The sequence below is a fragment of the Glycine soja genome, chromosome 14, assembly GCF_004193775.1.
Source record: "Glycine soja cultivar W05 chromosome 14, ASM419377v2, whole genome shotgun sequence".
NCBI lineage: Eukaryota > Viridiplantae > Streptophyta > Magnoliopsida > Fabales > Fabaceae > Glycine > Glycine soja.
Window position 1 is genome coordinate 48,602,349 of NC_041015.1, and position 144,179 is coordinate 48,746,527.

General features: G+C 31.1%; 12 protein-coding genes, 1 long non-coding RNA gene and 1 pseudogene across 16 annotated transcripts; 7 read left to right on the top strand and 7 right to left on the bottom strand.

The window, feature by feature from the left end:
- The first annotated feature begins 2,423 nt into the window (after window positions 1-2,423).
- LOC114383435 (CASP-like protein 1C1) lies at window positions 2,424-3,703 on the top strand. Its single transcript, XM_028343112.1, has 3 exons — window positions 2,424-2,754; window positions 2,971-3,073; window positions 3,258-3,703. Exons 1-3 carry the CDS (start codon window positions 2,600-2,602, stop codon window positions 3,501-3,503), a joined length of 504 nt encoding a protein of 167 aa, XP_028198913.1. The 5' UTR covers window positions 2,424-2,599; the 3' UTR covers window positions 3,504-3,703.
- Window positions 3,704-8,875: 5,172 nt separating this feature from the next.
- On the bottom strand, window positions 8,876-11,936 carry LOC114383412 (zinc transporter 6, chloroplastic-like). The gene is made up of 2 exons (XM_028343089.1): window positions 11,154-11,936; window positions 8,876-9,348 (listed from the first exon to the last, which is right to left on the bottom strand). Exons 1-2 carry the CDS (start codon window positions 11,802-11,804, stop codon window positions 9,034-9,036), a joined length of 966 nt encoding a protein of 321 aa, XP_028198890.1. The 5' UTR covers window positions 11,805-11,936; the 3' UTR covers window positions 8,876-9,033.
- Window positions 11,937-15,006: 3,070 nt separating this feature from the next.
- On the bottom strand, window positions 15,007-15,823 carry LOC114383101. Its single transcript, XR_003660402.1, has 2 exons — window positions 15,508-15,823; window positions 15,007-15,373 (listed from the first exon to the last, which is right to left on the bottom strand). It is a non-coding gene; the product is annotated as an uncharacterized LOC114383101 (long non-coding RNA).
- Window positions 15,824-19,638: 3,815 nt separating this feature from the next.
- LOC114385496 (ribosome biogenesis protein NOP53) lies at window positions 19,639-25,516 on the bottom strand. Its single transcript, XM_028345606.1, has 12 exons — window positions 25,196-25,516; window positions 22,459-22,637; window positions 22,245-22,281; window positions 22,128-22,153; window positions 21,940-22,020; window positions 21,730-21,840; window positions 21,537-21,628; window positions 20,979-21,098; window positions 20,776-20,898; window positions 20,472-20,538; window positions 20,296-20,372; window positions 19,639-20,006 (listed from the first exon to the last, which is right to left on the bottom strand). The coding sequence occupies exons 1-12, from the start codon at window positions 25,362-25,364 to the stop codon at window positions 20,000-20,002; spliced, it is 1,089 nt and encodes a 362-aa protein (XP_028201407.1). The 5' UTR covers window positions 25,365-25,516; the 3' UTR covers window positions 19,639-19,999.
- Window positions 25,517-31,474: 5,958 nt separating this feature from the next.
- LOC114385090 (mitogen-activated protein kinase kinase kinase 10-like) lies at window positions 31,475-36,686 on the top strand. The gene is made up of 3 exons (XM_028345061.1): window positions 31,475-32,027; window positions 32,739-33,819; window positions 36,159-36,686. The coding sequence occupies exons 1-3, from the start codon at window positions 31,624-31,626 to the stop codon at window positions 36,447-36,449; spliced, it is 1,776 nt and encodes a 591-aa protein (XP_028200862.1). The 5' UTR covers window positions 31,475-31,623; the 3' UTR covers window positions 36,450-36,686.
- Window positions 36,687-42,377: 5,691 nt separating this feature from the next.
- On the top strand, window positions 42,378-44,884 carry LOC114383413 (NHP2-like protein 1). Its single transcript, XM_028343090.1, has 5 exons — window positions 42,378-42,459; window positions 42,563-42,683; window positions 42,764-42,867; window positions 44,277-44,408; window positions 44,571-44,884. The coding sequence occupies exons 1-5, from the start codon at window positions 42,457-42,459 to the stop codon at window positions 44,595-44,597; spliced, it is 387 nt and encodes a 128-aa protein (XP_028198891.1). The 5' UTR covers window positions 42,378-42,456; the 3' UTR covers window positions 44,598-44,884.
- A 936-nt stretch (window positions 44,885-45,820) lies between these two features.
- On the top strand, window positions 45,821-52,465 carry LOC114385123 (ubiquitin-activating enzyme E1 1-like). 3 transcript variants are annotated; one of them, XM_028345101.1, is made up of 7 exons: window positions 45,821-45,955; window positions 46,395-46,783; window positions 47,703-47,920; window positions 48,653-49,447; window positions 49,954-50,819; window positions 50,920-51,352; window positions 51,623-52,465. In XM_028345101.1, exons 2-7 carry the CDS (start codon window positions 46,408-46,410, stop codon window positions 52,217-52,219), a joined length of 3,285 nt encoding a protein of 1,094 aa, XP_028200902.1. In that variant the 5' UTR covers window positions 45,821-45,955; window positions 46,395-46,407; the 3' UTR covers window positions 52,220-52,465. The 3 variants fall into 3 exon arrangements, with proteins under 3 accessions (XP_028200902.1, XP_028200903.1, XP_028200901.1); XM_028345102.1 differs by lacking the exon at window positions 45,821-45,955 and adding an exon at window positions 45,967-46,238; XM_028345100.1 differs by lacking the exon at window positions 45,821-45,955 and adding an exon at window positions 45,978-46,168.
- Window positions 52,466-60,613: 8,148 nt separating this feature from the next.
- On the top strand, window positions 60,614-62,310 carry LOC114383484 (uncharacterized protein At5g39865-like). The gene has a single exon (XM_028343166.1). It carries the CDS (start codon window positions 61,164-61,166, stop codon window positions 62,064-62,066), a length of 903 nt encoding a protein of 300 aa, XP_028198967.1. The 5' UTR covers window positions 60,614-61,163; the 3' UTR covers window positions 62,067-62,310.
- Window positions 62,311-75,223: 12,913 nt separating this feature from the next.
- On the top strand, window positions 75,224-81,792 carry LOC114384381 (probable inactive receptor-like protein kinase At3g56050). The gene is made up of 9 exons (XM_028344054.1): window positions 75,224-75,433; window positions 75,546-75,684; window positions 78,475-78,546; window positions 78,629-78,772; window positions 78,856-78,996; window positions 79,231-79,790; window positions 79,978-80,168; window positions 80,240-80,372; window positions 80,840-81,792. The coding sequence occupies exons 1-9, from the start codon at window positions 75,334-75,336 to the stop codon at window positions 81,436-81,438; spliced, it is 2,079 nt and encodes a 692-aa protein (XP_028199855.1). The 5' UTR covers window positions 75,224-75,333; the 3' UTR covers window positions 81,439-81,792.
- A 148-nt stretch (window positions 81,793-81,940) lies between these two features.
- Window positions 81,941-86,752, bottom strand: LOC114384380 (ethylene-overproduction protein 1-like). Of its 2 annotated transcripts, none has more exons than XR_003660660.1 (4): window positions 84,447-86,752; window positions 83,905-84,196; window positions 83,509-83,763; window positions 81,941-82,554 (listed from the first exon to the last, which is right to left on the bottom strand). XR_003660660.1 is itself a non-coding variant. In XM_028344053.1 (4 exons), exons 1-4 carry the CDS (start codon window positions 86,492-86,494, stop codon window positions 82,334-82,336), a joined length of 2,871 nt encoding a protein of 956 aa, XP_028199854.1. In that variant the 5' UTR covers window positions 86,495-86,751; the 3' UTR covers window positions 81,941-82,333. The 2 variants fall into 2 exon arrangements, 1 of the variants encoding a protein (XP_028199854.1); XM_028344053.1 differs by having other exon boundaries at window positions 83,509-83,818; window positions 84,447-86,751.
- Window positions 86,753-92,801: 6,049 nt separating this feature from the next.
- Window positions 92,802-97,066, bottom strand: LOC114383159 (basic leucine zipper 61-like). The gene is made up of 4 exons (XM_028342768.1): window positions 96,688-97,066; window positions 96,326-96,416; window positions 93,178-93,304; window positions 92,802-93,083 (listed from the first exon to the last, which is right to left on the bottom strand). The coding sequence occupies exons 1-4, from the start codon at window positions 96,996-96,998 to the stop codon at window positions 93,016-93,018; spliced, it is 597 nt and encodes a 198-aa protein (XP_028198569.1). The 5' UTR covers window positions 96,999-97,066; the 3' UTR covers window positions 92,802-93,015.
- Window positions 97,067-101,009: 3,943 nt separating this feature from the next.
- LOC114384170 lies at window positions 101,010-103,835 on the bottom strand. The gene has a single exon (XM_028343830.1). The coding sequence runs from the start codon at window positions 103,833-103,835 to the stop codon at window positions 101,010-101,012; it is 2,826 nt and encodes a 941-aa protein (XP_028199631.1).
- A 13,477-nt stretch (window positions 103,836-117,312) lies between these two features.
- On the top strand, window positions 117,313-118,489 carry LOC114383491 (protein LIGHT-DEPENDENT SHORT HYPOCOTYLS 5-like). The gene has a single exon (XM_028343172.1). The coding sequence runs from the start codon at window positions 117,563-117,565 to the stop codon at window positions 118,217-118,219; it is 657 nt and encodes a 218-aa protein (XP_028198973.1). The 5' UTR covers window positions 117,313-117,562; the 3' UTR covers window positions 118,220-118,489.
- A 20,180-nt stretch (window positions 118,490-138,669) lies between these two features.
- On the bottom strand, window positions 138,670-141,734 carry LOC114383690 (annotated as a pseudogene).
- Window positions 141,735-144,179: the final 2,445 nt, after the last annotated feature.

Below are 144,179 nucleotides of genomic sequence, written 5' to 3' on the forward strand. Positions count from 1 at the left end.
AGCTCTATAATTCCTAAAAATGTCCCCACAACCAGCTAGTCCAGGGGCACCCTTGGCAGCCCCATCAGATAATTGATAAAACTTTTTTTTTTATTAAAACTCAAGCATTACAAATCACAGTATAAAAACATTAATTTTATGTTTTAACATATATTTTTTACTTTTAATTCTTTAACAAGTAAGTTTAACATTTGTCTTACACTATACATGTTATGAAACATGGAATTCATGGATAAAGAAGTAGAGAGAAAAATATATCAACAATGTATTGCTTGAATGAGAGAAAAGTACAATATGATTATGTGAGTAAAGTGAGATTACAGGCTTATATAGCCAACTAATTTCCTACATCTCTAATAACATTAGTTTTTTTTTTTTATGCTTTCTCTAATAACATTAGTTTGGATTAACATCTCAACATGCATTTACAGAAAAAAATAAGAAAGTAAAATAAATTATTTTTTAATAAACTTAAGTTAACTTATGTGCATTAATTTTTTAAAAGTTCTCTCATTAAAAAATTTCAAAAGTTTAATTGTGTAATTTAATTTTAACTAACGAGTTTAATATTTTATCTCTATTTTTTCTTTTACATGTATTTACTGAATTATCCAAATTAAGCTAAAACTATTCTTAAGTTACTTGGGTGAAGGTGACAAACAGTCTTTAAGTAATACAGCAAAAAAAAATGTCTTAAGTAGTAGAAAATAAAAAAAAATTGAATTCTAAGAGAACTTTTTTTTAGAAAGGTCACATAATGTTTGTATTGCCACAGCCAATAGTTTCGTAGACAATTTAAAATTTTAAATAGATCATACTTGTAATTATACCATTGTATGGTATATTCAATAGTTGAATATGTTTGCATTCACCCAAAAAAAAAAAGTTGAATATGTTTGAAAATGAATAAACAATATAATTTCACCTTATCACCTTATCAAGTACTAATTAATTTGATTAACAATTAAGTCAATAAGTCAAGATTTTGTCATTGGCCTGTACTCACAGATGTTTTTTTTTCTTTGCTGTGCCCACTCCTTTCTGTTGTCAATTATATATGATATCTCTATATTTTAATTTTTAATATTTAGATGCATTGCATTGCGACAACCCCTTCCCCTCTTCTTATGCTTCTCCCTTTGATAGTATGACCTCGTGAGCATGTCACGCTCGAAAGTAGCTATCTATAGCAAACAGTGAGGGTGGTACACCTCATCAAATCAGTATCCATCTCTATTACTATTTTTCAGATAGATGTTAAATTCAGCTATAAATTTGCAATAACAAAAAAAAAATCAGCTATAAATTGATTCGGTCAAGTATTAGTTACTATTAATATGTTAGTATTAGTTTGAAATCTATTAGTTTGTAAGTAGTTATTATTGATTTGTTAGTAAATGTTGGTTACTTGTATAGAATAAGATCTAGAGTATCAATTAATGAAGAAAAATCTGATGCTTTAGATTCTTTGAATGTGTTTGACCCAATTTCTCAGATATTTTTTCTCTATTTTTAAGAGAGAGAAAACTAGATCAAACTTAATTCTAAGAAAAACTTAAAAATCAGTAAAAAAAATTATAAACAAAAGTCCAAAATGGAGCTTATTTAGTGGGTTAATTAAATACCTTTTTACTTTAAAAGACAAAAGGAAACTTAAAAAATTTGGGTGAAATACTAGTGCTTAAGATTAGAGTATTTTCATATTTGAATTCGTCATTAGATATATGAAACTTGTATCGAGTAAACACTAAAAAAAATTACAATAAATTTCATTCATACCAATTTTAAAGTCCGAAGAATGTGATGCATCATTTGAATGTGCAGCATTCTTAGATTAATGGATACACTAGGGTCAAAACATTCTTTAACATGTTATTCATTGGTTTGGTTGATATTTTTTTTGGTGTACATTGTTTTGTTTAATATAAACATGAAGCATTGGTTTGGTTCCCTGTAAGTATATATATGCCATATTCTTTGTTCTTTCACTTCTTTGTCTCCCCATGTGTAAGCAATACTTTTATGGTTTTTTTTATTTTTGTAAATTGAAGTAAGCACATATAAGTTGTGTAATTATGTTCAAAATCTGTGTTTGATTAAAATGCTTCGGTTGAATTCTCTAAATCTTGTCAAGATAGGAAAGAGAAATATTAACAATATTCTCTCTTATTTTCTATTTTAATCATATATTGACTGAAATTTATTAAAAGACATCAATTTTGATGAATCACACTTATCATTTAATAATTCTGTTATCTGATTTAGACATAGACAATTAGCATTATAGAGAGAGAAAGATAAAAAATAAAGAAAAATAATTCAAGATTTAAATAAATAAAAAATATGGGAATACTACGTAAATGGTACATGAAACTAATCTAACTTTCTCTACGTACACTCCACAAAAGGAGGGGACAGAGCAGCAAAACTAGGAAAAAACGTTACAGAAATTTCACCCAACCCAACCCAAAGATGTTCTGTAAATTAATTCAGCGCACTACCCCCATTATCTTCTTTCCTAACGCCCTCATATCCTAGAAATTCTTACATTTCCATTAAAAATTCATTGTGCACCAACCATTTTTCTTTCCGAAAATCCATGGCCAACACTAGAAGGATCCTCCATCTTGTGGTAAGGTTTGTGGCCTTTGCAGCAACCTTCTGTGCAGCCATTATCATGGCTGCTAGCCATGAGAGAGGTAGCATCTCCACAATGTCCTTTGAAGCAAAATACACTGTCTTTCCTTTCTTTGAGTGAGTGTCTTCTAGTGCTTTTAAATTATAATTATTAATCTTTTTTGTTCAACAAAATTGTTGATTGACTAGTCTGCATGAATCATTGTAAATTCTTGATACTTGTCTTTTCTTTGATTCTTACAAATAAAAAATTTATAATTATTAATCTTTTTTTTCCAACAAAACCTTTAGTTTACTTCACAATGGAAACTAATCAAAGAAATTTCTACCTAGGTACTTTCTGGTTGTAAACTCTGTTGCCACTGTTTATGGATTTTTGGTCCTTTTTATTCCCACGGAAAGCTTGCTCTGGCAACCCGTCGTGGCCGTGGATTTGGTACATGTCCTTAAACCAAGTTTAATGGTATCGTGTGATCCATATGATTGAGATAAGGCTATTATTATTGTGTAATTTAAAAAAAAATATGTGTAAATATTTTATTATAATATCAGCTCTATTAATTATAGATGAGTCAATTCCTTGCAAAATTTATATATTAATGGGTTGATTTTATGAGCAGGTTTTGACCATGGCACTCATCTCAAGCTTCTCTGCAGCATATGCTATAGGTATGGTGGGAATGAAAGGAAACAGTTATTGGAAACCAATATGTGGTTCAATTCCCAAATATTGTGATAAAGTGACAGGAGCATTTGTGGCTGATTTAATTGCAGTAGTTATATACATAATTCTTCTATTAAATTCCATTCACACTGCCTTAAACCCTCTCCTCTTGAAAAAAAAATTGAGCAACTTTTCAGGTTGAGTGTGTTGGAGCATTGAGAGTAGAGTTTGTGATAGATCATTAGCTGTTGAACCCCATCATCCCTTTTAGTTTTTCTCCTTCCCTAATCCCTTCTCTCTTGTAATATTTTCTTTACTTGAAATTTGTTCTTCATCCTTCAAATTTTAAAATATCACAATCACAATTTGTCTGTATGATCTATTCAGTAATGCTATATGCTACGAAACCATTATGCACAAAGAATACAAATTCCACAAGTTTAATTTTTGTATGATCCTTTTTGTATTTCGTGTTTTAATTTTTAGAGACACATAACCCTTTTTATTTGGTCTCTTAATTTTTTAGCCTCCTAGGCCCTTTAAGGACAAAATAAACAAAGGCTTAACATGAGGATTACATGGAGTGTGTAGTTTGGCTACTGTCTATCACCTTCCCTTTAATTTTTTAGTCACCTAGGCCATTTCCTAATACCTTTCTTATTCTATTAGCTAATAATATTTTCAGGTATAATATTTCTAAAAATGTGATTTTCGGAAATAAAATTTCACACCTCGAAACAAAGGCCACCTATAGTTACATGAATAGTGCCGGTTCAAAATGATCACCCATTTTCTTGTTGAGAAATTTGCCTTTTAAATTCGTCTTCTATTTTTTAAGCATAATATTAAGTGGTCGATTTGCTTAAATTAACTCCCCGTTTTCGCGTAAAAGAAAAATAAAAGTTTTTCTAACATTGAAAAAAATAAAGTGTTTTATATTATTTTAATGACTTAATTATTTTTTGTCTCTGAATTTAAGGAATATATTTTTTTAGCCCTCAAATTTAAAAATACTTTTTTAGTTTTTGAATTTTGACAATTTGTTTTTGTAGTCATTGACACAATAAATTGACATTTTATGATGACTTTTAGCACTTTGTGATGGGTTTTTTAGCATAATGGCAATTTTAAAATGCAAATCAAGCGGTTAAAAAATAAAAATCAATTTATAAGAACTAAAAATTGTTACAAAGTATCAACTTATTATACTAGAGACTAAAAAAATTAATTTTTCAAAATTCAAGAACAAAGAAAAATAATTTTAAATTTTAGGGACTAAAAAAAGCACGCATCCCAAATTCAAACACTAAAACATTAAGTAAACCTTTTTTATAACTAGTTTTGGTAGACCAATTTGTATACTTGTTTTAGAATTTGTTGAAACTTGTTTGGCAAGAAAATGGATTGATTTTCCAAATTAAGTCATAATGTTGGTTCATTTTGAATTTACATTTTAAGACTGTTATAAAATGTTAAAAAAACTATCACAAAGTGTTAAAAATTGATATAAAATATCAATTTATTACGTTAAAAACTAAAAAAATAATGTCAAAATTTAGGGATTAAAAAGTATTTTTAAATTTCAAAGACTAACCTGTAAGAGGTTTACGGATTTCGTATAAGGCTTACGGATTGCTCAATCCATATTTGTAAGCCTCATAAGCCCAATCCATAAGCCTCATATGGATTGACCAATCTATAAGAGGCTTATGGATTGCCCAATTGGTATTAGATTTATGAAAAGACAAAATCAGAATTTTGCAAATTATGCTGGGTGTACCATTAATTTACATGGTGCGCGTAGTAACACCCAATTTTCAGCTACATAAATACCCTTTATCCAAAAAAAAAGGATAATGCAGTACAGGCCCACTACACAGCCCACTTTGTTTAACCAAGGACTAGGAATTAAAATCATAGGATCTCAAATTCAACCAAAATTAGAGGAATCTGTGTATATACTATATACTTTCAACAAAACTTCCAAAGAAGCAAATTGTGTACAAAATAAAAATAAAGTAATGTGATAGTTTAAATTGCGTTGGCAAATAGTGGTACCGCATTACTCCACTAGGTTGGTTTAGCATCTAGCTTTCTCGATTACTTTACCCTAATTAATGTTCGTTCACTTTTAGCTTTATACGTTTTTATTTTACTAATGTGAGAATTGAAGATAACGTTAAATGTAAGGAAAAGCATAATGTCTATCTACTATTTGTCTTTATGCATTTTTATTTTACACCAAATTTAATACTACACTCAACATTCTTTATTTATTTATTTATTTATTTATATCTAAGATTATTAGTACTTGAAAATTATGTTGGATTTCAACTAATTTAGATCGAATCATATATGATTGATTTACTAGGATCGCAAAATTCCCATGTAATATTTAACGTAATTCCATTTCTATGGATTCGGACTCGTGATTGGTAAAGCAATCAAAACTCTTAATTTAAAAGTAGTAAATAATTTTCCAATATTTCTTCAGGTATAATTTAAAAAAAAAAAGAGTGCACGAGCAAATGATAATATGCATGTTTGAACTAAAGCTAAGAAAGCCTAAGCCTCCCTTTAATTCATTAAAATTATGGTACTAGACAAGAAAAGAAGAATAAAATAAGACAAAAACAGTTACAAGATAATTTTTTATATTGTATATTATTTGACAAATAATAGACAGTAAAATAATATAAAATTTACTAAAATATTTAATATTAATTATTTAATGCAATTGATATCAAATTCAATGAATTTACCAAAATAAAAAAATAGATAGATTAGAATAAAAAAATATGATGTTTTCTTTTTTAAAATAATTATGTTGGTTAGTTACTATTTTTTTGGTTATTAAAGAGATATAAATAGATATATGTGTTTTTTAATGCTTTATGCTTGGAAAAAAAATTGTCTCATAATTTTCTTTGGGGAACAAAAATTAGAGATTTTGTCATATAAGATCTTATATGTTTAATTTGTGTTATCCCTTAAACTTTTTTTTTCAAATCAAATCTGAAACAATTTTTGGTTCTGTCAAATACCATAATTTTTAACGGACTCTAAAGGTGTTTTTACTCTAAAAGCAACATTGTTTTCTTCATTTGATGCATCAGAATTCATTATTATAAATTAGAATTCGCAAAAACACTTTTCAAACTTTAATCCAACTATCGGCTATATCAAGAAGGTAACTTCAATTGGGAGCATAAAACTATAAAAAAATATATTATTAATTATTAAAGTTCTGAATTTGAATTGTAACTTCAAAGTAATTTTAAGTAAGAAAAAAATCATTATCTCAACATATCACCTAAAGCACAAACAGCCATGTCCGATGGGTTTGAATTCAAAGTATGCCTCTTTGAACATCTTAAATGCTGGATATTGAGTTGGGTTATTGAGCTCAACCTGGTCTTGGCAAGATCTTTCACTAGAGACAGATTTGAGGTTTCCAACATGAAGAATGGATTCTTTCACAAGAACCCTGAAGATTTGTACCATTCTAAAAAAAATCATTTTTTACTTTGTCTCCCTAACTGCTTGTGGAGGGAACCAACACTTACTCAGAATGAAGAGGGGAACGAAGATGGGTTGAAAAACAACAACAACAACAACAACAGAAGAGCATCCAAGTTGAACAACAACAAAAGCAACAAGTTCAATCTCTCAAAACAACATCAACAACAGATCCAAGTTAAAAAAGAATAAAACCAAAAAAATAAAATGAATTGAAGATGGGTTGTGTGAAGGCGCGATGTAGCTCTGATCAGGCCACGATCCGATGGCACAATGCGGTGGCCCTCGCCAGGGATATACATATCTAAAGCTCTTTAGGAGAGAGGGAGGGTAGGGGCAAAGAAAGGTGGGCAGAGAGCAAAAGGGAAAGGAGGCACCACCCTTTGTGTGTGTTGTCTCTGTGAAGGAGAAGAGTGTGTTTGTTTCCTTTTTCCATGAAAAGGTTTGATGAGGGAGAAGAGAGGGTGTGATGAGGGAGAAAAGTGTGTTTGCGGGGTGAAGGAGAAGGGTTGTTCGTGATTTTATTTTTTTTAAAATAAGAATCCCACTGTTGCCTGTCACCAATCACCATATCAACATTTGCTATAAACCATTGATTTCATTTTGAATAGTTTGCTATAAATTTACTATTATGTAACTGTTTGCTAGTGTAAAATTTTTCAAGATAATTGTTTATTTTTAGAGAATCTAGTCAATGAAATTAAAATATTATAAAATTAGATATTTGAAATCCTATAAATTTACTCATTGGTGATTATATTTTTCACGCCATTTTTTATTCTCTCATTCTCATTCTTAAAAGATCCAAATCAATTTTATTGACAAATTTATTATAATTTGTTGCAAAATTACCAAATGACTTCCTCGATCGAAAATTCTCAAGATCTTCTTTTTTTTTTTTCCTTCTTGTCACCATCACTACCAATGAATTTTATGCAAATTAACAAATCCATTTTATTGAAAATTCTCACAATTTACAAACTTTCCATTCAATTCCATAACACAATTCTGCCATGTTTCGTATACTTCCTAATAGTTCTAGTGGTCTACAAACTCTTTCCAATGATGAAGTAAAAACACAATTGTCACAATTTCTATCCAAGCTGGACTAGAAAATATCACACCAGAGGAAGGAGGAGAGGATTCTATGAAAAAGACAATACTAATTTACTTTTCAATTACTTATTGATTCATGGCTTAATGTCTCAACAGATCCAATTGTCGGAATGTTGGCATTCAAAAGTTTAAGGGTTATTACAAACAAGCTCTTGATTTGAAGAAAAGCGATTACATGGGAAACAATGTCATGATTAATATATATGTCACTTGGAAGGAAGACAAAGGAAGTGATTTTACTTTAGATCATTCATGGAGACTACTAAAAGATCAATTTAAATAGTTAGAACAATACACAAATACTAGTTCAAAAAAAAAAAGTTTTCTGCTACTGGGATTACTCATCGTCTTTTAATTCAAAGACACTAATTGGGGTTTCAATAGGTGATAGAACTACACGAATTGTTCGCCAATACGACAAAAGGCAATCAAAAGAAAGATGAAGGAGAAAGGAACTCCAACGTCTCAATAGAACATATTTAGGAACATTTTGGTGACAAAAATATTGAAATTTAAGTTTTCTTTCTCAATGTCAATGTTTGTGTTTTTTTATCAATATTTTATAATCGCAAGTTTAAATTATGATCATAATTAAATATTTAAATTATTATTATGTTTTCTATTTTTTAATATTATTTTTTTGATAATTGAAATTTATATGATTAATTACATATATTTATTTTAAACTACATTTTAAATAAAATTTTAAGGAATAATATCCATTATGAGACCTATAATAGATGACATAAGATCTTAAATTGAGATTTATTTTGGATCTTACATGACACTACGGACCCACCACAATTTGTTCAAGATCTCAAAATAAGTTCTACATTTAAAAATACTCTTGTAGATTTAGGTGTAAATATGATGACTTATATACGCATGTGTGCCCTTACATATATGCGCTAGAGGTAAAATGTAGCGCTCTATTAAATCTTTTCCCTAAAAATTTGTTATTTAATTACTACATAATTACATCTTATATTATTGAACATACGCTTATTGTGTACATCTTATATTATTGATCATTGTGTACATCTTATATTATTGATCATTAATTTTTCTTTTAGTTAAACACGCAAGGTACAAAATTTTCAAGCCCATAGGGCGAGAATAGACATTGCAGCAGAACCAAGGGTTAGGGCAACAAAAGATGCTTTCTTCAACAGGCGATTGGAGTTCATAAGCTTGTTGTGAAAAAAGTCAACTGCAATGAGATCGACAAGGGCCATGTAAATTAGTATTCCTGATGAAATTGAACCCAGTAACCCTTCCATGATTAAGGCATTTGGGCTACTATCATCATAACCTGTAAGTGAGAATAATGCCATCCCCAAAATTATTCCTATTGGTGTTGTCACTGCGAACATGAAGCACATGAATGTAATTGTTCCAAAGCTAAATCCCGCCTGTAATAATATCATCATGCAAAGGTATGGATTGGATTAACATCTTGTAGCTAAGAAAATAAAGATAAAAACAATTGTATCCACTATTATATATATAAAAAAAAACAATATAGTTACTCTTAAACTTAAAAGAAACAGTATTGTTTTTGAAAAAAAGTCCGACAAACGTTATCTAAACCAATTTGAAATAATATTTGAAGTTTATTTAATGTACTCAATTGGGGCTCTTTTGGGATAAAAGATTACGGCTCCTTAATGATTCCTTTTCAGCAAAATCAGTTTTTTTTTAAAATTATTTAGACTTAAACCATTCTGGTACACTATCTCCGATCCGACACACACACCTGAGACGTAGAGGGTAACACTACAACACTAATTGGTGTTAGCTTAGTTTAAACAATTCGCTACGAATCAAAGACAAACATTAATACTTTATTCTGTACAGAATGACTTTATAAATACTTGAAACATTGTTATTAAATTAGGACTGAAAGGTGTAGAACCAATCAAATATTTATTAATTAAACGGTTTTTCCTTCTTTTTTCCGGGAAAGTAACCTGCAGTCACAAGGTCAAGCACATGCTCTAAGGTCAAGCCATGATCTCACAAACAAATTCACGGTTTCCAATTTGCAATAGTCGTTTTCCCTCGTGATTATACAGACCACCAAAAGACATGTATTAAAAAATGAAAAATAAAAGCCTCGCCAAAATTTTCATTCGCGTCACTAGCTATTTTATACACTCTTTTTGGTAAATTATAGTTAAGTCTCATATTTTACTATAGCTACGTTTGAACGGGTGAGGTAAACAGGGGAGGTCATTTAATAATAGAATAAAAAAAAGTGAAAGGAACACAATATATTTATTTCAAAGTTCTATAAATATTAGACTAGATGGTTTCAGAATCGAAATCCATAGTGATCCATAATATTACTCAAATCAGCCAACTTTCCCCGTCGTTAATTTGGGGAGTTTAGATATCGTTATCTCCATTATTTTAGATTATGATTTAATTACAATAATAACCTTAAGCAATCTAGCCCCTTTTTACTCCCAAAAACCATACTTAATTACCAATCGGATAAATTATAATATAACACCCTTTCTTATGAATCTTATCTTCTTTATCATATTAAAGCTACCTGAGGCACTAAAATTCATTAAAAAAATACGTTAAAGGCAGAGCAATTTCTCATTTTTTTTATAAAAAAAAACCAGAATCAAATAGAAAACCAAGGAATTCTCCAACTACATCAAAATATTGGGCTCAGCTGGTATGAAGCAAAATGAAAAATAAGCAATAAACAAATTTAGAAACTCCCAAACACAACGTTACAAAGACTTACACTATTTTACTTTATAAATAAAAAAGGGGTATATAAAATAAAACTATAAATGTTGGAGATCGACAATTAACATAATGCAGCTCCTTAATACTCTTGTGTTAGTTTTCAATTAAAGCTTCACATTCATAATTTTCATATTTAAAAATTGCATTAAAAATCAGCCTACCTTATATAATTAATTAACAACCAGCATTAATTTGTTTATTTTTCCTTGTAACTATCCCTAACTAACTAAAATATATAGATAGGTTTACATTTCTTCGGAAGAAGAATAAAGTAGTGATTCTACAAGAATGGAAGTTTGCAGATTCTATATCCGCTCTCAACAAAATCTTAATTGATTTTATGTGACCAAGAGTTTTGATTATTCAATCAATTTAAAAAGCAGAAATAAGAGATTCCAGTTCAATATGCTTTTTGTTAAAACACAAAGATAAGAAAAGGAAAGAAACTAACCTGAGCGACGCAGCCACCAAGACCCATGCCTTCAAATATTTGATGAAAGGCCAAAGCAGCAACGAGTGGCCGAATAGTGCAAACGTTTTGAGACATTCCCATAGTAACCCCAATTATCACTGAGTGAAATATTATCCCAATCTCCAGCACTTGCGAAACCAGCCTCTGTTTCAATTTCGCCAATTCTTCACCCTTTTCTCCGTCGCCATCGCCGGCGGCTCCACCGAGCTCCACCGCAGCCTCCTTCTCCACCGGCGCGTGCGCGTGCTGCTCCACGTGCGAGCTGGCGGCGAGGTCCACGACTAGGGCAAGTAGCGCGCCGACGAGCGTGACGAGGCCCGCGAAGGGGAAGTCCCTCCAGGGGTGGCGCGACGCCACGTGGCAGTCGGCGAGTGCGGCGTACGCGTCGGGGAGCACGTGGACCAGCGAGGTCGAGAGTATCACCCCCGCCGCGAAACACTTGATTACGACGATGGCCTTGTCGTAGAGAGGCTTCCCACGGAAGATTCCGGCGAGGACCACCGGCGACGACATCCCGGCCACGCTCGTCACGAAGATGACGAATATCGAGATCATTTTCAGGTGCGCCGTCGCCGCGCCGTCCCTGCACGCCGCCGCGCGGGTAGCGTTCGTCACGCACGCCGAGGCCATGCAAGGTGTGATGAGAGAGAATGAATGAATGAAGAGAGAGAGAATTCTTGGTTGTGGAAGAAAGTGAGAGCGTTACTTGTTAATTGTTACTATTGTGGTTGAATTTGAAGAAGTGAAGTTGGAACTTGGAAAAGTATGAAGTGAGTGATAAATGGGCAAATTGACCCATCGGGGGTCTTTTTACAAACTATTTCTCGGAATGGGGTTATTTGTAAACATTTTCCAATGGGGAGCTGTTTTGTACGTGGAAAATGGCACCATACATGCATATTGCCATCATGAATGGCGAGATGCAGGTGGGAGGGGACTCGCCATTCCTTCTGGCGATTTGGCATGTCTATGTCGCCATTAGGTCTGGCGATTTGGCTTTGACGTAAAGAAGATGTAGACTTCTGTGCAGAAGAGATATATAATGCGATTTTTTTAAGAAAGAAATACGCTTAAAAAAATGTCATTTTATTTAATTGTTATAAAAAAGGAAACATTAAAAATATGCTTTTTTTAAGAAGGAAATACGCCAAAAAAAACGTTATTTGATTTAATTACTATAAAAAAGGAAACATTAGAAATATGTTTTTTTTTAAGGAGGAAATACGCTTAAAAAAGCATCATTTTATTTAATTGCTATAAAAAAAGGAAACATTGGAAATATATTTTTTTTAAGAAGGAAATACGCTTAAAAAATGTCATTTTATTTAATTGCTATAAAAAAGGAAATATTGGAAATACTTTTTTTTAAGAAGGAAATATGCTTAAAAAAAGTATCATTTTATTTAATTACTATAAAAAAGAAACATTAGAAATACGATTTTTTTAAGAAGGAAATACGCTTAAATAAAATGATGTTTTTTTAAAAAGGAAATACGATTTTTTTTAGAAGGAAAATTTCTAATGTTTCCTTTTTTATAGTAATTAAATAAAATGATGCTTTTTTTAAGCATATTTCCTTCTTAAAAAAAATATTTCTAATGTTTCCTTTTTTATAGCAATTAAATAAAATGACATTTTTTAAGCATATTTCCTTTTTAAAAAAATATATTTCCAATGTTTCCTTTTTTATAGCAATTAAATAAAATGACGCTTTTTTTAAGCGTATTTTCTCCTTAAAAAAAGCGTATTTCCAATGTTTCCTTTTTTATAGCAATTAAATCAAATAACGTTTTTTTAGCGTATTTCCTTCTTAAAAAAGCATATTTTTAATGTTTCCTTTTTTATAACAATTAAATAAAATGATATCTTTTTAAGCGTATTTCTTTCTTAAAAAAGAAATCGCATTACATATCTCTTCTGCACACAAGTCTGCGTCTTCTTCACGTCAAAGTCAAATCGCCAGACCTAATGACAACATAGACATGCCAAATCGCCAGAAGGAATGGCGAGTCCCCTCCTAAATCGCCAGAAGGAATGGCGAGTCTCATCCCACCTACATCTCGTCATTCATGCTGGCGATATGCATGCATGGTGGCATTTTTCACGTACAAAACAGCCCCCCATTGAAAAATGTTTACAAACAACCCCATTCCGAGAAATAGTTTGTAAAAAGACCCCCAATGGGTCAATTTGCCTGATAAATGATGTGGGGCTTACGTTCTAAGGTGGGGTTTGCTTCGTAATGGAATGACTCATTTTTTCACTGTTACTACTTACTGCGTCTTGATTGGTATCTTTAATGATTCACAACTCATTCCTGCTTTTTTCATAAAGAAGAAAGTCTATCTGTTTCTTTCTTTCTTTCTTGCTGAGCTACAAAACAAAAATAATGTTGGGATTTTGGAAAAATTACTCCATTTAATGAGATGAAAAAACCAATTAGTATAATCATTAACCAGCCTCTTCGTGTTGGAGTATATAAATAAATGACGACAAAGGGAAAGAAGGGCAAGAGTAAATTATTTCATGCATGTCACCCACTCATTTAAAAAAATAATTAATATTCATTGGATAAATATTAGTTTATAAGTTAGTTTATTTTTTTTATAAGGTTTATTAAAATAAGTTTGAGTATAAACAAATTTATTTTCTTCAAAAGATCTTATATGCTAGTCAAACAAACTTATAAACTCATCAAACATCTTATCAAAGATAGTCTTAGAGAAAAAAAAAATGTTTCAAAATAAATGTTGATTTACAAACCCAATGTTACATTAAATATATTTTTACAAGATTACCTTTAATTAATATTTAGTGAGAGATTTGCATAGGAAGAGTAAATAAGTCATTAATTAGAAGGACAAAAGATATATTACAAAGTTATCTGATATTTTTTATAAAATTCAACAAATTAATTAGATTTTTCGATATTTGTGTCAAAATTTTGAATATCATATAATCGGAAACGAATGAAATATTTATTAGAATATTCACAGTAGAAATTGCTTAATGAGTTGTTTAACAATAAAATATTATTTTGGTGTGTCATCTTGCTTAAAATTAATGAGTTATTTATATAAACAACTATTATTCATGAGTTACTTAATTTTGTATTAAATATAAAAAAAAGTAATAAAATATTTGTGAATTAAACAACTTATTAATAGAAATAATCATTGAAAAACTTAATATCAAAATGATATAAATTGAGTTGTTTATATTAACAAAATTAGAGGGTAATGGTAGGCGGCCCTTTGGTGATTTATGGCCAGGAGTCCTATACTTTCATGGATTTTATCGCAAAAATAGAATGCATCATTGGTTAAAGGTAAAATTTCTAACTCTCAACATTATATATTATGCTAATAGCATCATGCTAGCACTAACCCTTGTCGTGGGAAAAGTTGGGAAAATATCTAACTACTCTCAATATAGAGTGCATTTTGCAAGGGTTTGTACATGGTTGAATTTGAAGAAGTGAAGTAGGAAGTTGGAAGATGAAAAGGGGAGTGATGAAATGATGTGGACCTGGTTTCTTTCGAAATGGAATGGGTCATTTTTTTCACTCGTTAGTTACGTGTTGATTGGAATCTTTAATGATTCTTAACTCGTTGCTTTTTTAAAAAAACAAAATTAACAAATAAAAGAAGAAAGTCTATGTTTGTTAATTGCTGTAGTAAGAAAACAAAAATAATGTTTGTAGTAACAATTAATTTACTTTTTTAAGAAAAAAAAACTTACTCAATTAAATTAGCTAGATTAAAAAAAAGTAATTAGTCTTCATGTTACTTATCAATGTACGGCACATTTATCAATGTACATGCACGCATAATGAATATTTGTAGTCACTTCTTCAATTGAATGAAAATTTCTTGAGCATATTACACTCGTAACCCCTCAACTATGAATTTATTACATACACATCCCCTCTATTCTTGATTCCTAGAGACAACCCCTCTCCGTTTTGCAATCTAGTTACACTCGAATCCCCAACTCAAGTGGTCACATGTGAGGTACATGGGTTTGTTTAATGAATTTTTTGGACACAAGTGTCCTCATGTTCTTCATGAGTACACTTAATGTTCATGGCAATCAGCTGAAACATGGTGAACCAAAGAGAGAGCATACAAAATTTCAAAATCCACATAAACCAGCTACAAATTTTGGACAAACCCAGAAGACTCTACAACTTCAAAACCCTAAAATGAACAAAAATCCATCATTAATCATTTTAGCACAACCACACTTCATAACAACCCAATAAACTAAAATTCCAAAAATTGTCAAATAAGTTTTAACAGTTACAAAATACCAAATTACGAAGTTGTCGCACCTTCCTCGGTCTTGTAAACGGAGAAGGCAAAACCTCTACTTGCTGGGTTCCGATATGGCAGTTTCCTCGCAGGTTCCGACACGCCAGCGGCGGTGGAGGGCTGAGTGACCGTCATGCGGATGTTGAACATGATGGCCTTGACGGTGACGGTGACGGTGAGAATAAGGGTGGAGGTATATCAAGGAAGGAAGATAAGGGTGCAATCTTGTCATTCCACATAAAAATGTGAACATTGGTTAACACGTTTAATTAAGGGATGTCAAAGTAATACAAAAAAAGAAAAGAAATATATATTAGTGTAATAAGTTTAAAATACAGGAAGATGAATCTAATTTGCTCAAATTTGTTATATATATACACGCACCTTTATGAATATTCTTTAAACAGGTATATATATGAATTTTATGAACATTCTCGTAAGACTATATATACATATTTTCTAAAAAATAGAAAGGAAAACAAAATAAAAATAAGTAATTTCAAAGTATATATTTATACTAAAAAGTAAATTTTGCTGATGTATTTGTTTTTTTAAAAAATAAATCTTGAAGTAACTTTTTGTTTGTAAATCAACAGTTATAAAACTTTATATATAACTAGGTTAATTAGTAGTAGCAATTTTTACCTTTAAAAAAAGGATTAGGAACAGTTTTAATTCCTAATTCTCTTAGGCAATATATTTTGCAAAATCGTTTCGGACTTTCAAATTTTAAAATAGTTGTTTATGGATTTGGTATATGTCTCCCTATATTTTGTTCTATTCTTTTCTTTCATTTTCTTTAATAATATTTTGTCTCCCTATATTCAATTACCTACCGGATAAATTATAATATATGAACCCTTCTCATTATCTTGAGCATATTTGACACTAAAATCCATAAAGAATACTTTAAAGACAGAGGAATTTCTCATTCTTTTTTTTAAAAATAAAAATCAGAATCAAATAAAAAACTAAAGGAGTTCTCCAACTACATCAATTATGAATGGGTTGCAAATAAAAAGCAATAACGTTAATTTTTCTTATTAGCAAATATTAGTTGCTAATTATTAGGAGGTAATGAACCTAAATCCAGTTTCTTAGTATACCCTTTTGTTATTTTTCAATTAAAATTGAAGTTTCCCATTCATGATTTGTATATTAAAAATTTGCACTAAAAATCAACTTACCTTTATTTAAGAACCTGCTTTTTTTTTCCTGTATCGATTCTTAAGAATGGGAGTTTCCCAAACACTTTCTATTTCCGCTTTCAACAAAATCTTAATTCATTTTATATTGAAGAAGTGTTGGGGGTGGAATCTGAAGAAGTGAACGTTGGAACTTGAAAGAAGAGTATGAAAGGAATGGTAAATGCATCATGTGGACCATGCATGCTGGTTCAAGATTACGTTGTAATGTAAGGAACACTTGAGGATGGATATGACAAAGGATAAGAGTATGCACAGGTAGCAATCTCAATATGCGACGTGTGTGCCAAGTCTCAAACAACACATGACAGAGTTTATAAAGTTGAGTGATAAAACAAAATATTTGTGGCAGCCAAAAAACGAGTCAGTAAAAATAACATTTTCTGGCAGTTTCTGATGAGCGCCACAAATGCCTCTAAAGCACATTTTTAATTTGTAGTGAAATTATCTCTCGTTTAGTTGAATGAAAACGTAAATCTTGCACTAATTTTTAGTTTGTAGGTCAACAATTAATATATATATATACATATACATATATATATATATATATATATATATATATATATATAATTAAAATCATTTTCATTATGTTAAATTGTGGGTATTTATGGGTTGAGGACTTGAGGTAACTTATTACAATATTACTGATACCTTTAAATTAAAATACTGAAATCCGTAGGAGATATATGTGGACACATGTCATTTGGCATCCTAGAGACACTAATTTATCAGTCATTTTTTCCTTACTTTTAACACGTGATTAGTTCCTAACAAATTCGTTTTTTTTTTACGTGTCCTAATGAATCAAATTGAATTTTTTTTTTTTATTGAAGAGTGTCAGTATGATATTATTAATAAAATAGGAATAAAAATATTAATTAAATAGTTAAAAGATTTGATATATTGAAAATTCCAAATATGTGTATTATTTTTAAATAATTTGAGTATTTAATATAAAAATATTAAATACTTCTTAATAGAAGAAAGATCGATAAAGATTTGTGTTTTTTTGTTAAGTTTACACTTAAGGATCATCTATCTAGCTAGTTACAATAGTCTCAAGATATGGTAAGAAAAAAATGCTGAATCTTTCATGAACCAAATTAATCTTCTAGGGATAAAATTCTTTCCAAAACCCCTTTAAAATCAAAGAAAACAAAATTCTTTCAAAACATTTTTTGGAACATAAAAATAAAAGGTCTACTAATTGAGAATTTAGTACATTAGAGGTTTGAAGTAAACAACAATTGTTACCAGTCAGAGGTTGTGGATGATCATTATACTTGAGATTGATGCTTTGACCACAAAAAGTTTCAGTAAAATGACAGGATTCCGTGCGATGAGGGACAAGCTCAATGGTATTTATAAGTCCTTGGGGGATTTGAAATAAGGGATGACGACTTTCTTCTACATGATCAAGTTGACCTTGAGGAGGTCCTTTATTGATTTATGGCCATTAATGCACTCATTGATTTAAGGTTAGATTTCTAAGTCTCAACATTATGTATTATGCTAATAGCATCTTGCTAGCACTAACCATTGTATGGTTCCATAAGGTTTGGGGATTGTGTCTCAAATGGATAGGGATATCATCAGCTTGGATCAATGATTTCTGTGGCCAGTTTTGGCAATTTTAGGGTTTGGTGGGAGGTCACGGTGTGGACTTGGAGGGGTGGATGGCTGGTTCTCTATTATAAGGGCTATTTGGATTAGTCGGAAACAAAAATATTTTAAATAAATTTTTTTACATTAATATTAAATAGATATTATTTTTTTACTTCAAATATTAAAGTAAATTTTTTTACTTTAATATTTTTAATTATTATTATCTTTGTCCCATAAAAAATAGGTATTATTCCCCAAAAATATTTTTTTTCTAATAAAAAAATATAAAAAATAAAAGAGAAAATAAATTGATACTAATTTTACTCATTTTATCCTTTTAAATTTGTAGAAGCTTAAGTATTTCGATTATTTATTATGAGATTGTGTATTTTGTAAAAACTTATAATATTTTTTTCAGTAAAAATATTATGAACTATTTCTTTGCCTCCACTAAAAAAAATTATGAATCCATCATTGTTAGAATCAAATGGTTTTCAGACGAGGAGCTTCAACCACAACAAATTTTTGAACAAGCATTAATACAAGTGTGGCAATGGCTGAAAACAAGGAAGACAGATTTTTGTTATTCATTGTCCGAATGTATATCTAATCCATCGGTGTCTTGGGGGCAATCCGGTGTGGTAGTGTGTCTGAGAAGGGAAACAATCTGATGTGAGGAGGATGAGATATTTTGGTAATGTCTGTATTTTGCTCATAAAGTTATTATGCAAAATATATGTAACTGAGGTTTGTTGGGCTTATTATCATAAATTTGGTAAGCATGTGTGATAGGGATGGAGAAAAACAGTTGTTTGAAAACTTCAATGGTCCATTATTGACATCATTTCTATTTTATCAACAGACACAAAGTTTGGGGTGTTCACAAAGTTAACGGATGACATGTGTATGTAGAAGTGGTGGAAAAAGGGAATCTCTAGAGGAGTTTATAATACCAAATAATTCTTTAGCTAATTGGACAGATAAGATACATTAATAAAATAAATTTATCTTATAACATTATCTCTTCTTTTTGTCTTGGTTGCTAAACAAGGCCTAAGGTTGTATCACACATTGCTCTTGCAGGCTTGCAGCTGATTATCATAGAGAATATTATACATGAATAATGTAAACAGTAACTTAATTAGTAACTAGACATTGCCATTTTACTACTAAGTGCCGGGAAGACTCAAATTGATCCCAAAAAAATAAGTCTATTTCGGAAGGAAAGTAATTCAAATATGCATCAAGGAAAACACGCATATACAGATTACTAATTTCATGTTTAGATATTTGTTTGGAAAGTTTTGAATCATAGTTTGGATGAAAGTTTTGGCCATTAAATTAAGACGGTAGTAAAGTGCCACCAGCGTGACAGCAGCAAGAGCCTTCAACTTCCTCATCTTGGAGGCATAAAAAAATTCAATTGGATATTTGATGTCTAAAATTATTAAATAACACTGAACAAAATCTTAAGCAATATAACGATGCAAAAAGGAGTTCTAATACATGTGGACATTTCCACTTACTAAATAAATTGACATTAAAAATAATACACATATATTAGGCCAAACAATTGAGAAACATGATCTTCCTTTAGAAAAACTTTATAGGTATTCATTTCATCCATCACCTTCTCTTCTTACCATACATCAACGCCTCCAGAATTTTTGGAGCGACATAAGTTTGGTAGCCAACAACAACTCTAATTCCTGTACAATAATGCATACACATATAATAAGATCAAAGCTTTGCATGCATAAATGTCCCATAAAACACAACGTTATGGAAGAAAAATCATCAATTAATTTAATTCTGTTTAAAAGAATGCACTGGTCCATTGTAATCAAATTCCAAACGAAAAGGCTAGAAGCAAAGGGGTAACAAGTCAGAAGATGGTAACTATTCATTGCAGTACATGATCCACATTTCTCTATAAACAAAATGCAAACCCCTCAACCAAATCTGTTTGATAAAAAAACAGCAGAAGTTTGAACTAACCTTCTTCTTTTTGCTGGAGCAATCAATCCTCTTTTTTCTATGCTTTTATATCTATCCTTTATAAGGGTGCAGCAACCCTAAATATGAACCAGCAAAGGTAGGAAAATTTACTTGCATGCTTAATAAAACTGAGATACCAAAATAATCAAAATCATAGCAAGAGAACACAAGCCTACCTTGAGCTTCCGAATGGATCCAGTTATCTCTTCACTTAATAAAACTTGAACAGGTGCAGGCTCAAACCTGTTGTTATAAGAAAGGAATTGATAAACGTACATTTGTAAACAATCATAACTATGTTATTTTAAGGCACAAGTAACAGAAGCTCCACAAAAACTTAAGTGGTAGTTTTTAATTGTACAAAAACTACAAATGAAATGATAACGATTCACTAATACATTGAATAACGCTTAACAACTCATCCATCCCTTTAATTATGGCAATGGAAGTAAATTAAGATATACACAAAAGACTACTTACTTGTGCTTTCCTAAGCATGGTGGGCGTGTCTTTAACATCTCCTGTTTAGCAACTTGTCGCCTAAGATGTCTTTTCTTCTTTTCCTCATCTTCTTCCTCAATTCCCTGAATAATTTCCGGTATGCTGTAACCAGAAGAACAAAAGATGCTTAAAAATAATCTTTTATTGTGATGAAAGTGACTGAGAGAGAGGAGTCATATTACCTATCAATTTCCTTTGACAATTCCTTCATCTTTTTAGCTTCTCCTTCTTTTTTCTGCTGTTCTTTCCGCCTAGCTCTCTTATTCAACTCAACTCTAGTTACTCTCTTTGTTTTAATGGGCCTGTCCCATGATTATTCAAACAAGAATACATCAGATGTTTAGAAAACACTTATATAGGTGCAAATACACCATGTATATATAATGCAGTGATCAAAAGGAGATTATCTAAAATCAATCACATTTACACAATGTTTATTCCAAAAATAGTAATGTGTACTCTAGAAGAAAAAAGAAATTATGCATCAAAGAAATTTAATTAATTAGCATTAGAAAGAGAACCTATTGAGTAAATGTTAAGGGCCACATTACAATATTACAAATTCAATAGATACTTAAAACAACCATTAATATGCATTTGAATGTCTAAATTCAAATTTAACAATGAGAAGAGGAAGAGAAAACAATAGAACAAAATGTTATTTGACATGATGGGCAATCTATATTGTCAAATAAATATAGTAAAGGGGAAATATCATGAAGTCATATATGATAGCTCACTTTTTCTCCAATGTGCCATCTTCATTTTCACCCTCATTTTCAAGAGTACTTTCATCATTGTCACTCCCATTGTCCACATCAAGAAAATACATCTGAAAATAAAGTAGACTATTGAAAAAGCAAGACCAATGACAGAAGTCATACAAGGATTTCACCCTCCAATAATTGTATAAATAAAGAGAATGAGACTCACATCTTCTTCAGCAATAGCTTCTCCAGGAACAGTTAATGGCACTGGTTCAGGGCCCAATTCATTTTTGTAGATTTTTTGCATTTCTTCCGCAACAGCAGAAGCTAATGTATCCTGATTTAACAGATAATTTTTTAAAATTGTTCATCAAGATGCATAACATAAAAAAATATCACAAATAGCAGGGGAAAGCATCATTTCTTAAGAAACTACCTGGTGACTTTCATGTGAGGGATTGAAAGAGCAGCCTGGTGGATCAACCTCTACTGCTGGAATAAGAGCAGGTTTTGATAACTGTTGAACAGGTAGATATCATATTATCAACTAACACTGTAAGTGCAGCAAAGATAAAATGCAATATAAAATCTATTGATTAGAATGGACACCGCTATAAAGTATACCTTTTTCACCTTCTTGTTATCCTCACCTGCATGACAATATCCAAGAATATTGTGTTTAACATCTCATAATTAAAACAAAGTAAACCAAAACTTTAAATCAATTAACATACAAGGTACCTTTATCACCCCATAGATCAAACACGACAGAATCATCCTGAAAAAGATTATTAAAAACAAGAAATGTTAACAAAAACAAATTCTAAATAAGGTTCGAGATGTAAAGCAAAAAATAAATGCTCCATTTTGTCCACATAGGATTGCAGCTGATCATTTCAAACAAAGCCAACTCCTAATAGTCCATCCTTTCTGCATTAATGGACAACTTACTGACCTTATCACCATCTTGATTGACCTCTTTCATGTTAGATTTAGAGGCCACATTACGGTTTTTAGAACACTTCTTCAGAATAGAAGATGGCACAGGCTTAACAAACTGGTTTTTCTGTAGCAGGCTATCACATCGGAGCACTCTCTCCCTATGCTTCTCAATCTTCTTCTTCACCGCAAGATCTAGCAGTTTAATTGCATAATCAAATTAGGAAAACACCAACTATCCAAGAATCAAAACAAGAATTCAAAGTTGTAAACCCATTCTGGAGAAAAGAAAATCAAACAATACAGTTTTTTCTATAACAAACAGCCAAACATAAACATTAGAAACACGAAGTCTAGTACTCTACAATGTAGCCAGAAACATTCAAATAATCATAATTGGTTATTTCCACCAAATTAGTCAATCCCGAATAGCGGTGTGTACCCAAAACCGCTAAAGCGGATAGCAAAAAAACTAAGCTGGACTCAAATTGAAGCCCGACAAACCAAAACATAAAAAAAAAAAAAAAAAAACATTTGGACACATGGCTCAATTGCCTGAAACCTTAACTCCTTGAGCAGCTAGCTAAATACTGCCCCATGCTAGAAAATGAAAGTGCAGCCTCACATTTGGAAGAGCTAGCAGATGGAATATGTGGTCAGTGGCAGTAAGAGGGAGATTATAGTTGCTAGAATACCTTAAGCAGCTGCTAAAGAACGCAGTTGCACCTGCCGCAACAGCAAGCCCACACCACACCAACATTTTGATTACTTTGCATTTGTCTTTCAGCTTACTATAGTGATATTTGTGTTGGAGAAGAAGGTAGGGGGCAAATTCGAGTTTACATCATGACATTAGGTGTTTTAGCACCTTACCGTGGACTTGGTAATTGGTATTGGTAAGATATAATATGAATATCTTTCCCTGGTGATTGGAAGTTTAATTGATCATTTTTGTTAATGACTTCTTGGTGTGGATACTTGTCTCAGTACCATATACAGATAAATGGTTTGTCATAAGGTGCAAGCTCCATATTGGGAACATTTTAATTTATATCTTGCAACAGTCTCTCTGTTCAAAATTTATCACTTCCTTTTAAGCTTGTTATGCACATTCTTTTATAAACTATGCAAGTTTTGAGATGTGAAACTTGGGGTTTATGCAGGAACAAGGCTATTGAATCATGTTCTTGATCTTTTCTCTAAGCAAAACATTTCTGAGGTTTACTTACATGTGCAAAAAACAAACAAAGAAGATACCATTAACTTCTATAAGAAATTTCAGTTTGGAATTACAGACACAATTCAGAACCACTATACAAATATTACAACGCCAGACTGCTATATTCTCACAAGGTATACAGTTCTAAGCACAACGAAGAAGCAGCCAGTTATTTTGAGGGGAAGTGATCAGAGATTGTTGTATTGTTTTATAGGTTTTGCCATGGATCTATGTCCAACACTTGAGCTAGCTCATAAAATGAAGCACATGGAGATCTCTTGCTAAGGTACTATCTATGCTATTTCACCCATTTCCCTTCATCTTTCCCCAGTCTTATCATTTCCATCAAAATACTATAAGCTACAAATTATCTAAGAGTGTGTTTGGATGGAGGAATTTAAAATTCTGAAAAATTTTAAATTCTAAGAATTTCAAATACTTCAATTGAAATTCTTTTATTTTCAAAATTTTGTGTTTGGGTAAAAAAAGTTAAAATTATGAGGGTGAAAAAAAATGAATGAAAAAAAGAAAAAATATGATTGGTGTGCTAGTTATACGTGTTCCTCTACGCTCAGATCCGATCGATGGTTCACAATCCCATACAGTATTTCTTGAAGAAGACTGTAAGAAGAGAATTTCAATTTCTCACATTTTAGAAGGAAATTGAAATTCCAGATTTTTAATTGTTTAAAATTCTGTTTTAAAATTCCAAAATTTTAAATTCTTCACCAAAAAACATCCAAACAATGAATTCTAGATTACAGAAATTCAAATTCTCTGATAAATTACTTTCCTCAGTTAAAATTCTCTATCCAAACATACTCTAAAAGAATATCTGGAAACAATTACCGAAAATCGAGGCCCACAGAATAAACTACAAAAAAAACACATCAATCAATATATTGAAACCCAAATTACTTTAACTTGCATCTTGTTGTTATTAAAACTAAATCTACCTTTTGCGTCCTGAATTAGATTTGTATGGTTTGGGGCCGGCATATGCCTCAGTTATCAAAATATCAATCATAATATAGGATATCAGAGATCTCTTTCTATCTACCATTGTACTGAGGCCTGTGTCCTGTTGGCTCAGGATTCTCACCTTTCACCGTGGGCTTTTGGTGGTGGGAAAATGCCTAGTTTTCAAGTGTTTAGTTAAAATGTATGACCCAAAAAAAAGTGTACACTGTATAGTTAAGAAGAAATGTTTGGGACTTTGGGTTGGATAAAAAATATAAAACTGTGAGCAGCTTATACCCCAAAGTTAGAAATATTAGCAAAAGCCAAGCATAACATGCATGATGTTTAACTTTTGACTAAAAAAAAACATATAATATTATATACTGATACAAGGTTATGCAAATCACACAACTAATTATAATTGTTCACCTTCCAAATTTTTTTGTTTTGAATAATTTAGACGTCACCACTCAACTCAAAACCAGTTATCAAAAACATGATTTTCTGATACAAACCAACGGTTACGATAAAATCAAAAGCATGCCCAAATAAGAGAAACAGATAAAGGAAATACCTTTGGACTTGTCTTCATAAAAGAGGGAATCGCTAGAAACGGCTTGGAGAGAGCCACCAGAAAGAGCGTCCTTTGTTGATTTCTCGAAGAAATCTTCGATCTCTTCGGTGCTGATGTTAGCCCTCCATGCCTTCTTACCCTTCCTTGACCCTTTTGCTTTCTTCCCCATTCTCACGCCTGCAATGGCTTCGCTTAGTACACTTCACGATTTTGGTGTTGATTTCAGAGACAAGGGTTTTCGGAAACAATCACGAATACGCGATCCTGCTGGTGGCGGCAGAACATAACAAGGTTTATGTATGTTATTGTTATGCTATGCATAGGCGAACCATGTTGTCGTGCTCTCTTATACGGGCCTCAAAACAGGCCCAGCCCAAAATGACGACCCGATATCACTCCTTAATAATATATATAATTATAAAAAAGAAACAAAATTATCGTTTAAAAAGTTTAAGATCATCATCCAAGGCAACCTCTAGCATGGTCCTATAAGTTAGATGGTCTTTGGTGGACCGTTTTTATGGACCAATGGATTTATTAGGTGCACATAATAATACCATACATTTCATACATTGGATTATACTTCTTTTCCCTAAATTTGTCCATTTGAAACACCAATTGCCAGAATAGGTCTATCGTTTCTCATTCCAATAACTCTAGTTATGGGTATATATAATATCGTGTTGATTTTAGAAGTTATTGGATTTGTTAAAATTTAATTTTAGATTATTAAGATAAATTTATTTTTCATAAACAATGAAGAGGGAACAACAAGATCTATGATTTTAATAGGTTTTGATTTCAAACGGTGGGGATAACGAAGATTAAGAAAGTGGAGAAAGGAAGGGTTGAGTGAAAAAGAATTCAATGTGAAAAATATATAGTATACCAACAAAGATAAGATGAATCATATGGTGGATAAAAATTATCCGCTAAAGACTACTTACCTTATTTGATCACACTAGACATTGTCCATTATCCGCTAAATTTACTGACTTTATGATAATTACTTTAATAATCATATTAATAATGAATTATGGTTAGATGATATTATAAAAATGTTTTACATTATTAATGCACAAACATTAAACTTTATAAAAAATAAAAAGACATATTATTAAAAAAGTAAGGTATATATATATATAAGAAAATGGTAAAAAAAATAAGGGTCTACCAAGAAAGGTGGGTTTCAACAATGTCTTGGAATGACTATTTCACAATCTGTTGAAAACAATGACATTGAGGCACAGAAGAAAGAAAAATTCACAAATTGGGGTCGGGCAATAAAGATGTTTACTACCAACCTGATTTATAGGAAAAATATTATGATCTATACTTGCCGTAGCAATTTTATTCCTAGTTACTGAACAATCAAAAACTCATGGTTATTATATAGTTTGTTACACCGAGCCTCATGTATCCAATGAGGAGAGTGTTGTTATCGCGGAGCTCATTAAAGACTTACTCAAATGATTACTAAAAAACAAATAGAAAATTAAAGCTTTGATTTCAACTCATAGAAATAGAGATAGGAAAAAAAAGGGTGTGGCTTACTCTACTTAGGCAGAGATAGAAGAAATTATTTACTAACTCAATATATCTTTTAGCTATATGGACTAATCTTACATATCAAGTTTTATCGTGATGATCATATCTACTTTTATCTACTAACATTGGCATATCTCGTATGGAGAATGATTTTTTATTAGACATTTTTATACTTTTTTTTTAGATATATTTCGCACATCTTTTTTAGAATTGGCTAAAAAGAACATTTCTCACACTAATTTTAAAATCATTTTCAGTCTAATTTTTTTTTATAAACCAATTTTTCACAAAATCCATTTATAAATCCTTTTTGTACAAATACATTCTTAGAAGATAGAACCATTAAATTAGTATTGCTCATAAAAGCAAAGCCTCTACAAAAAAAAAATGAATTTCAAAAGACAATTTCTCAACAAGATTGAACCTTTGTTACCTAACATGGTCTACTGACATAGTATATAATTTCAAATTATTTATGAACTTTATTCTAGTCCTATATAAGTAGTTTTTTAGATTTTTTTTTATATGTAAAACTATGAAAAACATTAAAGAAAAATAAAAAGAGGTGAATCGTGTTTTCAAACTTTTTCGCAAATCCATTTTTATGCAACAAGGTTTGACATTAAAAAATTGGATCGTCGTATACAAGTTGTAAAATAAGGTTTATATAATACCAAAAAAAAAAAGTCTATAATGTTTTGATGAAATTTGCCATCAAGAGATAGGTAAAAACTCAGAGAAACAAAAAAAGATGAGAAAAGACAGTGAACACCATAAAGTTATATTGATTCGTCTAAAATCAATATTACATCAATTTTAAATTTTCCACCAAATAAGTCATTAACAACATAAGTAGAGATGAATTGGATAAAGTCTCTCATACTCACACTTTACAAAAATTCTCGTATACAGATTCATATTCACACAAACACAAATAGTAATTTTAATACTTAATTTTCTGATTGGTACCTAAATACTCATACTCATATTCATTGCTTATATTTTAATTAATTTATGAAAAATTGATAAATAAAATATTGATTGAAAATAGAATAATACTTAAATTAAATATTCGTTCAAATATCTTCATAAAACATAATAAATATAAAAAATTGAGAAAAGAAGCAAATAAAGAAGGTAATATTTTTTTAAAAATTTGGATTGTGACCTATCTATCTTTAAGTAAATAAATATCATGATCTATCTCTGTAAGAAATATAAATCTTTTTTTAATTAAATAACGTGATTTATCTGTTAATAAATAAAGAACGTGTTGTTTTTATTTTTATTTTTTATGAATTAAAACTTTTTGCAAATAAATAACGTCCATGCAAATTTGACAATCTTTAGTTTTTACTTCCAACTTTGTAAAACTTCTATTTTTTGTTCTTGCGTTCAACTTTCATCCCTAATAATATGCCAAGTTTGGAGATGGACGTTTTCCACAATAAGGATGAAAAATAGGATTTTAAAAATCAAGAATAAAAACAAAAGGATTGTGAATTTTACATGAACAAAAAACCACCATTAATCCTAATTTATTTGAAACATTTTATCTTAAAAGTTCTCATTTCCAAAAGAATAAATTTAGTTGAAAGTTAAATATTTTTAAAGGTTATTTATTGCACTGAAAAAAGTAGAGAGAAAGTGATTCATTGTCCGGAAAGTGGACCCAAAGGAAAGAAAAATAAGTCGAAACAAAAATGAAAGTAATTTGTCAAGAAATTGATTGCCCTAATTAAGGGCCCATTATTAATTGATTTTATGTAGGATGTGGGTCACATGTACCAACAACTTTAGCATCCTATCAAACCCCACTTTCATTCAATCAATGTGACCATCTAATCAGTGCATTACCATGCATTCACTCATTCTCCCTTCTTCAGTTCTGTTTAAATGGATTTGCATCACCTTCTTCTTTTCCCCTCCCTCTCTTATGTAATCTTTCTACCAAGGGCCTCATCACTATCTAATCAATCAACAACATGAGGACTTGGAAAATTATACAAATTATTCCTTTTTAATACAGTTGATTGCCTTCTACACCAAGGAAAGGCACTCAAATTGAACCCAAATATTGCTGTTACAAGAAAGACTTGGACTGCTTTAATTCCTTAGTTTTGATTAAAAATTTGTCTCCATAGTCATAAAATTTTAGATCATTTAAGAATTAAAGTTAAAGATCATTTATATATATATTTTTCTTTTAACTCACAAAAACATATTTTACAAGAATAAAATTATGGCAATCCATCAAATATTTAAGCGGACAATACTTTAAATATAAGAAGATATTGACAAAATCTTTAAGTATTTAAATTTAGATATGATGTTAATGTAAAATTTTAAAAGTCTTAATAATATACTTTTGAATCCATTTTTTTACTAAAAATTATAAAATTATAGGAGATATATATTAAATAAGAAACATTATCAACTAAATTTTGTACTAATTTAATAAATTTCAATCAATAATAAAAAAAATTCAAAAGAATATGTTATTAATTTATATTGATCTCATCCAACTCAAACACAATTATTTCCAATAAATAATTAGTGTTATCTCTATAAAAAAAAATGTTCCTGGCATTTTTCATAATCTTAATATTTTATCACCCTTGCACACATAAAATCATATATATTTCCTTATATAAATTTATGCCAATTGCACCAAATTTTTGGTTTGCATCAAGGACACCCCCAATCAATCCTTGGAGACAATTGTACTAAGTTAATTTCTCTGACTCGCACATGCAGCCAACCAAACATGAGTACTGCACCCTTAAAATTTGACATTTGAAAAACTTAATACTGTCCATAAAAACAATATTTTTAAAATTAAACTAAAGCGCAACAGCCAACATGCTCAACTAGTTTGACCATATATGAGACGTTTTTACTTTTTTTTTTAACTGAATTGTTTTTTGTTTTGCAGTATGATTCTATCTCAAATAAATTACTAAGTTAGTTTATTGACGATCTATGCGACCATGACTTAAGAAAACTTTGACCAATTTATCCTTTGATTTTCTTTTAAAACATTCGATGACTAATATTTGACATGCCTCACTTAGTTAGATTGAAAAGAAAAAAATTGATTTAAAATGTTAAATTCCGAAAATTGAACTAAGCTCTTCTATTCAGAAGTCCTTAGCAAGGAAAATTGAAGAACCTAACATAATGCAAGCACCTTGCTTTTATGGCGTACGATGGAAATGCATGTCAATGGAGACAAGGCAAGTTTGTGTTGAGAAGTGAGTTGAGGTGCAATAAGAGGCTAATTCCTTCAAAAGATTAAGGCCAATGAGAAGGATTGAGGCTGTCGAGTTTAAAAGAGAGTGAATAGAGATAGAGGTTATGGGTCCCTAAATTGAAATGGATATTTTCAAACATACAAAGGAAAATCAACTTGTGAGATTAGGAGAAGAAAATAGATATTTTGTTAACAATTAAAATTTATTTATTTATAACCATTTTCAAAGGTAGAAGGACATATTTTTTATTTTTTATAATTTTAATTTTAAAATAAAACACAAAATAAATTATTATCTTAAAATAAAATAAAAAAAATATGAGATACTACTTGTTGATTATTTATAAAACTCAAACTCAAAACCTATTTAAAGAATCAAAATTCAAACGTATTAACAACATGTCAACATATGAGGTGCATATAAGACTTAAATAAAAAAAATATAGTTTAAATAATCTTTTGATTCTATAGTTACACTTTTTTTTTTAATTTGGTACTTATAATTTAAAACATGCCAATTTAGTTCTCATAGTTAGTGTTTTTATATCCAATTTGGTCATCGCCGTAAAATCACCTTAACATCATTTGTTCAACCATGACATATTACTCCTACTCATTGAACTTGCCTTCTCTGCTCTTGACGACATGTTACTATTTTTACTGTTCATCAACCCCTAAATTACCTTCTACAATCGCAATACACCACCACCCAAAACAACACTTAAAAGCCACGTCATTGATCGAACAAACACCCGTAGCAGTGATCTCGATCTCACAACAAGGACCAAATTAGAAAGAAAAAGTTAAACTATAAAAATAAAAATCAAATAAGTATATTTAAATCTACTAGTATCAAATTGAAAAAAAAAATATTTTTGGTTGATGTAAATTAATGTTTTTTTGTTTATGTAAATTTATTTTTCTAATTTTATTTTTTATAAGTTAATGTTTTTTTTTTTGTTAACCAGTGTAGTTGATGTTTTTCTAATTTTGGTTCATGTAATATTTTTAATTTTTGTATTTATAGTCCCTATAAATTTATGGTTACATTAATCAAAATTGAAAAGAAAAATAAACTTACACAAACTAAAAATAAATAAAATATCTTACAAAAACTAAAATTAAAAAAACACAAACATACAAAAACTAAAATTAAAAAAACACAAACATACAAAAACTAAAATTAAAAAAAATAAACTTATAAAAATAAAAAAAATACTAACTGGCATAAGCCAAAAACATATTTAACCCAATTAAAAAATAAGTGTCACCATAGGGATTCGAGGGTATTTAAACCAAAAAAGAAAAATTCTTAGGATGTTATATACTCCATATTGCAAGACACTATGACCTACTAATTACTTTTTCTAAATTTTTAATTTTGTTTTTACTAAAATGGAGTTGAGGATACTTTAAAAGCAGCTATTGTATTGTTATCCCTGCTACCACAAAGTTTCTTTTTGCCGATTTACCTCAAAAAGTAGCAATAAAACATCCGACGGTTACACTACAAAAATGATTACACCCATTTATTATTACTTATTACTCCTCAACCTCATCACTCACTTTCCACACCACCACTTTCACCATCTTCCCCTCTCCCTCTTCTGAACTCACCAGTCCAACAATGGCCGCAGCCTTAGAATGTTGGTCCAGCCGCACCACCGCCGCCGCCGCCACCTCCACCGACGACGACACGGTGGAGCAAGTCCTCATGCGCACCCACCACAGATCCGAGGGAACCACCACCACTTCCACCCCCAACAACAACAACAACAACAAAGACCCTTCCTCCGCCATCCCCGTCCACAAGAAGCTCCAGAAGCTCACTCGCAACGTCTCCGAAGCCATCGCTTCCTTTAGAAACTCCCTCAACCTCGATTCTCCGCCTTCTTCCAAAGCCGATGCTTCTTCCCGGAAGCTCGCGTGGGGAAGCGTTGTTCGCAATCTTACTCAGCTCTACCCCGGTAGCCAGCTCCCTGAGAAGCTCATGTCCAACATTCGCAAGCATTACGATTCCTTGCCCCTCAGGTTCCTTAACAAAATGGCATCCTAAGTTAGTTTTTTTAACTAACTGTAGCCATCGCAGTTGCAGATTTTGTCGCAATTCTTGATATTACTGAAAATAAATCTGCTGCGGCAATTGTGGTCGTCATGCAGTTGCGGCCGAGCCTTTATTAAAAATCTTGATGTGTGACTGATATGACTGTAGTTGCTGTTACAATTACAATTTCTTCGCAATCCTTGATATTGCAGAAAAAAAAAATCTGTTACAGCAAAAGTAATTGCGGTGGAGACTTTATTAAAAGTCTTGACGTGTGACTAAACTGAAATTGAGTTGTTTTTTTTGAAACCTTGATGCCAATCACCCATCTTTTCACACCAATGCTTGATCTTGATTTCTACTTTTCATTTTTCCATCATGGGTTTTGCTTCTTCTTCTTCTTCTTTTTTTTTTTGCATTTCTACACTCTCCTAAGTTCACTCATGGTTTTATTTTAAATTGTGGTTTTCTTTTTCGATATTGCGAACGAATGTGACTGATGTAACCACAATTGCGGTGACAGACAAACACCATAAAAACGTCAAGGCTGAAATCACGGTCACTGACTATTTCTAAAAACTTTGAGCTTACTTGCTTTAGCTTTGAACAACTTAAAAAGTCAATAAACACGAGTTATGGAATCATGGGTGTTTTGTATTTTTGGCTTCTTCTCATATTTTTTATTCGTTGTTTTGCAGTTATGCACAGGCGGAGTTTGATATGAAGGATGTGTTTCTTCACATAAAGTTGATGGAGCAAGCTTCAGAGAGTGATCAGCCTGCGATTTTGATTCAAGAGGAGTGTGATTACGAGGTTCAGGGGTCTGCTTTGAGGCTCACGTTTGCTTGCAACTCTCCGATTTCGTGGCCTGCGATGTCCGGTGCGTTGGATAGTTCCTCCATTTGCTGCAAGAGGATGCAGATCTTTGAGAAGAAGGGCTTCACCTTGGGGGTTGTGCTTCTTGTGGTTCAATCTGGGCATGATAAGTTGGTGAGGACCAGGGTTGAAAGTGCTTTGAAGTTTGCCATGAAGAGGCCGAAAACCGGTGCTGTCAAGCTTCCCTTTGGGCTTTGTGGGTGCCAAGAGGAGAATTCTAAAGGGGGAGACCTTGTGGAGATTGAAGAAGAAATCAGTGATGGTTACCGTGGGAAGGAGTTTGAGAATTCAGGCCAAAGGATTCAGCTTCAGGTGCCTTTGCCTTCTTCATCTTTTGTTGTGTCAGTGGACGAATGGCAGACCATAAAGTCAGGTGGGGATGAGATTGAGAAATGGTTGTTGAACTCAGATAGTGTTGAGTTTGTTGAGCAGATTGGGCCGAATTCGTTTAAGGGAGTGTATTTGGGGAAGAGGGTTAAGATTGAGAAGCTGAAGGGGTGTGATAAAGGGAATTCTTATGAGTTTGAGCTCCACAAGGATCTGCTGGAACTCATGACTTGTGGTCATAGAAACATTCTGCAGTTCTGTGGTATTTGTGTGGATGATAATCATGGGTTGTGTGTGGTGACCAAGTTCATGGAAGGTGGATCTGTTCACGACTTGATGATGAAGAACAAGAAGCTTCAGACTAAGGATATTGTGAGGATTGCTGTTGATGTGGCTGAAGGGATCAAGTTTATGAATGACCATGGTGTTGCATATAGAGACCTTAATACACCGAGGATTCTGTTGGATAGGCATGGGAATGCTTGCTTGGGAGACATGGGTATAGTCACTGCCTGCAAAAGTGTTGGAGAAGCAATGGAGTATGAAACTGATGGTTATAGGTGGCTAGCTCCCGAGGTTTGTCCCTATTCATTCACCCTCATTTTATTTAGCAAAATACTTGTTGCAATTGTGCAACATTGTGTCACAGGATTATGTTCCATAGTCATATGTAGTTCTGTAGTGTTTTTGCCATGCATAGTCCGAAATATTCTCCAGCTGACCAGCTTTTTCTTTATAAGAAAATAAAAAGTGAAGAATAGGATCACAATGTGGTATCTATTCTTTTTAAAAGATAGGGCCCCTCCTTCTCAATAGTTTGACACCTAGACCTACACACCTAATCTAAATCCTCCTGGCTTTTAGGTAAGATAATAGATGACAATGTGTTATATGCTTTTTACCTGCTGCTCCAGAAAATCTTTTGACATGTAATGGTCTGCTTTTTCTAAACATAAGGTGCAAAAATACTAATGCTCCTATCCTATGCTCATGGATTCGCTATATGCATCCTCAATCAATAAAACTTTTTCTATATGCACCAACTTTATTCTCACTGATTTGGTTAGAAATTTATGACTTTGGCACAAATTATAAGATCGAAATCTCTCCAACGTGGAAATGAAAATGATTGTCTGCTTGTGATGCTTATTTGGCCAACTTGGTGTACTCCTCCAGGAATTTTAGAACTTTACCAATTTACCAGCACTGACTGCACTGTAGCACCTAGTATTCAAACATTGGCTCGAGCCATTTTCTCTACCCCTTCTTACCCTGAAAAAGAAGTTATGTCTACCAGCTTGGCACTAATGAAGTTTCTTAAAACATTCAATGTATCCTGCATGTGTTCAAGGAAGAATGACAGATATGTTATTACTGTCTGCCTTGTAAAGTTTAGTGTCTATAATATGTTGATTCTCCTAAATGATGTTTCAGCAACAGTAATGTATAGGAGTAGGATCCAATTGTAATTTAAATTTTCTTCACTCTCTCTCTGCCTGGTTTCTCTGTTTGCCCTCATACACTAGCTAGTTCAGTGACAAATTCCAGTCTAAAGCGTTTTAGCCCTTTTATCTTTTTTGTCTGTTCTTCATGTTTCAGTACACCTTGAAAAAGACATACTAGATATTCAACTAGAGAGCAATTTAGAGTAACTTTTGTGTGCTTTATTGTCCCAAAGAATGCTGTTTAGATCCATTGTATGAAAAGCAATGCTGAACTAACATTTTAAAAGAAACTTTACGTCACTTGTCCTGGCATCATTGTTTGAGCATGCCTAACATGTCTTAATAATTGTTTTCTTGCTTTCACTTTGTTGTGTTTACCTTTATTTAAGCACTCGTGTATATCATTAGGAAAATAAGTGTGCTTGTGCAATGCCAATTATACCATAATTAATGCCGCGCTGGAGCCCGCATGTCCTAAGGCTTTAAACCTTTAACATGATCTTTGCCCCAGCACTCTAGCTATTTGTCCTACTGATAAAGGTACTCAGAAATCCCTCACACCTCGTGTGCAGGCAGAAAAAAACATACAAAAGCTATCCACTAAAGCCATTCATTCAAAGAGAAAAAGTGAGTACTGAATAGAAACACATGTCCGAAGTTTTTTTCTCACAAGAGTGATTATTTGATTGTTGTGGATAAACAAGTTGGTTGTCATGCTTTATTAGCAAGTCTTACAAGAGAAAATTTCGTTACATATCACTTACAAACACACCAATTCACGTGTGTATGTGACAAACATTCATTTTGCGTGACCCAGGCCACCTACACACAAAAATGAGTGAGATGACAAGTTGCCACTATAATAAATGTGTAGTTGTGTACTAATATGTGCTGATGATTTTGTATCTAGACTTCTTTTTTTCCCCTTTTGGAGTGTTGAGTGCATGATATTGTCTTTGAAGAATGAAAACTAGTGATAGATTATACTCCCTTTTGGAGTATATTGTAGATTTAAAATTTTGCAAGGATCTATCCATTATTAATAATTTTCTTGCACTATGTTTTGTTTGGATGAGAGGAAGGAAAATATGAATAGTAATGCATTTTTTTGTTTGGTTGAAAAGAAAATTGAAAGGAAAAAAAAAGGAAAGTTAACTTTTAGAAACAGTTTTAAATTTTTTTCTTAGTTTTGGTTTTTTAGTACACATTTTTTTAGAGTTTAATTTTTATGTATTATTAGTGTAAAAAGTTTCACACCAGCAACTAATCAAAAGTTATTCTTAAAATGACTTTTAAGATAATTACTATAAAAATCAATTAAGTTATCATACGTGATAATTTATGATTAAATAATAATGTAAAAATTCTTTACATTGTTGATGCATATATTATTTATTTTATTCAAATATTTTTTTTTCGTTGTACACATGCTGACTAGTTTTAGTCTCATTTTTGTTGGGCTGGGATCAGATAATTGCAGGGGACCCAGAGAATGTGACAGAGACATGGATGAGTAACGTTTATAGTTTTGGGATGGTAATTTGGGAGATGGTAACTGGTGAGACAGCTTATTCTTCATTTTCACCTGTGCAAGCAGCAGTTGGCATTGCTGCATGTGGCCTTCGACCTGAAATCCCAAAAGACTGCCAACAAACTCTAAAATACATTATGACAAAGTGCTGGAACAACAACCCTTCCAAACGTCCTCACTTCTCTGAAATTTTAGCCATATTACTGCGATCAAACAACAACAATAGATAAATTTCTATATATAACAAGTTCATGGATAAGGAAATGATAACAAGTCCATGGAAAAACATGAACCCCCCCATATGCTTTTATGGCAGTAATGAAGATGTAAATTTTCTGCTTTTATCATCTCTTCTTGACAACATAAAAAATCTAAATGTCTGTCATCATAATTCTACTGTTATTTTCCCCTTGTACTATGATTCTCTGAAAATGAATATAATACAACAGAGAAAAATTTAAGTACCATGTATTTTTTTTTACTATGTTATAGCTGAAAATATATTTTTCTTCATCTCAATATAAGTATTTTCTTAATTTATTTTATATAAATAAAAAAAATTAATAAATAAATAAATAATAATAGTGATTTTACAAAACTAACATTAATATTAATATCACATTGAAAAGTCGAATGCATCACTTATTTTGAGATAATTTTTTTCTCAAATGTAATACTTATTTTGGAATAAAGAGAATATTAGTTTTATTGATAATTACCTTTTGCTAAAAAATTTAAATGATTTATTCACGAGATTTGGATATGACATCATACGGGAGGGATGCAATTCTAGTTTTACTCATTTTAATTAATGTAATTAGTTTAAGTATATTTTAGATATATATAAGTGTATTTTTAATAAAAATAAAATTTTATCTTGACAATTTAAATAATAGAAGTTGGCACTAACTATTACCCTCAAGGTTTATCCTATTACAATAGGCTTCACATTTATGAGAGGTAAAATGGGAGCATTATCTCGTGGAAACTAGGATAATGTCTGAGAAGCAATAGAAAAGCCAACAAATGACACGTTTTTGGGTTGGTTCTTCCTTTGTTTGTTCCACAGTGGCTATCTTAAGGGTATCATAAAGGGGTCCCATTTGATTTTATGTTTCTTTAGTGGTGAAATAATCCAACCCTTTCAGCAACGAAGTGACGTGCTTCTTGCTTGTGCCGGGCACAATATTTACACATATATGCTCCCATCATTTCATTGAGCGTCATGAGTATGGATCACAATGAATAGGGTCTTAGTATCTATGAGAATAATAATTATGATAATTAATGTTTGGTATTGATTAAGAAATTTAAAATATAAATATTTTAAATAAAAGATGAAAAATTATATTATTTATTATTTTTTTGTTTTTTTATAATTTATATAATAAATATTTTTTTATTTTAATTCCTTAACTAAGGTTCTAAGGACATTAATTAACAACACCCTGACTTTAACTTTCGTTTTCATACCTATATATTTATACCTTCATTCATTATTCACACTTCACTTTATATATAAAGTCAATAAATTATTCTGAGTAAATTGAAAATTTATTTTTAAATCACTCAAATATGACAATAAATACATCTAAACATAACATTAAAAGCAACAAAATATAACTTTGAGTAATTCAAACACGTCATATCTATAAAACATTATAAACGTAGTCATTTAACAGTTACATAAAAAAAACTATATATTTACTCACCTATAACAAAATAAAGAAAAAAATTTATCAAATAAAATAATAATTCTTGTAAATTTGAAGCAGTTAGAAAATGTTAAACATTGTTTTATCAACGTCTTGTAAATTTGTCCGAGTTTAGGCACTTGCAGAGAAATTGGAAGTGTGGGGTTTGACAAATTAAGCAAGACAAAAAAATTGCTACTTGTGGCAAATTGGCTAGAAATTTAATTCATATATATCCGCATGCGCAAAACAATCTCAAATGAAAGCTAAATTGCTTAACGTTGAATCACAATTCCTCTAAGGTGCTACTAATATTTCTTTTTTATATTTCATTTTTATAATTTTTAATTATATGATATAAAAATGAGTTTATCCTTGCTATGCAAAAACCGATATAACTTAATATATATTGTCTAAAATAGATATATTATTAACTAAAGAATACTAAAAAAGAAAAAAATAAACTAATCGATCATTTTTCGTAATACATCATTAAATAATATTATAATCATTATTAAAGATACTAAAAAAAGAATGAAATAATTAATTAAATAAAAATAAAATTATTTATATTTAATAGAAAAATAATTGAATATAACTCTAATGAAATGAATAATAAAATAGATTCTATTTACATAATAAAATAATATTGATATGAATTAATAATTTAATTAAATAATACATTTAGTATTTCTAGAGAAAATGGATATGTAATTATTAGGTCATATCATCACATAAAATCAAATCTAAATGCCTTAAAATACAAGGACTGAAAAATCATACATTTCTAGGGTACCTTACTTATATTGTGAAACCCTAAATACAAGGCCAAAAAAAATAATGAAACCTTAATCTAATATGTACAAAGATAAGTGGGCTCATACTTAGTCCATAGGCCCGAAATCTACCCTAAGGCTCATGAGAACCCTAGGACCTTCTCTTGCATTTCTAACTCAATCTTCTTGGAGTCTTCTATCCAATGCCCTTGCGGGGTAGGATTGCATCACCTTAACTTATTGAGGGATTCGTTCACTCATTCATTCTATAGGTTCATTTGACGTTAGCCATCACGAAAACCTCCAGCACTAGGTTGAGGGTCCATCGACTACTCACAACTTATGTGTCTACTCACATGCAATGACATTCATCAATGCATGTATGTTATGATCATTCAAACCAATATCATACGTCATCACACATTCATTCATCAATATCCAAACCAATATCATAGATTTGCCATTCATCATGTGATCATCACGCCCATAAATTCACCTATAGTTCAGTAAGCATAACAAGACATTCTAATGCCTTTAATTCCTGCAAACAACTCACAAAAACTCATATGGATATAAATCTCATGATCTCTCATAAACCCAATTGTAATTATAAAACAACAACATCTCAGCCACATCTCATATCATCATCAAGAAATCAACCAACACAACCCAAGACATTTATCACTCAACATAATTATCTCCTTATCAATACAATATTCTCAATAACAACATGATAAATTAGCAGCAATAAAATCTTAGACTAAACCATGAATCATATATAAAGTATATTGTGTTTAAAATTACAATCTATATGAAACTTTTACTTGCTACCGACAACTTGACCATTGTTCACTAATTTAATCATTTATAAAGTTATACACAATATTTTTAAGTGTAACCAAAGCCATTAGTTAACTAACATCCAAAGTTACAACTTTCATAAAGATCACTTTTCCAAAATCATACTCTATGACCGAGTTTTGGGCATTGTAATTGATTATAACTGATTGTAATGGATTACAGCATAGCTCGGGTAAACCAAAAATTCAGTGGGCTCGAATTAATCAATTACAATCAACCCAAAATCCAAAATCAACCTTTGCAACTCATTTTAATTGATTATCACATGATGTAATTAGTTAGAATGATTCAAAACTACAAAAAGTTACGATTTTTAAGCAAAGACATCATCTTTTTATCAAAAAATCATTCCTTTCAATCCAAAATATTTAACAATGGATTTAAGTTTCAACAAAACATTTTCTAACATTACAAAACATCCAAAATAAGAAAGGGATGAACTTCCTTTACCTATCAACTCAATGAGTTAACTTTGAGATGAAGAAGAGAAAATAAAGAGAGAGACTTTGAGTCCAAAATGAAAGCTTTCCTTCACTCCTACAATAATTTTACATCATCCATATCATTTTAAACTCCAAAACCAACAGAGAACACATTAAAACCTTGGAAATGAACATTTTCTTGGAGTTTTGAAGGGTGTTCATGGAGAAAAACAAGAATGAACACAAAGAGAGGAAAAGTGGGATTCACCTCACCTAGGAACAATCAATAAACACTAACGAGTAAGGAAATGAGCTCTCTTTTGCACAACATAAAAACTCTAAGCTTCTCCAATGTTGTTTTTCTTGGAGGTGAGAAAATCAATGAAAATGAGATTTTGTTGTGAGAAGTTTCTAAGGGTTTATGAGAGGTTTTTGGTAACTCTCTAGCTTCTCTCTATGCACCCTAGCTTCTACTAAACACATCTACCTTTCTCATAAATCAAAAGTTCATCCTTTCGACCCAAACACACCAAAACTCATTAATATACATAGAATACATGCTTAACATCACTAATTCTTCAATTAATTAGTTCATTCAAACACTTAACTTAAATTTTATTTCTCTTGTAATTTAATTAAATCACTTGAAAAAACAATTATAAAATTGTATATCAGAGACAAAAATTATTCAAAAAAATTGTTCAATAGATAGATCACAATAGTTAAAATATATATTGTACAAATATTTACATAAAAAATATTATTATTTATAGGTAGTACTAACATTATATTCATATTTTTATTGTAACATATAACTACAAATGACAACAAATCTATTTTTTTAATTAATGTTAATAATTTATTTTATATGAAAAAAAACTAATGATTAGTTATAAAATATAATTTTTTTTATCAATAATGTCTCTTATGAAAACCATGTATGTTTTTAAGTTACACACAAACCTTTTATAAAGGCCATACTTTGTAAAAAAGATCATATAACATGCAAATGTAAAATTATTTAAACATATATTAAAATTAATAATTTTTATATGTTAGTTAAATCTTTATAAACATATGTTTACATAAAGTAAAAGAATTACTAAGAAATTCATTAAAATTATAACAATATAACAATGTAAAAGATTATAATCTTATCACCAGACACAAGTTATTACCCTAGCATAAAAAATATTCATATTTGTGACAAATGGACACAAAAACCTAATGTTTATAACTTTAGGCCTAATGTGTATAAATGGAGTGAAGTAAACTTGAAACATATAGAAAATGTCTGGAATCGAATTGGTAAAATGGAGGGCTATAGTTTGAATGCAAATACATTTTAGATTATAAATTTAATAGTGTACAACATAACATAATTTGATAAAAATATATATCAATTTGAATAAGAATATAATTCTGTTATCAATTTCAAATTATGAAAATGATATTTATTAAAGTGAAGGTTATATATGGAGTTAAAGTTAACATCGATTGCTAAACTCCTTTTTTTCTTGATGCACCTTTAAGAGTTTTCATTTGTGGCAAAGATCCCAACAACAGTTATTTGAACATCGCTTGCTGTAGCAACAATTGTTGACTCAATTGGCTTAGATTAATAGTTGTTGAGTCGATAACTGGATTCTTCAATGGGATTCAAAAGCTCACTCATTACAAAGTGGTCGAGTAGATTCATGAGAGGCAAAAGCAGGCTTCTTAACCCATTTACTATGAAACCCTTAGAAAGAAAGTGAAAGCCACTTCCTGCAAGTGACTGGAGTATCATAGCAAAAACACTATATATACAACAAGTAGGTGCTCCAAAATGTATTATATGATGCAATTTATTAACTTTATATATATATATATATATATATATATATTTGTGTTATTTATACTTTATATAACATATAACCAACTTAAGTTTTTCCATAATGAGTTGTTTCTTGCTGTTTTAAGAGTGAAGAACAAATTTACTTAGACATTATGATTTGTAACGAACAAAAACAATATAGTATAAAAAAATGTATTTAAAAATATAATTAGTGTAATTTATACACTTTATTTATATTATATATATATATTTATCTTATTTAGGATTTTTTATATTATTGTAGGTCAATTTTTTAACGATTAGAAATTAAATAGCATGGGTAGTAGAAAATTAGTTTAAAAAATTTCAATTTTTTTAATGAAAGTATTGGAGAAGTCATTACATCAACGACACCCATAAATTTTTTCATTATTATTAGTATTCTTTTTTGGGTTTGAATTATTATTACTATTATTATAGCTCTCTTTTGTATTATTCACAAAGGATTAATTGTGGGCCGTAGGATGAATTGAAGGGCCAAGATTTTGTGAGTGTGTGTGAGTGCGTGATTACTTAAACCCTAGTATTTCTATTTCTTCGATGTTTCTCTTCAAAACCCTAGTTAGCCTCTTCTTGTTTCTCCTGCAATCAACGACACCCCCCCAAAAATGGTTGGTTCCGCTTCGCTCTCTTCTCAATTGAATCTTTATCTTCTTTATCTGAATGTTCAGATTTCTTATTTGTTTCTGTTTTGTTTGTTTTTTTTTGTTGCAGACAGGAGAGACAGTGAACCCAAAAGCTTACCCTTTGGCCGATGCGCAACTCGCAATAACAATACTGGATCTTGTGCAACAAGCTGCCAACTACAAGCAACTCAAAAAGGGTGCTAATGAAGGTAAGTTAGATAAGAAAAAAGAATCAGCATATTTTAAAAATTGGTTAAGTCTGATTCTGGTGTTAATGCATTTGTTTCAGCGACCAAGACACTGAACAGAGGCATCTCTGAGTTCGTTGTGATGGCCGCGGACACTGAGCCTCTTGAGATTCTTCTCCATCTTCCTCTCCTAGCTGAGGATAAGGTAATTTATTAATTTCTCTTCAAATATTACTTACTTGCTATGTTGCCGTGTCGGACACATTTCTGACACCAGACACATCCAAACACTTCTTATTAGGCGTCTAATTCAAAAGTTACTTTTTGTTGGTTTAAGCACTTAAACCGTCACCTTTACATGACTAATACACTGGAAATAACATAGAAGGTTGGTTTAAAAAGATGAAATTTAGATATTTTGTTATATGTTACTCATATTTTATTTAATACGAATCTCTTTGTTGGTGTCCCCTTGTTCTGTTTTTTAGACATTAGCCGGGTCGAAGTGTCCATTTTGTGTCCGGTGTCCTTGTTAGAGTCCATGCTTCATGACTTACTTGCCTTTGCACTTCAATTGGTCACTCTTTAGTATTAGGGAGTTGCCTTCGAAATTTAAGCATGCCAACTGGTTCCAAATTCAAAATTGTGTAATGGTTTTTCCTGATTGAGTATTACTTTTAGTATTACCATTGTGGTCCTTGAGTCCCCTCTTCTACCATATTTATTTATACAGAGTGAAGTTTTTAGCAGAGTCCAAAGATTCAAGTTTTAGAATATTCATGGGTCCTGTTGGACAGATGCAAGAAATGGGGAATTTATGATTTAGCCATGCTTTAAGGCCTAGAAAAAGGATTTGAAGACATACACCAAAGTCATATAGTGCGTGTCAATTATCAGTTGTAATATGTGTAATTCACAGTTTCTGATGCTTAGGGCTTTTGTATTTGATAATTTGAGATTTTTTTTTTTTCATTTGCTATTGAATAATGTAACTATCTGCCTGTACATGTACAGTATTTAACATTTATGTAATGCTTACCCTCTTTATTTTCATACATTATGTAATGCTTACCCTCTAACTTGTCAGAATATGCTTATGGAAATTTTGTATCTTTACAGTAACCCCTGCCATGGCTTTTTACAAGTTATTTTCATACCTTATCCTATCTAGTTGTCTACTAGATTTTTAACTATGAATTTTGGTCTCATTTTATTACAATCAGAATAATTTTTTGGCTAATGACATTGTTACCTAGTGATGCTTGATACCTGATTTGATCCTTATGCCTCAATGATCACACTTTACGATTTTATGCCCTTGTTAGATTAAGAGACTTTTCTTCTGTAAGACACCCCCAAGAACATGAATATAATTTTTCTTATTCTGTGGTTTGAGGTTACTGTGTGATCAATTACACCTTGTAAGTTGGGATTAGCAGACTCAGTGTTGGTGAAGTTTAGATAGCTTCAGATGTTAATTTCAGCTTTATTTCTTCTTCTTCTTTGGTCTTGACCACACCAGCCTCTGTCATTTCAATTCTATGATGTTTCTGGGATTTTTATCTGTATAGCAGCGAAGTAACCTGTACCTTTATGATTATTTGAATCTTTTAGAATGTTCCCTATGTATTCGTCCCATCAAAGCAAGCCCTTGGGCGAGCATGTGGAGTCACACGGCCAGTGATTGCATGTTCTGTAACAACTAATGAAGGAAGTCAACTGAAATCCCAAATTCAGCAACTAAAGGTATTCATATTCACAGCGCTTTACATTACTAATTTTGGTGTATTTGCCAACTATATTAATCATTGTTAATGTTAAAATCTGGACCGGTCATTAAGTTGATGAAAGTTTTAATTCACAGTTCATTGGTTTGATTGTAATTGAATTAATTTTGTTGGTGTGCAGGATGCTATTGAGAAGCTGTTAATTTGAAATTTTGATATTCGGTATGACGGGCTTCTTGAGTTGTGCTGACTGCTCCTTTAGAGGCTTTGACTGGACGACATGTTGTGTTCAATAGACAAAGTTGTTTTATGTGTAAACCTAAATTTTTATTTATTTCTGCCGGGAAAGATTGTTTAAAAGTAATTTTGAAGTTAGCTCAACTGATGTTTTACACTTCTGTTATAAACTGTTCAATGCTATGTATGTGGGGGTGCTGTTAAGAAAATTTAAACTACCTGATCATTTTTGTCATGTTCTTTTTGGATAACTCAAAATAGGTTGTCTTAATGTGCTCTCTTTTTTAGTTATTTTCCCATGGTTTTTTTTTTTATTTTTAAATCTATTGTATGTAAGTTCATGAAAACTAAGGGCGTAAGTGATTCCAGTTGGGTTGAGTTTTGTTAATTTTTCAATTCAATTAAACCTAATTCGGTTAGATTGAAGTGGGTTTGCCTTTTAAGTCAACTCTTTTAATTGGATCGAATTTAGTTTGGTATTAGATTGAATAATTAAAAAATTGTCAACTCTTTTAAGTCTTGAATTTTTTTATAAAAAGTATCTCAAATTCAAAAATAATAAGGGTGTTTTTTTTAATAAAATAGTAAGGATATTTTTAAAAATCAGCATTTATAAAATATTATATTAAATAATTTATAAATATATTTATAATGTCATTTATAAAACAATGTATTAGTTCAAGATAAATAATATATTATTATCATAAGAATGAGATGTGTTTAATTTATGATTTTAATATTAGTAATTTAATTATATGTTTGTTGGATTTGATTTTGTTCGGATTTAAAATTTTAAAACTGTAGTCAATTTAATTTTAATTGGATTTATTGAATTAAAATTAATCTAATTTAATGATTTATTTTAACTGGTAAAAATCTAAATTGAGTTGGGTTGGATTGGATGTGTTTAGGGATTGGGAGCTCGCTTATACCTAGTGAAAGTAATTAGTATTTGGAAAAAATGATTGTTTTGAGTAGTTTTTTTTTATATAAAAAGTTGGAATTATAATCAAACAATACATAACTTTTTATATATATATTTTTAAAAGATAAATAATGTTTTTGAAAGATTAAACGCTCCCTACATTAGGACAAGTAACAAGCAATTAGCTGGTTGACGCGCGGGGTCAAAGAATATGTCACTACCCGTCTCATGGTGGGTTTGGTTTGAATGCAACGAACGACAATATAAAACGACGACGTGGCATGTACTCGTCCCGGTGCATTCGTTTTGTCTACACACCGCTCAAGATTCTTCCATTATCACACTAGTAACAGGCTCAAATCAGAACATAGAAAGAAAACAAATGGCCTTAGCCAAAACCCTAGGTGAGTAGTAGCAACATTCACATAAATTTACATGCAAATCCATAAATACCCTTCTTTCTCTTTCTCTTATTATATCAAACAAGCGCACTCTCACTCTTCACACTCACATCTTCAAACCCAACCTCAAAAGCACACACTCTCTCTCTCTCTCTCTCTCCGATTCGCACTGTCCAATCTGTGATTTTATTCTTTCCTTCTCTCAAGTTCTATTCGGTACCTTCCCTACCTTCCTCGTTCATCTTTCGTTGTTGCTTTTCTTCATTGTTCCACACTCGAATCACGTGTAACTAAGGGTTTTGCATTTTTTGCTTATTTATTTATATATCCTCTACAGCATGGATCTTCTTCTTTATTATTATGACTTTAATTTTAACTTGATTGTTTTTGCTTTTGTTTTGCTGATAATTTCGATGGTGCGGTTTCGTTGTGTGTTCTGCAGCTTACTGCACTATATGCTTCCTAGAAAGAGAGTGAGGGAAGGAGGAGTGGTTGTAGAAGTAGACAGTGACGCTACCACCACCAACACCAATAGTGCTGCGGCGTCGTTTCCCAAGAAGGCTCGGATCGGGAGCTTTGCTGCCTGCTCGGGTGCCGGTGCTGCGGATTCGCCGGTGAACGTCAGCGGCCAGGGATTCAGTAGCGGCGGCGGCGGCGACAACAGCCTCGGGAACTCGGTCGGAGGAATGGCTTTGGGGAATTCGCACCCGGCGGAGATCGACGAGGATCTGCACAGTCGGCAGCTCGCCGTGTATGGCCGGGAGACCATGCGGAGGCTCTTTGCGTCCAGCGTCCTCGTTTCGGGGATGCAGGGTCTTGGTGTTGAGATTGGTAATTTGGTTTTCGAACGCTTTCCTTTTAATTCTTTCAATTTTTGTGAGGGACAAGGGTAGTGGTTAAATGAATCTTCGGGGTTTTATTGGAGATTGCAAGGTTTATGAATCATGCTTACTTTCAATTCTCAACTGCTAAATTGATTTAGCCGCTTTTTGGATAAACTTTTCAGAAATCAGTACTAATAGGAGAAAAAAAACCCAGGTAAAATGAATTAAGCTTTTCTTGTAAGTTAAGATTAGCTTATATATGTAAGTTAAACAAGAGAGTTTTTGTAAATAAGTGCTTATTAAGAAATTTATCTAAACAGGTCCTTAGATTTGGTGATCATGCTAGCAGTGGTTTTCTGACCTCTCTCTAAATAAAAGAAAATTGTTTAGTTGTGTTGTTTATCAGGATTGGTGTTAGGATTGGTAATTTGGTCCCTGGTCTCCTTTGTAACCTGAAAAATGAAGTGCTGGAGAGTAATAGACTTGTACAATTCATTTTTTTTTTTGGATAGGCATATGTTAGTTGTTAGTATTGTTAGTTTTTGTTAGTGGGGGGATTTGAACCCGCGACCTCTTGCCCCTTCCCTTCTCCCTTCACCACTAGACCAACCTTATATCTCCAGACTTGTACAATTCATATTCTTGTTATTTGTTGTCCATGCTGAAAATGATTACTAGTTGCTCATGTTCTGTATTTCAAGCTTTATATCGTTAACTTGGGAGTTTGGATGTTATTTCACCGTATACATATACCTATCAACTGGTTAAAAGTCATTGCTGCATATCGTTGGGCAACCTTGCTGAAGGTTCTTACTTATGTGCTATTCTCTAATTAGTTAAGAGAGTATATAAATACATAATGCAATTTAAACCATTTTGTAAGCTATGTTGTTTTTCTGTATTCTAATAAAGTTTACTACTTGCAGCGAAGAATCTCATTCTTGCTGGGGTGAAATCTGTAACCTTGCACGATGAAGAAAATGTGGAGTTATGGGATTTGTCTAGTAATTTTGTGTTTTCAGAAAATGATGTTGGCAAGAACAGGGCAGAGGCTTCCGTTAGTAAGTTGCAAGAGCTTAACAATGCCGTGGTTGTACTAAGCTTAACATCGAAGCTGACAAAAGAACAACTTTCTAATTTCCAGGTACTTCCAATCTTGTTTTCTACTCCTGTTTTATTTTTGGAACTTTATTTTTTTCTTTCTTAAATGCATTTATATGTACATCTGCTTTATATCAAGTGATTATATGTGTGCTGTGGTGTGTTTTGATGTCCATGGAACTTCAGAAAAAAAGAATTTTCCTTATTCATATGTAATATTGCAAGAGTAACTTCTAATGTTTCATAGCTATATGTGTTTCAATTTCATGTATTTGAAACTTCTGCTACAGTTTTGTATGGATGTGTATTATTTACAAAACCTGGTGATTAACAATGAGTGAACAATATTATGCCATTTAAAAAATGACTGATTAGGGAGGGGGGATTCCTGTAAATGCATAGAGTCAAGTGGTTCTTATGTCTGTAATACTACTGTATTTTAATTTTGTTTTACACATGCCGGAGTTATTTGCTAACGTCTTAATTGTACTTCTGAGTTCTGACTGTAATACGGCACTTGACTATTTGTTCTCGACTTTATTTGAAGTTAATGAAAATGTAACTATTGTTAATTAAAATGAGGTAAGTGCAGAGCACATTTGAATTTTCTTGACCATTTCAGCAAGATTTGTCCTTGAGAATATTTTTATTTTGAAGTGATATATATCACTTGGATTGTGAATGTTGGTTAATGGTGCACTTTAATGTGAACTTTTCCTGCTCACCCGCAATCATGAATTCATTTGTATCTTTATTTATTTCAACTATTTTGTAGGCTGTTGTTTTCACTGAAATCAGTCTTGAGAAAGCCATTGAGTTCAATGATTACTGCCACAGTCATCAGCCTCCTATTGCCTTTATTAAAAGTGAAGTTAGGGGCCTTTTTGGTTCTCTGTTTTGTGATTTTGGGCCTGAGTTCACTGTTGTTGATGTTGATGGAGAGGATCCCCATACTGGTATAATTGCATCCATCAGCAATGACAACCCTGCTCTTGTTTCCTGTGTTGATGATGAGAGGCTCGAGTTTCAGGATGGAGATCTGGTTGTATTCTCTGAAGTTCATGGTATGAAAGAGTTGAATGATGGAAAGCCAAGAAAGATAAAAAATGCTAGAGCATATTCATTCACTCTTGAAGAAGACACCACAAATTATGGTAGATATGAAAAAGGTGGTATCGTCACACAAGTCAAACAACCCAAGGTTTTGAACTTTAAACCATTCAGGGAAGCGCTCAGTGATCCTGGTGATTTTCTTCTGAGTGATTTTTCTAAGTTTGATCGCCCACCTCTACTGCATTTAGCATTCCAGGCTTTGGATAAGTTCGTTTCTGAGATAGGTCGCTTCCCTGTTGCTGGTTCGGAGGATGATGCACAGAAACTAATATCTATTGCCAGTAATATTAACGGTAGCTTGGGTGATGGAAGATTAGAAGATGTGAATCCGAAACTTCTACAGCAATTTGCCTTTGGCGCTAGGGCAGTATTGAACCCTATGGCAGCCATGTTTGGTGGAATTGTAGGACAAGAGGTTGTAAAGGCATGCTCTGGGAAATTTCATCCACTTTTTCAAGTAAGTAATATTTTTTTTCTTGTTAATCAATAATCATTGTATCATCTTGTATTTTTCTAGAGTTAGTCAGCCATTTGGATTGTGTGTTCAGTTTGCTGCTTCACTTGATGTTTTATTACTCTGGATCTTCTATAGTTTTCTTTAAAAATAACCGCATAGCCATAATTCATGATTTAAACAAAGCAACCTCTATCATATCTTGAATAACAAAAAAAAAATCCATCTGTTGAGTTAGGCACTTTGTAGAATTTGATTCTTATAAATGAAATTTGATCTTGACTTAGATTTTGATTCCTGGATCATGTTCTTATGTTTAGGGAAAACTACACTTGAACCCTTCGAGGTTTAAGAAAACTTAAGTCAATACCCCTTCGAGTCTATTGGCAACTATATGTTGTCCATGTTTCTATTTTTTCTTTCCCTATTTATTGAGCATTCTTTTTTGAGGTTATAAATACTTGTCCTTTTTGTGGTTTTAACTTTAGTTCCTCCTCTGACCTTTGCAGTTTTTCTACTTTGACTCTGTGGAATCACTCCCTACAGAACCGCTTGATGCTAATGATTTAAAACCATTGAATAGTCGTTATGATGCACAGATTTCAGTTTTTGGACAAAAGTTACAGAAGAAGTTAGAGGATGCTGAAGTTTTTGTTGTTGGATCTGGTGCATTGGGATGCGAATTTTTGAAAAACCTTGCCCTAATGGGAGTTTCTTGTGGTCAGGGAAAGCTCACAATTACTGATGATGATGTCATAGAAAAGAGTAACCTAAGTAGGCAGTTCCTCTTCCGTGATTGGAATATTGGCCAGGCCAAGTCTACAGTTGCTGCTTCAGCTGCTGCATCTATAAATCCCCGTCTGAATATTGACGCTCTGCAAAATCGTGTTGGCCCTGAAACTGAAAATGTGTTTCATGATACCTTCTGGGAAAACTTGAGTGTCGTGATTAATGCACTAGACAATGTGAATGCAAGACTGTATGTTGATCAGAGGTGCTTGTATTTCCAGAAGTCACTTCTTGAATCTGGAACTCTTGGGGCCAAATGCAATACCCAAATGGTCATTCCCCACCTAACAGAAAATTATGGCGCATCAAGAGATCCACCTGAGAAACAGGCACCAATGTGTACTGTTCATTCATTTCCACATAACATTGACCACTGCTTGACATGGGCTCGGTCAGAGTTTGAGGGTTTGCTTGAGAAAACTCCAGCTGAAGTAAATGCATATTTATCTAATCCAAATGAATATACTAATGCAATGAGGAATGCTGGTGATGCTCAAGCGAGGGATAACTTAGAGCGTGTTCTTGAGTGTTTGGACAAGGAGAAGTGTGAGACTTTTGAAGATTGTATTACATGGGCTAGGCTAAAGTATGCTGTTTTATAATAAATTATTTTGTTCTCTTGTTATATTGTCAGTGTGTTAGATTTTCTGTATGTCCTACACTCATACATTGTTTTTTATTCACAGGTTTGAAGATTATTTTGCTAACCGAGTAAAGCAATTAATTTATACTTTTCCCGAAGATGCTGCAACTAGTACTGGAGCTCCTTTCTGGTCTGCACCAAAAAGGTTCCCTCATCCACTGCAATTCTCATCCTCTGATCTGGGTCATCTTCTGTTTTTGATGGCAGCTTCTATATTACGAGCAGAAACATTTGGTATTCCTATTCCTGACTGGGTGAAGCATCCTAAGAAGTTGGCTGAAGCTGTTGATAGAGTGATAGTACCTGACTTTCAGCCTAAGAAAGATGCGAAAATAGTGACAGATGAAAAGGCCACCAGTCTCTCATCTGCGTCTATAGATGATGCAGCTGTGATTAATGATTTAATCGTCAAGTTAGAGGGGTGCCGGACAAAGCTGCAACCAGAGTTCAGGATGAAACCAGTTCAGTTTGAGAAGGTCTATTTTTCTTTCATTGAGTTTTTGTTCTGACTGGATTTTCAGTGATGCTGGATAAAGCCTTCTCTGTTGTCTAATTTGAATTTGGTAGTTTCAATTTGGGATTTTGAGTCAGTGTGGGCTGAGATTGTATTTGCCTAGAAATAGGCATACATGAACTCTTCCACCTGCCATTTTATTTATCTATTTATTACAATTTATTTTCATCCAAAGTTAAAATACCTTTGTCTGATCTTTTTTTGCTGAAACCTTTGTGCTGTAAAACTACAGGATGATGATACAAACTACCATATGGACCTGATAGCTGGGCTTGCAAACATGAGGGCACGGAATTACAGCATTCCTGAAGTTGACAAGCTGAAGGCCAAGTTTATTGCCGGACGGATCATTCCAGCAATTGCAACATCAACTGCCATGGCCACAGGGCTTGTCTGCCTGGAGCTGTACAAAGCTTTGGATGGAGGGCACAAAGTTGAGGACTACCGAAACACATTTGCCAACTTAGCACTGCCTCTCTTTTCCATGGCAGAGCCAGTTCCACCAAAGGTCATCAAGCATCAAGATATGAGTTGGACAGTTTGGGACAGATGGATTCTAAAAGACAATCCTACTCTTAGGGAGCTTCTTGAGTGGCTGAAGGCAAAAGGTTTGAATGCTTATAGTATTTCATGTGGAAGTTGTCTGCTCTATAATAGCATGTTCCCTAGGCACAGAGAACGCATGGACAAAAAAATGGTGGATTTAGCTAGGGAAGTGGCCAAGGTGGAAATACCTTCTTACCGTCGTCACTTGGATGTTGTTGTTGCCTGTGAGGATGATGAGGATAATGACATTGACATCCCCCAAATATCCATCTATTTCCGTTAAGGTGGTTGTTGTCGTCCTATCAGGTGTGTCCGAGACTTATCTTTAGTTTAGAAAACAGAATATGTTGGACCTTCCAGCTTCATATTCATAATGGTTACACACAAGGCGACACTGTCGACCATATCACATTTCATATATGAATTGAAAAGCAACTTTCGTTCCTTGTATGTTATATCATTTGCTCTAATTTTTTTAATACACTTTTCTTGAGATGATGGATTTTGATGGCATGTCGTCATTTCTTCATATGATCCCATTTCGTTAATATTTTTCGGCTACTGCATCATGGTAGGCAACATACTTAATTATGATGCTCTTGGGGAATGGAGTTTGTTTTGCACAAATATTTTTCATTAAAAAATTACATTCATGTTTTGTGGAGTCGTTTTCAATTTTTTGGATGATGAAGCCTTAACAAGAGCCAATGAATGAGAGTTTTTGCGAGGACAAAAATTTAGAAGTTTCTTATATCTTTATCATCAAGTTTTTTAGTCAAATAATGGCAATGTAAATGTTTATGGGTTTAATTATTCATTTGGTCTTTATATTTATACAATCTTTACGTTTTATTTCTATATCTCGTTTTGGTCTATAATTACACACTTTTTCACCTGTTTAGTCCCTATACAAAGTTTGTTTTTAATCTGTTCTTTATAATTTTGGAGGTAGGAATTAAAACAGATAAAGAAGTATTTATAGGGATTTAAATGAGTTGTTTATAAATGTAAGGACTAAAATGAGTAATTGGTTAAACCATGTTTATTTATTACTTTATAGCACATTTAATAGAGATGATTTATTATTAAAAAAACCATGTGTATGTGTCATATTTTAAAAAGATATTTTCAGTTCCAAAATAAGTGTCATATTTGAAAAGATGTCTAACAATAAGTTAAAATAAGTGTCATATTTGAAAAGAAGTCTAACAATAAATTTTATGTTAGTTTTTTAATGTAATATTAATTATTTTTTTCATTAATATTTTTAATAAATATTATTATAGTTTTTTTAATGTATTATTAATTATAAGATTAGTTTGTAAAATTCTTATTCTCTTTCCCATAATATTCATTAACAATCTAGGACAATACTTGTTTTGGGACAAACATAGTGTCTTTTAAATTTTGTTACTCTCCACTTGTATCTATCTGTTAAAATTTATATGGTGGAAAAAACATTTGATACATAATTGCAGAACCCGCTTATCACATGGGCATAATAAATCTGGTTATAAACATTTATACAATGTTATGAAAATCAATCCGATCATTGATCTTTGAGGTAGTGGATTAGTGGTTTAATCAATGGGTCAGGAATTTATTCGATTAAAAAATTCAAAATTATATATATTTATTATATATAAATATATAATTAACATTATTTGATTATGACATATTTTAAAATTTAAAATAATAATTGAAATATTAAAATTAATAATAATGAGATATTAAAATAATATCTAAATATGATTTATTTTTTTTGCATACATATCCCAGCCCGAGTTTATAAAACCGATCTGGTTACATACATGAATAATCCAATAACAAAATGGGCCTCATTTGGTTACCGGATTCCCATTGGACTAATGCCACTGGCCGGGCCGAACAACACTGCATTTATAGACGCATGGAATTCTTACCCGTATCACAATTATTGACATTTTTTAGATAAAGTCCATCCATCACGTTACTGGGAAATGAAAAGAAAATAAAAAAAGAAGAAAGAAAAGTCAATCCTAGCGTGCAGATAGGTGAGAGTCTTTTCCTGCCCTATAGTAGGTGTTGATTTTTGCTAGCACTGGTCTCGATTCTCTGGTTTCCAATAATATCGTGGGTTATTTATAGGTTTAATTAACAATTCAGTTCCTAAATTATTTAAAATACATTAATTTAGTTTCCAAATTTTGAACGCCTGAAATTAGGTTCTCTAATTTTTTTAAATGTCTAAATTAGATCTTTTCCGTCAAATTGATATTTCTGATGGTTTCATAGGCAAAAATGTGATGAGATGATTGGGTTTATGTTGCCAGCCACACATTAGGGAAATGCTAGGTGCACCCAGTAATATTGTTGGTACACCCAGCAATTAGGTGAATGGACAAAACTGTCCTTGTATCAAAGTTTGAAAATAAAACTAATTCAAAAAAAAGTAATTCCTTCTTTCAAAAGGTGCACCTAGCATGTTCCCACACATTATCGCCGTTGCAGGTCCAGGAAGGTGGCGTAGTTTGTGGTGGAGGGGGAGGACACCACGGAGCCTAGAGGAGGGAGGAATCAGATTATTTTTCCTCTCGTGATTTTTAAAAATAAGAAAAAATATATAATGATAAATTTTAGCCGTCACTTTTGTAAATGAAACTATTAGAATTTTATCCTGGCAACGTTAATTTGATAAAAATGACTTATTGAGTTTAAAAAATTAAAAGATCTGATTCAAGCGTTTAAAAATTTGGAGATCAAATTGATGTATTTTAAATAATTTAGGGATCAAAATATAATTAAGTATTATTTATGCCTATACAAATGCAAATAAAACATTTAAAATTATGATTTTTTTTTACATTATTTTCTTTCCGTCCTATCTTTACGGTTTAATGCATCAGATAAATGTGTCATCATATAAGAAAAAATAAAATTTGGTGTAACACAAATTGAGAAAAAAATGTCAAAAAATTGGTGAAGATAATTTGGACATATATAAAAAAAAATTCACAGAGGTGTTGGTCAAAAGAATAGATTGCATAATTTTTATTGTTATAAAAAGTAGGAGAGATACAAAGAGATCGGAGGTAGGAATGAAGAGAAATATAATTATTTTTGAAACTTTAATTTTTAATCATATTCATTGATATCGTGTAATTCATGTAAGTAATATCATCTGATCGACAAGATTTTGTTGAATCTTATAATTATATTTTAATTTTTTACATGAATATTCTATTCCCAGGGATAATTAAACTTATTAGTTATGTAAGTTATTTTAATGAATCTTATCCTCTAGCTATATATATACATCTTTAATGAATTGGGTTTTCTGTTCTACTGTGAAAAAAAAAGGTTTCTATACATCAAATAATAAAAGCACTAAAATCAAATGTTGAATATATGGTCGGATCCATATGACAACTGCACGATGACCCAGCATTCTGTAAAATTCATACATTTCTGGCAGGAAAATATGTTAGATTATCATTAATGTTCTGTTGCTTACCTGTTATTATTTTACCAACTAAGGATATGATCTGGGGCCTGTCTGCAATACAAACCATAACGTGGTGCCAAACATATTTTAGTGTTCAGGAGTTCTGACCCTGATTCTGTAGTATCGTTTATTTAATTGCATTAGCATGTGTGAGCAATAAGAACAATTAAGTTAGTCAACATTGGAAATGCACTCTTTTTATGTGAAATTTTTATATATGGTTAGGGGATTTTTTTTTTCTCTTCACCTTCTGGTTCGTAAGAGAAAAAGAATAAATAAAACTTAATTAATAATTGTTTTCATCAACAATGATTAGGAAATGAGAAAAGCAAAATAGTAAATATAGAAGTTTTATATATAATTTAATGATTGTTCACAAGATTACTTATGTAATATTTCTCGACCTATTTATCATTTGTAAAATAGATACATTTCGGCGGGTATTACTTGAGATCCGTCTTTGAACCACGACATTCTAAAACGGTTGAATAATTGATGTAAAAAGATGTGCGTGTCTCAATGATATCGATTACAATAACGGGTGATAATCGACATAGAAAGACATTTTTAATCGATGTAGAAAGGTAATTTTTTAGTAATAAGTTAAAGGCTAACAAGTGTATGGACTGTTGCACCCAGATCAAGAAAAACACAATGTTAGTTTACTCACATGAGTGAAAAAAAAAGGAAAGAACATTCTTGTTAATTGTTAGTTCAATGTTAAATCAATCACAACATTGCATGTGCATGTGGGTTTTCTATCCTTCACTTCACTGATCCATTCTTGCTTCCACTTTTTTCTTACTCTCCGTGACCATGTGATGCTTTTCAGAATCCACTCACTCGATGGTAGTGATGGAGATAAGAAAAACCTTTTACTTTATTTGAAGTCATTGATGAAGTACAGTGCAATGCTAAACACGCCTTACTCATCTGGTGTTATTATAGCATATGGTCCAATGCAACTGACCACATGAATAATTCCCTTGCCTTTGTACTATCTTTTTCTATCCCTTATCCCCTTAACTTAACTTATAAAAATGAAAATGAAAATAGTAATAATAATGACAATAAAGGGAATATTAAATCTTGTTTTGGCCCATAAACAATTCACGCATTGCTTATAAATCAACATGTGGTTGATTTGAGTGATTTTTTTTAACTTAACTTGTGAGTATTGTGGATAAAAAAAATGATTAAAAGAAAAAATAATCATTTTGTATTTTTAATTTTTTTTATAAATACTCTTTCTCATTTCACTCAAACACCATTTAGAGGACAAAATCATATTTATTCACAATAATCAAAACAAATAATATTTTTTTAGTTATTATAATACTAATAAGAAATATTTATCAGTTTTGTGGATCACTAATATCTAAGTTAATTTAGCTTATCACTCTTAAAAAAGTATCATCTCTTTTTTTTTTTTTTTCTTCACACTCAAATCTGAAACTGATTTCACTTATGTCATCCACATGTTTTCTGAAATACGAGCGACATGTTAGTAAAACAGAGAATACTTGAAATGAGCCTAATAATGCAACTGGACACAAACCTAAAGGACTTAATAAAGGACACATATGAATGTTGTCCTTTGTTTTGGTGCATAAACAAGGCCAAATTGCAAAGAAGAGGAAACTACACGTGGTTGACATGAATGGGGTTTAAGTGGCCCTTGCTTGTAGAAGATGGCTCATGCTCATGCAGCTGAAATCATCATAAGGCTCCAATTATCGGTTCAGTCTTGTTTGGTGTTTGTTGGGAGAGATAAAGACAGTGTATGTAATTGTCAATAGGTACAATTCAATATTAATTAAAGGACATAAATTAAACATCTGTCTCCCATGGCATTATCGCCATGAATCAACTAGTGCTAAGTCATGCATCCTTTATTTACTCTTTCTTAATTCTTACTTTGCATTACCTCAACAATTAAATCACAATAACATAATTCTTTTTGCATGTCAAGTTAATTGATGCAATTCTATGATAAATAGAAATTAATTAGTGCAATATTTTTTTTGGTGAATAATGCAATAAAATTGAATCGCTAATTAACTATTGATGATGTGGGTTTAAGTGGTGAAGTGCTTAATTTTATTTAAATAACTATTTGAATATAAATGTTGGGAATATAAAAATGTTATGAATTTCTTCTCTCTTTAAAATTAATTTACTAACACCGCTTAAATTAGTTAAAATTTAATGTAACCCATCATTGTCGCTTTTTGTCCTTTTTAAACAAAGTAACGCTTGAGCCTTTGTGTCGATTTCAACAAAATTATCGAATTTAATTTATATATATTATTTAAAATATTTAATCAGATTTATGATTTTAACACATAATATTGTACCAACGAAATTTTTAACACAATATAATATAGCGATAAAATAAATTCTTATTAGATAGTTGTATAAAAATGTAGATAATGTTGCGTCTCTGAGGAAAAGACTAGAGAATTTACTTTCTATATCAATTATAATCACAAGTAATATAAAAAAGTGAATTTCACGTCACGTTGTTATAAAAAATGACTTTCTATATCTATAATATAATAGTTTGAAAGTGTCAAAACAATTTTAACTTTAACGGGTTGACATACATAATTTATTCAAATAGGTTTGGTTATACGTTCTAACTCACTAATCCATTTAACTCGCCAACGCAATACAAGTTTGATTGGATTAACTCAGTTGTGTCTTTCTCTATCCTTTTTCTTTAGCTGCATTTAATACTTATATTTTTTTATGACCATCTCTTAAATATTTACTTGATTTACTAGTTTTATAATATTTTCTCTTTTTTTTTAATTATATTTGATTATAAAAGGTGGAAATTTTTAAGATGAACAAAATGATAAAATATTTTGTTAATTTTTTCAAAACAAGAATGAGTTGACGGGCCAACCCAACCCACAACCCAATTCAAAAATAGGTTTTACCTCAATCCAACTTTTTTTTTTCCCAGCAGATTAAAGACAAGTTGAATTTGGCTGACCAGTTTGACACCTCTGGAACTATAACCTATATTGAAAGTATTTTTTAAAATAAAAGAATACTGACATAGATAACTTGGATATATAACTAATACCTATTAGCTTAATTTCATAGCCAGTTCAAACACAATAAAAAGATCACATAATAATTACACTTTGATAGTATGATTCACATAATTAAAAACACTTGTCACATACATTTAAAATATTGACACTATCCCTTACACACACACACACATTCAGTTTGATGGAACCAATTCACAGAAAATCACTTTAACAACACAATAATCAATTCACATAACTCATACATCAACGCTAATATATATATATATATATATATATATATATATATATATATATATATATATATATATATATATATGTCGGTGGTTTTCTAACGCTATTAGGCATACTGGATGAACTTATTTCTCAATATTTCAGATTTTAGAATGTTGAACATGAGCTATAATACATGAATACAATGAAGGTACACACAAGGGCATAAGCATATAAAAGGTCTTGTAAAAAGTCTAAAATTCAAAATGACTTTCTAGATAATTTTTTTGCAACTGATGCAAAAAGTTTTGTAAGAAATTTAATAAGTTTGAGAATGCATCAATAAAACAAAATTACTTCGTAAAGCCAATCTAAAAAATGTATATTAAGTTTTTGTCAATTGATTTGTATGTCTATTTCAATTTAAAGAAAATGTAATTATCTCACGTACTACATTAAATTTCAAGGACCAATATATATTATCAAGAAAAAAAAATCTTTTATATACTAGTTACAATTAGAACAAAATTTCAAATGATACTAAATACCCGTATTTAAAACTTACAATATGAAATTTAAAGCAATGCACAAATCCGTGGATAAGATAAGTCATAATCGTGTAAAGTCATTCAATTGTATTTCAACGAAGTCGTATACAGAACTAGGTTTGAAGCTCGATCGTCCAAGTCTTTGTTGGTGACAATAAAACTTTTAAGTTCGAGAAAAAGGCTTGTGATTTTACACAATTAATGATAAATTGAATAAATCATAATGTCTTTTTAATTTGGGGCAGAGATGGAGAAGCCCAAAATGCTAAAATTACCAAATAAAATAGGAGAAAAATACCCAAACAATGTCAAGAAAATCCATTAGATTTAAAACACACGAAATTCAAAATAACTCGTATAATAGATGATGAAGCAACTAGTAATTAGCAAAAGAAATAAACAATTCGAATTCGAATATTGTATTTTTTTATGTAAAAAAATTTGTGAGTTGAATCCTAAAAATTCATTAGAATCATAACAGACCTTAATATTTAAAAAACTTATAAAAATACTTACAAATTGATCACCAATGAGATAATTATACATTTTTTATATGGTATATAATAATATATATGTCTTAGATTCAATAAATTCAACAGCAACACATAATTTCGTCAGTTGATTTATTTTTTAATGATATTAATATTAAAACAAACATTTGTATGTGGAATATATTTTTGATTAATTTTTTATAAGAGGCAATTTTATTTAAAACATTATCACCGTTAGATATTATAACCATTTTTCCAAATGAAAGTCAAACCTAATTTCTTTTATGTAAAAACTTGTTTCTTTTGTTCAAGAGAAATATAAAATTTACCTCAATAAAAAAACAAAAATATAAAATTTACATTTTTATATAATATACATAACTTAGATTCAAACATATAATAACGTATTTCATACTCAGTAAACAAAGTCATTAGTTTGTTCAAATAGGGATTTAAAATACCAAAGTTAATTTTATAAATAGGATGATGATATTGTACTATTACATTAACAACTATATTTTAGATTTTATTATTATCTACGGTCCATTTAATTTAACATTTTGGATTTTTTGTTTTATTTTGATAGTTATTTATAATATTAATAAAATATTATTTATATATTTTTATCATATGCTTAATCATATATTTATAACAAAAAAATAACAAAAAAGTATAAAAGAAAAAAATATAATTAATATGAAAAACTTACATAATATTCTTTATAAAATTAAAAATATTAGTTTGATTTCTTATAAAATTATAGATTCATTAGATTCTGTTTGTTATAGTTGATGTACCAAAATCTCAAATATAAAAAGAATATAAATGGGATTTGAGTTAAAAAAGGGAGTGTAATTCTGATCCACAAATAGTTCATTTTGTAGTACAAACTTGTAAAGAGGGCCTCTCATCCTCCCTTGATCTCCCATTAAACCCCCATCAAAGCCAATTACAAAACAAAATAAACCAACCCCTCAACTACCTCTCAACCCCTCACTCTACCTCTCAACCCTAATTTCCAAATTTTTTTATTTTATTTTTAAATTCTCCCTTGCTCCCTCTTTCCCTGTCCCTCCTTTTCCCCCGGTAAAAAGAGAAACAAAAAGCTGAGGACCTCCCCAAACTTTGCAAACATGCAAATTCACCACCACCACCACCACCAAAGCCTAAACTTTAAGCATCCAAAATCCCCCTCTTCTCTCTATCCACCCATCCATCTTCCCCACCAACAAAAATAGTAACAAACCCAAAACAAAAAACAAAAAAGAATCCATTCTTTCTCCATTTTCAACCCCATTTCCCCCCAAAATCCAATCTTTCCCCATACCCACTTCACAAAATCTCCCTTTTCTCCAAACCCAAATCCCAATTCCGGCAAAGCCAAGCAAAGAAAGAGAATCAATCACAAAGTTGAAGCTTCCCACCTTCAATGTGGCGACCGTGGGGCAAATCAACGGTTCGAATTCACAGCGCGTCTTCATCACCCTCTTCCACATTCTCTTGTTCTTCCTTCAAAGACATTCAGACCCTTTGCCTCGACGAACCCCCCCAACACCACCACCACCAACTACCCTCTCCTTCCCCCACTAGAAAAGCCTCCGTTTTCCACCGAGTCCGACTCGCCAACTCGCTCCTCCGAACCTGGTCAACTCACCTCCACCCCCAACCTCCCAAACTCCCCCGAACCCTCTCCCACCCCGATCCCCCCGAATCCGAACCTGATGTTGTTGTTTCAAAACCCGAACCTGATGTTGTTGTCTCAAAACCCGAACAACAACAACAACCTGCGATTTATTATTTCCCAGGCGCGGAACAGCGCGTGGTGGTGTACTACACGAGCCTGCGCGTGGTGAGGCCCACGTTCGAGGCGTGCAAGAGCGTGCTCTCCATCCTACGCGGCTTCCGCGTCCAAATCGACGAGCGTGACGTGTCCATGGACTCGGGCTTCACCGCCGAACTCAACCGCATCATGGGCCGCCCCGAGCTCGGCCCAGGCCCATCCCTGCCGCGCGTGTTCATCGCTGGCAGGTACGTTGGTGGGGCCGAGGAGCTGCGACAGCTCAACGAGGTCGGCGAGCTTAAGAAGATCCTCCTGGACCTGCCCGCAGTGGATCCCACCGCTGAGTGCCACGTGTGCGCGGGTCACAGGTTCGTTCTGTGCGACGAGTGTAACGGTAGCAGGAAGGTCTACACCGAAAAGACCGGCTTCAAAACGTGTAACGCGTGCAATGAAAACGGTCTCGTTAAGTGCCCCTCTTGTTTTCCTTCTACTTCTCCACCACCCATTTTATCATCAACAACATCCAAATTTAACAATGAAATCCAAAATTGAAACCATTTTCCTCTTCTTTTTTTATAAATTAAATTGTTTAGGTTTTATTTTTGGATAATGAGTTTTGTAGCTTTTTGGGCGTGTGAGAATGATATGTATAGGCCCATCTGGAAGGGTAATATTTTGAAGATTATATATCTTAATTTAACTAACTTGTTTTTTTTTTTGTTGTTTTCCTTTTACTCAATCACATTGTACTCTTCTCTTGAAACAAAAAGTTGTGTATATTTTAATTTTGATTTAATTTGTGTATTTTATTTTCATATTTTTTTTCTCGTTAGTTTTATTTATATTCTTATTAATTGAGTGAGGAATAATTTCGGGTGTATAGAAAAGTTGAAGTGAATTCTTATGTCATGACTTTTGTATACTTCATTTTTTTGTAGTATTATTTTTGCTCATACTACACATAATTGGTGACTTGCTGTGGAATTGGTGAGAATCATTCTGGTGCAAAAAAATGTGGAAAGTATTAATTTTCCTGTTATTATAGTAACTGTTTAATTAATTGCACGAAAAGTGTGTAAAGTGAACAGTGATGTAGCTAAATACTATACTATGAGAAACAAAGTACAAGAGCCCAAACTACAACGAGCTGTGCCTGTGCTGAGAAACAATAATGCAATCCCTGAACCCTATGTAACAAAACATTCATCATTCTACATATGCATACATTTTTTTTTCCTTATTTAGGTAAGTAATTGTCAATTTCTGTAACTTGATCCAGTATTTTATCTTGGTCATTGTCATCTTGAGCTAGTTTTGGATGCATTCTGGACATTTGCTAGAAGTAGTTTGTCTTTATTATGTTCCAGTTTAGGCTTAAGTCTAGGGTTGTTGGATTGGAACCCTCCACGGTAATATTCACAAAAATGACCTTCTCTGGCATTTGGGAGATTGTACATTTATCTAACGAACTTGCTGAATTCCTTTACACCTTTCATGATTTGATTCTTTTAAGCCTGTAATTGGTGAAGGGCTTTTATTTATTTTTTTAAACGGTATGATATTTTAGCTGCCATTCATTCACCCATTCAATTCTAGACGAGGTAAGTCACCAAAGTTGAGTTGATCCACCGATGCTTGTATGATAGTAGTATTAGAGATTCAAAACTTGGTTCATTTATTAGCTTGTTAAACTTAGACTAAATGAATTTAACTTTGAGTTGAAAATTGTGAACTCGTAAAATAGATGAACTTGAATCATGAGTAGTGTTGATAAAATGATTTGTGCAGATGCTGATAGTTGTTAATATGTTATAGACGTTTTGGTTTTGAATCGGTGATGGCCTGATGGGTATTGTTACAAATAATTGTTACGTATATACAGGGAAATTTTATATTGAGCGAGCTTTTTTCATACTAAAATGTTCAGTCAATTTTTTTTTAAGATTAGTTCTCAGGAAAGCTAATAGATTCTCTACACTAATGTTTTGGTGATCCAATATGGAGCAACTTTTTTTATCAGTTAAAACCTGAGTTTCTAATGTCCAAAATTACCTCCATAGAATGTGTTCATAAGTTAAATATTTATTTTGTCATTTTGGAAATTCTTTATTACTTTTTGGGAGAATACCATTGTAGAACACCAATCTCTATTCTCTAACCATAATAAATATTGGCCTTCATGCTGCAAAAATTTGACCAAACTCTATGTAGCAAGCAGGGCATACACTGAATCGTGTGTATCCAACACAATGAGTTGGTTATGATTTCTAATTCAAGCTTGTACGATTTGTATTAACTCATGGGTTTGTTCTTACTTATTACACCACAATCATGGACTTAAATTATAGGTGATGACAACATATGTTAGCAAGTGTAGAGTATCCACATGCATACTGAAAACTACTAATTCAGTCGTTTTCTTTTGGCAATGTAGTTGTCACTTCACTTGGGATATTCAAAAACTGCAATTACTATATGCTTTTATTCTTATTAATATACCATCGTAGGTTGAACATTAAAACTCTAATATGATCGTTTAATTGCCATATAATGATAACCAGCTTGGCAAACGATAAGACTTCGCACCAAACATATAATGATATTGTCATAAATGTCACTTTATTTAAGTTGGACGACGAAGCTGACATGCAACTTGGTTGTGCGTTCAATACTAGTAGAGCCAAGAGGATGACAAATGTGTTGTCTTGTCCCTTAATTTTAGCTAGAAACCCTTTATACTGTTGATTAAAAAAATCCTTTAATGACCCAAATTATCAAATTCTGATTTAAAAAGTAAAAAAAAAAAACTACACCCTTCGTTTCTTTTTATTTGCCTCCTTTTGAAAAAAGATTAAAATTTTAGTTCTGTCCTTTAAAAGGTTTATAACCATTGATTGTTATCTTTCCGGTTACACTTTGATCTTAATTTTTAAATACTTTACAAACTTGTCATAAACGAGAGAAAGCGTTAATGGAAGTCCTACTAACAAATAACAAGTTAACAAATAATTTCAATATATTTATAAAAAATGTTATAATAAAATAAAAATATTAAATTATATTCTTTCATTTGTGTGTTATCCTCCAAAAGAAACAGATGAAAAGAAAGCGAATGAAATATTTAGAAAGCTTGGTTGACATGCACGCAACTTCTTATAGTTGGGACTCGAATGCCATACCTTTTATTATAAAGTAATTCTTGCCCATTATGAAATTATTAGTGGTTGAAAAATTTAGTTGGTTGGCTAGTTTTGTTTCTTTATTATTTCTAGCAAAAACTTTCTGATTTAGCTTAGCCTTCTCTTTAGTATCTTCATTGAAAGGATTGTGAACACATGACTGACCCGGTATGCTTTTTTGCATGGATGTAATAATGGAGAGGAAGCATCCAATTTCTCGAGAAAACATGTTCCCTCCTTTCTCTTTCAAATATTGAAATTTTGTCCTTTTCTGTTTGATTAGGAGTGAAGAAAAACTTCCAAATGAGAATGAAGTATCTTATATAATATGTACACGATCTGTTAGTAGGACTGGCAAAGCCTAGAAATAAATATCATCATAATTGGGCTTTGTCAGGAAAGAAATAAACAGTAATAGGAATGTAACCCTTGTGGGTTAGTGGGCCAAATGAGTTGTTAATAAAAAAAAAAAATAGGTACAACTCAAGGAACAGAACTTAGGGACATGCTAGGTGCACCCAGCAACATTGCTGGTGCACCCAGCAATTAGGTGAATGGGCAAAATTGCCCTTGCATTAAAAAAGATAATTTCTTCTTCCGGAAGAAGGTTCTTCCGGAAAGCTTCCGGAAGAACCTTCTTCCGGAAGCTTTCCGGAAGAACCTTCTTCCGGAAGAACAATTTGTGTTCTTCCGGAAGAACCTTCTTCCGGAAACTTTCCGGAAGAACTTTTTTCCGGAAGAACCTTCTTCCGGAAGAACAATTTGTGCTCTATCAAAAGAACCTTTTTTCCGAAAACTTTCCGGAAGAACCTTCTTCCGGAAGCTTTCCGGAAAAACCTTCTTCCGGAAGAACAATTTGTATTCTACCGGAAGAACCTTCTTCCGGAAAGCTTCCGGAAGAAGGTTCTTCCGGTAGAACAATTTGTTCATCCGGAAGAAGGTTCTTCCGGATGAACAATTTATTCTACCGGAAGAACCTTCTTCCGGAGAAGCTTCCGGAAGAAGGTTCTTCCGGTGTAACAAATTGTTCATCCGGAAGAATCTTCTTCCGGAGAAGTTACCGGAAGAACTTCTTCCGGTAGCTTCTCCGGAAGAAGGTTCTTCCGGTAGAATAAATTGTTCTATCGGAAGAACCTTCTTCCGAAAAAATAATTATTTTTTTTAACAGGGGCAATTTTGCCCATTCACTTAATTGCTGGGTGCACCAGCAATGTTGCTGGGTGCACCTAGCATGTCCCCAGAACTTATTGTTTGATGCCAATATTAATAAAAAGTTGAATCTTTTTCTTTTCAATATAATTATACGATATTATTAAATAATAATAAGAGATGATTTTTTTGTTTTATAAAATTAGAGGGTCAACAAACGAGAAAACAGAAGTATTTCAACTATGTTGGCACCCTAATGAGAACCCAAAGCAAATCACTTCTAATATCATTAAAAAGAGGAGAAAACATAATTAACAAAATGGGGGAGGGGACTAGGCTAAGGCACATGTGAGAAGGTACAAAAATCTATAATTAGGGATAACATTTCTATTACGGAGGAATTGTCTTGAGAAACGGATTCCCACCAAGTGAAACTAGCAAAAAGGTCCCACGACTACCTTGAGCATCTATACAAAAATTTCCTTCCATACAAATATAAGAAGAAAGCAAAACTGCAAGGTTCTATTTACAAAAAAAAAAAAAAACAAAGGATTTTCCATTGCGGGCAAACAAACCAATAGTGTGTTTGGTTTGGTGATAGAAAATCATGACGAGTGCAAAATCATGGTGAGTTCACCACAAAAGCGACTATTTGTTGCTTCAAAAAATCATGATGAGTTTAATCCACCACCCATCCAAACACACAACAAAGAAAAATGAATGAGTTTTTCAGCACCCAAAAGACTCCAGCCATATCTTCTTCCAATTATTTTGGATGGCAATTTCAAGAGCAAGAATGATCGCAAAATTAAACCTCAACATACAAGGGAGATTGAATCCCAATATAGAAAGAAAAGCTTTCCAACAAGGCGTCCATGTGGTCATGGAAAATGCCACCATGATGTGATGCATTGTTTTTGTAATGCTACACAATAGAAGTCCCACATCCACTTGTCTAATTTAAATTAATGATAAGACTAACTTAAGGTAAACGATTTATAAATATGGGATGAATTTAGTAGAAGAGTTAATTCTTACGCAATCTAACTCAAGCCCAGTACTGTATTTTTTTTTTCGACTTGAATCAATCCAATAAAAAAAATTTATATAATTTTTATTATCTTTTAACATTTAATTTAAAGTAATTCATTTTTTTTCAAAAAAATATAAAATATCAACTGAAATATTTGACTCAAACCAACCCAACCAAATGAGTCAATATTGAGTTTAGTTGGTTTTGATTGATAATTTTTTTAATCCAGTTTAATCTAATCGAACTCTAATTAATTGGTTTGATTTTATTTTTGTCTAATCGTTTAATCTATGATCACTTTAGTGCCTCGATATCTTTTTAAGACTATAAATTTGAGTTTGGAGTTAGTTAATTTTTTGAAGATGGCGAGTTTAGGTTTCAAGCCCAATGACTTTAAGGATAAAAGAGAGAGTTACTATTGAGCTCATTAAAATTGCTCTTGACTCCTATCAAGAGATTGAATTTTTTTTTAATTCCAAAAATATCCTCTTAACAAAATTGTGATTCTGTTGAACAAAATGCACAACAGACTTATAATCATTGTGCACCATTTTTCTCACCCCAAACATAATAATAAAATCGTGATTCAATTGTTATATTTTGTAGTAACCCCCTTAACACAACGGAATCAAGATTTCGATTATGTTTTGATAAAAAATATCCTTAATGGGATCGTGGTGGTGTTTGGACATGATGGTGAGGACGCGTGATGCTGGCTGGGCCAGTGAGGGGTCTCGCGCTTGCGAACATGAAGTTGGGAATAACGCACGACGTTGATGGTGATGTTGCATTCAAATTTGGTAAGTTAGGGGGTTCGAAGATTAGATCTGGTCGGTGAAGGGGTCGCACAGTGAGGGGGTGACACGGTGAGGGGTTAGTTTGAGGAGGTGGTGACACAGTGAGGCCAATGTCATGCAGTGAGGTGGTGGCTTGCGACCTTGGTGTGATGGTGACGGGTTTGATGGGTGAAAAGAAGGTGAAGGGAAAGAATGAAGGATAAGAAGGTCTTTTTTCATGTTTGTAGAGACCAATAACAAATGGGGATGGAGTCAATAGTAATTCCCTAAAAAAAATCGAAGCAGCTTGATTGGATTGAGTGGTTGGGCTTTTTTTCTTTTTATGCTGAAAAAAAAGGAATGAACACCTTTCATGCATGTTTAGTAATGTATGTTGATAAAATAATTATATTTTTACTACTTTGTGAGATACCTTTTTTCTTCAAAAAATGTCTCCACTAATTTTCATTCAACTAGCACTGTTCATCTCTCTTTCTTTCCCTCTCTCTCCCTCCCACCCCTTAAAAATCATAGTATTATGTTGATAATAATTTAGCTTTTCAAAAAGGTAGTGAAATATAATTTGGAAAACATGCTAACATATAATAAATTAAAATACAATATGTAATAAAACATGATATATTAAAAATTTTATTATATTATATTTTCTAAAGTTATATTATATGAGTGGTAAAAAAGTAATTCAAGTGATCAAAACAGGAGAGATTGAGCTAATTTTGTGTGCGGCAAAATAAATGTTTTAAGCACCACAAAATCTCTAAATCAACTAACTTGTGATGTGATTGTTTTTATCACTCATATAATGTTCTTACTTAATTCGAGTAATATTATCTTTCATAAACAATATAAAAAAATGTTTTAGGAATAGTTATTTTGAGAGGAAAATTAAATATCAAAAGCCTTTATTTAAATTTTTAAATAAGGATAAGTTTTAAAAATATATACAAATTAAAATGTGAATAAATATATTAATTTATTAATATATACTTCCAGACCCACAAAATATATATCCGTAAAGTATAAAGAGTGGGTAGGCTAAATTGGAACAAAAATGCCTTATAGAAAACCATGCAATTTCTAAAATAAAATGTATTTGCCAACCTATTTTGAGTGAAAAAAAGACAACACAAAAAGCAAAATTAATAAATGTGATAAAAATAGGAAAAAATGAGTGAAAATAAGATGGAAAAGAAAATAAATATATATTTATAGGAGTTGGTTTCTAAATAGATTATGTAACATGTTTGGATTGATGTTTACATGAAGTTTAATGTACCATAGAAGAAAATTGGCATATTGATGTTCAATTTCTTTTGTAATGGAAATCCAAACACACACTTTGCTAATTGGTATAGCTGGAGAAAAGGTTTTTCAGTAGAAATCTATTAAGTTTAATTTATGGTTTAATAGTTTAAACGGTTAGTTAAATTAACTAACGAATTATATATACCACTTAGTTAGGATCGTTCAAATTGGTCAACACCAATTCAATATATATGTAAGAATTACCCGGAGACAAGTTTGAAAATGGTTGTGCCATATGATTCGAAGAACATTGTTACGAATCTTTTACCATGCCATGTTAATGTTTGTGTAAGTTTTAGTTAAACAATTTGTTAAAATAGAAAGAAAAAAAAAGTTTAAGATTTGACAGACAAAATGGGTGGTATTTAATACTACACAATTTTCATTTTTGTCACGTAAGAAGTAGCTTTTCCTAAAGCTTACTGAAGATTTAGTAGCAATTGGCTATGGTGTGGCGTAGAGATGAATTATCTCTGTCGTACTCATTATGAGTTGGCAAAGGTCGTAAGCCATTTTCTGCTGGAACAGGGAGGTTGCCTTGTCTATTTTTAATTATAATAAAGAAGACTAACCTAGATATTAATGAGTTAATAAATTTTGAACTGGTGAAGTTTAAGTTGGTTTAAAGGAATAATCATTTATTTTTATTATTTTAAAAAACTATTTTTAAGAAATAAGTTATTCTCCGGCACCACTAGGTTTTTATTATTAAATATTTAATTTATTTAACTAATTAAATGATCGCAACTTTTGAAAGTTTACAAATCAACTTTAACTTTTATAAGTTTGGCACTATTAGTTTGGATTTAGTCCATTTTAAAGGATAAATCATCGAGTGCATTTTAAAAATGTAGAATGTGATGATAAAATATTATCGATTAAGATTTTTAACTTACTCTATGTATTTTATTACAATCTTTGTTATTAATTTTTCAATCAACAATCACATTCTGAATGAAACAAATCTATTTATTTTAATAAAATCTAATTTGTTTGACTGAGTTTGAGTGTATAATTACAAATTTAAAAAGAACATGTGCATAACGAAAATAATTTAAGGAAATATTTAATACTGGAAAATAATTAAATTATAACTTAGCTAAATAAATTAAATTCAAATTTCATATTTTTAGACATTTAAGTCTAAATTTTAAAATTGAATTTTCTTTTGATAGGAAAATGAGCTAACTAAGATAGTGGATATTATATGCTTCTAGAATAAGAACTCTCTTACCCATTGTATAAAAAAAAATAACGAAAAGGAAAAAAAATCTCTTACTCATTCTAAAAGAAGAAGAATCTCTACTCTTTTTCTCTCCTCATTTTGAACCATAAAACTGGTATAAGCAAAAGTTAATATGTTTTGGAGAAGATCTACATCTTGAAATATAGAAGAAACATTTTAAGTAGGGATGACCATTAATTTTTCTAAATTTAACAGGTGCTTAGTAGAATTTTCATTTATCATATAAATCTTGATGGTCCGAGCCTGGATAATTGCTTATAAAAATGTGTAGGTATGGTTGCACCTTTTTTTTTTCTTACCCAAGGTATGGTTGTCACCATTATTTAATGAACATTTTCGCTATTGTTCATGTTTGTGATGAAAATTAAAAGTACATTTGTGGGTTTACAAGGAGTGTGCAATCAAACAAGAAGTTCAACCTTTAGAGAATCATTGATTTTTTTTTTTATTGTTTTTTCGTACACAATTAGAGTTGAAATTGAGTCGCGGTCAATATATATAACAAAGGTATATAGGAATGTCATGGATGAACTCAAATGAAGAAGAAGAGATAACTTGTGAAAAAAACTTTAGAATAAGGAGGATATCTGATCATAGAAAATGGATAAGAATTATTAATACAAAGTATCTTTTATTACTTATATATACTCTATAACTACCATAACAGAAAATTAACCACCTCTAACTAATTATAAAAGACTTAGTTAGTTAGGTAACTAACAACTAACTCAAGTTACAAGGATGGTTAATACCCCCTCAAGCTGGAGAATGTATATCTGACATTCCCAGCTTGCACGGAAGAAAATTGAAAGCGCCTGGTGGAAGTGCTTTAGTATATATGTTTGCAAGTTGTTGAGCAAAAGTAATGGGTAACAACTTAATAAGGCTTGAATGTAGTTTCTCTTGCACAATGTGACAGTCTATCTCAATATGTTTTGTGTGTTCATGAAAGACAGGATTAGCAACAATGTGAAGAGTAGGGCGATTGTCACAAAACAAAAGAGTTGATCGAGTGTAAACAATCCCAAAATCATTAAGCAAGTGGGTTAACCATTGTAATTCACATGTAGCACAGGCTAGTGCATGATACTTACAAGGTGATTTGCTTCGAATTTCTGATTTACAACATAAATTAGCTTCAATTAAACAAGGAGACATGAATATTATTGATTATTTTACAAAGCTAAGAACAATTTTGGATGAGCTTGAGAGTTATCGACCTGAACCTGTGCGTACGTGTGCTTCTAGATGTGACTGTGATGCTCTTGTTGAAGTAAAGAAAAGGAAAGATCAAGATAGAATAATGGAGTTTATGCATGATCTCTTAATGATCAATACAATCATGTTAGATCAAACATACTCATGATGGATCCCTTGTCATCGATTAACAAAGCTTTCTCTTATATGGCACAACAAGAAAAAGAATTTAAAAAACTAACCACCTCTAACTAATTATAACAGATTTAATTAATTAGGTAACTAACTACTAACATACTTAATTAGTTAGGTAACTAACCATTAACTTAAGTTATTAGGATGATTAATAATATATCTAAGCTTCATAACTTGCTACAAATTATGTCCCAATGATTTGTCTAGCCAAAGTTGGTCTACAATTTTGTTTTATTCTTTAATTATGAAAAAAGAATGTGGAAAGAATAGACAAATGTTCTTACATTACTCGTGTCACTTTGGAAGAAGGTTGGATATCATTATCCCTCATCTAATTGCTAAATGGAATATTACACTTCACATCTCCAACCCAACTTCTGTACTTGTTTTTCAAGTAATGACATTCTCATTTCCCTCTTTCCCCATGTTTCCGTCATTGTATGAGAATGATTAGGAACATATCATTAATTTCAACCCAAAATTAGCAAATCCGAACCTCATCTTTTTAAACTCAAATCAAGATAACTTTGGTCCACATGGCATTCATAGTATATAGCAAGTCCTAGCTACTCTCGAAGAGTTTAACTATGATCTTATTTGTCATTATTGTTATATAAATAGAATACACACATATATATAAAAGAAGGCTCTTATTAGATAGTCCAATCAAATGATACAAATGTGGAGTTGTGTGGAGCAGTTCAAAGTTCAAGTGTTTCCCTCAAGTTTAAGGAATTGGATAGCGACGTTACAAATTTAAGCTTATAACATGTTTGGCCGATTATATGTATACTATTATTTAAGCCTCGGATTAGGATTTGGCCTATACGGCTATACGTATGATAAATAGTCAACGGTTGTATATCTAGAAACGCACGTAGAAATTATTTTCAGGTGGACTTGGCAAACTATATGATTTATGAGTAAATTATTTGGGATATGAATTTGATTGTTAAAAATTTTATGTAGAATGATGGAAATAAATGTTATTAATTATTTTGCTTGGGTTGACGAAGATAATGAAGGTGTAGCCAATGTAAATGAAAGATAACAAATTTGGATGGTTGATATGAGTTGCAAATGTTGTGAATATGTAGGTTAAAATTAGGATGATAACATTTTTTTTTTACAAATTAAGGATGTTAACATTCTTATAATAGTAGTATCATTATGTTAATTTTTGTTTTTACTAATGTTGCCAACTGGCAAGCAAAAAAGGCAAAGAAAACGGGGAGGGGAAAGGAAAGAGAAGAAAAATGGTTTCAAATAAAGGTGGAAAACTTAATCGAATAAGGTTTCGGTTAATGGTTTATTTGGTTTAAGAAAGAAAGTAAGAGGAAAGGAAGATAAGTGAAAGAAAAGGAACTAAAATTGACATGACTCTTTAAAGTAATTTAGTAGGTAATGAAAAAAAGAAAATAGACATAAAATATGGCATTATTGACATGTTTATTTTTGCTCACATGGCACAATTGCATGGCATTCTTGCTTATGTGACATTTACTAACATCAACAACTATTAACCACATTAGTAATTTCTAATAACATGGAGTAACAATTTTTTTACAAGGGCCAAAACAAAATTAGCTAGACAAATTATCAGAATCAAATGCACATTTAAGTTTTTTTTTTAATTAGAACACATGTTATTTGTGTGCTCGGTAATAATATTTATAACCTACTAGGGTCATCTTAACGGTGAAAAATTGATTAGTTTATGAGTTCATAGGTTCTAACCTCCACCGTCATTGTATAAAAAAAAGGATAAAAGATAATGGTACATTTTCAAACTTAAATTGTGAATCTAGCCTTAGATGTGATTTAAAGCACGTTAATACTGATTGATTTGGTTAGCCGATTTTTTTGGGCAACACGGTTAGCCAAATTTAATTCAGTGTAAAAAATTGTTAATATTTAGTTTGCTTTACATTCATTTCCATTTATAAATGTTATTTTATACAATTAATCATCATTGATTTTATAAATAGTGTTTACTAATTTATCAAGAATAATTGTCGAGTGATTATTAAAAATTGTTAGCATATGTAGTTCCATATTTGAGTCCTTATTCAAGGTCTGATTAAACAAATTAAATAAAAAAATAATTGCCATCTTTGGCGAGCTATTCAAATTTTGAGTGAATCCAATTTTTTTTCTTGTAATCATATTATGCCCATCTTAAGAAAATGATTTTTACACTCTTTTCGTTACGTTGTTTATTTTTTTTTTTTTTTGTTTTAAAGAAAATCTCAGTGTTTCTTGGGTTATATATATTTCTTCTTTACCCTCTGTTGTTCTAATACCTTGGGTTGTTGAGAATAGCCCGTTGTGCTGCTACTTCGTTGTTTGATTGCTTCTTTCCTAGCACTTCTTACCTTATCTTTATATTAAAAAAGGTAAAGATTTTCGATAGATTTTACTCTTAACCAAACTATATATGAAGTCATTTTCTATCTTAAGCTAGCTGCATGACATATTTTCTTAACTTTTTTTTGTCTTACTTTTGGCATAATAATAGTTTTGTTTATTAGACAGTTGGTCGAACTAACAAACCGGTGACTAAACCCATTAATGGGTTCAACCTAGGTAAACTTTGTAGCAATCAACCTATGTAATTTAATTTTAAGCATTAGTTTGGAACAACTAAACACATTAGGCACAAAAGCACACAAATATAATACGATGCTGACATGTAAAAATAATAAATTTAAAAATTATACTAATATGTAGTATAATGCAAATATAATTAAGATATGGTATATAAAATAACTTATTAACCTAATAATACAAATTTCACTTAAAAATAAAAAATAAAGTCACTTAATCAAGACCACATATTTCTCTAATAAAAAATAAAGGTTAAAATCGTTGAAAAATAAAAAATAAAATCTTAATTTAATTCCTTAAACTAGTATCATCCGTTCATTTTATTTTGAATTATGAAAAATCAATTTAATTTTTTATTTAATAATCATTAATAAAATTAGTTATTAATATAATAAGAAGACAACTGGATTCATAACTTTAATAATTATCACTCAATTTAATTTTAGATTTAGTGAATCTTAATCAATTTGATTTGATTCTTATTATTCAAGATCATCATCAAATTTACATATTAAGTTGATTGATTTGACAAAATTAGAACCAAATTTACAAGAACAAATTCTATAATTAAATTAATTGAAAATGATCAAATTCAATATGTAACTATTAATGTTATACATTACTCTAATAAAATTTAACTCAAGTAAAATTTTGAATTTAAGTCTTATAAAAAAATCTAATTAAGAAGAGAATTCGTCAAAAAGATGACTAACCATGTTTTCAAATATTGATTAATTATACTAAAATTGCTAAATATTTTTTTATAGAAATCAGTTATACTTTATACTAGAAAAATTAACAAAATACTTTTTTTTAATAATATCAATCACTAAATTAGCTAATGACACGAATTGGACGTTTTACTTGAAAATACCTATTAAGTAATTTTCATAAAACATGTTTTGATAAGATAGAGGAACTGTTTAAAGTTAAAATAGAGCAATGCTAGGTAGGTTTAAATAGAAAATTAGATATGTAACCGAATTAATATTATTTTGTATTATTGTGCCTATATAGATAGCACTCTGATTTTCTCTCTCTCCATGTATGTCGCTTCTCTTTCCCATAGCCAGAACAACAGGGAACTAGTAACTTCCTTCATCATCTCACCATGGCACCATTCACTCCGTTGAAGTTGCTGCTGCTGCTAACGCTGTTTTTCGCGTTGAGCCAGAAACAGAGTCTCTGTTCCACGCTCAAGAGCGAAGAAGGTAATTCATAATGGTTATGTAAACGACGGCGCTGAGGTGCTTCGTTTTAGTTTGGTGTTGTTTTTAACTAAGCGAGTCTTTACGAAACGGCGTGTCGTTTGGAATTGCTCAGGCTTGGCGCTGCTGGCGTTGAGGGAGAGAGTGGTGAGTGACCCGCAGGGGACTTTATCAAGTTGGAGTGGCGCAGATGGAGACGTTGATCCTTGCTCGTGGTTCGGTGTGGAGTGTTTTCATGGTTATGTTGTGACCTTGTAAGTAATTAACCTCTTTTCTTCCTTCTTTTGCTTCTCATCATCCATACTCTTCTCCTTAGTTTGTTACAGTTTATATTTCTACTTAGGAAGATATATTCTTAACTTTTTAAAGTAATTATTAAGAAAAACAATCATTTAATCACACATCCCAATTTTGTGATCCAACATGGTATAAAACTCTTGTTTTACGTTATTATGGATTACTATATAATTAAAATATATTCTTTTTTAAGTAATAATTTTAAAAGTTACATTTTAAATATTCTTAATTCATTAATAGAGTAGACTTCGTGTACCAAAATTAAACTTAAAAAGTTAAGTTCAGATATGTTTTTCATAATTGTGATATATCTTTTTTTAGTTTACTACCTAAATACATTTTTAATATTTTCATAAACTAATAAAATTTATATCATTTAAGATAATAAACTAAAAAAAGGGACCTAAGGTATGAAAAATATATTTAATTCAAAAAATTATAACTATAATTTCTTTTTTCATCTCTCTGTCTTACAAGAAAAGGAATTTGCCAGCATTTCTAAGTGTTCTCAACGATATGCGGCGTAAGAGCTAGTTGGAATCTTGCATTTTGCTAGACATGAACTATGGGCCTGTTTGGTTCTGTACTAGAAACTAAAACTTGTAATAACTTCTAGGTTTTGTTCAAATTTGCTGTAGTTTCATATATTTTTAACGTGAGTCACATGCACGCTATGTCAAGTTGAATTGAACATGAAAGTATCTATTCCTTAAGATGCAAAATAATGAGTGAGGTAACTAGTTAAATAATTTCTGCAACAAATGTTTATTTTTCTCTGGCAAGACTAGTGAGAGGAAAAATAGTAAAATTGATGAGGCCAATTAAAGGAGATGTCACTAATCTCATCTGTGACCTGACACTTGCGTTTGAATTTAAACACGTCATTGAATAGATATTTTGACGTTGTTGCCACTGTTTTAAGCCACGTTTGAATGGATTTTGACTGGTCTCGTTACACAATAGGGCTTTAATATTGGCTGGGCCCAGGGAACTGTGGTCCATTAAGCTTTTATTTCCCTCTTAAATTGGCCGGCAGACACCGTCTTCTTGCGGTGGGGGGAAAGTTGCTTTTTTAATAATGAAAATGAAAAATAATATTTAGTATTTTTTTAACTGAATTATTGCGTTAATTTTTGGCTGATTTAACTTACGATGCATGTGTTCCTAATATAGGAAGTTCCTTCCATTTGTTGTCTATATCTACAACGGACTAACAGTCATGCACCATGGACACACCCATTAAAACTTTTATAATGTTAATTAATATCTTCTTTTATATTACAAGTAGTGAAACTCGGTCAATTTGACAAAATAATCTCATCTTATAATATAATAATTAAAATGTTTATGACGGGATCTTATAATTAAAATATGATTTTGAAAAATATTACACTGAATTGTGGTGTACTATATTAAGTAATAAACAAACATTTTTTTTCCTCTGGACTCAGATATAAGAAAAAGAAAGCTCATGTTGTGTGATTGAAGATTATTTTCATCTAAACAAATATTTTTTTTCCTCTAAAAAAATTTCACCGAATTCAATCCTATTTAATATTATTATTTCAAAAATATCTTTAAATTGAAATTTGAGCACCATCTCCAATAAATATAAATATGATTAAGAGTTGTTTAGAAAATGCATTTTCTTTTGTATGAAATAATATCATTTAATGATTCTGAATCTGTGTGAAATTAGGTATTTTAACTCATATTTGAGTTCAGTAATCTCTTAATCATCTTGCATAATTTTCTTCTGTTTGTTAAATTATACCTGTTTTGTCGGATTTGGTATTTTAAAGGGCAATGTTTACTTCAAAATAAAGTAATGAGTGAGTGTTAACAAAAGCAATTTATAAATACTCGCTGGTAAAATCAAATGAGTGAGTTTTAATAATTTTGTATTTATTAATTCATATGCTTGTGTATTACATCTAACTGATCTAAGTTGAAATATTCAGTCTTTTGTCAAATTATGAACACTTTATTATTCTTTAAATGTACCCTATTTTCTTAGAATCTTTATATTTTATTTCTACTTACCTTTTTTTCGGTTGATTGAGTGATGTTTCCCATCTAAAACTGATGACTTAAATCCTTATATATATATATATATATATTTTATATAATTAGTGAATAGGTCTGTTCGGGTAAATTTATCCATAAGGATTTTTAGCTTCTAGGAAAAGAAAACAAGATAAAAACAAAATAAATTTCTCTATAAACTCAAATTAACATATGTACAAGATAATTTTCTCATCTTTTAAAAAAATTATATGAGAGAATTTTTATAAATTAATTTATACATAAACTAATTTTAATTTATGAGAAAAATCATTTATTTATTTTTCTTATTTTCTTTTCTTGAAAGTCCTTCTAGATAAATTTATTCAAACATATTTGTCTTTCTTTATATAACTTAGGATAGGAAAAGAGACAACATCTGTCACTTATAAAATAAAATAAAATCAAAATCACTGTTTTAAAAGTATAGGATTTAAGATTAGTTTTGACCAAAAAAATTGAGGGATTTATAACATATTTTATCTTATTTTTAATTTAATTTTTTTCATTAAAAAGTTCTCTGGTAACAAAAATTCTCAAAATGAAATGTTCTACTACCTTGCTTTCCTTCCAAACTCTTCCATCCGAATGCATCCTCAGTGGGGGGTGGTCTTGTAATATTTTTCTCTCCGTTAGTGCATAAAGTATACAATGAACACTGATCTTGAATATTCAACTTGCAGGAATTTAAAAGACCTTTGTCTTGAAGGAACACTAGCACCAGAAATTGGAAAGCTGGCTCACATAAGATCAATGTAAGATGGTTCACATGCCAATCCATATGTTTCAGAAATAAATATTCCTTAACAAACTTTGTACACTTTGCATTCTCCTCAGCATTTTGCGCAACAATTCCTTCTTTGGAGAAATTCCCAAGGAGATACTACACTTAGAGGAGTTGGAAGTGCTTGACTTGGGATATAACAACTTTAGTGGATCAATTCCATTTGATCATGGCAATATTTCATCCCTGACCACTCTGTAAGTTGATCCTTTCATGCCAGATATTTTCTTCCTATCATGTTCTTTGGTTGACTAGTAATGTCATCAAATTTGTACTGCAGTTTATTGGACAACAATTACTATCTAGCCAACTTAACTACAGAGCTGTATAAGCTCAAGATGAATTCTGAATTTCATGCCAATGAAGAACAGCTAATTGGTGCCACCTCTAGAGAACTATTTGTCGGCAGATGTAATTTACGGTAAGCATATGATGATGGATTGCACAAAACAGATTTCTGAGTTCATCAATATAAGAATTTGGATTTGATGAACAGTTCCTTAGTAAATGGTTGAATGGCATAATTTTTTACCATAACATAGCTGTAACATGAAAATAATCTTCAGTCCAATATTGCTTAAAGCGTGCTCATTCATTGTGAAGTTCATCTTCAGTTCGAGTTTGAAACTATTCGTCTGTGTCAATCTTGTCTCAGGCGCATTAGCCAACATGGGGATAGATCATACAGGAGGCAACTTCTCAAGGTAGCAAATGCTGCTAATACACCCAAAATCCAAGGGGATGTTAACCAAGGGACACTTAAACAATCAGCATCACATTTCCGTTTTTCATTACCACCAGATTTTGAGCCTTTCTCATCATCACCATCAGAAAGTCCTTTATATTCACCAGGATCAGCTCCATTATCATATTCGCCATCGCCATCTCCATCACCCTCCAGTATTTTTTTCGCTCCTTCACCTGTAGTGTTACCAACTCCAGACATCCCACCCCCAGTAAACACGCCTGTCACTGTGTCTACACCACCCGAGTTTAATTGGGCGCCTAGCCCTTCATCATTTTCTAACCAAGGGAACACAAATAGTTCCAATCAAATACATCATTCAGTGATAATCTGGTCTGCAGTTGGGGGCTTCTCCTTATTGATTTTATTGTCAGCCATTATTTTTGCTTGCTTCCAAAGTAGGAAGGTTGTGGCTGTTAAACCTTGGTCCACAGGGTTGAGTGGCCAGCTGCAGAAAGCTTTTATAAAAGGTAATTTATGCTTGCAAGTTGCAAGGTCATTCTGAATCTTATTTACTTCATTCAGAAGATTAGCAATACATTCAAACTCTAAAATGCATTGTCTACAAAGAATGAAGTTAGTTTTCTAGGCCTTCCACCCTTCACAACTATTTCTTTCTGTGGAATTTAGTTAACTCATTTATTATGTGTGATTTAGGTGTGCCAAGTCTCAAACGAGGAGAAATTGAAGCAGCTTCTGAATATTTCAGTAACATTATTGGTTCTCTTCCTGATGGAATTGTGTATAAGGGGACTCTCTCCAGTGGAGTTGAGATAGCTGTAGCATCCTCTGCAGTGACCACAGCTCAAAACTGGTCAAAAAGTATGGAAGCTCAATTCCGAAAGAAGGTATGCTAGCAACAAATGTAGCAAATGCGCAATAAATTGTAATCCTACTTCTAATCTTTGCATGGTTGCAGATTGCGTCATTATCTAGAGTGAACCACAAGAATTTTGTGAATCTTATTGGGTATTGTGAAGAGAATAAGCCATTCTCAAGAATGATGGTGTTTGAGTACGCTCCAAATGGAACACTCTTTGAGCATCTGCACAGTGAGTAACATTTTGATCAAATTTACTTACATCCACAGCCATATCCTCCTTTGATTATTACAGGCTAATAGCAACCTAACTTCTTCAACCAGGCTGTGAGGATGGCTTGAACTTTGTAGCAAAAATATAAATTAGACCTGTTTAAATAATCTTCTCCATAATTATTTATAAGAGAGAAAAAATAGAAAAAAAATTAATTGAACTTCTCTCATAAATTAAAATCAACTTATGTACCTCAACTTTTTGAGAAGTCAGATGAGAACAATTAAAGGTAAGTACATAAGTTGATTATAATTTATTGAAGAAGTTCAATCCAATTCATTTTATCTAATTTTCTTTCCATGTAAGTGTTTATGGAGAACTTTATTCAGACAGGACTAGTTCCCTGGCATCTTGAAAATTGTTTGCTATATGCACTGGCATTTATAGTTGTTGAGTTTTGACTTTATTCTTGCATATGCTTGCAGTTAGAGAAGGAGAAGAACTAAATTGGACAATGAGAATGAGGATAGCTATGGGAATAGCCTACTGCCTAGAGTATATGCATGAGTTGAAACCACCCATTGCCCATAGAAACCTGCAATCTTCCTTTATATACCTTACTGAAGATTATGCTGCTAAAGTATCAGATCTTAGTTTATGGAATGACATGTGTGCTACAAAGAATGGGTCTGCAACCACACAACTCTTGGAAACATCGTCAGCAGATACCAAGGACAATGTTTACAGCTTTGGAATAATATTGTTTGAGTTGATTACAGGGAGAATTCCCCTTGCTGGGAACAGTGAACTTCTGGCAGATTGGGCAGCAGAATATGTAAGGTGGGGGAAATCCTTAAGAGATGTTGTGGATCTAAGACTGAAGTCTTTGCAGGAAGAAGAGATTGAGGAATGGTCTGAAGTAATAAGAAACTGTGTACAACCAGATCCAGAGAAAAGGCCAACTATGAAAGAAATTACATCTAGACTCAAGGAACTCACAGCTATGGGGCCTGATGGAGCAAATCCAAAAGCATCACCACTTTGGTGGGCAGAAATGGCAATTACATCCACTGATTCAAGTTGAGACATTAATATTATAACCCAAATAAAAGTGGAATGCTAATTTGTACAGTTGCTCTAAATTTGGAATTCATACACTTTTGAAATATTTATGTTTATACTAATTTTTTCTAAACTATTATTTTGAAGCCAACAGAAGAAGCATGTAAAGAACAAATAACATTTGTCTCATTCTAGAGGAATTGATTTTTGTTATTGTTTGGAGGGACAGAGACAGAGAATGCTTCCTTAATAATACCCTTTCCAATATGTTCTTTTGGGAAACTGTTGTTGAGGCAGGGGAAAGGGCTGTGCTATGTTTGCCTACTAGGAGAAGGAAACAAATTCATTTTGTATTGTGAATACATAGTTGGCATAACTAGTGTTTCCTTGTTTCTAAAATGCTAGACATGGAAATGCTTGTGACGTCTAGTAACTCATCATCATCATCATCAATTATTACTATTTTATGAGTTGGAAACACAATACTTATCATTTTCTTTGGCAAGATGCAGAAAAATAAAACATTTCATCAAGAACAATAAATTATAGTGTAGGAAACAAAGTGCCAATCACTCTATAAATCATAACCCTGTCACTGTACAAATGTGTGAATAGTGTGAGATCAATTATGTGCACAAGGCTCACAAGAATCTATATTATATCAATGGAGTTACTATTCTCATTCTGAACATCTTCTGATGTACACCTGAATCATCTTCCTATCTGATCATGTGAAACACATGACTCCATCTTTTCCTCGAATCATCCAAGTATTGCTTCTTGGGGGGTCTTGGCATTGTTTCAACAGTAGGATTATCCATGTCCTCTTCTTGTGTCTTAACAAAGTTGGGATGCCCCAGCAATTTCCTAATCAAGATCTCCACATTTTAGCCATTTAATGTGCATGTCATTTATGATTAAAAGCTTAGTTTCCGTGCCCTTTGATACAGATCAAGTGTGTCTGTATGGTTAGGGTCTAAGCATAGAGCTGCCTGACAATCTTGAAGAGCTGATGATAGTTCCCCTATTGCCTCATAAAATGCTGCTCGGAGATGAAGCATTTGCAAGTCAGGTTTGAAATTTATGGCCTTGGTGAGCTCATCAACAGCTTCAGATTCCTTTTGCTCATCCATCATCACTGGTTTATATGTGACATTTTATGTGAGAAAAATTCAGTTTAACAAATCTATGTCACTAATCTAGCCATTAAATTTAACTTTTGGTGTGTAGGTCAAATGTTGATAAATTTAAAGCAACACGTTAATTATCCTCTTCCCCATTAAGACAGTGACCAAATCTTGATGCTATATTAAATGGTAATACTTTTGAAAACAAATTTATCAGTTTCTACTTTCCTAGTGTCAGTTGTAGCTATTGATATATTTCATAATGATGAGTAACTAGAATCCATCAAGATGCAAGCTTCAAAGAGAGGAATAGTGTGCATAGATCAATGACTTACACATGGTGCCACAACAAACTCATTAACATGTGGGTAAAATCTTAAAAAGACATACTTAAATTAAGACAAAATCAAGCCATTAACTTGTCAAAAATAAAAACAAGGTTTAATCATGAAGCATCATAAAAATATGCATGGAATTTATATTTTTCTGCTGAAAATGATACTCTATCCCTCATAAAAACTTGCAAAGGGTCTCAATCTGTATTTAACCACAATAGCAGTAGTGTGTGATCGTGACAACTTCAAAGATTGAGGACCACCCAAATACAGAAGGAATCAACTTATAAACATAGATGGACTTAGTATTTAAAGTACAAATCAAACTACAGACTGAACATAGTCACATTACATATTTCTAGGCTTCAGGGCTTGGCCATGCCAAGAAATCCAATACACAACAAGTGTTTTGTTGTCAGTAACATAGGAAACAGGTTATAAAACACTGAATTAGAACATCAAGTTTCAAAATAAAAATACTTCATGTTTAACAAGTTTTCTGTAGTAAATGAAAGCAAGTTTGATGACTAACTGTAGATTAGTATGTCATAACCCAGTTATTAACTAAGTCCCAGTTTCCAATTAAAAAGAACATGGCAGATGGTATAGAATGAAAGATAGGTGAAGTACCTGCTGCCCTGTATCTATACGGATATGTTTTCAAAGGATCCAGTTGGGTTGCTACATCAAGGTCAACCTTTGCCATCTCACGGTCACAGTATTCTGATCGTTTCTCATATGCTGAGGCATTGCTCTCTGCCTTTTCAATTAGCTTGGTCATCTCATCATATGCAGCTTTTCGTTGATTTTTCTGATGATAAACCCGTGCTAGACCTTGATGAGCTCTTGTGTGCCTAATTGCAAGGGCATTCTCATAGCATGCCTCTGCAAGATCAAGATTACCACAATCTACATAAATACTCCCCAAGTTATTTAGTGCCTACAAAATATTGCAGAAGACAATCAAATGACCGGACAACCAAGAAGACTTAATCAATACTAGGGATGGTGGATGAGGTCACTAACTTGTCCTTTGCGAAGACCATCTGAAGGACATTTAAGTGCTTCTTCCAGAAGTTCAATAACATAAGAAGCAGATTCCGGATCCATACTTGTATCTGCTAACACATATGCTTTTAGAAAATAGGCTTCAAATGATCTCTGAATTGTAATTGACCTATCAACCCTAGCCAGCGCTTCATCCCGATAGCCAGTATCATATAGAATCCATCCTTCATAAATTAATCTTTCTTGCAGTGAGCTAGAATGGTTTCTGGCCATCCTCAAACTGCGCATTGCAGCCTTTTGACAGTTTAACCTATGAATTTCATCAATGTGAGGAATTCTCTTGATATTGTATTTTATTAACTGGGGTTGAAAGACCAGGAAACATCGACACACTCAAAAATCAAAATAAATCAAATATCTAGATACCAGCAATAGCATTATGTATAATAAACAATGTGATAAGCTTACCAGTTCCAGAACAATGTGCAACAAATACCATAACAATTCAAACTATAAGAAGAGAGATACCGCCTATAGTTTTGATTAATAGATGTGCTTACCTCAAAAGGAGTAGAGACTGACGAAACTCCAGCAGGCTCTTTCCAGGCTCATTCTCCAGCATCTGATGTATAATAGCCAAAGAACCAACATCATCTACAGAAGACCATTGTTCGTATAATTGCATCCAGCATTCAGCCTGACTCTTTTGCTGTACCACATGGCTAAGGAGATGAACCAAGTATTTCCCTGAGATCTTTTCATTTGAAGTTATATAATTTGGTTCCAAAGTTAACAATGCCCTGATATCTTTTATGGCACTGCCATAATCCTTAAGAGCAATAAACATCCTCGCCCGCACTTCTAAGCAATCAGGAGAGAGCTTGAATCCAATAATCTTATCAAGCTCTAAAATTCCAGCTTTTATATGCTTCTCCTCCACCTTTGCCAGGGCTCTATACTTATATGGAAATGAAAGGGAGGGGTCCAATTCAGTTGCAACATCCAAATCAAAACTTTTTTCCCTCCCCATGTTGTAAAGAGCGCGCTCCTGATACATCCACCCAGCAGGTTTGTGCTCAAATATGAGAGAACTAATTAACTTATAGGCCGAATATGGTTGACCCTGCTTGTACTTGGTTCTGGCCACACCAGCCACAGAATACACATGACCTGCTTCAGCTGCTACCTCAAAACTATGCTGAGCCTCTTTATATTGTTTCCTTTCAAGCAGCACACAACCCAATTGATGGAATGCAAGGGCTTTCTGCCACCTTTCAGTAGCACACTCTCCCAACCTTTCTAGTAACATAAGTGTAGTTTCTGACACCATGATTTCCTCCATAGCCACCTGGCTCAGGAAATAGTATAGCAAGAAAGAATCATACCCCACCATGGCCAACCTTTTCATTCCCTCAGAACTACAAAATACATTCATCACTTTTGAATTATGCAAAGAATTTGGTAGCTCCCTGAGCAACACTTGTAAGCAGGAAGCCACAAGAAGGGGTGCTCTCTCTTCCAATCCATAGTCAATAAGTATCAATGCATCATCAACACTTCCAACAAATGAAGCCAAATGAGCATCACAAGCAGCCTTCATCTCCTCACAACAGAAACTATTGGCAAAGGAAAGAAGCTCCAAAACAGTCATGGCACAGAAAAAGTCCAACCTCTTAGCCCTGCTGTACAACTCCACTGCCCTCATACCCTTTGAGCTTATACCATTTTTGCTGAAATCAATCTTCCTCATCTTGGACTCAGCAAAGCCACCATAAAGCATTGCCTTAAAAGGGTCAGAAAGGGCAGCAATTCTCCACTTAACACAATCAATTTCCTCACTCCCAATGCAAAAAGAAACATCCTTTTTTTCCTCATCTGGCAAACACAAAAACACACTTTCTTCATTGCTAGTTTCCTCTTTAGTCCCTTGTGGACACTGGCACCTATCATTGATTGAACAAGGACTAAAGCCCTTCACCAAATTCACCTTCGGACATTCAAGAACACAACCACCACAATCCATAGAAGACACACCCTCAAGCTCATCCTCCCTCCTCTCAAACCTCAACCATGCCGAAAGCACAACCTTGGAAAGCACATCCTCAGCGTTTTGCCGCGCAGTCCTGAGACACCTCCTCAGAAGCTTCTGGTCTCCGAGGCTGCGCAGAAGCGTGAACTGCTCCACACACAGTGATGTTTTTTTCTCAGACTGAAGGCAGCAACATTCTAGCCTGTGGTAAAGTTCCGCCAAAGCCTCCACGAGGTTGGTGGGTTTAAGGTAAGGCTCTATGGAAGGTTCGAGAGTGTCAGCAGAAGGGAGCTGAAGAGGAACAACGAGGTTTGCAATTGCTGAATTTGTTGTTGTTGTTGTGGTGGTGGTGGTGGTGGTGGTGGTGTTGGATTTGGACTTTGACACCAATGATCTGATTGTGATGGCTCTGGCTTCCCCTGTGGCCTTGTTTCTTCTGCTAGTTGCTTCTGAGTTGAGGGCATGAACTTGGATGCTCTTGAAGCGTTCAACTAGCTTCAGGCCACGCATTTTTCTTCTGGTTTTTTCAGTGAACACACGTTGTTGTTGGGAGAAAGAGCTTAACTTTGGCATGCCCATAAGCTATGGATGCTAGGGGTGTGAGTATGTGAACCTTTGAGTAAAAGATGTTCCTCGTACCAGCTTCCAAAACCCATCAGAGGGAGAGGAGCCGGGAAGGGGGTGTTTGCAGCACCCAACACAATGAAGCTTGTAGCTGAAAAAGAATGCTTTTTTAGCTTTGGTATACTGGTGTTTTACTTTTACATAGTTTTTTGTTGGCATTGGTGGGAAGAGAAAGTGGCCTAAACATAACTTGGCATCATAAAAAGGTGCTAAATTCAGGCTTTATATCACGGGTAATACCAGATAAATTATTGCATGATTGGATATTATTAAGCGTTTATGTCCCAATTAATCTTTATAAAATATTACTCTCTCTTATTCATTATAATTTTTGTGTTTGGAAAAAAAATATTTTAAAATAATGATTATTTTAATCTTTTAATATAATATTAGTTATTTTTTATTAATATTTCTTTTATATTAATAATAAATTTTAAAAATAAACTAATGATAAAGATTAATTTTATAAAATTATTATTTTATTTTATTTATGTATTATTTTTTTATATTTGTGTAAAATAATTTAAGATCTTAATTATTTTAGAACGGAAGAGTATATGTTTGTATTACGTGAATGTTGATTGGAATTATGAATATATGATAATTTTATTTCAGGATTATTTATAACAAAAAAATTAATTTACAGCAGGTTTAATCATAATTTTATTTTCAAGGTTGCTGTTGTGATTATTGACCGTTTGATCAATTAGTGTAAAAAGTGTATTTCTCAAGAGATATAAATGCATTAATTAAATACATAATAATAAGAGAGTTTTATTATTTATAATAATTTTATTTGATTTGAATAAGATTATTTCAAGTAAAAAACATTTTAGTCTTTACCAAAAAAAACATTGTACTACAGTAATTAAATAAAATATTTTAGTTCAATTAATTAAATAAAATATATGAATTATTATAAATTTTAAATTTATTTTTTTTATTGTTACGGATAAAAAAAAATTCTCCTCCAACCAAAGAAAGCAAATTGTCAACTCAACTTTTCTTCTAATAGAGATCAGCACTGTAATAAATGAAATTGTGAATATTGGTTGAGTGTCTAAATCATAAATGGCCCCCTTTCTCATTTTTGGCTTTTGGTAGAAGCGGGAACGAAGCAACCGGCATCTAAATAATTTCCTTTTTGCTGGATTATTTTCAATGTAATTATAAAAAGTTAATCTTTCGGAAATTTTAAACCAAACTTCCCATATACTTTCCTTTGATAAATTCAATTCAATATGTAATTATATCTAATATATTTATACTGGTTACAAGATAAAATGATACTATATATTAACTTTAATAAAATAATAATTTGGTACACAAAAATATAATTTTAAAAGTATTCCACAGAAATTAAATTATGAATGCAACCATTATATTTTTATTTTAATAAGAGCATAATTTCTATTTACTCATGCATGGTGTATAATATTTTATACTCTCAACCAATAAAAAATTATTATTAATATAACTTTAAAATAATTATTATAAAAATTAATAAACTTATTATTCATGATGATTTGATTGAATAACAATATAAAAATACAACGTTATTTACTCTTTAAATAATTTAGAAATTTATAAAATATGCACTCTCATAGTAAAATATACTTATATTTTAAATATAATACTATACTATATATTAAAATAGAGTACTGCAACAATATATCAGTTGATTTTTAAATTACATTTTCTTTATAAATTTGATCTGTTTCATAAGAGCTTTTAATATAACAATTAAATTGATAAGATTTGACTTTTGTAAGAAAAAAAAAAGTATTAAAAGTATCATTTGAGCAATTTTTCCACCGAGTATCATTTGATCTTATCCCTTTATACTAATGCTGATGTTAGCAAATTACTTTATCATTATTATTATTTTATGTTGAATCTATTAAATTATCTAACGTTATAACTTACTAACAATTCTTTTTTATATATATTTTCATGTAAAGTAAATGATCCATTTAAGCTTAATAAAATATACCAATACGTGCAAGATCGATTAAAATTAAGAATCCACGACGTCTCCACAACACGTGAATTTGCCTGGATATGCTTGACCATCTCTAAATAAAGTGCTAAAAACAAATAAAATCTCGACGTTCTAGGCAATGGTTGATGGTCATGGAGCTAATTATTGGGGACCCAGAAAGCAATTAGATCTAGCAATTCATTTTTATAATTTTGTTTATAGTTTTGAACCATCGTGAGCCATGTAAAGTGGCACTTCTACTAACATAATTGCGTCAATAATTAGATGTACATACAAAAGAATAATTTCTGCACATCAACACAAGTTGGAGTTCATGTCAAAGGAACAAGGTTCATCGTGAATATATACCCATCTAGAGATAGCAAAATGACAAGAATAAGGATCGTGTCCCTACAATCACCATGTGACACCATTGAAGCATGTTCTCAATCTATTCTACTGTCCCACAACGCATACTTATCCAACTTGTGCGAAATGACTCAAACTGGCTTTTGGAAAGCGATTCCCCAAGTCTATGCAAGTGCGAATGCTTCGTGTTGGTTATATACTTGGTTGTGATTTGATATCAATAGACAAAAAAACGTGTGGCACCAAACATAAGTTTGTGTGCGGTATATTTCTAGGTAAATTCTTCAAATGGTAGTATATTAATTTTTGGCAAAATTTATATTTGCAAATGTGATGATATATATGAGGGGAAATTTTAACGTGTATGATGATATATGTATCTAAAATTTTGCTGATTCCAGGGTGGTATATCTTGTACCTACCCCTGTTTAATAAATTAGTTCATTGGTTCATTTAAAAAAAAAAAACAAGACTATGATCCCAAACCTACAACAAATTCAATGTTAATATGATTGATGAATTGTACTTTGAAGAACTTATTTAAATCTTTCTTAGTTTTAAAAACTAATATTATAACCTTCTATGGACTAAAACAATAATTTACAATAAAAAAAGGTTTGACAAATAGTCAAATGGTTGAAATGAACCTTTTGAAAAGTTTATTTAAGATGTGAGATTAGACTTGAGAAAAGTGAAAGAAAAGAAAGAATGAATAATGTTTTTTAAAAAGTTTTCTTAAGACAAATTGTGTTTGAGAGAAGAAAGTGAAAGGAAATAAAAAAACGTTTGCTTTTATAATGCAAGCAAAGATGAAGGATCCAATTGAAATTGAATATGAGGTTGTAAATAGAGAAAACAATAATAAGAAGAAAAAAGAGTAGAGAGAAAAAGGGAAAAGAAATAGTGAAAAGAATTTTTAAAATAGTATTTTTAAGAGAAATTGTAGTTGAGAGAGGAAAGTGAAAGGAAATAAAGATTTGCTTTTACAATACAGGGATAGATGAAGGATCCAACTAAAGTTGAATATGGGGAGACTTCAAACTTTGTAACTAGAGAAAACAATAATAAGAGGAAAAGGAGTAGAGAGAAAAAGGAAAAAGAAAAGGTGAAAAGAATTTCTATAAAAGTCTTCTTAAGAGAAATTGTGATTGAGAGAGAAAAGTGTAAGGAAATAAAGGTTTGTTTTTATAACACAAGGATTAATGAAGGATCCAACTGAAGTTGAATATAGAGAGACTTCAAACTTTGTAACTAGAGAGAACAATAATAAGAGGAAAATGAGTAGAGAGAAAAAGGGAAAAGAAAAAGTGAAAAGAATTTATAGAAAAGTCTTCTTAAGACAAATTGTGGTTGAGAGAGGAAAGTGAAAGGAAATAAAGGGTTCGCTTTTATAACACAGAAGGATGATGGATACAATTGAAGATGAATATGGGAAGACTTTGAACTTTGTAACTAGAGAAAACAATAATAAGAAGAAAAGGAGTACAAAGAAAAAGGGAAAAGAAATAGTGAAAAGAATTTCTAGAAAAAATTTCTTAAGAGAAATTGTGGTTGAGAGAGGAAAGTGAAAGGAAATAAAGGATTTGCTTTTATAACACTAGAAAAGATGAACGATCCAATTGAAGTTGAATATGGGAAGACTTCAAACTTTGTAACTAGAGAAAATAATAATAAGAAAAAAGATTATCCAATGAAAATGAAAATATAGTTTTGGTCCTTAAATTTGGGCTACTTTAGTTTGTCTTCTAAATTGAAAATTGCTTATTTTTAGTTCTCATAATTTAAAAAATATTGTTTTTGGTCTCTCTCTGTAGATGTCTTTAGTGACTTGCATTTGTGACAAATGATGCAATTTTTAGTGATTTTAGATTCACAATTTTGGGATCTTCCGACTTTAATTTTGAAATTTAATTTCTGATAATTTTAAATTGCTAGAATAAGTAAAGGAAAAAAATAAAAACATAATCACATCTTCCTTCCTTAAGACAAATTGCAGTTAAGGAGAAAAGTGAAAGGAAACGTTTTTATAACTTAGGAAAAGATGAACAATCCAATTGAAGTTGAATATGGAAAGACTCTAAACTTTATAACCTGAGAAAATAAAAAAAAAGGAAGAAGAAAATAAAGAAAAAGGATTACCCAACAAAAATGAGATTATAATTTTAATCTTTAAATTTGGGTCATTTTATTGTTTGTCTTCTAAATTAAAAGATTGCTTCTTTTTTTTTTATTCTCACAATTCAAAAAATGCTACTTTTGGGTCCTCTTCATAGATGTCGTTAGTGACTTGAATATGTGGCAAATCATGCAATTTTAAATTTGAGTTTTGGGATTTTAAATTGCTAGAATAAGTGAAGAAAATATTTTTTAAAAAAATATGATGTGGAAGATTTATTAATGCCGAAATTGATTTGATGTGACTTTTTTATTATTAAAAGCTGTGTAAGAATAATGACATTTATTTGGAAAATTCATACTCCTGATCGTTGGTCAAGCGAGGAAGCCATAGTCATGTGTATTTTTCTTAAAACAAAAGCGGATCAGCCTTACAATAGAGAAATGTGATATGTAAACCATGATGGGCCAAAACAAAAATAAAGATGGGCTATCATTGGGCTAACTTTTAGATAAATTGTTTTAATTTGTGGGACCTTGCTACTTCTACCCTTTTTTTCCTTCTTCATTGCATACTTTTCAAAAAAAGAGTGAAAAGTCACTCTTATCCCCTTTTAATTTCTTACCCCCTTCACTCTTTTTTCCTCTTCCCCTTCCCTCTTCCTCCTCTCTTGCCACACTGTGGCATGCTTTCACAATCTTGTCGTGACACTCATGTCATCACAATTTCATCACTTCATTGTCATCATTATTGCTAGTAAACTTTTTTGTTACTTATAAATTTAATGTAATTGCATTTCTGATATGTTAGGGGTGCATCCTCCATATACAACAAAAACATGTTTTTCTATGTATTTTACGTAACAAAAATATTTTTTCATGAGGACGACACTCTCTTTAATACTCCTTTTCTAGCACTATCTATGTGATTAAGTGAAAATCACCAATTTTGGAGTTTCACGTTTAAATAAAAGAGAGAAGCATTAAATGAGAAATAAGACCTCCAAAATTGTTAATTTCCAACAAATTTCAACCAATCACATCGAGTGTTAAAAAGGAGGTATTAGAAAGTGAAAAGAATTTCTAGAGAAGTCTTCTTAAGACAAATTGTGGTTGAGAGAGGAAGTGAGAGTAAATAAAGGGTTCGCTTTTATAACACAGAAAAGGATGATGAATCCAATTGAAGATGAATATGGGAAGACTTCGAACTTTGTAACTAGAGAAAACAATAATAAGAAGAAAAGGAGTACAAAGAGAAAGGGAAAAGAAATAGTGAAAAGAATTTCTAGAAAAAATTTCTTAAGAGAAATTGTGGTTTAGTGAGGAAAGTGAAAGGAAATAAAGGATTTGCTTTTATAACACTAGAAAAGATGAACGATCCAATTGAAGTTGAATATGGGAAGACTTTAAACTTTGTAACTAGAGAAAATAATAATAAGAAAAAAGATTATCCAATGAAAATGAAAATATAGTTTTGGTCCTTAAATTATTGTTAAAAAGGAGGTATTAGAGAAAGTATTACTAGCATTCCTTCATTTTCATTGTATATGGAGGACACATTCCTGGCACAATGAAAATACATTTTTTTTTTGTGTATTTTGCACACTAAAACACATTATTGTTAGGAGTATTTGCAGAAAAAAATTACAAACAAAATTTGAGGTAAAAAAAAAAAAACAAGAACGTTGGGTGGAAATAGCAGGGGCCTAATTTAAGCATTTCAAAATCGACCAAAGAAACCAAGATGGGCTAACTTTTGATGAACTTGGTTTCAATTTGAGTTTGAGCATTTCGATCTCAACCAAAGAAAAAGGCAATGCATTACCATCATGTCTCCCAAACAATAATAATAACAAACGATGTCAACAATCCATCCTCATTACTCTATAAGATCAATCTCTAACACCTTAAATGTTTTCACTTTAGGTTCTAAAATTTCTAAAACAAATCAACAAAAGACATTACATAACCTCAGTTGGAATTAGACATGAGCTGCAACGAAGTGAAGTTATTATGCATTCATTCTGCTTTGAAGTTCACACAACCTATCTGCTTCTGCTTTGTTCTTTTCAAACTCAGCTATAAAAAACAGAATAGCACTTTCACAAACGATACTATACAAACATAAAAATTAACATGAGAGTGAGAGAGTAAAAGGGATGAGACAATTTACCTTCTAGAACAATTCTTTGCTTTTCACAAGCAGCCATTTGGAATTTCAATGTATGATGCTCAATTTGCAACAACTTTTGCTCGTTTTGTTCGGCTGCAATTTGTTCACGGAGAAGGCTTATGGTATTCTGCACACCAAAAACTTACAACATTATAACAAATCATGGATACACAGTGAACAAATCGACTAATTGGTTCGAATGATTCATTGAATCGGTTATGTAATTTAACTTGTTGCAAATTGGATTGAATCTCTAGATATGTCATTATTTTTGTCACAAATTTTATTTTCTCTAAGTACGCTAGTTTTTTTTTTTTTTATCAGTGTGATGCACAAAACTTAAAATGACATTTGTAATTAAATATTATTGATGAAAGTAAACAAAAATATTTATTTATTTTTTTATATTTTTGAGGATTCAATTTTTAAGTTGGCCCTTTTTAATTGAGCAAAATATATATTGTACTTTTAGCTAAAAACTATAATTCTTTAATTGAATTATTTTTATGATATATATAATATTATTTATTAAAAATATTAAGTCAAAACAATTTCAGCTGATTATATAAAAATATTATTTATATCATATAAGAAGTAAAACATTAAAATTGTTGTTTAAGCTTCTTTTTTTTTAATTCATAGTGAAAGACACATTTTTCAATTGCTTTATACTACCTTTCTTTTTAAGTGTATCATTTTTAAAAATTTTATGTTCTTTTTTATCAGTTATTTTCAGATTTCGAGGTAATATTAAGTTTTTTTCTCAATTATGTCCTTGTATCCTTTAATTATTTTATATTTTTTTTCATAAAATTAGATAATAAATAATTTAAAAATTCAAGGGTGTAATTATTACCTATTGAACAAAAGAATGTGAATTGGTACATTGAGAGAAGTTCCAATACTTTGTATCTCACAAAACGTTTTGTTTTTCCAATAAGAGAACTTGTCAGTACAAACTTTAAATGTAAGAGAAATTTAAAGAATTTTGTGAAAACAAATCATTTAAAAGGGGTAAAATATGAAATATATTAACAAAATCACTTAAAATCTGAAAAATAAATAACTTCCCTGGTTATCTCAATTTAAGATAAAACGACATACTTAAAAAGAAACGAAGGGAGTACATGATTACCACCCCTCTTCATCAAATTCACTTCATTTCAACAATCTCATCACCGATCAAATTCATTTTTCAATTAGAATTTCATTACAAATTAAACTTCTCCAAGTTACACACATAATTTGTTTCCTGTTATTTTTTTACTCTCATCTCAACTTCCTATTTATAAGATAAAAAAGTTGTTTGTTATTTATATAAAACTCAATCCATTATGTTTTATACATTTATTATTTTTAAATTAAAATACTCATAATTAAATAGAAGAGAAGTTATGTTGACATGCATTTAAAAGAGAGAGAAATATTAATTACAGTAGTGATATATTTTTAAAAATATATAAGTTTTAGAATAAAATTATTGTTATCAATTAAAGTAACCACTTCTCTTAAATAGGAATAAAATTAATATGAAATATTTCAATATTTTCACTAAATTTATCATCTTCTACAAATATAAGAATGATACATGAACAACCGGTGATACTAAATGCAAAAGCTCAAAAAAATTAAAGATATATATTTAATTGAGGATTTTTCACGTTATTCCTTTGGTTCACATTGACTTGCACCAATTTACATGTCTTGTGTTCAAATAAGATGTAAGATGGAGCAAAACATTTGAGGTATCATTATTTACATGTAATAGCAACTTTTATAAAAAAAAAAAATAATTAGTTATTCAAATGAAAATATTAAATGAAGTATAAAATTAAAAAATTATTATTATAAGATAGTTAAATAATAATTAACTTATTTAGTATCAAAATAATCATTAATCACATAGAAAGTAAAAGTTTCTTATTATTATTGTGGAAGACACATAGAAATTAATGATATGTATGATAATAATATAAATTGTATTGATATACCTTCATAAAAAAGGGGTTGATTTATAAAGTATACTTAACAGACATATATAAAAACTAATAAATAAATAATTTATTATTGTTAAAACATTAAAGAATAATGTATCATAAATTTATTATATTAATTTTTGTTAAGTTTATAATAAAATGTTTATTTTTACTCATGTATATTACATTATTAAAGTTGGAGACATAACAACAACAATAATATTAATTACTTAAATATGAAACATGTATATCTCACATATGATGGTGATTTTAGAAAAGTCTATCTCATATTATAATCACTTTTTGTCATGTATTAATTAACTGTTGAAAAAAACTCTATCTATTCTGATAATTAATTTTTTGATGATGTAAATATTATTTTTATTATGAAAGACACATAGAATTTTCATATATATATATATATATATATATATATATATGATATTATTGATAATTATATATTAATAATTTTTTAATCACTATTAAACAATAATTGCATATTAATACCTCTAGTTCTTTTTGTTTTTAAATATTGTATGATTTTTATTTTAAAAAATAAAATTCATAAATATAATAAAAGAAGACATTGTAATCAATTAATAAATGCATGAAGTCAAATGCTCATTAATAACACTATTAAATTTTATTATTCTTACTTAAATGTCTAATAATAAATGTGCATTTAATACTTTTTTGACTGCACTAATTAAGGTATTTAATACAGTACATACTTTTATTAAATGCATTAATTAATATGATTTTTCAAATAAATAAATAAAAAGATATCTAAAAGGAAATTGTCCAAAGCGTCCTTACTTTGGGAGGAAAAAATGCGTGAAAATTTTCTTATTTTATATTATAATAGATAAAAAAATACACTATTTTCTCTTGAAAAGTGAGATTGAAAACAAAAAATTAATAATTAAATTAATAAATAGCTTTTGATATTTTCTTAAAAATGTGAGATTCTCGTCTTTCATTATGGAAATGGTAACACAGATTTAAAACATAATAATGTTACTTATAATGAAAAATTAATTTCCTAAGTTTTCATTAACGATATTTTTTTTCTCTGTGAATTATTAAATCCTTTTAACACCTACAGCAACACAAATACACATATTCATGGATTAAAAAAAAAAGTGATTGTTTCAATGATTGGTCCTAAATACCTCGAAAGATTTCGCTTTGCTCTCCAACTCCGCCATGTAAGCAAGTTTCTTCAATCTTGATCTCCGTGCAGAAAATCGGTTTGAGATGGTTCTAGCCACCAAAGAAAATGGTACAAAACCACAACATTTATATTAGATACACACACATGCAATAATTTTCATAGTTGTAACTACAGAAAAACAAACGATTAGAGACTAAATTTACAGACGAAAATTAATTTTCATTATTAATATTGAAATCACAAAATATTTAAAGACAATTGTTTTAAAAAAATATACATAAATGATTTTGCCCCTAATTTTAATTTTTCTTGATATGTGTATATTAATTATGCCTGCATGTTAAAATAACATATACATACCGCCTAAACTTCCTCTCCATTTCTTGCTCAGTGTTTGCTTGGGCTTCATTGGAAATGTTTTGATTATTAGCATCAACAAAAGCTGCGCCACCTTCATTAGTAGTGTTTTCCTCTGTAGAAAGATTGTCATTTTCTGGAATGGTGGCAAGCTTAGGAAGTGGCTTAGAGGGTTTTTGCCTTTGTTGAAAGGATGGACCAACGCCTATAGGTACATTAGCTTGAGCTCTTTGAGGAATAGGCTTAATTAGAGTGGGTTTCTGTGGCCATAATTGCTCTTCAACTATGTCACCTCTAATCTTAAGGTCTCCCATTTTCCTTTTCTCTAGTGTGTTCTGTTTGCAAAACTTAGATCTGCATGAAGCACACAGTCTTTGCTAGAAAATTTACTTATATATTAGAGAAAGTAAAAAAACTCGCCTAAATTTTGCCGGTTTGGTTACGATTATGTAACACGTGTCTACATTCTCTCTCTTCGTTCTTCAGAATCGACAAATCCTAACGTCATGTAAATAAGTTAATTTGACTTAATTTAAAGAAGAAACGTGTCTACTAGACGCACCCTCAATCACACTTAATAGTTTTTCCCTCTTTTTCTTGTCAATCTCAAGGAATTTCGGATTAACTCAATGAACATTATAGAGGATGGAGGCAGTGCAATCCTGGGTGGCGGCATATGTAATAATTAACTGTAAATATTTAGGTAATCAATTTCAAAAGATTAAGCATGCAATGTTTGCAAGATTGTGATAACCATTAATATTATTTTCATGACTAACCATCCAAGTGAAGTCTCATTCTCATTTCTAACTAGGGTTTCTCTTACCTAAGTTAAGCATGTAAAGTTGCCCCTTAGAGGATGGCTTCATATCTTAGATTTTCATCCATACACATGAATACTATTCAAATTCATAATAAAATGCCAACATGTCATTAATTTAAGTAAAAATGAACTTAAAACTCTTAAGCAAATTTTCATGTTTGGACAAGGATAAAAAAATAATTAAAAAAAAATTCTACTAAAAGTGATCAATCACATTTATACATATTAGTTGTCAATAAAATTGATAATACATTGTATCAATAACTTGAGAATAAAAAAATAATAATAATATAAATGAATTATTATTATTATAATTATTATTGATTTGATTGGACCCAAGGCATAATCAGTGTTTATTTGGACATAGAGAAGGAACATGTACACATATTAATTTGTACAAGCATAATAAAGTGTCATAGAAGCCTCTTCTATCAATAAAGTTGTCATTACAAAAAACCAAGTGTCATTACAAAAAACTTGTCATTACAAAAAACCAAGTGTCATAGAAGCCTCTTCTATCAATAAAGTGGAAGGAAGTTCTTCTATTTATTCAAAGTGCTCCCAGTTTTGAGTAATCACTGTAGATGTTGGAAATGAAGTTGGGGAGTTCAAGCTTCCAACTCCTGATTCAAAGGCCTCCCAAATCACAGGGACTGCATTGTTAGCAGCATTGCTAAATGCAGCAGAATTTCTTGCCTTCAGGTTGTTAATTATATCCACATATCTTTGCACACGACGAACCGGTGTTATGTGTACAAGGACTAAAATGTGAGAACCTTAAACTATCAATTTGGAATCTGCATTAAATAAGAAAGTGGTGGGAACTATTGATGCATTGGAGTTTTGTGAACATTACATCTTTGGAAGGGTAAAGAGATTCAAATTTGCCACTATTGCTCATAACTCAAAAGGCACTCTTGAAAACATTCATAGTGATGTATGAAGGCCATCAAGAGTTGCATCACACAGTGGATTAAGATACTTTCTATCCATTATTGATGATTTTTTCAAGGAAAGTATGGATTTATATTCTTAAGAGTAAGAATAAGTCCTTTGACAAATTTAAAGAATGGAAGGTACTAGTTAAAATTCAAACCAGTAGAAATGTAAAAAATTTAATAGCTGATAATGGTTTGAAATTCTGTTCTAAAGAATTCAATCAGTTTTGCAAGAAACATGGAATTGAAAAGCATAGGACAACTAGAGGAACACCTCAGCAGAATGAACTTGCTGAAAGAATGAATAGAACAATTATGTAGAGAGTAAGATGCATTTTGTCTGATGCTAATTGTTCTACACATTTCTGGGCTGAAGTTATGATAATGATGGCTTATTTGATGAATAGAATTCCATCTATTGCCATTAATATGAAGCCTCCATAAGAAATGTGGGGTGGTCACCCTCCAAGCCTTAAAATTTTAAGAACTTTCGGGTGTGTGGCATATGCTCACATAAGGCAAGGTAAACTAGAACGAAGAGCTCTAAAATGCATGTTTTTGGGATACCCTGATACACTCGGGATAAAGGATTCCTGGAATTCGAGGACCAGGAGAGCCTCCAAACACACAATTGAGGAAGAAGGAGAAATTCTTATTGATGATGCTGTTATTTACATAGGGATATTTATATTGATATTCTACAATAACCGAATTTGTCCTTTTCTGCCTAAATGGAATATCAAGGAGAATGAAAATATCAGAGCTGTTAAGCACGATTCTGCAGCATCATCCTCAGGGACTTCAAGCTTTCAAACATAGTCTTGCAGGTACTTGGGCCTGAAGGTCCTTCTCTTAGTGTCACTTGTTATTCGCACCTCTCCTTCACAATGATTTGCTTGTTCTGCACCTTTATCTTCATCTGCTATTTGCACCTTGTGTATTGCAGTGCTATCACCCGGGGGCCCTTGCAGAATCACCTTGTCCTCAAGGTGATAGTCCTGCTGCAATGTGTCCCAATCCTCCCAAGTAGTATCGTCGGGAGTCAACCCTTTCCATTGCACGAGCACCTGCCATGGGTCTGCTGGGGTGGACCTCCTATAATCCAGAATAGATAGCGGAGAAATGAGAGGTTGATTCTGAAGGAACTGATCCGGCAATGGGATCGGAATGTCAGACTCCGGTGTCCCTTGGAATTGCTTCAACACCGAACAATGGAAAACAGGATGGATACACGCATTTTCCGGCAACTGAAGTCGATATGCAACTGGTCCCACACGCTCAATCACTTTGAAAGGCCCATAAAACCTCTTTGCTAACTTGCCTTGCACAACAGGATTTTCCTTCATTGATGATTGCCGGCGAGGTCGGAGTTTGAGTAAAACCCAATCTCCCGGCTGATAAGACATCTCCCTCCTCTTCATATATGCGAACTTCTTCATCTTAATTTGAGCCTTAATAAGTTTCTTCCTGATGCATTGGAAGGTCTCATCCCTGTCCTTGAGCATCTCCTCGACTGCATCCAATTTCGATGTCCCTGTGATGTAGTCTGGAAAGTTGAAGGGCTTTCGTCCAAAGGTAATCTCATAAGGCGTGGTCCCTGTTGCAGTGTTCCAGGAAGTATTATGGGACCACTCTACCCATAAGAGGAGATTCCCCCACCCTTGCGGCCTCCGATGAACAAACTCTCTCAGGTATTGCTCGATGATTCTATTCATCACCTCAGTCTGCCCATCTGTCTGAGGGTGATAAGCAGAACTCATCCGGAGTTGCGTCCCGCTCAATTGGAAGAGCTCACGCCAGAAGTTGCTAAGAAACAGGGGGTCTCTATCAGAGACTAAACTTCGGGGAATTCCATGAATTTTCCTGACAATCTCCATGAACAACACTGCCACCATGTGAGCTGTGTGTGAAGCCGGTAAGGTGCCCAAGTGTATCCCCTTCGAGAAGCGATCAACTACCACGAGAATTACGGAATGTCCCTGAAAAGGAGGAAGACCCATTATGAAATCTAGAGAAAGGTCTTCCCATGGTCTTTGTGGCACTGGTAAGGGACAGAGTAGCCCTGCACTTTTCTTAGTTTCGTATTTAGTAAGCTGGCAATCAACACACTGTGTCACAAATTTGGTTACATCCCTTCGAAGACCAGGCCAGCTGAAGTTTTTTGAGACTCGAGCTAATGTTTTAGCCACTCTCATATGCCCCCCAGTTGGAGTTAAGTGAAATTCAGTAAGCAATGTGGGTATTAATGGCAGGCCTTGGGGAAGCCATATGCGTTTCTGATGCAAGATAAGATTGTTAACAATGGAGTAGCCCGGAAATGTGGCAGGGGATTGACCAATTGCATTCCTCTGTGACACATACTCTGATGAAGCCTCCAATTGATGGCGGAGCTCCTCCATAAAGGTAAGGCAGGGTACCGACAGGGTCATTAAAGACGAATTATGCTTTGGGATACGCGACAAGGCATCAGCAGCTTGATTCAAAGCTCCAGAACGGTGAATTATTTGGTAATCATACCCCACCAATCTTGCTAAATAAGTGTGTTGCTCTGGGGTTTGTATTACCTAGGTTAACAATTCTTTCAAGCTTCTATGATCAGTAACAATGGTGAAACGATGACCCAATAGGTACTGTCTCCACTTCTTAACCGCCGCTGTCACCGCAAACAACTCCCTTACATAGGTGGAAGCACTCAAGAGTTTTGGTGGAAAAGGCTTGCTGAAGAATGCCAGGGGGTGTCCCTGCTGAGATAGAACCGCTCCCATCCCTAAACCGGACGCGTCAGTCTCGGCGGTGAAGGGTTGCTCGAAATCCGGCAGGGAAAGCACAGGGGCCGTTGATACAGCTTGCTTAAGTTTCTCAAATGCGTCTTGGGCTAAGTCTGTACACATGAAATGGGCCTTGGTGGTGATATGAACCAAAGGGGCAGCAATGGTTGCATAACCCCTGATGAATCGCCTATAGAAGCCGGCAAGGCCTAAAAAACTCCTAACTGCTTTAATTGAATGCGGAATTGGCCATTGGAGAATGGCCTCAACCTTGGACGCCACTGGTTTCACCCCCTCCGATGACACGATGTGGCCCAGGTATTCAACTTGAGTCTGCGCAAAGAAACACTTTGAAAATTTGAGAACAAATTGATGGGTGAGTAATACCTGAAAAGTGATTTCGAGGTGATTAAGATGCTCTGCCATGGAAGCACTATACACCAATATATCATCAAAAAAGACAATAATGAATCGCCGGAGATATGGCCGGAATATCGCGTTCATCGTCGCCTGAAACGATGAAGGGGCATTGCATGACCCAAACGGCATTACACGAAATTCGTAATGTCCGTGATGGGTTCGAAAAGACGTTTTCGAAATGTCTTCAGGGGACATACGTATTTGATGATACCCTTGAAGCAAATCGAGCTTCGAGAAATAGTGAGCCCCGCCTAATTCATCCAATAATTCATCAACCGTGGGTATCGGAAACCTGTCTTTAATGGTGAGAGCATTGAGTGCTCTATAGTCTACGCAGAATCTCCAGGTTCCATCGTGCTTCTTGACAAGCAAGATCGGGGAAGAAAAGGGGCTATTACTGGGTTGTATCAGACCCGTTTGCAGCATTATTTCAACTTGTTGTTCAATTTCCTGCTTCTGGAAATGGGGGTACCTATAGGGGCAGACATTGACGGGTGTAGCTTGGGGAAGAAGATGGATACGGTGGTCTGTCTCTCGTTGGGGTGGAAGTGTATTGGGTGATTGGAACAAGGGGTGGTAACGGTCAAGGATAGTTTGAATGTGGGGAGAGAGAGTAGGATCATCTTGGATGGAAGGGGGCTCTGGTAATATCGTGACATGGAAGTATAGGCTGGTGGGTTGGTGTCGTCGGAGATGATGAAATTGGGCAGAGGAGATGAAGTTCAAAGTGGTCTCAGTGTCCCCTTTTAATTCCACAAAATTGCCGGCGTGGAAGAACTTCATACATAAGGTATTGTAATCTGTGAGAAAGGGGCCGAGGGACTTCAACCATTGCACCCCCAGGACGACGTTAGCACCAGCAACGGACAATACATGCAGGTCAACGGTGAACCTCGTATTCTGAATGACCACGGTGACGTCCTCATAGACACGCGTGCACTCCAGTTGTTGGCCATTGCCAACCATGATGCGCAAAGGAGTGGTATCACGAGTGGTGAGGCCCAACTCCGAGACCAGCTGAAGCTGGATGAAGTTGTGGGTACTCCCACCGTCCACCAACAAGATCACCTGACGGTCTCCGATGAAGCCCATGAAACGTAGCGTTTTGGGCGCCACTTGTCCTGCCAGCGAGTTAAAACTGATCTGGGCCGGGTATGGGTCAGTCGGGTTAGGGGGAACTGGATCGGGTTGCGGGTAAGGGGGGTTTATAAGGCCTGGAAGGGTTTCGTCTTCCTCAGCGACCAGGAGAAATGCCCTAGAGGCGCAGCGATGCCCTCTGTGGTATTTCTCGTCACATGTGAAGCAAAGCCTTCTCTCCCGGCGAGAAGAAATTTCTTCCAGAGAGAGGCGTTTCACCTGAGAGGGGTTGGGGCGCGTGGGTGGTAGTAACAGAGGTGGGGTGGGAATGGGGCGTAGAGGGATGGTGGAATTGGGGTTCTGGGTAGGGGAAACAGGGACGACAGTGGTTGATGGAGGTGGGGGGTACATCTGGGTGGGCTGGTGGGGACGATTGCGTGAGGTGGGGCGGCCGTCGAAGATTTTCTCCTCCTGAAGTCGAGTGAGGCCTGCCACCTGCACGAGGGTCAAAGGCTGGTGGGCCTGGACCTCACGGCGAATATCCGACGCCAACCCCGACACAAAGCAGCTGAGCAGGAACGGTGGAGGGAGGCCGATGATGCGGTTCGCCAACTCCTCAAATTCGGCGAGGTACTGGGTCACCGTACCCTTTTGGGTGAGCTTGAACAGGACACCGGTCGGGTCCTCGTACTGAGAAGGCGCGAACCGAGTCTGAACCGCTTGAAGAAAGGCAGGCCAAGATGTAAATTGACCATTGTCGTTCATCCATTGGAACCAGGCCAAGGCGCGGCCGTCCATGTAGAACGCAACAATGGTAAGCCTCTCTGCCTCAGGAGTAGCATGATACTCGAAATACTGGGTGATCTTAAAGATCCACCCAGATGGGTCACTCCCATCGAAACGAGGAACATCAATTTTGATTCTGTGTTGTTGTGCAGGTGAAGAAGAAGACGTGGGGGTAGATGAAGGTGGAACAGGGGTGGGGAGCGTGGGAGGAAGACGAAGCAAAATCTCATTCAACTGGAATGTTACTGTTTGCAAAGTCTCACCCATGGACAAATGCTGAGCCGCGAGCTTGAGAACGGCATCTTCCAAGGAAGTAGGGACATTAGAGGAGTCAGGCATAGCAACGAGAGCACCAATTGATACACTCGGGATAAAGGATTCCTGGAATTCGAGGACCAGGAGAGCCTCCAAACACACAATTGAGGAAGAAGGTGAAATTCTTATTGATGATGCTGTTATTTACATAGGGGTATTTATATTGATATTCTACAATAACCGAATTTGTCCTTTTCTGCCTAAATGGAATATCAAGGTGAATGAAAATATCAGAGTCGTTAAGCACGATTCTGTAGCATCATCCTCAGGGACTTCAAGCTTTCAAACGTAGTCTTGCAGGTACTTGGGCCTGAAGGTCCTTCTCTTAGTGTCACTTGCTATTCGCACCTCTCCTTCACAATGATTTGCTTGTTCTGCACCTTTATCTTCATCTGCTATTTGCACCTTGTGTATTGCAGTGCTATCATACCCTTAAGGAGTGAAATGGTTCATATTATGGTGCATGGAGAAAGGACATCCTCGAGATATGATAAGTAAAGAGGTTGTGTTCAGAGAGACAAAAGTGTTTACTCAAAGGAAGTCTCAAGTCAACAACAATTAGAAATGGATGATGACCAAAGTATTCATTTAGAGGTGGAGCCACTACGTGGTTCAACAAACTCAGAAGTTAAAGTTGAAAGTCAGGAGCGGAATAGTGCTAACACTCAACCGTATTTACAAGACTATCTCTTGGCCAAAGATAGAGAAAGAAGAACCAGTAACCCACCAAATAGGTTTGGTTATGCTGACATGGTTGCTTTTGCACTCAATATTGCATAAGAGAATGAAGGAAATGAGCCTAGAAGTTATGAGGAAGTTGATAATAACAAGCAATCTAAAAATTGGATTGCTGGTATGAATGAAGAATTGAGCTCCTTTCATAAGAATGTCGCTTGGATTTTGGTTGACAAGGCAAAAGGGACTGAATTAGTCAGATGCAAGTGGATATTCAACCTGAAAGAGGAAATCCTAGGGGTTGAAAAGGCTAGATTCAAAGTACCATTGGTGGCAAAAGGGTTTACACAAAGAGAGGGCATTGATTATAATGAGGTGTTCTCTCCTACTGTGAAACACTCCTCAATCAAAATGGTATTAGCCTTGGCTGTTCAAGAGGACATAGAATTGGAGTAACTTAATGTAAGGACAACTTTTTTGCATGGAGAACTAGAAGAGAAAATTTAATGACTCAACCAAAAGGTATCATAAAAAAGGTGATGAAGGCAAGGTGTGCCTGCCCAAATGATCACTCTATGGTCTGAAGCAATCCCCAAGACAATAGTATAAAATGTTTGACACCTTCATTGTGTTGAATGGCTTTAAAAGATGTGAGTATGATAACTATGTATACTTAAGAAGCATCGAGAATGGTTCTATTATTTACTTGCTTCTCCATGTAAATGATATGCTGGTAGCTTGCAAACGCAAGGAAGAAATTCAAAGTATGATGAAGTTTATTAATTCCTAATAGAAAATAGTAAATTAAAATACTTATAAATTTTAACTTAAAAAAATTTATGTGTCTGTAAACTGATTCTGAATTTTTAATTATATAAATATAAATATTAAACAGAAAGTAAAAAAAAAAAAAAAGATCGGCGAATTGAACGATTTTCTATCAACTCATTAAAAAAATTGCTTAACATAATTTAAGATCACAATATAATTATATTGAATAATCTTATCAACTCATTAGAGGAATTGCATTTCAATTTTTTTTAAGGGAGTTGCATTACAACTTAAGATAACGATATAATTATGCAAATCTTTATAGTAATTTGCTACCATTCTATGTTGTTGATATTTAAAATAAAGGAAAAGAAAAAAAGCTTGTGATTGGAATTTTCATGTCTCTTATTTTGTGATTCTAGCTATATAGTCGGCCTCTTTTCTTTTCTTTCCTTTTCGTGTCTGTTGCGATGTATCTTGAAAAACTGCAGATACATGCATACGCTTCTATGAATGATTAATTTTTGTGATAAAGTTTTTGACTTTGTGCAATGGGATTAAGTCACTTGTGAATTTTGATTGGCATTTCCCCTTTTCAAAAGTACCCATTAGTTATGCAAACACGAGGTAAAGATGGATATATATATTATCATGTTTGGGGTGGAATCTTTTTCCGAGATTACTTCCCTCGTTAGTACTTTGATTCCAAATAAGATTTGATATAAAATGTTCTATTGATTTTATTCTAGACAATGCGTCACGGGATGAGGAATCAAATGTCCACTAGTGTGAACAAGTATTATATAATAAAGTATAACTAGAACAACAGTACCATTTAAGAAGTCATTGCCAACAATACAAGCGGCAAAATGATATTTGAAGGGCAATTATTGCCTCTCAAAATCCACTAGTTGACCTAATAGTGGTAAACGTTTGAGTAATTAATTTACACATGATCTTAAATTCAAATCTCATTATCATCATTATTAAAAAAAAGTTGCCTCCTCTCAAGCAATTAGGCAGCTAATGAATTGGCTTTCTTAGGGATCCTTTTTTTAGTGACTACTAAGCGTTAGGGATGTAAATTGTGTAACTATAATTTGGTTAATGCAGAAAATTTAATTTGGATATGATCTAATGCAAGCATAAGATATTAAGAATCCTCTAATACATCATTAGATGGATGTTCACGCGGTCAAATTTAGATCAAATGCTATCTATTTTCTATAGATGCGGATTTGCCAAATCTTAGAATATGTTTTGATTAGTCGTTATTGTTAATCCATTTGGCACATATCTTGTGTTTCATGCCAATGGAACATGATAAGTAAAAATAGCATTTGAGATCCGTTTTGCGACTTGTCAATCTCTTTCAAAATTATAATAATTATTTTTCTTTCTTATATACCTACAGGACATTCCTAACTTACCGATTGAAATCACCTGTCTCACATATTGCATCTCACTCTATATCTCACCATTAAAAACATGACACATCAATTAAAAAAAATACACATTAGATTTAGTATCCTCAGCTGTGGGATATACTTAGGCACATTTGATTTAATTTTTCTCCTATTTTTCCATTTTTTTTCAACTAATTTTATGAGGGATTCTGCCAAAAATGGAAGACGTTAGTTCCTGTATTTTTATATTATCAGAAGTAATGATTGTAGCATATTGCACATATATTATATTAAGGTTATTCAATCCTCTGGTTAGAGAAAAAAATATGTGCTCAATTGCGTTGTGTTGAATTTTTTATTTTGTTGTCCAATTGTATAATCAGTGGCTAAAACATGTATTCCAGCCCTTTGCTGTGGTGGTTTGACGGAGGGAGTAGGCTAAGGAAAAAGGAGACGGATGTTGTTAGAGAGTGAAAGAAGTGATGAAAAGATAATAAATTCAACGTGTATTTTTTAATTGACAAGGTATGTTTTTATTCATGAGACGTAAAATGAGGCATTTGTGAGAAAGGAAATTTCAGTCCCCTAACTAACAGCGAACTGAGACTAATTAAATTTACACAATTATATGTCTATTATTATTTGGCCAAGACATAATTAAATTATTAATTTGCCCCCAATAATAGGTTAGAAATCGTGCCAATGAGTTAGGATTTCCTTGTTTGATATTAAGAAAAAAGTTTCTTCACTATACCGATAGTTCTAATATAAAAATTATGAAAGATTAAATTTGATATGGGTTTTAATTATATTCAATGATTTAAAACAATAATTTAATTAAAATAAATTCGCAATATAAATATTTTTTTACATTATTATCCAATTAGTAGTATATTGTCGCATATATGATAAGATTGTTAACTTTTACACTAATTATATTAAAAGTCATATTTTAATAATTTTTTGTTTATGAGTAAAAAACTAAAACATTTATATCTTATTTACAACTACTACGACATTTATATTAAAATTAGTCTTATTTAACTTTAAAACAATTAGAAATTTAATATTTGACATTAACTCGACTATACACCCTATCCCTCCAAGTACTAAGGTATTCGTTCTAGTCAAGAACTCGAGTACTTCTATCACCTTATCATCAAGAGGTGATCCCTCCAAGTATTTGTGTATTCTATCTAGTCGAGAACCTAAATATTACTATCACCTCATTATCAAAAGGTGATCCCCGCAAGTGTTTAGGCATTTGACTTAGTGGAGAACTTGAGTACATCATTATAAGAATATTTTTTTATTATTGTGGACTAAAAATTCATTGTATATAAACTTCTAATAGTGAGCTATAAGTTCCTCTAGAAAACCTTTGTCGGTAGATTTTATTGATAGTCTTGAAAAAGACATCTTTAATATAGTGGTCTAAATCCACTTTAACTTGAAGGTAATATAGTGAGTTTAGTCGTTAGTAATCTGAGTGTCGATGATACCGAGAAAAACCCATTAGTAATTTATAAGTAGAAGTACATTAGTAGAAGAATGTATAAGCAATTATAGTGGGTTAAGTTGTATGTACTATAGTGGATTTTAAAACTTAGTGAATAGAAGGCTTAGTCCATTGTAATTATCATTTTTAAAAAAAATATTAGTATATGGATATATTAATTAATTTTAAAAAAGTTTGCAAATGAATCTGGTGTGTTAAGTTGCCTATACTATAGTGGGTGATGATGAGAGAGCGGCACTAGGGTTGCTAAGGTGTGATTGAGTGAGTTGTGTTTGCAAATGAATCTAGGTTGGTGTGTCTAATGAAGGTAATTGGGCTTCACCATATACAAATGGGCCCAAATCTTATATGCAAGTGATATCAATGATCGGGTTCGATTACCGATACGTGAAATCCAACCGTACCAAACCGTATCAAATCGATTACATAACCCAATTTACCTGACAATCCATTCGAACTCACCTGAAATGTACTTTTTTTTCTCTCGATTTTGGGTCGGGGCGGGTGAACTTGCACATCCCTAATAGATATTGAATTCAGAAATATATTATTTTTATTATAGATGAATAAGAAGGAAAAATGAAGAGAAAACATTAAAAGAAAAAACAACACACAAAAAAGAAATAAAAAGGATAAAAAAATGTAAAAGGAAAAGGAAAGAAAAAACATTAAAAGAAAAAAATGAAAAAAGAAATAAAGAAAATTTTAGTAAGATAGATGATAAAAAATAATAATTTCTTATATAAAATAGATAGATGATAGAAAAGGAAAATAAAAGAGTTACAAAAGAAAAATGGAAAGAAAAGACAAAAAGGAAGAGAGAGAAAATTTTTGTTTTTCACCAAAAGAGGTGACATGTGGTGAAGGAGGACTTTGTTTTATTATTATAATAATAATAATAATAATAGATATATAGAAGATAATGTAATTGCAATTTCCGTTTCTTTATCCGTTTCGTCATTTCCAATTTTCTGCAGGCTACAGGATCATGACTCATTTCATACGGCCCTATGTGTCAATCACTATTGGGCATGCAGGGAACATTAATTCCCAAGCAAGGGCTACCTACCCAATTCAGTACCCTGCAGAATGTTATTTTCATAGGGTAGTTTGCTGCAGTGGAAGGGTTACAACCTTTGACAAACATTTTTTTTCAAGAATTTAATTTTAAATATATTTATGGAATACATTTTTTCCTTTGTCATTTTAATTTTGAATTAACATAAGATAAGAATCTCAATTTTATATAACTATTTTAAAAGTTATATAATGTTGACAGTAAAAAAATTATACTGCCCAATGAAAATTAAATTCTTTTTAATTAATAAAGTATAAATTTATTCTTATATTATGAATTACATGGCATAATTTGAAAAGTGAAAGTCTTATATATCTCACAATTAGACATTTTTAATATTTATTCTTCTTTAAATGTGTATTTCACATACAACTTCTTCGACTTATCAAAATTAGTAGCTAAATCATCTCAAATATATTCTCCATTTATCTTTATTTGTATACTTAATTTTTTAATTGTTTATTTCTTTTGATTAACCATATATTTTATCTTCATTTTAAACTGAATTTTAATATATAGTTTCTTAAAATAAATTTTCAATAATTAAAAATAAGATATAATTGAATTCCAAAAGGAAAGATATAATTTGATTTCTCAATTGTAAATCTAAAATATAATTTATATAGTTAAATATATTTATTATAAATTTAAATTATAATATAATTAATATAATAAAATATTTATTATAAATTTCAACTAAGAAAAACAAATAGTTATCTTGTTTGATGTACAATACTAGTTTATTAAAGTAGAGTATGAAAACTACTCAAATCCAAGCATGATATATAGTTTTTCTTAAAGAAAGCAACAGAACTCAAATTGCAATGACAGGAAGCTACATGAAGAGAAATACAATGAGCTAGGGAGTTCCACCAAGACATAGAAGCAGAAGCAGCTAAAGAATGAGAAACTACATTGGCACTTCCTAATTAAAGACAAATTAAAGGAAACAAGTGTTGGTTCTGAAAAAGTGTATGTTTCCTCCTAGTCCTAGCATTTGATCATCTCCTTATAATTCCCTCAAAGAAAGGAATTACAACCAGTTCTTGAGTGGCATTTGATCATCTGTTATGTGAATACTAAGTGGAGACAAACCAAAAGGCTTTGGTCCATGCACACTGTACTGGTATTGAGTCTTTGGAATTTGACTATTTGAGCATCATATCATAAAGACAACAATTACTATCCAGCTTGACCAAACATTTCTCAAGATTTGCTTTTGATTGGATCTTGGTTAACCAACACACTAACCTTTGCATCGATCTTGAAGCAAAAATTTTGAACAGCTTAAATTTTTTTAATCTTATCCCTCGCTCATTGCTCCAACCATGCAGTTTAATTTCATCCCTTAGCTCCTCACACACTTCTCCAAATTAAATTGTGTAGCTTGGTTGGTGGCCTAACTTTGATTCAATAGTTGAATGTTGTGGAAAACATCTCATCTTCAGAATTTCAAAAATCATATCAATCTATGAATCCTCGATCTGAATCCATCGCCAAAACTGTTTTTGCAAGGAGAGCAGCAGTACTGAAATCACACAAATCTCTAAAACTTATAGCTGTGCAAGAGTTTTCTTTTTAAATGTGAATTTTGAGTAAGTCTTAAATCTTGCTATTTACTATTTACTTTTAGTTAATAAAACCTCATAGTAGTTGAGATTTGTTTAATTATAACTTTCAGATTGGTTGTAAGTTATAAACAGATATTCTCATTTATGAAATATTAATGTATTCGTTTTTAATTTATTATCTCTCTAACTTTATCCGTGCAAGTTTTATTATATTGGTTTGGCTAAATATTAATTTTTGATCCATTATATTTTATTGCTGTTTTATTTTAGTACATTAAATTTTAAGTGTTTTAATTTGATCATTTATGTTTTTTGAAATTTTATTTTGATTTTATATTTTTGAATTTTTTTTTATTTTTTATGTTTTAAAAAATTTTATTTTAATTATTTATATTTTTAAAAGTTTTATTTTGATCTCTTATCTTTTTAAAAGTTTTATTTTATTAATTTCTTTTGATTTTTGTTAACAAATGATAGTGTCTTATTAACATAATATATAACTTTCATCCACCAAATAATATTATTGCATCATTCCATGGTCACACCACAACTCACCCCCAACATAAATCTCAAACATTGAGTCTCAAGATGGATGAAAAACTTTAGATTTAATATGAATCAAAATGAAACTTTCAAAAATATTAAGAATAAAAATTAAACTTTTAAAATTTAATGTATCAAAATAAAAAAATACTATAATATAATGAATCGAAAGTGACATTTAAGTTAATTTCATATATGGATAAAGTTATCTCATGTCATACTTGTCATAAGACATTTTTTTAATAATTAATTATCTAAATTAGACCTATAGTTCTTTAATGAGACCTTAAAGTATTTCTACAAATTTTTATCTTTTTGGCAACTCAAATTAATTCTCAAGATTAATCACATTTAAAATTCTTTATTTTTTTTCTAAGGATGAGTGTTGCAAAAATTAAATTCAATTTTTTTTCTTAAACTCAACATGTGTTATCAAATGACTCAAATTCATTAAGTTGTTTTCTTTTATTTTTTGAATTGAAGAAAAAGTGAGGTTGAGTAGTTTATTCTTCATGCAGTAATTATGTCTATTTTTAACAATTCTTCACTTATGATTTTAATGTTTAATAGACAAAACTATCACATTTGAGCTATCAAGATGAATTTTTATTTAAAGTCTCCAGGTTTGTGGAATGTTGTGATATCTCGCAAGTCGATCAACCATCATTGGGGAAAAGCATATAGGAGGGAAAGTTCACGAGAGAAAAGTCATCAGCTATTTGCAAATCATACTTTAACCAAAATTATGGACTTAAAAAGCACATTAAAAAGCACATTAAAAAGCATAGGACAAGTTCCAAGATGAGATTGAAGAGACTAATACTAATAAGGTTGAAACTATATTAGGCTCCTCATATTGAGAAATATAATTACAGAAATTAAGTTGATGAAGATGAAGAACGATAAATCTGTCAAGGAGTATTCTACTATATTAATGGATGTTATAAATCAAATAAGGCATCTTGATGAGGCATTTATAAATCAAAAGGTTTGTTGAATAAAATATCATCATTTCAATGCCTTAAAAATTTGAAGTCGAACTCTTCCCAACTTAAGAGTATTGCAAAGTCACTACTATAATTAACCAACAAGATATAGAATCATGAGGTCTCAATGAGATTTGATGAAACTGCTAAAGGCTTTTTTTCAAGATAAATACAAACTAATTAAGAAGTTCTAGAAACCCACAAGACAAGAAGTCTTTCGTGAACAACAAAGGAAAAATTAAAGATTCTTCAAGAAAGGAAACCTTTTTGCTTTGTTCTTAGTGTGAAAGAACCAACCATACTGAGAAATATTGTTAGCAAAGAAATAAAAATATTTTTTTATTGTAATTGATGTAATAAATTTGACCATGATAAAAAGTATTAAAAAAATAAGAAAAAGCAGTTTTAGCAACAAAAAAAAAATAGAACAAGAAAATGCGACTAAAGAAGACAAAAATTATTTGTGCGTTTATTTATGGCATCTCAAGCACTCAATTCATATAATTGGATACTTGGATCAACAATAGTTGCACCAAAAATGTCTACCAATACTTACCTCCATTAAAGAATCATTCAACCAAAAGACAAGTTAGAAAATGGTGAAGTTGAGTAAGGCAAAGGAGATAATTATTAGGTTAAATTATTCATTTCGTCTCTATAGTTTTACGATTCTTACTTTTTTGGTCCCTATAGTTTGAAAGTAATTTTTTTAGATCTTATATTTTACATTTTAATTCTCTTTTAGTCCCTATAGTTTTGAAAGTGATTTTTTTAGTCTTTATAATTTTTGTTTTAATTCTCTTTTAGTCCCTATAGTTTGAAAATGATTTTTTTAGTCCCTATATTTTATATTTTAATTTTTTTTAATCCTTACCATCAAAATATGAGTAATATTATCAATTACAATTAATTACAAAATATTAGTAAATAATTTGTAACTAATTTATTGTAAGATAATTTGTAATAAAAAAATTGATAATTTATAATTAATTTGTAACTAATTATTTTTATAATTTTTTTGTAGTAAGGACTAAAAGGTAATTAAACTACAAATTATAAGAATTAAAAATATCACTTTCAAACTATAGAGACTAAAAGAGAATTAAAATACAAAATATAAAGACTAAAAAGAACATTTTTAAACTACATAGACTAAAAAGAACACTTTTAAATTACATAGACTAAAAAAAAATTAAAATGTAAAATATAAGAACTAAAAAAATAACTTTCAAACTACTAAAAAGATAAGAATGATAAAATTATAGGAACACATCATCACTAATTTAACCTAATTATTACTATCCAAACTAAGAAAGGTATGGAAATTGTCATTACTGTTATGTACATTCATGAATTAGAATGTTGCACAAGTGATAATAAATGGATATGCTATCTCTTTCATCGAAAATTATTTATTTATCATTGATGAACATGAAATAGAGTTAGCAAAACTTAAAACAAGTGGAAAATGATTTTGCAATTTGATTAAGTGGAACGTCATTATTTTACTACTAAGATTGATGAGAATGTTTTTTGGCACACAAAAAAATTGGTCACTTCAAATTGAAATCTTTGAAGTTCAAACAAATTTATGGTCGATGACAGACTAAAAATCAAATACTCAGACCTTTGAAAGTTGTGAGTAGGGTAAGCAATGGGAACATATTACTCTATCTAAATTTATTATATATACTATTAAGTTAACTTTCTAAAACAATGGGGGAAAACCACTATTGTCAGATTGCCGATTGGCTTCAACAATTGGAAAAGAATCTCCTCTCTTTCCCTCTCTCTCATTTATGGGTTTAGTATACTTTTCTTTCCTGCTTTTAATTATTTAAATAAATACAACAATCAATGAATTATGTTAAATGAAAAATAAATCGGGAAAAAGAAATAAACTACAACCAAAAGGCATGATTGAAGGCAAAGAAGGGCAGACAACAACGGAACATTTCACACATTATGAGAAAAATGATCTATGCATGTGAATTCCTTTTGCCTAAACTTATGAATTAATATAGGTAAAATTTAAAAATATTTTTATCTATAACCGATTAATGTAAGTAAAACTTACTAACTTATGCCTATCATTATTTGGTGTAAGTAAATTCATTAAAACTAAAAATAATTTTTACCTACAACTATTTTATGTAAGTAAAATTCTAAAAAACTTATATATATGATTGATTAGTGTAGATAAAACTCGCACTATAAGAAATTTGGTATATACCTACAAACACTTTTAATGACATCATTAAAAGTGTGGGCATAAACTTAATATACCTACAAACATATGATAAATTATGGGTATAGGTATCATATGGTTATAAATGTTTGATTTAGACACTATTTGTTTTAGTGGTGAATTAGAAATTATGGGTATAGGTAACTTATACCTACAGGTATATGATAAACCATAGGTATAAGTATGATTTAACTATATATATATTTTTTTGTATTTCTATCACTATTTATTTTAGTGATGTATTTAGAACCATGGGTATAGGTTGTTTGAATTTTATTATTTTGGGAATTGACTCAAGCTAATCAAGCTTTATTATATTTTTTTTTCTATTCTAATATGATTTTTAAGCTTCAGGTAGGCCAAGTTAATTGATTCACATATCTATGCAACTATAATTGAGAAGCTATCACATCAACTTGCATAAGATATTCATTTGTACATGTTAATATGTATTCTTTTATGTCATTGTAATGACTTGCAACAATGAAGACAACCAAGTAATGATTTTTAGGTAAAGACATTTTCTTCTTGAATATATGCTTGATCATTTTAAAAATGTGTTGCTGACCTAGTTCATGAATGTGCATATAGATTATTACTTGAATGTGACTATTATGTTGATTATTGTGAATGTTGAATATCATCTCAGTTTGGCTAGGTGTTTTGACAAATAAATATTTTTGTTTGTTTTTGTGATTATATGATTTTACTTGGATGTGACTATTCTATTGGTTACTATAGATGTTAGATGTTATCTTATCTTTGTTAGGTGTTTTGGAATACATAAATACTCATGTTTGTTTTTGTGATTATGTGATTTCCTTGGAAAATGTTCCTTGAAAAATGGACCTTTCTCTCCTTCATCCCCGGAGAAAAAAGAATTTGATTAGTTCATGTTTCTTAATTTTCAATGTTTGCTCCAATATTTCAAAATTACTAGAACTTTTTTTTAAGCAAGACAATTACTTTATTGCATAAATTAATTCTTGAACTTGTAAAACTTTAGACGATTAACTTAGATATAATTGATATTCATTTTATCTAGATAACTAAATAATAATAATAATAATTTAGAAATGTAAAGCATCCCAATAGATAACAAGTAATATGATTTTTTATTATGTGACTTTTACTTATAATTAAAATCTATAAGTACAAGTTAATGGTTTATATCTACAATTTTATAATGATAGGCATAAATTAATAATTTTTAGATATAGTTAGAAGTTGTAGGTACAAATTAATATTTTTACCTATAGTTTGAGATTGTAAATATAAGTTAATGATTTTTACCTACGCATAATATGAATTGTAGAAATCACATATAGTAACAATCAAATATAATTATAGGTGAAAATAATTTTATATATAAAATTTCTACTAACATATTATAATTTATCATCTATCATTATAAGTTTCTTAAAAGTTGACGGTCAAAATATTTATATAACAAAGTCTTTAATATATTTATCTATATATTTTTAATATCTATGAATGATTTTTATCCGTAGAGATATGCCACTTTTTTATAGTGACATCCCATTAAAAAAAAACAAAAACAATTGTAAAATTATAAAACTATTTAACTTTCCCCGTGTGGCGTTCCGACTACAGTACGGGACTATGTAGATAATTTTGAAAGGAGGGAGCGTGCGTAAATTTTTATTTCTTTTTTTTTTTTATACGAGGGAGAAGTCACGGACCTAAACAAGTAGTTATATATACTATATACTATATACTTATTTTTTTATTCGAATACTATATACTTTATAAATGAGAAATGAAGACACACTTACTATACCATGCCGAATTGATAAAACAACAAGGGGGATTAGCAACATCAACATGGCCATGAAATATTTGACTATCTCAAGACTCCATTAATGGTGATCGCATCCAGTATCCACAAAAATATAGCCAACCCACGCGCAACAAACACCCGTGTCCACCACACCCAAACCCTTGCAAATTGCAAAAAAAATAAAAAAAACTGACAAATTATTCAACACACTACAGATTTCTCTTATTACATAATAATAAAATATGCACCATTATCTTAATGTATTTCTATTGTGTAATACTCATAACGTAAGGTGACGTATAGTTTATTATTAAGCATCAAGAATTATTCCTTCCTCATTCAAAACTCATAAAATTATGTTAATATTATTTTTTTATTACTCTTTGTTACATCATTTTTTACCAGCAAAAAGGATTAATGGTATTAATAACGGGTACCAGAAGAACTAATGTTGATACAAGATGATTTGAGTATGAAGTTGCAACTCTTTATGTACATCATTCATATTACTTATTTTTATTGTACAAAAATTGTAAGTATAAGTTATGGCTAATTATATACGAGCAAAGGAGGAGGAGAGAAAATCAAGAATGATCCGTAGAAGTGACAAGTGATTTATGGTTATTATCGAATGATTGAGAATTTAAATTTTGATTGATTTTTTAATATAAAATAAATTGTATTAAAAAATATTTAATATTTTTTTAATGAAAATTAATTATTATTTCAAATAATATTATGCTCAGAGTAAAAAAAAAAAGAAGGGAAGGAAGGAGAAGAAGAAAAGAAAGAGAGTGGAGGGGCCAACGTGGTGAATAGTAAAGTAGTCACGTCAAGAGGGGCCACCATGTGAAATTGTGAACACTGTGCAAAACGCTCGCCACTCGCCCCCACCAGCATCACTCAACTCAACCCTTCTCCCTCTCATTCATTCAATTCATTCAACTAGCCTTTTTTACGTCCCATCACCCAATTTCTCTCTCTCTCTCTCTCTTAACTCCAAATAAATTAAACCCTCGTCTTCTCTTCTTCCCTCTCCTCCTCAACAAAAACCGAAACACCACTTCATCAGATTCCCAAAAAACATATAACCTATTTCACCAATCCAACAGGGTGGTTGTGATTTTTGTTGTTGTTGTTGTTAGTGATCATCATGGACGCTGCATCAGGGGCAGCGCCTGCGGCGGTGGCGGCTCCCCAATCAGAGGGATCACCGGCTGCGCCGAGCCGCTACGAGTCGCAGAAGCGACGCGACTGGAACACGTTCTTGCAGTACCTGAGGAACCACAAGCCACCATTGACGCTGGCGCGGTGCAGTGGCGCGCACGTGATCGAGTTTTTGAAGTACCTCGACCAGTTCGGGAAGACTAAGGTACACATCTTGGGGTGCCCGTATTTCGGACACCCCAACCCACCTGCCCCTTGTGCCTGTCCTCTTAAACAGGCTTGGGGCAGTCTGGACGCCCTAATTGGACGACTCAGGGCGGCCTTCGAAGAAAATGGAGGCCGTCCTGAGTCCAATCCATTTGCAACTAGGGCTGTCCGAATTTACCTCAGAGAGATAAGAGAAGGTCAGGCCAAGGCAAGAGGAATCCCCTACGAGAAGAAGAAACGCAAGAGAACTATTGTCACCACTACTGTCACCGCCGCAGCCACCGTTATGTCTACCATAACGGGTAGTACTCCTAATAATACTATTACAAACGGTGCTGGTAGTAGCACTGGTAACACTACTAACGGAGCTGGTGTTAGTGAACCTTCTGCTGCTGCTACTGCTACACCTAATGTTACTACTGCTGCTGCCGTATAGTATAATTTTAATAATTTTGATCATTTTTTCCTATTTTCTGCTACTATCTACTATCTATCTTTATTTTTAAGGAAATTAATTGTGGTTATGGCTTATGTATATATAGTTAATTACTTAGTTATGACAATTTATCTGAGTTTTTTAATTTAAAAATTGAACCCCTATCAACGATTTATCAGAATCACAGAGATTATTTTTTTGGTTTAGCTAGTCTCATGCTACCTGATTCTGTTACTTGAAGTGGTGTTTCATTACTAGGTTTCTCTTGTATGACGTGAATTGTTTGCTTCTCTTTAGTTTTATTTTCTGGTGTTTCATGAATGAGCTAGCTCAATGGACTGGTGGAGGCACAGATTATAATTAACACCTTGTTTTGCTTAATTAACAGAAGAGTCCAAGGCCTTCTATTTTCATGTTAAATTCATTCCTCGTTTTTATTTCTATGTTCTTTATAATGGGGTTTACTGTTGGAGAAAGAGGGAGAGAATCATATCCGTTCCCTCTTTATTTTTACATTATAACTGGGTATAGCCTATATTTCTATGATGCCATTAAGGAAACTAGCGAGATGTGGAGAATACATCGTTCATTTGCTTTCATTATGACATTTCGTTTTTGTCTTGACCCGATGAAGCTCCAATGAGTGAGGTGCAGTTGGGAAACAATTTGTTGAAAGTTAGAAAGATGGGAAAAGAAGAATCAAATATCACAACTGTACCATTATAGTATGCTCTTTACTTTTTTCTCTCTCCCCCGTTTGTCATCCTGCAAAACAGTGCAATTTATGGAAGGAAATCAAGGAATGGAATTGACCCTTCCATGATATATACTATCATTTTAGTTTGGTAGAAATATTCATTAAACACATAAGTTTATAAACTAAAATCTTGATTTTTTTAATTTTTTTTTATCTTTAATCCTTGTCTCTTGTTTTGGATCTGCTGGTTGTAACAAGGGCAACAACAACAAACACATATATATGGAGTCAAAGAAGGTCTAATCCTTCTTTATATATAAAGACTAAAGACTAACTAGTTAGTTCCCAGCAACAGTACTGTTCATCTGGTCCCCGGGGTTGTATCAGATCTGTTGGGTTCAATCTAACTACAATATGCACACGTGCGCCTATCATTTACAGCTTTTCTTGCACTTCTGTTTCAGGTGCTACTCCTTTGCAACTTGATCTAAGATTTTGTTCTCTTAGATTTTCTTGTTAAGTTTTACGACTTTGGCTTATTTTCTATCCTTTCATTTTCTTTCTTTCTTTTGCTGAGGTAGGTTATTCAGCTTTCTACTCTATTCATCAACTTCAATTCCCTCTCTCTCTCTCTCTCTCTCTTTTCTCTCTCTCTCTCTCTCTATATATATATGATTGACATTTCTTAATTTATGAGATGATAACACATGAAAAAAAATAATGTTCCTTTTAGTTTATATTTTTACAATTTTTTACATAATGATTTTTTATTTAATTAAAATATACTGGAAGCATAAATATTTCAACATTATCTTCTAATTATATATTATAATCTGTTATGTTTTATTGGATAATCATAAATTATCATAAGATTATTCATTTTTCTAATTACTTTAAAAATCATATTTAAAATAATATTTCATTATTGTTGAAGTGTAAAAAAATTATATTAACAATGTGTGAAAATCAATTTCATATTTTTATTGAGTTTAATTAGAATATGTTAATAGTGTAAACTTTTTATACTATCACTAATATTTAATTATAACTTAATTAATATATATAATAAAACTATATTAATTTATAATAATTATTTTTAAAAAATAACTCAACAATAATTTGTAATTAGTTGAGCACATATAAAAATTCTACACTAATTTGTCTTGCATATAAATTATCCCGAGAAAATGAAGTGAAGATATAGGGCATAGGCTGAGGCTGCTACCTTCAATGAAAAGAAAAGCAATCCTTGTGATTGCTGCTCATGTTTTATTTTTGGTAACCCCCACCTAAAGGGTGAAAACGACTGCTAGCCAACCGTTCCTTACATTCTATAAATTAATTTACAATTTTCATTCGTATTATCATAACCTAGCCATAATTTAATGTTTTATTGGTTATTATATAGCATAGACCCACTAGCCACTTCCAAACAAAACCACACTTCTGAACTTTAATTTGGAATTTTGGACCCATATCCACTAAAATCATGATTCATCTACTCATGATAATGTACTGAAACAATTTCTTTGCATTACTTTTTTGTCTGTTTCTTTTCTTGCAATAATTTTTTCCTCCCTTCTCTCCACGAAGAAATATTCAAACTTTTGCATTCAAGGGGGAACTTTCGCTTTCTGGCCCTTGTAGAACCACGTAATTTCGTCTAGGGCACTTTATTTCTCACTTTCTTTTGTTTTTTCTTTATTATGTACGGTGGCAACAACTTTAACCATTTCGATTTCTAAAAAGTCAAAAAGAAAAAAAAATCATTTATCATCCCATCATTAAAAAAATACTATTAATAAAATTAAGATCCGATTACTTTCTTTTTCTCAATTTCTTCCACTCTTTCTTCATATATGGCATAGTATTTTGATTGCACCATGTACATATTTCATATTTATTTGCACATACAAACACATAGACCTTAATATGTTACGTTGTTTATTGTTCTCTCATGAGCTACAGAACAAATGGGTGCAGGGAGGGTCTGAGAACAGTGAAGTGAGGAAGGAGTAAAATCACGAGGTTGATAAGGATAAAAGAGTATCCCACTAAGTTTCTGAGTTTCATCCCTCTTTTGTCGCCACATAGAACAACATCCACGTCCCAATTAATGGTATTTGTCTATTATAGACTTGATTCGTATTTGAACAAGGGGGGGTTAGGAAGAACAGGGTTTTCTGATGGTTTTGGTTTTGGGGTGGGGCTGGCTTTTATGATTTTCTCATATCACCTGCACCTACATTACTCTTATTCTTGTCACTACCAATAACATTTAACATCGTATGTTCGTTTATGAGAGAGGGTGGGGAGTAGGGAGTTTTTTGGTGGGTGGAACGGGAATGCTTTGGGTCAATTTTTCCGTCAACGTAGCCTTTTTTTTATTCTGTTTTTTTTTTCATGGATTAGGTGCATTTTTTTTTTATTTTTTTTACAAGAGACAGTTCTATGGGTGTAGTAAAATTAATCATTACGGGTGATAATATTTCTGTAAGTGTTATTGTATTTGAATATCCAAAATTCAAACCTATTAATTAAAATAAAATAATTTTAGGTCAGGTTGATTTAAAAACTCAAAGTCAATCTTTGTTATTATTTTCTCTCTTTTTTTTCTATTACATTATTTTATTACTTCTTATTTTCTAATCTCTCTTATATGATAATATACTTACTTTAAATCAACAAGTCATTAGTTTGAGTGGTTTGAGTGGTATTGAGTTCCATCCCTTAAATAAAGTTTTAGATTTAAACATTATAGATGAAAAAAAAATTGAGAGTAAGATTCCATTAATAAATACCTTCAAAATCCCACTAATAAATACCTACAAAATCGCAGTATCACCACAACCAATGTTTAAAACCTCGGTAAGAAATAAGGAAAAATATATGAAAAATTAATAAATATGATGGGTTATATACAAACTGAAATCATATTAATTATTTTTTGCTTGCACTGAAATCATATTAATATTATCCCTGTTTTATTGTTCTAGACAATGACAATTTGAAATGTGGCATTATTGACGTATGGTTTTGAACAGGGAATATATACCTAAAATTTATTAAGCTTAGCCCTCTCAATATGGAGGCGAGTGAGGTCACCCACATGATCTTGCTTTTTGGGACAGAAATAAACGGACGATGCAGCAACACGTGGAAAAGTGTCCCCTCCAGCGCGCATCATTCTCCATCATCTTCTAATTTTATTTTAGAAGAAAATTTGAAGACAACAGATTATACTCTAATTAAAGGCCAAAACAAAATTATACACATCATTTGAAAAGAAAAATGGTGAGAAAGAGAATCAAAGAAAAAGAGAAAAGGATTAGAAAATAAGATGAATGGGACGAATTTATATCCATTTAAGTTAAGAAATAAAAATTAAGAAAAATTAATATTTTATTTTCTCTTATTTAGCATAGTAAATATATATATATATATATATATATATATATATATATATATATATATATATATTATATAAGAGAAATGTGCTAATATATATATTATATAAGAGAAATGTGCTAATCAGTATCTTAAAGAATTAAAAATTATTTGTATGAAATAACATTACTAGTCCATTTTCGCCTTTATTTTCAAATACACACTCAGTAAAATCTTTAATAAAGAAAATATTCATTGATTTTTAATCAATGTTTTTGGAGCATTAATTTTTAATCAATGCAAAAAAAAATACCTATAATAGTTTATTTTACGTAAGCTAAAATGATAATTATAAAGATACATTGATCGATCACTAAATTAATATGTCCACCAAATATATATTTTTTCTGCTATTTTCTCTCAAACTCGGAGCATGATTTATTTTTTTTCCAAGGCATGAAAAAATAGAGTATGATTTTGAAAGCTGATTCAAAGTTAAATTTGGAATCCACCAGATGATCGATTCAAACATCCTTGCAATCCGTTAGACACAAATCGTTTTTGAATTGTTTAAATTGGTTAAGAACTGTCTAAATCAGTGAAAATTAAAAAAAAAAATGGTGCTCTGTCTGGTTTGACAGTTTTGATCGTATTTTTTAGAAAAGTGATTTTTTTTAACTTGACAAAATGTGTCTTTGACCTCACTCTTCACAAAAAGAATGTCAGTCTCTATTCCACTGATTTAATGCACTTTTGATGTTAAGACGAATATATATGCATGTACAAAATAACTTATGACAGAAGAAGGAATCAAAAAGTGAATAGCTCTATGGGTGACTCGAACTTTTGAGATTAAAACTCACGATGAATATGAATTATCCGCAATTTGTTTATATTTCATTCTAAATAATGATTTTTAAGTTAAGATTTGTGTATTTTCATTAGCAAAATTTATATAATTTTTAATTTTTAATTAATTTAATTTTTATAGTTCTTGTTTTACAAGACATATAATATGATTTTTATACTAAATTAAAGTTGCTTTCAACTTATTATTCTTTCCCATTGCTTAACTTGATTCGGTAGGAGTTCACCCAATTGATTCACCTTCAAGAAATCAACATACATTTGGGGGTGGGATGGATAAGTGTAGGGAAAAGCGATAGAAATCAATATATATATATATATATAATAAAGAACGTAAAAGTTGTAGAGTGTGTTTTCTATACCCCTACAAAATCTTGTAATACCATAAAAATAGAAATAATTATTTATTGTTTTAGATTTATCATAAAAACTTAATTGAATTTTCCTCATCATAAACTTATTCCAAACACATTAGTAAATCAACAGGACAAGAAATGAAGAGAACAAGAATAGAAAAAGAAGTAAATATATAAATAATAAACATAATTATTGCTCTTTTTCATTTTGTGCGAAGCAGCATATCTTTTGCGTGGAAAACACTGCCTATTCACACTTGACTCTGCATGCCTTCGTTTCTGAGCTACAATAATAGATTTTCCCCTCCAGGTCAAATCTTAGTGCTTGTCTTTGGAATTTGCATGATGCATGGTTCGATCAGCATACATAATAGAATTCCAATATGATGAGAGTGCTAACAGCAAAAATTAGACTTTTGGGGTGGTATAACTAGCAATGGACCCGTAGCGTGGCAGGGATTTTTAGACTTTAGGCTAAAACAATGGGCGACAAATGAGTGGAATGCTCGTAATGGCTTACGAATGGAACAGATCCAATAATTGAATGGTTGGAAAAAGTGCCCCCTTCATTGGGGAAGGTGTTAATTGTTCAAACTTCAAAGGGCATGTTTATTTTATGTACTTCAACTTAATTTCCCTCACCGAATGATGTATATTTTACCAATATATATAAATTGTAATTAAAATTAATTTAAATATATCAGGAGTAGTATATTTCAACTATATGGAAAGATATAACATTAACTTTATCTATTTTCTTAAATAACCATATCATAAATAATTTTTCTTAGCCTTTAGTTGTAAAAATGTTTCATAATTCATTATAGCAAACCTATACTTTGGATTGTGAGTGTGTGACTATCTTGAAGTGATATTCATAACACGCCTATTACACTTTTTGCACAAGAATATTTTGGAGTTTGATTGACAAGTGACAACTTTTTGTCATGTGTTATATGTATGGTGTGTTTAGTAGAGAGGAGCAAAATAATATCAAAAAAACATCTTTTTTAGATTTATGTTTTTTATATTTTATTTTAATTAAAAAAAAATCTATTTTTTTATTTTTATCCATTTAAACAAACACACCCATATCGATCACTAATACTCATCCAGTGCATGGTTAATCGTATTTGGTGTCACGAAAGAACATTCCTGCCAAACAAATAAATGCAAACTCGAATGCATTAATGTTCCAAAAAAAATTAATTAAATGTCTTAGACCTTATAAATAATTATATGCCAAATAATCAGGATTCTCATAATATTGGTTAAGAAATTTAAAGTAAAAATATTTTTATTAGAAGATAAAAAATTACATTATTTATGATCTTTTTTATACTCTCATATAATTCACATAATAAATATTTTTTACTTTAGTTCCTTAACTAATACCCAAAAGATACTAATTAACAAGACCCTAATTATATTTATATACCTCCTTACTGTCTTTCAAATTCTAAATTATGTCATTCAGTGTCAAAGTTAATAAATCATATGAAACATTAACACTAGACAGATCTTGCAACTTACTCAAATCCTGATAGAGATTTTAAATTTTCAAACACTCTATATGATGATGAAAGCATCATTACAAAGAAAAGTATAAATATCAATAAATTTTAGCAAGTACTCAACAGTGATACACTTTAGGACTCATCAATTTTAGGTTATTGGTAATGATTTAGTGCGTTGTTTGAGTTTTCACTTGGGGTCCTCAAAATTGGGAGTGTCTTTTGCAATTGACCGTTGGATCTGTCTGGGATGCATGTTGTCGTATAATGAATGACACTCCAAATATAGTTTTAGTCACTTGTCACAGAATGATAAGTTACCTGCAACTTGTTTGGATAAGTTTTTTTTAGAAATATTTTTAAGAAAAAAATGAGATTAATTTTTTCATAAGTAAAAACAAGTTTTTTATTAGTTAATTTATAGAAGATTCCTCATATATCTTTTTTAAATGATAAAAAAATATTTACGAATTAGTTAATAATAAATTCATTTTAATTTATAGAAAAAATTGTTTATTTCTTTCTTCTTCTATAAGTATTTCTAGAAAAACTTAGTCAAACAGACGACCCTGACTATCTTGGTAAGCATTGGTTGATTGGAATAGCAAAAGGTGAAAAGAAATAAATAGTAGAGAACGGACAAAACTTACACTTTGTTTGTTTTGATAGACAGAAATAATTTGTGAAGATGGAAATGGGTAGTGAAGGTTATTTGGTACAATTAATATGGGTGAGACATAATGTTAAAATTGATGGACCCATTAATTTGTATTATTTTTTGGTTTAAATATTTTTTTATCCTTATAATTTAATATTATTTTACTTTTCGCCCTAATAAAATTATTTTTGTTTTTATTTCTTGAATTTTTTTTTTGTTTTTAGTCCTTAAAACATTTTAAATAGTTAATGTTTTGAACAATAAAAAAATATTATTTTAAATGCTATAAAGATAAAAAAAATAAAACAAACATAAGTTATAATGATTAAAAATAAAAAATACTAAATTATAAAGACTAAAAATATGTTTAATTTTCACTCTTCTCTCTATATCTCTCCTCATATTTTTTTCTATTTCTATTCAACCAAACACATTTAATTTTTGCTTTATTGTCACCTATTTTCACTCTTTTTTTGTATCTACTCTATTTCTATCTTCTACCGCAAACACATTCTTAATAAACAATGTTTCCCTCGATCTATTATTTACAAGGAAAGAAAGCAATCCAAAAAATGAGTTGTACTATTTTTACAACCTTCTCATTTTGGATGACAAAGTAGTAATTATAGCTTGTGAGATAAAAGTACTAAGTTATCCTTATTTCTGTACACTTGTTTTTTACTATAAATATTTATGTAATTTTATATACATATTTTTCTCTCCTATTTTTAATACTATCAAACAAAAGGAAAGACTTTTTCTTTTCTTTTCATTTTCTCTCTTACTAAACAATCTAAAATTCATCTCGCATTTCTTTTTTTTTTTCTCTTTATTTCCTTTAACTTAATTTCTTTATGGAACCAAACAAAGCCTAAATGACAATTGTTGCCAGTCAAATTTGTCGATTATGTAGTGACCATTTTTACAATCAAATTCAAATTACTAATGGTCACTTGTTCACATACCATCTTTGTTATTTAGCAATTGAATCATTATTTGTTGTAAAACCACATTATTAGTTGAAAAGTGTGGTAGTTTTGTAGAAACCGATGGTAAGTTTAGTAATTAGTGATTGAATTTATTCAATTGTTAAACCCTATTTCATAAAACCCACCATTTTTTTAAACATTAAATAATATTTTTGTTTGTCCTGACATCATTCTTTATGATATGTCATAAAATGACATAATTACATAAATTAACAAAATAAATGACAACATTATCCATGAGGATACTATTAGTTACATCATTGTTTTATAACAAAAAAAAAGTTTGAAATTTAAAGAAACAACAGACAAAATTTTGTTTTTCATAAACTAAAAAACACATAATTACATAAATTAACAAAATAATTATCCAAATTAAAATTAAAAAACTCATAACAACTCCAAATATAACGATGAGGTTAACACTTCTTCGTGTTTTAGGATTAATTATTAAATCTTAAAAAAATTACTTATTAATTATATATATAATAAGAACATCTTTAATGTTCGTTGCTTAACGAATTATTTATTTTAAGATGTCATACTAATTTTTTTTACCATTGAAGAATATTTGTGTGGGTCGGTTGTTTAAAATTAGTTATGTTGCTTTTATAAGCAACAATTACTTATGATAACAAAAAATATTTTCTTATAATTTAAAGATGACTCATTTAAAAGTTGTTTAAAATTATATTATTGGAGTAAAATGTTTATAAATTGCTATTATGATTGACATTATGAGGGCAATTAATAGGAGATAAGTAACTCAAAATGTTGCTTAAATTGCACTCATTGAAGATTGATGTTCTAAAATAACTAAAAAGTATGCTTAAAAAACAGGAAAAAAACTTGAATTTGCTAGATTTTTACAATATATATGATTTGTTTAATATTTGTTTTTATTACCTAACTCTATAAAAAATACATTTTAGTACCATCAAACATGTAGACTAACTGATGTAGAATTGTTTTAACTTAATTAAAATTTTTGGATTCAAATAGTAATATATTATTGAGTACAAAAAGAAAATATTTTTGTAAACTTTATTGTCATTGATGATGTGTCTTCTATTGTTCTCTCTTATTTTAGAAGTCAAATAAATAACTTTTTTGAATGTGTTGTGTAAGTTTTGATTATTTATTTAATTTGAATTATATTTTTTAAGAGAGGATATTTATATAAATTGCGGAAAGAGTGTTATGATTTGGACAATTTTAACAAAGTTATTACGGTAAAATTAAAATATTATGTTTCTAACCAAAAAAGTGAAAATGTTTTACAATGCACGCAAATCTACGTATGTGATTGTAATTAAATTTACTATATGATAAAATTATTTTCTTTACTATCAATCTATAAATTTTGATAATTTAATGAGAGTTTTTTTAGGTGAGTTGTGTCTTGAGAATACATGTCAAGATAGATTGTATTCTCAAGATAGATTTTAAGGTTTACCAAGATTTTCACATCAACAATAAAAATGGAACTTACGTTCTTGTAAAACATGAATTTATTTCTCATGGGTGAGAGTTGTTGCTTGTAGTATAGCACTGTAATAATCAACTTTAATAAGGAACATACTTTATTATATCAAATTTAATATTTTTACGTTCATTAAAATATTTTTTAATTCATAACTAAAAAGTATTTTGTTAGAAAATAAAATTTATCAGAAATAATTTTATATAATAAGAAAATTTATTAAATTAAACCATTCATGTATAATAAAAAAATAAGAGCTTTTACTTTACACATGTGTATCTATAATAATAAATTTAAGAATTTAATAAAAGATTCAGATGACACATGGTGAAATTAAGAAGCTTCTTAAGGTTTAGATGACACTTTATCATTTGGTATTTTGTATGTGTTTGGTCTAAATTCAAAATCTATAACAAATTTCAGTAAATTAATCCGTCCTTAATTTCCATCAATTTATTCTTAATTTATCCTTAAATTTTTAAATTATATTTAATGACATATTTCCTTCAATTTATTTGTCATTAATATTTTTTAAATTATATTCAAACACATATTTCTTTCAATTTATTTCAATTTTGAATTCTAAAACTCATTTTTAGTAAAATTTTCATTTTAATTAATAGTGGTCATTACATGTTCTTTTGTCTATAATATAAATCTAATAATCCAATATCAGATTAGGATGACACATGGTAAAATTAGATAATTTCTCAATGTTTGAAAAACAAGTGTTATCATTTGGTGTTTTTTAACTATTTGGTTTAGTTACAAACCAAATTCAAAATCAATCACAAATTTTGGTAAATTAATCTGTCCTTAATTTCAATCAATTTATTATTAATTATCCTTAATTTTTTTAAATTAAATTTAATCACATATTTCCTTCAATTTATTTGTCATTACTATTTTTAAAATTATATTCATTCACATATTTCTTTCAAATTATTTCAATTTTCAATTCTAAAATTCATTTTTAGTAAGATTTTAATTTTAATAGAGGTCATTACTACACGTTCTTTTATATATTTTAATTTAAATTCATAATGTTAATGATATTATTAGCAATTTTCCATGGAGAATAACTTTAGGTTTTATTATTTTTCTCGTTAATTTAAATTTCAATATTTTATAATAATCGCATTAATTTTTATCATTAATAAATTAAATAGTTTTTTTTAGAGGAATAAACTAAATAGTCATTGTTATAAACAAATTATTAAATTTGTATCTTATTCAAGCGTAATATTAATAAATTAAAGTATTATTTAATGAACGTTATTATAATTTTTGGAAATTTATTCTCATTCATTATTCACCCAAATATTACACGAATTTATTTACAATTTGAAAATAAATCATTAATGTTTTCGTTTTAAATAATTAATTAAGAATAATCATTATGTTACAATTTGAAAATGAAATCTTAAATATATTGTTTCTGTTTTAAATAATTATTTCCATAAATCACCGAAATTAAATTAATACAACATTTATATATGGGAATAATAAAATATTAAATTTCTTTCGTGAATGAGTGATTTTGGAATAAACTTGATTGTAGAAACAATAGTACATCAGTGTTCATGCTATTCTATATAACATTAAAAAGCGTCAAATTTAAATTATTATTTTACGATTTTCATATTTATGCCGTAAAGGTTATATAATGTCTTTCACTCTGTTCGTTCCACCGTTTATTCTGAAAAACAACCTATTTCATCTGTCCTAATGGTGATTTTTTTATCCATGTTTTTGTGCTTTTGATAGAATTCATTTATCTCTTTTAATTTTGTTGGGTTTCAGGATTTGCTCACTAATTAGTTTTCTATGTTTTCTTTTATCCCATGTTTTCTAGCTTTTGTACTTGCCTTCATGAAACTTTTACAATTTGAGAGTGAGACATATTATCAAATGGTAATTATTTTATCTCATTGTTTGTTATATATGTATTTAATACTTTTAATCATATGCTTATTGATGATTTGCTCACCAATATTTTTTTTTTATGTTTTTGCACTTTCTTACCTTCATTATGCACTTGCAGTTTGATATAGGGAGATAGTATTGCTTATGTTTGAGTTAACTTACAATAGTCACTTTTTGCCACACAAAAAAAAGTCACTTTTTGTGTAGAAAAAATTGAAGTTTTACTGCAATAAAAGCACAACAATTTTTATGAGAAATGCAAAGTGAAGATTAGGAACCAATGCTAATTATTTTATTACATTGTTATATATTTATTTAATTTAATTAGTTTCAGGGTTTGTTCATTAATTGGTTTTTTATGTTTTTTTTTTTATCTCATGTTTTATAGCTTTTGTTCTTGCCTTCATGAAACTTTTGCAATTTGAGAGTGAGACATATTATCAATGATAATTATTTTATCTCATTGTTTGAGTTAACTTACAATAGTCATTTTTTTTTTTAGAAAAGGGAGAAATTTTACTGCAATAAAGTGAAGATTAGGAACCAATGTATGCTTACCTTTTTTCTTTTTTTCGTTTCAAGTTTTATTATTTTTAATTTTTGTGCAATATTATACATTTGGTTGAAAGTATAATACTATTGTTCTGAGCCATCAATAAAAGAGGAGAAGGACAAAAACATTGGATTGTCTTAGGGAAACATTTTACCTTCTAAAATATGAGAAAATGAAGAACCATACACAAAGTATTATGTGTGTATTAATTGGTTTTGTTGAAGTGATTGAATGGCCATTAGTTGATTTAAATATATAGTTATTATATTTAACATTAATTTGAAATTTTGATTATTAATTAAAATTATAATAATTTAAAAAAAATCTGAATTTTTTTAAAAAAAACATATGTTGAAAAAATATTTATATAGCAAATAATTCTATGATGTGTGTTGATTTATAAAGATAAAGATTTTTCCTACTACTCTAAAGAAATTAAATTAATTGTACTATCATTCATCCACCAAAAGGTTTTTTTTTTTGTTTAAATACATTTTTCTTACATGTAATTTTAGTGAATTTTTTTATTTTCGTTGCTGAAAAAAATTATAATTTTTTTTGTTTTTCGTCTTCAAATTACTTTAGATAAAAAAATTTCTATTTAAAATACTTTTTTTATTATTTAAAATGTTTTAAGAACGAAAAATAAAATAAACATATTGACTAAAACAAAAAAAAAATGTAAGAATGAAAATGAAAAAAAACATAAATTACATAGATAAAAATGTATTTAAACATTTTTTTAGCTATTATTGCAAATTCTAGGTAAGTTACCAATGCAATAATATTATTTATGAATTTCTTTTATCTATAGTGTCAAACAATTTATAATACCTCACACTGTTCAATCAAGTAAATTAAATCCCCTTAACCTTATGAATGTTATTTGAAGAAAACAATCATTGCTGAATAAGTTAATTATAACTCAAAACATAACAAACAAAAAATGGTATTAAGTTAAAGAGTCTCCGCCATTAGCTTTATGAAATGGAGATGAAGGAGGTAACAAAGTCAACATATATGAATTGTGTTGATTGTAATTAAGAAATAAATAGATGTGTTTTGTATAATACTTTTTATACTCATAAAAAAATATAATCCTTTTTTGTTTCAGGCCCAAATTAAAGGTATTGTCTAATAATTATTTAATTAATTTTTATAATATTTAAATACAAATTTTATATTTTTATTTTAAATTTAAATCTATTACTAATTGCATTAATTTAAATCATAACAATTTTGTTAATTAAAACTATGATTTAAATGAGCATAATTAATCCATAATGTTTTTGACATCTAAATCAACATAATTAAACAATAGATTATTTAAAATTATATTTAATTTAAAAAATAGATTACGTTAATTCAAAATCATACCAATTTTGTATTAAAGGATTTTAAAAATATAGTTAGTTTTTTAATTGAATAATATAAATTAGTTTCTAATTAGTGATTAGATAAAAAAAAAATATTTGTTATTTCTGATGTGTAATTTGTTAAAGTATCATGAGTATCAAAATGAGAAAATAGTGTTTAATAGTATATATTTGAAAAATTAATTTATTAATTTACTACTATGAAAAAATATATGTTTAAAAAGTATTTGAAATTTTCTGTAAAGAATGTATTTACAATTTAGTTTTTTTGTGACATATATCTCTATGTTTCAAGTTAAATATAAGTTTTTAAAATTAATTAAAACTGTTTAATAAAATAAAGATCTTTTGACGGATAATCAATTAACATTTAAAAAAATGTCATTTTGAATTATGATTAATAATATGGATAAAATTAAAAATAAATATTTGGAATCAATTCAAAAAAATTAAAAACAAGAGAAAGATAGGTGCCAGTCGGCATCAATATTTCAGACCCAAATTAATATTAATTAACTAAAATAAACTTCTTATTTAAATATAATTAGTTCCTAATTAATAATTTACTGATAATAATTAATTTTTAAATCAGATATATAATTTTCTATTTAATTATTCTGATTTTTGAAGTAGGCAAACTGTGTTAAATAGTTTATATTAGTAAAAAAAATTATGTATTTACAAAAATTTGAAAATTCATATAAAACTGTACTCAATCACTTGATTGAGATTTTACTAAATTAGTACAAGTTGCGAAAATTCTTGGTGGGTGGGAATGGGATGTTTAAAGCGCATCGATTAGTTAATTACTACATCATGTTATTAAAACTCATTTAAAATATTTTATACACTTTTTGTGCTTTTATATTTTACTAAAATATAATTTAATCATAACATGTCATATTTTTTTTACTTTTTTATTATTTAATTAAAATGAATATGAGAATTAAAGACGTAAAATAACTTGTGAGACCGTTTATTAGTAAATATTTTAGAGTTACACTATTAAAACAGTTATTTAAGTTGTATAACATACAAATTAATACATATTATAGTAAAACGTAACAAAAAAAGTTATACATAATAAATAAACTAAATTAACTTTTGGTAGTTACACCAAAAATGTCTCTTATCCGTTTAAAACATATATCTTAATTTAGTTCGAGCAACTTAATAAGTAAAGTTAAATGTACTGTAAATTTTTCTCTCTTATATAGGATGCTCATCTGATCCAAGTTGTTGGATGACAGAAACCCGTGAACATTAGATAAAACCTCTAGAGTGAGTGGATATATAGGGAGCTAGGGCACATTTGGTTTTATCATGAGAATCAAGAGGGAAGAGTTTATGGTTATGATTTATGAATGCCATGGTGGAAGGGTAGAATCAGTACGTACATATTGAACCTGACGCTATTGCTGTTATGGGGCAACTCTTTTTGTGTGGATGAAAGCTTCTCCGATGTAAATTTCCAAGGGGATGCTATCTTAATTTATAGCACCACTTGTGCAAATTAAAATAATGAAGATCATAGAGGACATGGATAGGTATTGTGCTTGTGCCTGTTTGATACGCAACAACATGCATGCATGTTCTCATTAATTTCACGAGGCGCTGAAAATTCTTCTGCGAAATTCTGACCCCATATATGATGCAAAGTTTGGAGAAAAAAAGTTCATGATCATAAGATTGCTTGGTCCGAGGACAACCTTTTTTCTTGGCGGATGTATTGTTGCATGCATTAACATGACAATACTACGGTAGCAAGTTAATAATAAGTCTAATATTATGCATTTCTCTCTCTATGTGTATATGGATGTATTATGTATGTATGAGTGACAAATGTTAGTAAATAACTGTTTAACACTCTTTTTTCAATAGATTTTCTTCTATTGGTTGAAATTAATGTAACAACTATTAAATATGTGAATCTCATTTTTAAATTAGTATACACCTGAATTTCAAATAATAAAGAATAATGTCTTTGAAAGAAATTATTGGAGAGTGCGTGTGTTGCTACATTTTCTTTTTGGGTTAATCTGGAGTATTCTTAATTTGACAGGATTAGCCAAAGACTGATGTTTAATTAAGGAATTGATTTTTTTAATAGATATTTTTTTATATGCATAAACATGGAATCAAACTTGTCATTACATGCTTACAAAATAGGACTATCTATCAAATCATGCCACTCATGTTATTAGTTGTGTTGCTATATTTCTTATATGAGTTTGTGGAATATGAATATTTCATTCACATGGAGTATATATTTTGTACACGTGAACTCGGAGGAGAAATTTTTTTCACTGAGAGGTAACTTTGTTCAATGGAGCATAGTATATATAACGTATAATCTTACACCATGCACCTCAAGTATTCCAGGAAATTGGAAACTGCAGAGGGAAAAGAAGGAAAAAATGCTCTAATAAGTTACAACCAAACAAAAAGCAACAGGGCAGAGTAGACATTTTTGACTTAACACATGAAAAGTACAACAGGGTCGGCCCCTATATGCGGTAGCAAGCAAAGGCAGTTGAAAATTTGAAACTCGATATCGTGAGACTCATCATCAAATATGAAAGTATTCGTGTTTGGTTCAAAGGAAGAAACTATAAATGGCAAGCACTTATAGATAGGTAATTAAATGGACACGATGCGTGTGAGTGAAATGGGTCCAAAACTACTTTGACAAATTGTTGGTTGAGTCACCGACAGGGATATCTAGGGCGTAGATTTATTTACTGACACTCCTTGTCGACTCTACCTCATGTTCACCCTCCTCTCATTAATGTACTCACTACTTACAAACTAAGTCCAATTCAAGAGGGAATCGCCATCTTCATCTCAATTTCACACTATACTTGGTAACGTGGTTAATTTACTCATGTCATGTGACTTTAATGTAATATGGTAAGATCAGTAACACGTGGTATATTGTTGATCATATATTGATCCTTCCTTTCAAATTATAATTAGTGAAAGAAAAGATAACAGGTAAATTAAAATGAATATGAAAATTAAAGACCTAAAATAACAACTTGTGAGACCGTTTATTAGTAAATATTTTAAAGTTATATTATTAAAACGGTCTAAAAGTTTCATCTTTTATGAAAACAATAATACATTTTATCTTTTATGGAGTTGACATTCAATCAGAACATGATACATGACAGTCATCATCCAATAAGAATGTGGCATGTGACAGTCAACATCATTTATTAACGGTCCACGTCCAATTGTAGCATAGGGGATCAACATTGCACGATTTTGTAAAATGAAGAGATCAAATTCGTGAATTAAATTACTAGACATGAAGATAAATTGAGGGACCAAATTTACAATTTGCCAAAACTTTTATACAAAACATTGTTGGATTTCTACATCAAGAATTATATTTAAATCATAAGCTTTTATGGCAATAATGTTTTTTTTTTGTTAGTTTGCACTGATGTTGAAATCGGATTGTTTTTCTCATCCTATTTCTCCATTTTCCTTTTAGAAAAAAAAAGTGTGGAAGGTAATCAAGGAAAAGTATTCCGAATGGAAATTGTAGGGTAAATTAAAACTTTAAAAATTATTAAAAATTTTATTCAACTGAATTATATCTATATATTATCAAAATTATTTTAAACTTTATTAAAATTAAATAATAATAATAAAAATAAATAATCAAATGATCTATATTTTAATATATTTTAAAATTTTTATAAATAATATAAAATTCAAAGATTAATTAATTTTAAGAAATCTTTATCTAATTAAAAGTTATTGAATGGCATGATAATTGGTCAAAATTACATAAATATAATTTGATGCATATCATATAGTTGTCCAAAAAAAAATATCTTGTCACGGAATGTTAAGATGAAAACAAATAAAGCTAAAAATTCATAATAATAACTTTAAAATTTACGACAAACGCTGGTGACAAATATTTGTAACAAGTTTAATTGCCTCTAATAAATGATACGATAGGAACATAAAGTATTACTAGTATCAATCTTAATAATAATAACGATGACGACGAGGCGACGACATGCATGATTTCAAATGAAATAGAATGTGCTCATTTTTCTATTAAGTAAAGTTCTCAAAACTTGAGGGGCCACTAATTAAATACGAGTTTAATTAATGATGACGTCTTTTGGCTCCCCGTGTAACTGGATTAATATTAATAGAAATTGCAATATATATAAAAAAGGAAATTGGAATATTAATAAAAAAGGAAATTGCAATATACGGTGTAACTGGATTAATACTAATAGAAAATTGCAATGTTAGTATATCAATATTAAAAGGACAGATTAATGACTAAAACATGATGATAAAATTGAAGATTCAAGTTATTTTTAATCATTGTATACTAGCTAGGAATTTTCTTCAGTGCCCTTTAAGTCTAACTTATTTTGGTACTCTTTGTCATTGACCAATAACATAACCTGAAATTGGTATCACTTTCTCATTTGACTGTCTTTCATAGTTAAGGCAGTACTTTCCGTGTTATTTTAAATAGCCTACAATTTACATAATGAAGTTTTTTTTGCAAGGAAAATAACGAACTTATAAATGATGTTAACAAAAAATTTACTCCTCAAATGTACAGGTAGATTAACTATTTTTTTAATCAAATTATTATTAAAATTATCTATTCCAAATACTATTATATTTGAAAATCATTAAATTATTTTTTAATTAATTATTTCCTACTAAAATTACAACAGAATTATTTCTGGGAAATTATAATTTAATAACTTAATGTTCTTAATTAGTAAGTTTCTTATCAATAGCTAGTTTAATTACTCACAAAACATTTAACAATAAATGAAGAGAAAAATAATAAAAGTTATATCGGTACAAAATACATTAAAATATAGTAATATATAAGAATAATTGAACTACAACTATTATTCTCAAAGTAGGTTCAAAATAGAAAAATGTTTTTGAAAAAAATTAAAATCACGTACTTTATTTATATTAAAAACATTAAGATTAGACAATAATAAATAATACTATTAAAAAAAACATGAATAAATTCGAAACGGTTCCAAAGAGAGTTCGATTTTAAACCAAATTTAAGAATTAATTTTTAAAATCAGTTTAAAATCAAACTAGTATTAAAAAAATATTCAAAATTAAACTGATTTTAAAAATGGGTTTAGAAATTAAAATGATTTTAAACTAGTTTTCAAACTATATATTTTTTATAAAAAAAGATATTCTGATTTTTGAAAGGAAAAAAAATGATTATTAAATAATAGAATATTATCAAATACAAACTGATTTAGACTAACAATTCTATCATTAAATAAACTAAATCAATTATAAAACCAATCCAACTGGAATCAAATTTATTTAAAAAAACAACTCAATTTTATTTATCCGGACCAGTTCAGTTCAAAAAGGAATTCAAGTGTACTATTGGAGGGTCCCTGATTGATGAATAGTCTAATTTGGGTAGTACGTTCATGAAGGGAACACATACTCTATAGTCTATATATACCAACTCATAAATTTTGACATATACATAATAAATTAGTATCACAGTTTTCTTGTTAGAGTGTCTCCCTCAGGTGAATTTTCATAATTCATTTCCAACTAGTCGTTAAACCGTGTCTGCCAACTGCAGCTATAAATCTAGGGGGAGAATTCTGTGACTCTGAATGACGAATTTATTCTACGAGGCGTTTAAGAAATTTCAATTGAACTTTGAAAGAGACCACAGAAATCACGTGAAATACACGTTATGGATTTCAAAAATTGGTCTCCATAATGTGCAAGGAGTCCATTATATTCTTGGGCCTTGGTCTAAAGGGTGATTTGGACCCATTAATAGTTTGGTTCATGTATTCTAAGTCTAATTTCTAACCGGAGGAGTTGTTTTGTTTACAAGGGGAAAAAAAGAGACTAGTGAATTGCTTTTACAAAATTTGCGGCATGGTTAATTTAGCACTTGGAAACAACTAGTAATTATTTCTTTCCTATATTATACTTTTAATCACTGAGTGCTTGAATCAATTGATATAAGATTGTTTCAGTTTATACTTTTAAGTTTGAATGAAATTTTTGTGTATTTGCTTACAACCAAATCAACACCTTAATTTAAAGCCCAAATGAAATGTTGATTCTTATGTTCAATCAAAATTACAAATTTCTTTCGTCAAGTTGTTATTAAAAGTCAATATAAATTTTCAATATAACACCTTGATTTAATTAGAAGACAGTCACACGTGATAATTTTATTTTTTTTGGATTTGGTCGACAGTCACATGATCTAAGTTTGTCTTGTAATAAGCTCTAAAATCGTACTCTTAACAAATGAACACAAGCTAAAACATTTTTTTATGGTGGTCAAATCAGAAGTTAGTCATCAAAATCTTAAGGCCTATTTGGAAAAGAAACAAAATAGAGAAGAAAAAACAATACAAATAACTATTTTTTTTATTTGGTGAAAAAGAACTATCTTTATACACAAAAAAAATAAGAAAAAACCTCTATTTTTTCATTCAATTTAAATTTCAAAATTCTTTCTCCATTTTTTTCTTCTCAAACAGCCAATGGGTGAAGGTATAGCTCCCAATACATGAAATCAATGTGTGTTCTCTTCATTTCTACTAATAAAAAGGGAATTAGAGAAAAGAGAAAGAATATATACAATCCAAATGAAGAAATAATTAATTAAATGCATTTAAATATTTAAATTATTATATACAATAAAGCAGATGAAATTTTGAAGAAGCTCCACTGCTAAGCGAAGGCTTTGATATTCTGTCAGGAATGAGATGGATCCTACAACAATTTTACCTTTAGCTGCAACAATTACCCACAAAACACTGCCTAGCAGTCTTGTTGAACCTCTCCTTTCGAATTCCATTACTCATCTTTAAATTCAACAAATATGATGGTTACGAGAAATTCTGAGATAAATCAGCTATTACTTTCATACCACTTGTTGAATAAGTAAACTAAACTTTTAAAGACTATACCTATAGTATGCATGCAATAATTTCGGATTGCAACAACTTGGGGATCAGGTTAATCTTGATGCCGGCAGCAAGAACCTTCATCTATAAGCATTGAAGTTTGGACTAGGTGCTGCATGTGTAGCCTTTCATAGTAGCAAGTCCAGTGTCAACACTATCCCACATGAAACTGCACAGTTTGTGCTAAATGCAACCCAATTTGGGAACACGATAATGCAATACTTTTTAGACTTCTTCAGGCTGTGTATCTTTTCTGAAGGTAACATAATGTCAGAGAATATAGGCATTACAACCTATATAGTCAGACAACAGAAAAACTAGCAAAGGACACGTAGTTTGTAGTTGATTAAAACTTGAAGGTCCAATATTATATGAAGTCCAAAAGTTGATTGAACATATATTGTCTATCTTCAAAAGAGATGGCATTTTAGGTGACAAGATCGACTTCATCTCGATCAGGGGAAACCACAACTACTCTCATCATGCAACTATATTGATCGGGAACAAGAGCCCCAGCATGCACACAGTTCCACCAAAGCTGGAGCCTTCCCATAATATCTCTTTAGATTGTTATTCAGAGCAGGTCCATTCTGATACTCTACATGCCAGACATAATTGGGATCGACAAGATCATTTAATGTTGCCTCTTGTCATGCATGTAAACCATTTCGAGACTGATGATTTGAAGCCTTGCACATTCTCAACTTATGTTCTTTGGGACCAACCTGGACCTCAGGACAATAGCCGCAAGTATTCACAGAATACTTCTCCATGATCTTCTTTGCACCTGATGTCATCTCAATCCATGAGTCCAGTGTATGTTTACTTAAATCCCTTAACTTGCTCCTTTCTTCATCACTTAACTGATCCAGATGGCTTATGTTGTTCTCCAATAAACTATGGACCTTCTCTACAGGCCTGGACAACATAGAGGATGAATTCAAAATAGGTTTGTCATTTTCAAAAGAGCATTGTCTTTCTGTTTCATCCTCTTTCACAACTGATTCAAAATCTACAATTCTTCCTTCAATACAATATACAGGTTTTGTTCTCCTTTTAGTAGGATATTTTTCAAGCTCTAGACCAGCTTGTATACAGAGTTCAATAATGGCAGGTACAAGGAACGCCGAACCTTTCATCATGCCCAACTCTTGGCTTACCAACACGGTCATAAAGATGAAAGCATTTAGGGAAGAAAATCACATCTCAAACACCTCCCCTTGTCCAAATATGCATTGCATTCCGCAAAAAGCTCTCCAGTCCAGTACATGTTCGAATTTCATGACCCACATAACCAATGTGGACCTCATTACAAAGCCTGATAAAAAAATGAAACCAACATTAAACGTGAAGCCAACAAGTACAAGCCAAAGCAATTGTTGGATTTGCCTACAAAACAGTATAAAGCCCAAATCAATAACACATAAATGTTCAAGAGTATATACTATGGCTGGTTCTAGTAGCCCTATACTGCCCATGGTTCTTGTCATCATCACATAGACATCAATTTCTGATCTCTTGGTCTTACTACAATCAACTATAAACTCTGTTCTTCATATATCACTGTATGATGCTTCAAACGAAATTAATTTCTAAAGGAACACAATCACACACACACACAATCACAAAATTCATTCTGCCAATTTAAACAAAACCCTGTAATTTGTGCAGTCCCCAAGTCTTAAAACTCTATAAATGAGTATAGCCCAATAAACTAACAAAAAAAGGAAGAACCAAAAGGAGCAGTTAAAATCAACAACATCCAATGTTGCTAAGCAATACTCACAATTCATATATACACTTTTTTAAATTTAAAAATCACAACCACAGAAAGCCTAGAATGCAATTCAAACATCATCTTTTCTTGCAACATTTCACTCATTCCGTGCGAAATGCAATTGTGCAAAACCAGTTAACACTAATGAGTTGATTTGCTTCCGTTCTTACAAACATCAATAATCGCGAGCAATTATCTTATATTTCACTCACAAATTGCTTCTATTCTTACCAACATCAATTTGCTAGTACTCATTTAACTTCTCTCAAAGCTGAAGTGCATAAGTTGATTTTAGTTTATAAGAGAAGCTCACTTCATTAATAGAAGCAACTTCTAGGTCAGAAACGAGAACTAGAAATTAAAAACTGAAAAGTAACAGTTAAACATGTAACAAATCAATGAACTCACTTACCGGCAGCGTAAAACGGGAATGACTCGGACGAGTTGGCTCAGACCGAAGAGGAGCGAGCCGCGAGCTTCATATACGCGACGAGCAACCTCCACCAGTTCCGGCACCAACAACCCGTTCTCCGGTGGCTCTTCCAAAACCCTACGTGGTTGCGCCTTTCGAACTTCTTTCTCCGCCTTCACTCTCTCGATCAGAGCCTTCATCGGCGTCCCGTATGGCTTCCTCTCCGAGTTTCGCCTCCGAGGCCTCGGCACGTCGAAGTACTGGAATGCATCGTCGACGGACGCCGCCGGAGCTGGCCAAGTCTCCGATGCGAAGGAGAGGGTTGGGATTAAGCGGTGAGGTAGTTGCTTCAGGAGAGAAAGCTTCGAAGAGGTGACGGTGGCGCGCATGACCTAGCCGCCGTGTCGGGAAATGGTGTTCTGGACAGAGCCCACGGCGTCGTTTTGGGGAACGCTGAGTTTCGTGAAGTGACCGGGGTCCATAGAGAGGGGTAAAGCCGTGAAGTGATGAGCCCATACCCAAGCTTGGTTTTTTTTTCAGTCCATAAATGAGTTTTTTTTTGGGTTTATAAAATTGGATTTGGGCCCAGCGATGTAGTCTTTATTTTACCCAAAGTTGCAGAACCATACAAAAAACGTGGAGTGTTGTTAGGTGCAACCAGCATTATTGCTGGTGCACCCAGCATTCTAAAAAAATGACAAAATTACTCTTGCTTAATTTTCCTCTTCCAGATCAACTTGATCATATATTTATAAATATTGATTTATTATAAATAATTAATGCTAATCAATCATAATCATAATTCATACTAATCAATCAATCATGCTAATCAATCATAATTTTCTAAAAGAGGATATAAATAATTTCAGAGTTAGCAATTTTTAAAATCAATCAATCATGCTAATCAATCAATTATGCTAATCAATCATAATTCCCTATAAGAGGATATAAATAATTTCAGAGTTAGCAATTTCAAAAACTGCATTATGATTGCTAACTTTGAAATTATTTATATCCTCTTTTAGAGAATTATAATTGATTGATTAGCATTAATTATTTATAATAAATCAATATTTATAAATATATTATAATTAATAAAATAAATATCTTTAAATATCTTGTATAATTAACAAAATTTTTATTTTTCCTCTTCCGGATCAAGTTGATCTGAAAGTTACGGATCAAGTTGATCCGGAAGAGGAAAACCAAGCAAGGGCAATTTCGTCATTTTTTAAGAATGCTGGGTGTCCCAGCAATAATGCTGGGTGCACCTAGCAACACTCAAAAACGTGTCATGTTGATGCAGATTTTGATATTTTTCAAATTTTATATATATATATATATATATATATATATATATATATAAATTAATTGAAAATTTACCAGTAAATTAATTCAAGTGTTGAGCAAGACCACTTGTAAAAGCATCAAGATGTTTTGCTAGTCACAAAAAACTTTTGATGATGTTACATTGTGTATTGAAGCACTTATCTTACGTAAAATGCAATAGGCTTCTTGGTTTTAAGAGAAAAAGTGTTGAGCAAGACTAATTCATCCTCATCAGGATATGAGCCACATTTGACTTGTCTAAATAGAAGGATTCACTTCGGATTGGTAAGTTTTGGGTTACAAGTAGAATAAGATTTCCTTTCAAGTGAATGATCATTGTTACACAAATAATTTCATGAAAATAAGATGATAATTACTAATTTAGATTGATATAAGTCATTAAGAATTTAAAATGAATTTTCATTTTTTTCCTTGAGTTTGGATTTGAATCTCCTTATGCCACTTTCTTACCTTACTAGGCATTTGTTGGAGATTTTATACCATTTAGGGACTAGTTGAATAGTTATATCTGATGAAATTATTTGTGACTTGTATTTATACGATAATCTTTTAGGTGAGTTTTTATTGACCGTCACAATATGTTATTAACGTCTTATCTAATAGTATTGAGATTTTTTTTTGTTTTATCATTTTGTTATGAAAAAAAGAAAATAAAAAGACTTAAGAATGATTTTTGTCAAAATATAATGTATATTTTAATTTTTTAATTAATATTTGTTTATTTACAAATAATCTCAACATTTCATGTCTTCTTTCTTTCGTGCATGTCTTCTTCATATGATAAATAATAGCATCAATGGGTAAGAGAGAAAAAATAAAACATCAACAAATAATTGCATAGCATTAAAATTCAAGGATCCTTATTCCTCGGAAATCAACCTAAATTGATGATTTTCCCTAGGTTTGAAATGACAAGAATAAAGAATCCCCTTACCTATATTTTTGTTACTGAAAAAAAGAGGTTTAGTTTAACCACCAGAAGATAATTTAACATATCAGAATTCGATCTATTTAGCTAGTTTATTTCATAAAGCAGAAAGAGGGTGTTTGTTGATGGATTTGATTATATTTTTGAAAATATTATTAATGAAAATGTTATTCTGATTAAAAAAATGTTTGATAAATACTTCTAATTTTGAAAATATTTTTAAATATATTTTTACAATGAACAGTAACAACTGTATATTTTCAGAAACAAAATGAAATAATTATAGCAATTTTTTTAAAAAAAAATAGTACAAACAAGATTTTTTATTTATTTTTTACATCGGATTAAAATCTATTTTATAACTGAATTAGACAAGCAACGCTATTACATCGTTATATTATACTTTGTAACCTGAACAAATTTGCTTATGTGACATTTCTCTACAATTTCATCTTCTATTACATATACCTTTTACATTCTCTATTACAACCTAAACTCAGGATTTACTTACGCTCCCTATATCTTCCCATTGCATTCACTTTACGCTCTTCATATCTCCCCTTTACCTTCTACTCATTCCTCTTCATTCTCACTGTTGACTTAAATTAATCTCATAGTTTACAATTCTCAAAAAAATGAAATACTTTATTTTTCTTCTTTTAATGTTTTTTCCTAACCATAATTTGGGATTTTGTAACCCATTGAACACT

What these genes read in the sequence shown, in the direction of transcription:
- LOC114383435 (XM_028343112.1), top strand. Translation starts at nt 2,600, where the DNA reads ATGGCCAACACTAGAAGGATCCTCCATCTTGTGGTAAGGTTTGTGGCC. An exon ending in ACTGTCTTTCCTTTCTTTGA is followed by an intron (nt 2,755 to 2,970) that starts GTGAGTGTCTTC and finishes ATTTCTACCTAG; the next exon opens with GTACTTTCTGGTTGTAAACT. An exon ending in CCGTCGTGGCCGTGGATTTG is followed by an intron (nt 3,074 to 3,257) that starts GTACATGTCCTT and finishes TTTTATGAGCAG; the next exon opens with GTTTTGACCATGGCACTCAT.
- LOC114383412 (XM_028343089.1), bottom strand. Translation starts at nt 11,804, where the DNA reads ATGGCCTCGGCGTGCGTGACGAACGCTACCCGCGCGGCGGCGTGCAGG. An exon ending in TTGGTGGCTGCGTCGCTCAG is followed by an intron (nt 9,349 to 11,153) that starts GTTAGTTTCTTT and finishes ATATTATTACAG; the next exon opens with GCGGGATTTAGCTTTGGAAC.
- LOC114385496 (XM_028345606.1), bottom strand. Translation starts at nt 25,364, where the DNA reads ATGGGGAAGAAAGCAAAAGGGTCAAGGAAGGGTAAGAAGGCATGGAGG. An exon ending in ATAACAAGAAGGTGAAAAAG is followed by an intron (nt 22,021 to 22,127) that starts GTATACTTTATA and finishes CCTGTTCAACAG; the next exon opens with TTATCAAAACCTGCTCTTAT. An exon ending in CCTCACATGAAAGTCACCAG is followed by an intron (nt 21,841 to 21,939) that starts GTAGTTTCTTAA and finishes CTGTTAAATCAG; the next exon opens with GATACATTAGCTTCTGCTGT.
- LOC114385090 (XM_028345061.1), top strand. Translation starts at nt 31,624, where the DNA reads ATGGCCGCAGCCTTAGAATGTTGGTCCAGCCGCACCACCGCCGCCGCC. An exon ending in TACGATTCCTTGCCCCTCAG is followed by an intron (nt 32,028 to 32,738) that starts GTTCCTTAACAA and finishes GTTGTTTTGCAG; the next exon opens with TTATGCACAGGCGGAGTTTG. An exon ending in ATAGGTGGCTAGCTCCCGAG is followed by an intron (nt 33,820 to 36,158) that starts GTTTGTCCCTAT and finishes GGCTGGGATCAG; the next exon opens with ATAATTGCAGGGGACCCAGA.
- LOC114383413 (XM_028343090.1), top strand. An exon ending in CAAAAAGGGTGCTAATGAAG is followed by an intron (nt 42,684 to 42,763) that starts GTAAGTTAGATA and finishes CATTTGTTTCAG; the next exon opens with CGACCAAGACACTGAACAGA. An exon ending in CTCTCCTAGCTGAGGATAAG is followed by an intron (nt 42,868 to 44,276) that starts GTAATTTATTAA and finishes TGAATCTTTTAG; the next exon opens with AATGTTCCCTATGTATTCGT.
- LOC114385123 (XM_028345101.1), top strand. Translation starts at nt 46,408, where the DNA reads ATGCTTCCTAGAAAGAGAGTGAGGGAAGGAGGAGTGGTTGTAGAAGTA. An exon ending in GGGTCTTGGTGTTGAGATTG is followed by an intron (nt 46,784 to 47,702) that starts GTAATTTGGTTT and finishes TACTACTTGCAG; the next exon opens with CGAAGAATCTCATTCTTGCT. An exon ending in ATTACATGGGCTAGGCTAAA is followed by an intron (nt 50,820 to 50,919) that starts GTATGCTGTTTT and finishes TTTTATTCACAG; the next exon opens with GTTTGAAGATTATTTTGCTA.
- LOC114383484 (XM_028343166.1), top strand. Translation starts at nt 61,164, where the DNA reads ATGTGGCGACCGTGGGGCAAATCAACGGTTCGAATTCACAGCGCGTCT.
- LOC114384381 (XM_028344054.1), top strand. Translation starts at nt 75,334, where the DNA reads ATGGCACCATTCACTCCGTTGAAGTTGCTGCTGCTGCTAACGCTGTTT. An exon ending in ATTTCATCCCTGACCACTCT is followed by an intron (nt 78,773 to 78,855) that starts GTAAGTTGATCC and finishes TTTGTACTGCAG; the next exon opens with TTTATTGGACAACAATTACT. An exon ending in ACTCTTTGAGCATCTGCACA is followed by an intron (nt 80,373 to 80,839) that starts GTGAGTAACATT and finishes ATATGCTTGCAG; the next exon opens with TTAGAGAAGGAGAAGAACTA.
- LOC114384380 (XM_028344053.1), bottom strand. Translation starts at nt 86,494, where the DNA reads ATGGGCATGCCAAAGTTAAGCTCTTTCTCCCAACAACAACGTGTGTTC. An exon ending in CAGTCTCTACTCCTTTTGAG is followed by an intron (nt 84,197 to 84,446) that starts GTAAGCACATCT and finishes TGAAATTCATAG; the next exon opens with GTTAAACTGTCAAAAGGCTG. An exon ending in ATGGTCTTCGCAAAGGACAA is followed by an intron (nt 83,819 to 83,904) that starts GTTAGTGACCTC and finishes AATATTTTGTAG; the next exon opens with GCACTAAATAACTTGGGGAG.
- LOC114383159 (XM_028342768.1), bottom strand. Translation starts at nt 96,998, where the DNA reads ATGGGAGACCTTAAGATTAGAGGTGACATAGTTGAAGAGCAATTATGG. An exon ending in ATGGAGAGGAAGTTTAGGCG is followed by an intron (nt 96,417 to 96,687) that starts GTATGTATATGT and finishes TTTGGTGGCTAG; the next exon opens with AACCATCTCAAACCGATTTT. An exon ending in GCAAAGCGAAATCTTTCGAG is followed by an intron (nt 93,305 to 96,325) that starts GTATTTAGGACC and finishes TTTGGTGTGCAG; the next exon opens with AATACCATAAGCCTTCTCCG.
- LOC114384170 (XM_028343830.1), bottom strand. Translation starts at nt 103,835, where the DNA reads ATGCCTGACTCCTCTAATGTCCCTACTTCCTTGGAAGATGCCGTTCTC.
- LOC114383491 (XM_028343172.1), top strand. Translation starts at nt 117,563, where the DNA reads ATGGACGCTGCATCAGGGGCAGCGCCTGCGGCGGTGGCGGCTCCCCAA.